At 45.2% G+C, this 144,179-nt stretch overlaps 1 protein-coding gene across 1 annotated transcript; it reads right to left on the bottom strand.

Annotated features, from left to right (window-relative positions):
* Positions 1–51,709: 51,709 nt before the first annotated feature.
* On the bottom strand, positions 51,710–124,046 carry Tnfrsf21 (TNF receptor superfamily member 21). Its single transcript, XM_059281762.1, has 6 exons — positions 123,576–124,046; positions 102,091–102,739; positions 100,103–100,597; positions 74,972–75,237; positions 53,443–53,671; positions 51,710–52,182 (listed from the first exon to the last, which is right to left on the bottom strand). The coding sequence occupies exons 1-6, from the start codon at positions 123,669–123,671 to the stop codon at positions 51,953–51,955; spliced, it is 1,965 nt and encodes a 654-aa protein (XP_059137745.1). The 5' UTR covers positions 123,672–124,046; the 3' UTR covers positions 51,710–51,952.
* Between the last annotated feature and the right edge of the window lie 20,133 nt (positions 124,047–144,179).

The following is a 144,179-nucleotide window of genomic DNA, read 5'->3' as shown; positions in this document are numbered from 1 at the left end:
TGGGGAGCCCTCCTGCGTTCCTTTAGTTAGTAAGCATCACAATCCCCCTTAGAGTTCCGGCTTCATTTACTGGCCAAGCCCACTGCCTTCTAATTATGTCTACAGCCTTCCCCTCCATCACACTGTCTCCTGGAGAGCCGCCAAGTCCTGTGGTGATAATGTACTCCCATAACCATGTATAGGAAGTCCTTTCCTGGGCCACAGTGTCAGGAGGCAGAGCCTGATGAACAACCATTCAGCTGAAGGAGTGCAGAGAAGAGATTAAGACCACCATTGCAGGAGTGGGTTCCTGGAAGAATGAGGGTGGACCCCTTTAAGTTTTCTCTCTCGGTTTGCCCTTCCGCCTCCTGATGGGGTTGACAATATCAGACACAGCAGGAAGGCCTCCACCGGATGTGAGCATCTCAGTCTTGCATTTGGCCTCCAGAATCACAAGGCATTCAATCTGGTCATCGGAAACTGCCCAGTGCATGCTATTCCGTTAGCAACACAAAACGCTCTAAGGCATCCGTCGGTGCTCAGAACAGCCCTGCTGATCTTATTCTTCTGCTCCTTGAACTATTCAGAAATATCTCTCCCACCTTTTATAGTTGCCCCAGTCACCAAAGATGGCTTCTTCCATTGGTTTTATTATTGATTCCTTATCTACCGATTTCAGAAAATTGCTAGAAACTTCCTTCGCTGGCCAGCATCAAACATGCATTAGGCCTTACTGCTTGGGGACTGACAGCACATGCTGCAGATTCAGGATTTTACCGGCCAATGCTTTCTCCAGTACTGCAAGGATGCATCGGAGCTGGGAGTAAAAATGGATGGTCACCACACTGATCACGTGCGCCATTGATTACAGGCTTTTTGTTTTATCTCCACCAGGCAGAGGTTGAAGAAACAAAGCAACTCCCAAGGCCTGGGGCAGGCTGGCCTCTTGGGAAGGATCTACTGTTCAGGGATTTCCTTGAAAGAGCTTAGAGGAAGGCTCTGGAACACCTCACAGTAGCACCGGAAAACCGTGTTGGCTCATTCGGGGACTCTGCACAGACAGAGTTAAGTGGGGGACAGAAAAGCTAGTGAGTAAGGAGAGCAGGTGCAGAATCTGACACCAGAGGTGGGAGCAGGGTCACGTGCTCGTCCCTGCAGGCCTTAGAACCATCGAATTACAGAACCGAGGGTGACCTTAGGATGTGTCGAATTTACCCAGCTCACTTTACAGAGAGGGAGACTCCCACAATAGAGGTGAGCGCCCTCCTCTAAGAGCCTATGTTGTCAGATAGAAAGTCCTTTCTGTGAGGACCGCTTTTCTTTTTAGATTATTTACATAAAGTCGAGGAGAGGCTAGAAAATAACACGAGAAGAGAAAAACTTGGAAGGAAGTAATGAAAGCGTTTGGCTTAAATCAGGTGGTTTACCATATCCCTTGAAAGTACCAGCGACATTGGGAGTTAAAGATAATGCTGAAATATGTATAGTACAATATTATCATATATAATAAAATTTGCCAGTGGTGAGTGTTATTTCCTCAGCCAAAATCCTTCCTTCCATTCTAGCTTTTTGCTTGCTTATTTATTTATATTTATGGAGGATCTCACTGTGTAGCCTTGGTTGGCATGGGATTCATTCTGTAGCCAATGCTGCTCGAACTCCTAGGCAATCTTCCTGTGAGTGCATACCAGTACACACAAGTGTTAGGATTGTAGGTGTGTATTGCTGTACCGAACATGTTGTACAATAGTTTTTACACCCCTCGGTGGAGTTTTTTTCACAAATACAAGGAATAATAGACATTTTTTTCTTTCTACTTTTCTCCATTCTCATTATGATTATGTGGGTGTGTGTCTGTATGTGGGTATGGGTGTGTGCACATGAACATGCCTGTACGTGAAGGGGTGTTCATGCTTGTGTGAGTGTGTGTGTGTGTGTGTGTGCGTGTGTGTGTGCAGGTGAGATGCAGACTGAGTGTCTTCTGCTCTGCTTCTGCTTTCCAAGTGCTAGAATTAAAGGTGTGTGTGCACCACCATGTCTGATCCAAAATCATATTTGAATAAAGTATAGCTCGCTCCAAAATCTTTCTAATATGATACATGACCTACCTTCTTCCCTAAATAATGATTCAGTTCCTTGAAATATTCTTAAGTTTTTGAAAGGAAGAATTGATATTCTGGATTATCACCTCATTTCTGAAGACCATTCAGACATGAACACACACACACATCACATTTCATCAAGACACACAAAGATACACACACATACAACCAGTTATTTTAGGTCGTTTTTTACTTGACCCTGGTCTTCCTGAATATTAGTTAAGTCATCTTATTTAGCCCCTACTTGATTAATGTGGTGATATTTTGTTTGTGCTCTAATAAATAAAAATATCTGGGGATGAGAGAACAGAGCCAGCCACTAGATTAGACATAGAGGCCAGACAGTGGTGGCACACACCTTTAACCCCAGCACTTGAGATCTCATGTCTTTGCTTGGGAAGGACACATGCCTTTAATCTCAGGAAGTAATGTGGCAGGACACAGAAAGGTATATAAGGCATGAGGAAACAGGAACTCGTGCTCTTAAGGCACGAGGACCAGGAATTAGATTCTTCTAAGCAGTTTAACTGAGACCCTCAGGGGTGAGGACTCAGAGGCTTTCAGTCTGAGGATTTGTGGAAACAGAATTGGATGAGGAGTTGGCGAGGTGAGGTTGGCTGTGGCTTGTTCTGCTTCTCTGGTCTTTCAGCTTTCACCCCAATATCTGGCACCTTTTTTTAAAATTAATAAAAACCTTTTTAAGATTCGTGTTACATCTGAATTCGTCTTACAGATTAACGTCATTTTCATTTTGTCTACTAATGATGGTAGAGATTAGAACTGTCATCAAGTCCATACCAAAGAGATACGGTTTGTGCTGGAACTTCCACTCCTCCTGCCCCTACACACCCTGCAATTCTCTCCTGACCTGGCTGTGCTTGGCTAGCACTCATGTCGATGACTTTTGCTATCTACCTTGCTGTGGCTGCCTGTAACTTCAGGGTCCAGGTACTTTCACAAGCCTTCAGAGAGCACTCAGACTGTGGATACTTCCATCTACTCTACCAATGGACTTGATTTTTGCCAACAATTTTAAGTATACCACACAATACATTCTCCTTACTAAACAAATACTAGATGATTTGTTATTATTCTGTGTGTGTGTGTGTGTGTGTGTGTGTGTGTGTGTGTGTGTTGTGTTGTGTGTTGTGTGTCCTGGTGAATTAATCACAGGATCAGGGGTGAGGGGTTATTTACAAGAACATGTGTAACTTACCAACGGCTACACCACTGAAGAAAACATCTCTCTTCCCCAGCAACCATTAATAGATAGTCATAGAGGGGTGGGGCCTCCTGAGCACCCACCTTGAAATTCTCCCTGGAGGATGGTCAGAGCTGTGAATGACCCTTGGTTCTGTACTTAGCAATCGGGTCGAGCCCAGCCCCACAGCAGTAAGAACGTCTCAGAACCTTTCCCCAGAGCTACACTAATGCCCTCCTCTCTCACAGTGCACTTGAGTCACAGCTATTGCCTTAGGGAAGTCTTATTTCTTCTGGGGAGAGGAAGGCCTGGCCAAAGTATTCACATTGCTTAACTTCTTAGTCAGATCTGAGGACAAAGGTCTGTGTTACAAAAGGGTAAGTGAAACTCAGTCTCGAGCCTGGTCGGGGCTGGAGCTTAGTTCACAGGGAGACTTTTTCAGTTTATATAATCAACACTTTCCATCTTTCCTTCATCGAATTGTTTGAAGCAAAAACCAGAGTTCCTGGCTGCCGAGGTTGATGCTAGGACTGTCTAGCTGGGGAAACAACTCTCCAGCCTTGATATGGCAACAGCTATTAATGCCATTTCCCAGCCCCATCTCCATTTCTCTAAGGGATACAACCCTGTGAACAACACAGAGTATACCTTCTCTGCAAGGACCAGTGCAATGTGAAAATAAATTCCTCCTTCATTCAAACTTACTAAAAATTCCAACGCTGCAGCAGCAGACCATTAAAGTAAGTGTGGCTGGACCCTGCTGAGTCCGTGATGCTGTCAACACACAGGCCCATGCCCAGCAATCTGGCCCTGGGTCCACTGTCTTCATCTGTTACATCATCAATTGCTAACGTCTACTTTCCTTGGAAGCCCCTGAGTCGCTCCTTCCTCCTGCTTGGTCTGTCTCAGATTTGTTCCTACCTGCGACTTCCACACCGAGTCCCAGCATGGAGAGAAGGCAGCAAGGTGAAGAGGCTTGTATGAGGGCAGTCTGGATGCCCCAGAGAACCAGAACCAAGAGGATGCAGGATAGGTGATGACTGATTGATTGGGTTTCTTTTTTAAAGATTTTAAAATTTTTATTTATGTGTATATCTGTGCACATGTCTGGGAGCCCACAGAGGCAAGAAGGGGACATCTGATCCCTTGGAGCTGGAGATACAGGTGTTTGTGAGTCACCTGATGCCAATGCTGGGAGCTGAGCACTGGTTCTCTGAGAGAGCAGTAAGTTTTCTTCACTGCTGACTCAGTCTCCAGCCCTGGGACTTCTTATAACTAATTGGCTCACAAAGGTATGGAGGCTGAGGAGCGTGGTGATCTGTAGGTCACCACGGCAAACCCAGAACAGCCAATAACTTCCAGTCCAAATCCTAATCCAAGAAGCAGGGAAGTTTAATGCATAGAAGTTCCATCCCACATCTTCCTCCAAAGGCAGAGCATCCATGTTCCAGCTCAAAGACAAGCAGAGAGAAACTATTCCCCTACCTCTACCATTTTCACAACACAGACATCCAATGGCTTGAATGAGGTCCGTTCCTGCTAGGGTGAGCAATCCACTTCCCTCTGTCTCCCAGTTCACAGGTAACTCAAGAGGCACTCCTGCAGACACAGCGTTAGCAACGCTTTATTAAATATCTGAGCACTCTGCAGGCCAATCAAGTTGGTACACACAACTAACCATGACAAATGTTCTTCTCTCTTTACTGTCCCCGTCTCTGGTGTCTTCGCGGCACTTTTCTCCGGCTGGCAGAAAGTGAGCTCAGTAAGGCAGCCGTGAGGCCCAGGAATGAAGTCCATCTTCACATACTGGCTTCCAGCCCGACCTTCCTATTGAGAAGTGGTCACCCACACCCACCCTCTAGGAGCCTTCCTCCTGTTCTCAGTGTACACCGGCTCCCTGGCATCAGGGTTCGGCTCCCCTGGCTTTCCCTGGCTGTAACCACTCAATGCGTCTAGCCCAGTGGACAAACCTCAGGTCTCCACTCCCAGCATGTGACTATTTCCATGGCAACTTTCTGAGAAAGGAGATTTCTGCAGTTGTTACTTTGCCCATTCGTGATTCTGTGCCGGGGCAGCAGGACTTCTTTTCAGTTTTCCTTCCTGCTGTGTTTTTGTAAAAAGCGTTTATTAGCTATATATGATAATGGACTCATTATGTTTTCATACACGAATATAATACATATTCTTCATATTCACCCGTCATTATCCTCTCCTGTCCCCCGCCCACTCCTGACCCCCTCCTTTTCCCTCACCTAGCCCCCCTCTTTCTTCATGCCCTCCCGCTATGTGTCTTACCCAGTAAGTTTAGTTAGGATTGTTACAGGCAACTTTGCAGGGGTGACAGGTTATTTATAGGAACACAGGAAACTTACCAGTGGTTACACAACTAAAGAAAATCCTCCCCCCCCCCTCCCAGCTACCATTAACTCCGTGTAGATTCTCAGGAAGGTCTGAGCTGGTCCCCTAACAGTTAACAGCCTATAAACCCTCAGGAAGGGATGGGGGAATGGGGAAGTCATGGATCTTAGCAGGGAAGGTGAGCTGAGCTCTCCCGTGGGGATCGTGGCTAGAATTGCTTAGGGAGGAGGAAAGAACGGGGTTTTGGTGTGGCCCCTCCCTTTGTAGTGACCCCTCTGAAGACTTCTGTCTGGGCCTCATCCTCCCTATTTGCAGAACAAGAGGTTGATATCTGCTCTGTGAGGGTGATATAAGGACCGGGGTAAATGTGCAAACAGAAGCTTATAATAGAATCTCAGAAGTTGGTTGCTCAGCACCCAGCCCCTTATTTTACAACCCAGTCCTTGCTGACTCATTCAGGAGAGCAGGAGAAGGGCAGAGTAGTACCTCAGGGAGAGAAAGGAAAGCCAGGTGTGTCTCGTCTTCAAACAAGAGCCCCGAGGCCGCCTTTCTCCAAATCACTCCCCTAATTGGCTCGCGCTGCTGTTACCGGCCTGGAGCAACCACTGCAGCTCACTGCCTCCACCATCTCCAACCCTCCTCTCTGCTTTCGGGGGGAGGAGGAGGGAGCATGTTAGCACTTGGTGCTCAAAAGCAGTGTGGGGGCCCATACTGGCACAGGCAGGGTCACAAAGCAGCTTTGACATATTTGGGGATAGAGCACCTGGGTACATGTCGCAAAGAGCTGTTATTCAAAATGAATTGTCCTTTCTCTACCCCGCTTAATTTTCTGTTTGCCTAAGGAACTCCATTCACAATTGGGTAGTAACTACATGCTTGGACCAGTCTTCCTCCCCAGACTGCCTATATTCATCCATTAAACACTCAATACTCAGAAGCAGATTGGGGCTGTTTTGGCTACCCAACTAACTATACAGAATACATAAATGGACTCCCTTTCCTTTACCAAACCCAAGACTGTGTCCAACCAAGCCCTCTCTCCAAACCCTGCGGTCTCCCTTGTTCAGTTCCTCCTGCTGCACGTGTGTGTGTGTGTGTGTGTGTGTGTGTGTGTGTGTGTGTGTGTGTGTATGTGTGTGTGTGTGTGTTTGATGTATGGCTCTTTCCTGAATTTCAACCCCAGGTTGACTGGGGCTTCTATGTAGGCACTTCTGCAACAAACATTGCCATTTTTTTTTTCTATAAAGGGCCAGATAATAAATGCTTTAGGCTTTCTAAGCCAGTTTGACCTCAAGTCCCCCATGGCAACTCCCAAAAGTTATCTTCTGAGCTCCACAAGTACACTGTGGCGCACACACACACACACACACACACACACACGAAAAAAAAAAAATCAGTCAATCAATCAATCAATCAATGCAATAAAGATGTAATGCTTAAATTTATTTCATAATCAGTCACCCACTATCTGAAATGCTGGTCAACCTCCATTTACCACCTGCTGGTTGTACTGATTCTTTCCCACGATGCCTTTCTTCCTCAAATGTCTTGTGATTTTTTTTTTTAAATTTTCATTTATAGTCAGCTCTAGTTCAAAGGAAGTCCTTACCCAGGAGTCTTTGGCGCTGAGTTAACAGTCATCCCTTCCTCACGACATCTGTTTGTTTCTAGACAGAGAGCACTCTGCATGCTGGGTCACATTGAAACCATGATCAGCTAGGTTTTTGTAACTCATGCTGAGAGCATGAGTGTGGTTGCAAGACCACCTAAAACCAGCCTCTGGTTAGAAACACTGACCTTCCCAAGCCATCAGAGCCTGGGCAGAAACAGGACAGCTTTCCTCTCCTTGCATGAGGAAAGGAAATAGAGAAATTCCTGGTGTAAACTCTCACTGAGGAATGTCCATTGGGATGTGAGGTGTTTGTAGATGGACCTCTGCTCTGACCCCCTACACTCTCCCCGATGTTGTCTCCTGTTGGCTGTGCCATGGTGCCTTGTTAGTAGCCCTGTGAGGGAAACCGACCAATCTTCCCTTCCCTGGTGGGTGGATGGATGTGCCGAGGGGAGCCTCCAGTTTAAACACCCACTCATCTCTCTCAGTCCACATTTCCTTATGTATTTGTTTCACCTCTTATTCCCTGACAGCATAATGATGCAATTTAAAATATATATATATATATATATATATATATATATATATATATATATATATAGAGAGAGAGAGAGAGAGATACACACACACACACACACACACACACACACACACACACACACACACACACACATATATATATATATATATATATATATATATATATATATATATATATATATATATATATATATATCATAGGGCTAGAGAGATGGCTCCATGATTAAGAGCTTGTGTTGCTCTTGCGGAGGACCAGGGTTTAGTTCCCAGCACCCACATAGTGGCTCAGAGCTGTCTGAACTCCAGTCTAGGGCTCTTACACCCTCTTCTGTCCTCTGTGAGTATTGCACACATGAGGTAAACAAACACATACACACAGGCATACATTTTAAAAATCAAAATAAACCTTTAAAACGTTTTATTCAGTATTTTTAGACATGTTAAAGGAGAAATGTTTTTAGGGTATCCAGTTCACTCCATCATCTCTGGTGTGAGTATATATTTTGCTGCTGTCAGCCAAAGTGTCCTATAGCCCAGGATGGACCTCAACTCATTTGTATAACTGAGATAGGCCTGATCTGTCTGCTCAGCCTTCTGAGTCTTGAGCCTACAGATATGTGCCCAACTCGTGTTTGGAAAGCTCCAATCTTCCCAAAATATGAAGTGGCCTTGACCAAGTCCCCTGGGGTGCACATCCTGCAGTATTTATTTGCTTGCATAAACTTCTTCTGCAGTGAATCAAGGATTCTCAGAGTGGCCAATGAAATGCAGCAGACATGATGGTTTGTCAGAGACTTGGGCACAAAGGAACATGTTTCCTGTTTGGTGTTTTGTATGTCACCTCAATGACAGCCAACTGCCATGTCATGGGGACATTCACCCACACAGTGACGCCCGATTTGAAGAACAGATGTGTAGCTAAAGTTTTCCTGTGTCCTGCCTGGCCCATGGTCAGGAAAAATCTCTGCAGCTGCTTGGACCCAAGTAAACACACAGAGGCTCATATTAATTAAAACTGCTCTGCCGTTAGCTCAGGCTAACTATTGACTAGTTCTTACACTTAAATTAACCCATAATTCTTATTTATGTTTAGCCACGTGTCTTGGTACCTTTTCCCAGTTCTGCCTTCAGGTCTTGCTTCCTCTGTGTCTGGCTGGCAACTCCTCACTCTTCCCAGAATTATCTTCTTTCTTTGTCCCACCTATACTTCCTGCCTGGCTACTGGCCATTCAGCACTTTATTTATTAACCAATCAGAGCAACACATTCACAGCATACAGAGTGATAGCCACAGCATGGATGACCACCACCAGAAGGCTCTTCACGCCAGGTAAACTATAAGAGGCACAGCCCTGGCCAATGTGTGTTTGCTGCTGTATGAGAGACCGGGAGCCAGACACACTCAGCTAAGGGGTACTGAGTTTCTGATCCTCAGACACCAAATGAGGTCATAACTTGTTGCTATTTAAAGCCGCTAAGGGGTCAGAAGGATGGACCGGTAGAACATGTTCCTCGTGTGCCTGACAATCTGACTATGCATGAGCTCTGAAACCCACATCAATGGGTAAAAATGAGAACTGACTCCACAGATCTGTCCTTTGATCTCCACACATGCACTGTGGGATGAATGTGCCTATCCACAATCATGAGTAAATAATAATTTAATTAGTTGATTAATTAGCGAGTAACTAAAGCTACTAATTTGGGGGATTCCCAGCTCCTTCTGCTCTCATATAATTGCAAACATTTTAGAAATGCTTTATGACAATAGAGCCAGAAATCCTCCATTAAATCTTGTGTCTACAATGTTCATGGGTCCTTATGTCAACTCACCACCCACATTGTCTTCTAGGACTTCAGAAATGCAAATCTTGAATACGTACACATGGAGTACAGGATAGGTGCCTCTAGCTGGTGGCTGTGGTGGTGGTGGTGGCTGTGGTGGTTGTTGTGGCTGTGGTGGTGGTGGTGGTGGTGGCTGTAGCAGTGGTGGTGGCTGTGGTGAAGGTCTGCAGAATCCCAGAAAGGCCTGTGATTAACAGGGAACAGGTGACTCTGGGGTCACTGAGGTGGAGCCTCACTCTACACCTTTGCTCACACTGGTCCTCCCTGGGTTTCTATGCCCTGCCTATTCTTTGCACAGCTCTCAAAGCTCACCTTTCCAGGGTACAAGCTTCTCTGCTTGTACCGGAGAGGAACAATTGTTCTCTCTTCCCTGTGAGTCCTCCTCACTCCTGCAGTGACCCAGGCAACACAGAGTATCCACACCAACTCCAAAACCAGATGAGAAACACTTGGGCATCTATGGAGCCCAAACCTGGTACCTCTCAGAGTACAGTACGAATCACAGATGCCTGTACATCTATGTGTGCTGAGCAACCTGGAAACAGGATGCTCCTAAGAGAAGCCCATGTTTAGGGATAGTCTTGAATAAGGTGGCTCAGGCTTCTAAGACTTGAGTTCCTCATTGGTGACCAGGAGTCACACCCACAGGAGGTAGTTACACTCACCATCATTGTTATAGTGTATCCACTTATCAAAGGGACTGTAGGAAAGACCCCTTCCCCAATCTGTGTCACCCCAAAGATTATACCCAGAAGCAGCTGTTGCAATAAACATAGGGATGTGCTAGAGAATCCCGAGACCTGTACTGACTACAACAGCAGGATTTTGCCACCCACAACCTGACCTGGAGTACACACCCATGTGTTCTGCGGTTAGAAACCCAGACGTGAGGCTGGTCCTACATCCCATCCTATGGTAAAGGCTATTTGCTGCCCTGGGTACTGACTGAACCTAGCTATGACCTTGCCTTAGGCACAGGTCTAGTCAGGAGTCATGCAGGTTGCACATTTTTCTTTCCCTGCTCAGCTCATAAGTTTTGTGAATGCTCTTGATGGTCACTGTTTCCTGGTTAACCCAGTTTTCAGTGTTTATTTAATATACCTGCTCTTTTTTTAATTTGAAAAAAATCTAGAGAGTGTTTCCACTTGTAAAAAAACAAACAAACAAAGACAAACACATTTCACAACTGGCAGTGAATGGCTAATGCGATAATTTGGTCCTTGGCTCAATATAGAAACCATGACTACTGATTTCTAACTTCCTTCTACATGTCCTGCATCCTCTTAGCAACCCTTAGCCAAGAGAAGGTCTTTATGTGTTCTCAGCCTGCCAGGCTACATCCATTGTCATCTATATATAAACCTGAAAACTACCTTTAGCCTGTAACTGACTTCCTCTCTCCCTCCTTCCTTCCTCCTTCCATCCTTTCTCTTCCCGCCCTTCCTCCCTCACTTCAAAGCACTAAAAATCACACTAAGCACACTCACACATGAGGCTCTCTACCAATGAGCCATGTAGCAGCCCTGGGCCCATATTACTAAACCTCTAATTGGAAGGGAGCTTCTTTAAAATTTTATAAATTCTTTATCGCTTCACGCAAGAAAATAACTACATTACAAAAACCCAACTTAGCATCATAAACATCTTCCCAAAGACATGTGGAAAATTCGAGCTTGTTCATGTGTCTCTACCAGGTGGTCCAGGGTTTGAAATAGCTGCAACCTCATATTTCCACAGGTCTAATAACCAGGGATCAGAATCGTCCTCTGCAGCCCTGGATACATGGTGTTCAAGTAACTTAGTTATCTCTTAAGTGCAGGTGAACAGCCTGCTTCTACTTCCCATTCTCCACACATCCTTTTTGTTGCTATTTTTTTCACCTCAGACCTCTGGGAAGGAGAGTTCATGAGAATGTCACCTTCCACTGAGCCCTGGAGAGGTTGACAAACTGATGAGAACTTAAATGATTTGCAGAGATCATAATGTTGCAAGTCCAGAGCCAAATTATCTTGGGGCATCTTTAGGACTCTACATACCCATTTATTGCCCTTCTGTGTAGCCTTAGGTAAATTCTGGGAAGGTACAAACACACTCTTAGTTTCCAACCTGCCAAAGAACTAAGAAATGCCATCAGATAGCTTCTGAGCCTAGAGCAAAGTTGCTCCTGCTTTGCTATGATCTACTGACCTGATGTCTCCACGATGTATTTGAAAAGTGTCTTGATTTATGATTTCTTTGTTCTGTTACCATAAAAACTTCACCACGTCTTACCATATTGGAACATGGAATGCAGGATAACCCAAATTTGTGTTGCTAGGCCATGGGGACTTATATTTGGCTCCAGAAGAAACTGCTTGTTGCCTGCTTTGAGGTGAGTGTAGCAGTAACGCCTGCGCTACCACCACCCGTTCACCATGTCTGAGTGAGGGGCTGTGGATCAAAAAAAAGAGACAAGAGACAGTGGGTCATTCCTCTCAGCAGAATGCTGAATGCCATTTATTGAAAGAGGGAGGAAACCTTAAATACAGGTTTACAGCACAGTGGGAGAACCCCTGAGGGCAGAAGTTCGCTACTGATGTTCCACATTCTTGCATCTAAGCTGTTAACACCCAATATGTGGGATACACAAACAAGGAACCTCCCTTAAGCATTCAGGAGGGTGGAAATGACCAGGGAATCAGCATAGGGAGGACATCTGGTCAAGGTCAGCAAGCAAGGCAACAGCTACCCAAAACAGGGGGCCAGGGCCCTATAGGTGAGAACCGTGCTTTTGCATTAACACCTCATCTTCTATGTCTGCAATATGCAAACACAGTGCTAGAAGCTTCTACAGCCCTGGCAGAGGACCCAGGAACTCTTCATTAAATACTGACGCTGAACACTAGGGATCCAGAGCCAGTGTGCGTGAGCCTTCCTGGTTCAGGGTGTTGCTCGTCTCAAAGGTATCCCTCTTTTTGTTTTCCTACTGACATATTATTATAAAAATATTCAAATGTACCATAACATTAAGAAGCATAGAGTGGTCAGGCGGTGGTGGCGCACACCTTTAATCCCAGCACTTGGGGCAGGAAAACTCTAGCTACAAATGGCGTCCAACATAGGGCAAGAGTTTCCACCTCAAAACTGAGGAAAAAGATTCTAAAACGGAGTTAAAAACAGTTCCTAATTGTCTCTCTCAAATGAGCGGCAGCTGCTGGTTTGAGCTACTGGTGGGTCCCTAGCATGTGTGCTTGACCTGCAGTATGGCGGGAATGAGGCCTTTGCAAGTGGCAGTGGCAGTTTGAGCTGCATGGTGGATTTAACCTTTGCTGGTGCAGAGCAAAAAAAAAAAAAAAAAAAAAAAAAAAAGAGGTTTCTGGGCTACACGCTGCTTAGATAAAAGCATAGACCCACGATAGCTCCCAGAGCTGGCAGTAAAGTACCACACCATGTTGGGAAGCTGAGGTGGGCGGAGCCAGCAGCCACAGCTGCTGCAGTTTAAAGCAACAGATTCACAATAAGACAGATTCAGATGTAATAGTTTACAATGTGTGTAAAAATGTACATAGGCTTGAAAGAGAGAGAAAAAGGAATATATACAGTTATATAAAGAAATAAATAGTTTTTTAAAATAAAGTCTTTAAAGAGACAGTAAAGGTAGTATAAAAAATAAGCCACGTAGAGATGAATATTACACAGAAAATCTGGATTGTGTTGTCTTTGGGATTCTTAACTGCAGAGAGATATTTGATTGTAAAGGAAGCTGAGTTAAACCAGTATGTATATTTTAAAGAAACTTTGACTTCAAAATTTGGATGTAAGGATATGTTGCTTTGGAAAAGAGTCTCTTTTGTTTCCACAGAAAGCAAGAGGCTATGGATTTGTTCCAGATTAAGATACATCATATTTGACCAGCCAAGACCCCCTGAAGGTCTCCGATGACACCATGGCCCAGATGATCCAACATCCAGAATGGTTTCAAGGCAACTGGCTCAGACGATACAGCCTCATGGACTACTCCATGATCTTAAAATTTTCTTTGTGTCCCCATAAGATACAGCGCCCCCCCTCCAGCAGGAAGTAGTAAGAGAAGCTACGCCCAAATTCCCAAATTATATGTAATTTTACTTTGTTAAGACTAAAACCTTCCTTTTTGAAAAAAAAGGGGGAGGAAGTGCTGTGGGATGTTCTGTATGGCAAATGTGTTGCTGATTAGTCAATAAATAAAACACTGATTGGCCATTGGCTAGGCAGGAAGTGTAGGCGGGACAAGGAGGAGAATAAAGCTGGGAAGTGGAAGGCTGAGTCAGAGACACTGCCAGCCGCCATGATGACAAACAGCATGTGAAGATGCCGGTAAGCCACGAGCCACGTGGCAAGGTATAGATTTATAGAAATGGATTAATTTAAGCTGTAAGAACAATTAGCAAGAAGCCTGCCATGGCCATACAGTTTGTAACCAATATAAGTCTCTGTGTTTACTTGGTTGGGTCTGAGGCTGTGGGACTGGCAGATGAGAGAGATTTGTCCTGACTGTGGGCCAGGCAGGAAAACTCTAGCTACACTTGGGAGGCAGAGCCAGGTGGATCTCTGTGAGTTCGAGGCCAGCTTGGGCTACCAAGTGAGTTCCAGGAAAGGCGCAAAGCTACACAGAGAAACCCTGTCTCGAAAAAAAAAAAAAAAAGAAGAAGAAGCATAGAGTGGGCATCTTAACTTCTGCACTCGGCTAAGAGCATTTTTACTGTGCTTACTTTAGTACATGTCTAAATAAATGATATTTTGATTCATTTCAGTGACGCTCAGTTTTGTTTCCTGATGCTGGGATAAAAGCAACTTAAAGCTGGGTATACACAGTGGCCTTTCTCTGTCCAAATTATCACACAGAGGCTTACATTAATTATAAATATTTGGCCGAAGGCTCAGGCTTATTACTAACTAGCTCTTACATTTAAATTGACCCATTTCTATTAATCTATGCATTGCCTCATGGCCTGTGGCTTACCAGTTCCTTGGCATCTTGCTCCTTGGGCAGCTGGCTTGTGTCTCCCCTGACTCTGCCTTTCTTCTCCCTGTATCTCCATTTGGCTTCCCTGCCCAGCCTTATTCTGTCTGGCTATAGGCCAAAACAGCTTTTATTGTCAACAAATGAGAGCAGCATACAGTCACAGTGTACAGAAGGGTCCTCCCACAACATTTCCCCCCTTTCTGTCTAATCAAAAAGGAAAATTTTAACCTTAACATAGTAAAATTACAAATAACAAAACAGTTATCAAGCAAGAATTACAGTTACAGTACCCTGTCTATTTGTATTTGACAAAATCAAAGAAAACATTCAATTGTCTATCCTATCTTGGTGTGTCTAAAGTTTTATATCTAATTTACCCTTTATCATAATTAAGGAAACTATAACTATAATTATGGAGTCTTCAACTCTATCAAAGACCCAAGAAGGAAATATTACCTGAGTAAGCAGGAAGTGCAAGACAGTGACTTCCAAAAAATGTAAGAAATGACAAAAACAGCTGACTGCCTGGACAGTTACCCAAGGTTTCTCTGCAATGTTGGGGCATCCAACTTTGGCTTACAGGCCTAGAATTTCTGACAGACCTTTTTCAAAAGCAAGAAAATTTGAAGGACTGTCCTACCCTGTCTTGGCAAAGTTGACAGTTGATTTTCTTTGTGTCCTGCTTGTCCAGATTGGACAGTGTACTTACTGTCAGCAGTTGAGGTAAGGGCAGTTTTTTGCCCAATAGGCCAGTTTTGCCAAGAAGAAACCAAACTCCATATGGAGATTCTTCGTTGCCCAGCATCCTCTCAGGAGTAAATCAGTGCTGCCAAAACCAGGCTTGTGTCACTTCAAAAGAATTCTAAGTTGTTAAAACATTTTAAATGCCATATTCTGTAGGTCTTTGAAGTGTTAGAAGATAACCTATGTATTTGGAATATATCTCTGCACAGATAGAAAACCTAACTAACATGACTATAGGTTTGACTATTATAGATGACTAACTATTAATCTGTATTTTTAATTATACATTACATTTTTAATTCAGCTGTATAAACACAATACCTTAAACAAGAGTAGAAATATACATATAGTATAGCAAAATTGACTTTAAGCTTGTATCAATAAACTAAAATCCATACCAATGTAAAATATTTTGAGATTAACAGTTGTTTTTTGGATTAAAGTAGATTCAATAATCTACTGTTTCCCCCACCATTTCTATATCATATACCCCTTTCTTCTTTAGAAAGAGATTGACTATTACCAATAACAATTTATTTAAATGAAAACAAACATTCATAAACAATATTTTGGGAATTGGGGCATAGTTCTCTAGCCTATTTCCTGCTGATACAATCTTCCTGAATCTTAGCTAAGGACATATTAGGTACAAAACTAAGATTCTTCAGGAAAGGACAACTATTGGAGTAATCTCTATAAAAATTTGCTTATTACCTATGGTTTGGACATCTAAGATATATTTCTTAGTTGATAATTGTTCTTATTGTATATAGTTTTTATTATGTTAGGATTAGAACCTTCCTTTTTATTTTAGACAAAAAGGGAGACAAGTTGTGAGAATTCAGTCTGATAGCCAATTGTATTGGAGTAGCTTGGCCCAATGGGTGTGGTCTTCTCTAGAGATATGTGATTGGATAAGAGCTAGGGAGAAGAGGCCCCCTCCCTTCTCTTGGACTGTGGAGGGCTTGCTGAAGCCACAGCTTGGTGACCTTCTCCAAACCTTCCTCATCTCCCTTGGAAACAAAGAGGTGGCAGCTGATTCGTTTCTGTATCATGAGTGCACTGTATTGAATAAACCTGACTTTATTCCAGACCTCCATTCCTGCTTTAGCCAAGTGGTGGTGGCACAGACCTTTAATCCCAGCACTTAGGAAGCAGAGGCAGGCGGATCTCTGTGAGTTCAAGCCCAGCCTGGTCGACAGAGTGAGTTCTAGGACAGCAGGTGACTCACTGAAACCCTGTCTCAAAACACTCCCCCTGCAAAAAAAAAAAAAATCAACTTAAGAGAAAAGGGGTGTGCCTGGCTCACAGTTCCAGGTTACAGTCATCACTGCAGAGCAGTCAAGGCAGCAGGAATTTGACAGAGGTAGTCACATCACACCCACAGTCAAGAAAAAAGAGTAATGAATTCATGCACGCTCACCAGTGCTCAGCTCACTCTCCTTTTCATTCAGTGAGGGCCCGGACTGTCATGCAGCACCACCCATAATCAGGATAGGTCTTCCCACCTTTACTAACTCAAGTAATACAACCCCTCACAGACTTGCCCATAGCTAACCTAAGCAGATGATCCAGCCCCAAGACTCACTTGCCTGGAGACTCTGTTGTGTCAAGTGCACAGTGAAAACTAACCATCGCTTTCCCAAACTCTGAGGCAAGCAAACCAATATTTACCACTTAATTTGTATTCACAGCGTATGATTTCTTTTTCCCATATGCGTTCATGTCTGAGTGTATGTCACATGGGTGCAGTGCCCAAAGAGGCCAGAAGAGGGTATTAGATCTCCTGGAACTGCAACTACAGACAGCTGTCAGCTACCCAAGAACCAAACTCAAGTCCTCTAGAAGAGCAGCAAGCATTCTTACCTACTGAGCCGTCTTTCCAGCGCACATAGCTTTCTTGGAAGGCATTTTTTCACATGGAATGAAATGCAGTGGTCTTGTACATCTCCTGTAAGGTTTACTGGACCACTGAGTCTCACCCTGGATTCCCTTTCAAAATAAAAGTTCCATGCTGTGCCAGGCTTCCTGAAGTCTACCTAGGCTTAGCATGAATTCATTTGGCAGTTTGCATTCTTCTTCATGAAGAGAAATCCATACAGGAGCTCTATAGGAAAAGGCAAGTGGGCAAACTTGAACATTGTTACTGCAATGATTTCTTAAGTTTACTTACTGGCTCTTAATTGTAGGAGATATTTTTAGATCCTGACACTATGGTGAAAATTAATTTTTCTACAAAATATCAACATGTTTGGTAGCACTTATACTGATTCTGTGTGAGAAACACTGAACTGATTTTACTTTTTATTATTTAGTGTATTTACTCTTTGCTGATTTCATACATATAAGTAATGTTGTTTTATGAAATCCCCATCCATTATCGTCTTTTTATCCCCATGCATCAAATCCCTCCTTGTCCTGAAGTTCCCTTTGTACTTCCCTATCTTTGGGGAGAGGCTGGGGAAGAGACCCACAACATTTAATTGGGGTCACCAACATGATCATAGGTAGGGTTTATTTATGTGAAGGAGAAAAATATACCAGTGGCCATACCAATGTGGACTATGACTCCTTCTCCCAATGGTTAGCTTCCCCTACAACATCAGGGAAGGGTGGGGTCTTGTACATACCCCCTACATCCGTGGTGAAATGCTGAGGGGCCCAGTCTTGTGCAGTAGCCACCACTGCTGTGAGTTCCTGAGAACAACAGCATGTCATAGGAACTGAATTACAGGTGACATATGAATGTCCAAAAAGCCAGGAGGTATGCGTCTCTGTCACTGTTTCCTAGGCAAAGGTGTGAAGGCTCAGAGTAGCTAACCAACTTGTTCAAGGTCAGTCAGCTCACAAATTGCACTGCAGAAACTCAAAACCAGTTTGATTTTCAAGCCCATTCGATAATCAACACCTCACCAATACTTACTGGGTATCAACTTAAATCCCTATCACGATTCTGGAGATGAAATACTCAATGGTACCCCAAACTCAGAAGGGCTTATAGTTCAGTACAAGAGACACATTAAATCAATAAATCAAGAATTATGGGATGCAAAACATGACTGACAAGGAAATCACACATGATGGTGTTATGCTGTTTGATTTCAATGGAAAAAAAAAAACTGTATTCACAAGAGTAGAATTGTGCTGGACTTGGTGGTGCAAGCCTTTCACCCCGGCACTCATGAGGCAGAGGCAGACAGAACTCTATGAGTTCAAGGCCAGCCTGGTGTACAGGGAGTTCCCAGCTAGCCAGGACTACATAGTGAGGCCTTGTCCAAAAAGAAAAGAGAAATTCTTCAAATGCTACAGTCCCAGTAAACAGATGAATAGCTGTAACAAAGGTCAGAGAAAGTAAACACTCAAGCAAGAAACCGGGGAGGGGCCGAGGACATCTTCAGAGGGAATCCCTGGTCACTGTGGTCATGGAAGCAGGTAGGCTAACAGCAGGTCTTTAGCTCTTCCTCCACTCCTGTAAATCCAATCCCCCAGTTTCATCCTTAGTTCTGCAGCAGATCACCTTCTCTCCCCACACCCATTGCTTTATCCAAGCCCCCAACTCCAGCAGGCTCTCCCTGGGCATCCGAAAGCCACTCCAGCGAGGGAAGCGGGTAGGCTGACTGCAGATCTTCACCTCTCTCTCCTTCCTTCCAAATCCACTCCCCGAGTCTCATTCCCAGCTCTGTAGTAGACTACCTGGTGCAGACTCTCCTCTCTAGCCCCATTCTCAGGGAACTAAGCAGATCCTGCTTTCCTCCTCAGGACCTCCTCAGCCCCACCCTGCCTTCTAGCCCATCCCCATTCCTAAGTGTGAGCTCCTAATACCTAGAAACATGTTTTGCCTGGAACTCCCAGTGGCCACACCTGTCAGGATCCCAGAAGAATTTCCTACCAGGCAACACACAGAGATCACACTCTCCCAGGAACCAGAGGGGACAACAGAAGCCAAGGAACAAGACAGCCACCCCACTGAACAAAGACAGCAGCTCCTGGAACTACAGTCTTCCCAAACCCAGATGCCTAGACACGAGCGCAAAAACACAATCAATAACAGCCGGGAAAATAGGTTCCCATGCAAGCCCAGAAGCTCTACCACAGCAGGCCCTGAGTATACTGCAACATATCTGAAGCTCAAGAAAAAGACCTTAAAATGGCCTTCATGAATCTGATAAAGGGTCCTTAAAGAGGAAATGAACAATCCCTAAAAGAACTCTATGAAAACACAAACCGTGAAAAAAAAAAAATGAATCAACCAGTTCCAGACCTGAAAATGGAAATAAGACCAATAAAGAAAACCCAAACTGAGAAAAATCTGGATATGAAAAATTTAGGAACTCAAACAGGAACCTCTGAGGCAAGACTCACCAATAGAATAGAATGGAAGAGAGAATCTCAGGCACTGAAGACACCGTGAAAGAAATGAATACCTCAGTCAAAAAAAAAAATGTTAAATCTAAAAAAAAAAAAAAAAAAAACTGGCACAAAGCATCCAGAAAATCTGAGTCGCTATGAAAAGACCAACTCTAACAATAATGGGAACAGAAGAAGGAGAAGAAACTCAGGTCAAAGGCACAGAAAATATTCTCAATAAAATCATAGAAGAAAATGTCCAAAGGAGGAGGTGCCTATCCAGATCCAAGAAGCTTACAGAACATCAAATAGACTGGACCAGAAAAGAAAGCCCCCTCAGCACATAATAATCAAAACAATAAACATTCAGAACAAAGACAGAATAGTAAAAGCTGCAAGAAAAAAAAGATCAAGTAACATATGAAGGCAGACGTATTGGAATTACACCTGACTTCTCAGTGGAGACTCTAAAGCCAGAAGAGCCTGGACAGATGTGCTTCAGACTCTAAGAGACCGCAGACGCCAGCCCAGACTACTACACCCAGCAAAATTTTCAATCATAATAGATGGAAATAAGACATTCCATAATAAAACCAAATGTAAGCAATATCTATCTACAAATCCAGCCTTCCAGGTGGTGCTAGAAGGTAAACTCCAACCTAAACAGATTAACCACGTTCAAGAAAACACAAGAAATAAATAATCCTGGACCAGCAAATCAAAACAGAGGAAAACACACACACACACACACACACACACACCAGCAAAATAAAAGGAATCAACAAACACTGCCCATTGATATCTCTCAACATCAATAGTCTCAATTACCCAATAAAAAGACGCAAACTATGCCTAGTGGTGGTGGTTCACGCCTTTAATCCCAGCACTCAGGAGGCAGAGGCAGGCAGATCTTTGTGAATTCAAGGCCAGCCTGGTCTACAGAGTAAGTTCCAGGACAGCCAGGGCTACACAAAGAAACCCTGTCTCAAAAAACAAAACAAAACAAAAAACAATAATAAAAGAAAACTAAACAGAGAAATGCTGGAACAGGCGTTATAAACCAAAATGACCTAACATATTTACAGAACATTTCACCATAACACAAAAGAATATACTTTCTTGGGGCTGGAGAGATGGCTCAGCAGTTAAGATCACTGACTACTCTTCCAGAGGACCCACGTTCAATTCCTAGCATTCACATGGCAGCTCAAAACTGTAACTCCTGTTCCAGGGGATCCAACACCCTCACGAAGACGTACATGCAGGCAAAACATCAATGTACATAAAATACAAATAAATAAGTTATTAAAACAAAACAAAACAAAAAGAATATACCTTTTTCTTAACACCTTATGAAACTTTCTCCAAAACTGACCACATACTCAGACACAAAATAACTTTCAACAGATACAAGAAAACTAAAATAACTCTGTGCATCCTGTCAGACCACCACAGATTAAAACTGGATATCAACAACAGCAAAAACAACAAAAAGCCTATAAAGTCACAGAAACTGAACAACTCACTATGGGATGGAAAATGGGTCCAGAAAGAAATGAAAGACTTTCTAGAATTGAATGAAATGAATACACAACATACTCAAACTTACAGGATACAATGAAGGCAATTCTAAGAGGCAAGTTAAAACAAAAAAACTGGAGTGATCTCATACTAGTAACTTAACAGAACACCCGAAAGCCCTAGAACAAAAAGAAGAAACCAGACCCAAGAGGAGTAGACAGCAAAAGCAACATACAAACAAAAAAACGTCCAAAGAATCAATGAAACAAAGAGCTGGTTCTTTGAGAAAATCAGTAAGATTGACAAACCCTTATGCAAATTAACTAAAAGGCAGAGACAATATCTAAATTAACAAAATTAGAAATGAAATGGGGGCTCTAGGGGTTGGAGAGATGACTCAGTGGTTAAGAGCATTGACTGCTCTTCCTGAGGACCTGGGTTCAATTCCCAGCACCCACATGGCAACTCATAACTGTCTGTAATTCCAAGATCTGGAATACATGCAAGCAAAACATCAATGCCCATAAAATAAAAATTATTAAAAAACAAGTAAAGAAGCTGGGCGGTGGTGGCACACGCCTTTAATCCCAGCATTTGGGAGGCAGAGGCAGGAAGATCTCTGTGAGTTCGAGGCCAGCCTGGGCTACAGAATGAGTTCCAGGAAAGGCTCCAAAGCTACAGAGAGAAAACCTATCTCGAAAAACAAAAACAAAAAAAAAAAAGAAAAAAAAAGAAAGAAAGAAAAGGGGGATATAACAACAGACACAGAAAAAAATCCAGAGAGTCATAGGGACACACCTTAAAAACCTATATTCCACCAAACTGGAAAATTTGAAAGAAATAGATTTCTCTATACATACCATTTATCAAAGGCATATCAAGATCAGGTAAGCAATTTAAACCAACCAAAACCCCTAGTGAAATAGAAGCAGTCATCTCTGAACCAAAAAAAAAAGCCCAGGTCCAGATGGTTTCAGTATAGACTTCTACCAGACGTTCAAAGGAGAGTTAATGCCAATACATCTCAAATTATTCCACTGTGAGACCAAAATGAGCCATCTTAGAAATAAGACCAAAATACTTTCACCCTAAAATTAAGGCCTAAGATTTCTCCTTTTGGGAATAGGCCATTAGTTACTGAAACCAGTCAGTTCAGATTCCAGAAACCAGGAAATGTAAAAGTACAGAGTCACAAGATAGTCACGAGGTAATGCCTGCTGGACTATGGAATGTCCGCTTCCTGGTTTCCAGGGTAACTGATCATAAAAATGCCCCCACCTGAGGGCAGCCAATGAGAAATGGTGGCGGGCAACCACTCCCTTAGAAGTAAGATTAAGCCATGATTTCTAGAAAGCCTCTAGAAGCAAGCCAATCAGAATTGTACCAGTACTAGCACCCCTAAATGATGTAACCTTGTGATTTTTCCCTTTAAAAGCTGAGCTTGCAGACAGGCGGGCACTTCCTCCAGCCTCCACTGCATTGCGTGTATTGGACGAAGTCCCTGCCTAGGCTTGTATTGCTTTTGGATATCCAGAATTAAACCTTGCTTTTGCATTCCGGCATGCTCGTCTTTGGTGGTCTCTCTGGGGGTCACAATCTGGGCACAACGCCACAAAATAGAAACAGAAGGAACATTGCTCAATTTGTTTAATGAGGTCACAGTTACCCTGATACCCAAACCACGTAAAGACTCAAAAAAGAAAAATTATACACCAATTTCCCTTGTGAATATAGATGCAAAAAAAATTCTCAATAAAATACTTTCAAATGGAATCCAAGAACACATCAAAAAGATCATTCACCATGATCAAGTAGGCTTCATCCCAGAGATTCAGAGATGATCCAATATATGTAAATGGATAAATGTAACCCACCATATAAACAATCTGAAAGATAAAAACCACATGATCATCTCATTAGATGCAGAAAAGGCCTTTGACAAAATCCAATACCCCTTCATGATAAAAGTCCTGGAGTGATTAGGAATACAAAGGACATACCTCAATATAATAAAGGCAGTTTATAGCAAGACGATGACCATTATCAACTTAAATGGAGAGAAACTCAAAGCTAAAATCAGGAACAAAGCAAGGCTGTCCACTTTCTTCATACCTGTTCAATATAGTCCTTAAAGTCTTAACGAAAGCAGTAAGGCAACTGAAAGAGATCAAGAGTACACAAATTGGAAACAAAGAAGTCTAAGTATCTTTATTGTAGCACTTATAAGTGACCCTAAAAATTGCTGAAGACAACACCTATACAACTCATTGACCATGGAGAAGTTGAGCTGGTGCCTACATAGAACCTTCACCCCTTCACACTGACTTCCTTGGTACAGGAAGGTACTCTGCACACTGCCAAAGGAGAAAGGAAAACACCAACCCAGCCACAAACCCTTTGATCTGCAGTGATGTTCTGCCTACAAAGTAAGCTAGAGCAATGGTGGCAAAAAGCTTGTGGGAGTCACCAACCAATGTCTGATTTGACTTAAGGCCCACATCATGAGATGGAACCCATACCTGACACTGCTTTGATGACCAAGAACCTGGGACTAGACAGCCCAGAGACCTAGGGTAAAACCAAATACTATTGTTTTTAAACAAACAAACAAAAAGTAGCAATGAAATGACTCCTAATGACATTCTGCTATACTTACTCATAGATCATTCTCAGTCATCATCAGAGAAACTTTCTCCTACAGAAGATGGAAACCAATACAGAGACCCAGTTATCATATGGAGAATGAGAGACCTTGGAACCCTCAGCTCTAAATGGGGTCTCTCCATCAAATCCCTTCCCTGAGGGCTCAAGGAACGCTGGGAAACAGGCAGGAAGAGTATAGGGATCAGAGGTGATGGAGGGAAACAAGAAACCAAGGTCCTCCAAATCAACAAGAGGGATGCTCACATGAACTCACAGAGACTGAGGCAGCATGCACAGGGCCTGCATGGATCTGCACAGATGGGACCCCAGAGCTGAAAGGAAAAGTGGACACATGCCCCCATCTCCAACCCAGAAGCAATTTCCAGTTGATAACAACTTTCAAATGAGAATTTAGTTCCTCCAAGGGAGTCTCACAGGGGAAACAAACTACTCTTGAGGGTAGGCCGCATGCCCAGAACCAGATGGCCGACAGAAAATGACCTGAATGGCATTTTTTGTCATCATTTGTCTGTGTTGGGGATTTCCTGCTTCATTTCGTTTTTTTAATTTTACCTTTATTTTTATTTTGTTTGCGTACTTTTTTTCTTCTCTCTTTTTACCCTGCAGGTTCTTTGCATGTATTTTATGGATTCTAGTTTAGTGTTTTTACAGGATTCCTGAGTATGGGGACAAGTGGGTCTCTGTTTCTTGTGCCTTCTCTTGGGCTCTTTTCCTTCGCTTTTTTGATTTGTCCTAGTCCAATGTGTTAGTTTTTGTTCTGTCTTATTATATTTTATTTTATTATTATCCCTTGGAAGCCTGTTTGTTTTCTAATGAGAGACAGAAAGAAGGTGGATCTGGATGAGAGGGGATGTGGGGAGAAACTAGAAGGGGTAGAGGGAAGGGAAACCATAATCAGGATGTATTTTGTGAGGGAAAAAAAAATCTATTTTCAATTAAAAGGAAAAAAAGAAGCTGGTCTCAGAACACAATATAAAACACAGCAGCAGATTTTCAAAGAAAACAAATGTAGGGAGAAAAAGGTCACCAAAATACATATATTAATATATACATATTAACATATATTAATTTTTTAGGCATTTTTCACACAAGGGCATGGCAGGACATGATGGTACTTCTACTTTGGAACAACCAACTATTTATATTCACATTCCTGGTTATGTAGACCTGCTTCCCTTTGCACAAACCACACATATCCCTGGGACTGATCTCCAGTGATTGAGATAAAATAAAATATTCCAAATGCAAAGCAGACCAAAGCTGTGGGGTCAGGTTCTGGAAGAGGAGCCGGCAGGAAATCCGATTGCGTTCAGCCCTTTGGTTTTGTGCCTCAGTGGACAATGACTTTAAAACCATTAAATTGGGACTGGCAAGAAGATGCTTGCCACCAAGGCTGTAAACTACCCAAGTTCAATTCCCGATATCCACATGGTGGAAGGAGAGAGTCCACTTCTAACCAGCTATCTGTCCTGTGGTCTCTGCATTTGCTCTGTGGCACGTGCCCCCAGGCACATACACAAAGAAACAATCAAACAAATCGATGTAATTGGAAAACTGTGAGTACGTCTGTGTTTGTAAAAGTATGGTATATTCGTTCGCCTGTGCAAATTCACACACCTGTGCACACGCACACTGGGAAGCTAGAGGAGGGCTTTGAGCATCCTCCTTTATCACTCTCTGCCGATTTCTCTGAGGCCGCATCTCGCCCTGAACCTGAGACTCAAGCTTTCCTGTCCAGGCTGGAAGCCAATAAGCCCCAGCAACCTTCCTGTCTCAGCCTCCCCTCAGAGCTGGTTTACACAAGTTCTAGGATTTGAACCCCAGTCTTCATGATTTCACAGCAACCACATTTAACCGCCGAGTCTTCTCTCTAATCCCCATATACGAGTTCTTTTTGAAACAAGAACTCGCCACATAACCCAGGCCTATCCTGGAATTGGTTACAGAACCCAAGTTAGCTTCCATCTTGGGAACCTCCTTCCTCAGCTCCCTGAATGGTGGGAATACAGGCATGGGTCACCACATCCAGCTAGGAGTTGTCACCCTTTGCTACCGTGAAGCAAGTTACTGCCCTTTCTCGCTGTTTCCTTGTCCGAAGTTGCGATAAGAACACGGCAATAAACACACAGCAGATCTGAGTGATTTGCTGATACTGCCTCCCCCAGCTGGGCCTGGATCATCAGCTATTAAGATAATCTTTTATTCCCCTGTTATATACACACATACTTTGTACACCCAAAAAGGCAATGCCAAAACAGTAAGATGAACCTGAGGCGATGGCTCAGAGGGGAAGAGCACTTGTTATGTAAACATGAGGATCTGAGTTCAAATCCCCACGTAAAAAGCCAGCCGTTGCCACATATGTCTGTAAACCCCAGCTTTGGGGGATAAAGACGGGTAGAGCCCAATAATGTGCTGGCCAGCCAGCCTAGATGAAATGGGGAGCTCCAGGCTCAGTGAGAGACCGGGTCTCAAGGCAATAATGTAAAGAACCATAGAGAAAGACACCTCTGGACTCCTTATGCCTGCACATAAGCTCTCTCACACACACACTCACATGTACAACCACTCCACACAAACTTTGAAACATTTTAATTAAAAATCTAAAAGCAAAAAGGCAATACTATTTTTAAAATTCTTTAAAAGACCTACATGTAATTTCTAGCTGGGGTAAGCATCCAGGACCAGAGGGATGGGAGACTGGGAATGTAAGTATGATCAGGATAGTTTAGGGTGCAGGGGTGGAGGTGGGGTGGGGGCCTGAGTTAGCCACAGAACAAAAGGCAGAGAACTAACGTTTTAGAAAGTCGGTGGAGGTCATTGGTCTGAGAAAAGGACATATCCTTGGCTTAGAAACTGGTAACATTTAGAGTTACATATTAGCTAAGAGACCTTGAACCCCGTTGCTAGACAAAGAGTCATAATATGCCCCCCACACACACTACTTGTGGCAAAGATTAATATAATTAAATGTGATGACATGTAAGGAATGACAGAGTGCCTCACGGAGGTCTAGCAAGTCTTGTCTCAGCTGGGCCTCAGTTTGAATTTACTGTATAACTAAGTTTTGTTGGTCAGCGTGGGTTTGGCTACATCCTGTGTATTATTGAGATGCAGAAGAAACGGAAAACAGATCAGTTCATCCCGGGTTGAAATCCACTTCTTTCAAGCTAGAGTCGGATCTTTTTTTTCTCTAGAATTCAGATGAAGAGTGTCTTTGTGCCTCAGAGAGGGAAGTCGCTGGTGTTTACCGAAGGCAAACTTCAACCGGGGAGTGAAAGGAAAGCTCAGATTAGCTGCGGGCGCTTCGGCTGTTTGTAGTAAAACCTTGAAAGCCTCCTTCCTGATTCTCTCTGGTTTTATCTGATTAACTGGACAGTCCACAAATTCCCCAAGCGCCTCACCCTTTGTGCAGTCAAGGACTTGCCCCTGAGCGCAAACTGGAAATGGGTTTGGGGTGTGTGTCACCTCAAGCTCAATTTAACAAACACTGACTTGTTGTAAGACCGGGACCGGTGGCTTTTGAAGTGAGTTTCTTCGCTTGGGAGGGCTCAGTCACTGACTGGAACCTTTCTAGACAGCAACAATCCATTCAGCTGAGGCCTGGTGTTTGCTTTCCTTGACTCAGCAGCTAGGAAGGGAGCATCCCTTGAACTTTTCAGAGTGAGATTTGGAATGACAATCAAGACCTCACTGCTCAGATAGGCCTCAGCAGGGGAGGGAGCAACTGCCCAGAATGATAATCTGTTGCCTGGAATCTCCCCTGCAGAAAGCGACAGGTCTGCCTATCCAGCCCTTAGTCTTCCAGCTTGGTCCCTCTCTTCAGAGTAGCAATCTTTGTCCCACCTCCACAGGGCTCCATCTCTTCTCATCAGCGAATTCTCATACGCCCCGGAGTTCAAACAAGGGGAGAGTCCCAGGTTCCCAGAAATGGGGCAGTAAAGATAAGAACATCTGGTAAGCCTCCATGTTCTTCGTGTAGCTCCTGCGAATGTTGGACGGACACATTTTATGATGGTTTTGTCGGGTTTGGGGAGATATTTTTGTCCGTGGGTGTGTCCAATGGAACTCAGCACTCTCGGGCCCCAACCCACGCCCATTTTGCCATTTTCCTGAGTACCTATGATGGGAGAGGCAGGCACCACACAGGACTTGATCTCATTTCAGTTCTCACAGCTCTGCCAGGTCAAGTCTGTCAACTTCTTTTTGAGGGGAGAAAAATATCAAAATTCAAACCTGGTCAAATAACGTAGATGAGATGCCATTATTAAATCAATAGAAGTGAGAACTTTATAGCTAGGCCCGCCTGTCCCTGTCCCCAAAGCCTATGACTTAACTCATTATTCTCTCCCCTCCCCCCCCTTCTCCCTCTCTCTTTCCCCCACCCCTGTTTGCACAAATGTGTGTAGTTAGGGTACAGCTGGAAAGCCATGTTTTGAAGGAGAACCCTGGGTATTAATGAACTCCCCCCGCCCCGCTGCCATGTTCATCTGACGGGCCTTCATGACATTCAGTGGCTCCTTCTCCAGTCATTCATTCACATTGGCATCTCAGTACTCCCTACTGAATGACTATTCCCTCTCTGTCGTCCTTTACTCTGGTTTTCATGGCTCTCCTCTGTCTTTATACTCCTCTGTCTAAGATGCCAATCTGAAGGATTCACCCTTCACTACCTTCTTGAATCCTTCATAGCCGTTACCATGTCCTGGACATTGCTTTGAATGCTTCTATGTGAGGTAAATATGTCGTACCGTATTCAGCTCCATTTTACCGTTGGGGAAACTAAAACATGAAGAATGATGTTCCTTGCCCAAGAACAGCCGCTCACTCACAGGTAAGAGAAGATTTGAGCCCTGTAAAGCCTTAGCATCTGGCCACTCAACCCTATACTGGATGCATAGACCAGGCTTTTAACTTGCCCCCTCTGAACGCTCTCCCTGCTCTGTGTTCAACCACTGGCAACTGCTTGGACACTTAGAATGCACTGTGCCCTTGAAGTTGGTGACTTCTTATGCCGTGCCTGTCCCCTCTGTCTAAATCAACCCATCGTGCCTACAATTGACTCAGATTTGTTCTCTGAGGCTGAATTCAAGGGTCACAGCTTCTAGGAGGTCTGCCTACGGCCACAGTTGCTTTCCGAAGCTGATGAGGACAGATGGGTCAATTTGCCCATCACCGCCTTTTAAGGCAAGCTCGGGACTCGTGAGTGGAAACTGGGTTTCAAACATCGTGTTTCTTCGGTAGCTGACATGTAGCAAGCGTTCAGGAAGTTTTTTTGTGGTTTTGTTTTTTAATGAAAAAAAGTGAAAGTAGTAAAGGACACATTGCAAGTTATACAGAAAACAAGACAGGAAGAGCTGTTGAGAAGCCTGGGAAAAGAAAAAGATGAGAATGGACTGAAACATCCAGTAACGTGGTTTGGCCCGAGAGAAAGTGGCAACGAGGAGAATTAAGTCAGTCTCCCAAAGCTGTAGCTAGAAATGGTGGATAAGGCTGGGATCAAGTTGTCTGTTACCAGGGCCCCTTCTATGCCTTTTGTATTTTAACAACTATGCGTTTGACTTGTAACATATGAAAACAAAGAGTGAACGCTAGTGATTTTGGGGAAGTTAGTGTTTAGAATGAGCATACAAAACAAGTGTCTATACAGCGAGATTAGTGAGTTCGGGGGTACCAACAAGAAGCAGCTAAAACAATGGACTGGCAGAGACTAGTTAGTAATTATATCGAGGAAGCACAACCAATCTGATTGGAATCACCCTCTAATCTACCCAAGAGGTAAGCTGTCAGGTCAGGTCAGTTTAGTGAAAATTTCCAGACTGGTGGAGTGGTTCCACTACCGCTGAGAACCTTCCTTCTGTTGGCCATGAATTGCTACACTTTGGGTCTTTGCCCTGAACACTTCTCCTTCCCGCGCCCTGGACTCATGGAAACCTAACTTTCTGCCTAATCAAGCCATTAGCCCTCCCACAAAGGAGGCTTGCATCCGCATTTCTGCGAGTTCACGGCTAAAGAAGGAAGATGTTGCCCACTCCCCAACTTGTTTTCTGACCACCTTTTTGTTATGTTCCACCCAGTAACCCAACCGTTTCTTCCTCTCTCTTTGTCCCTGCTCTGTGACAACTTGCAAGTCGCTTTTCACATCCTGAAGAGTCTAAGCACATCAAAATTGAACACGGCCATTTTTTTTCTTTCTTTTTTTTTTTTTCAAGACAGGGTTTCTCTGTGTAGCTTTGCGCCTTTCCTGGAACTCGCCTTGGAGACCAGGCTGGCCTCGAACTCACAGAGATCCGCCTGGCTCTGCCTCCCGAGTACTGGGATTAAAGGTGTGCGCCTGCGCCGCCGCCGCCGCCGCCGCCCGGCCGGCCATTTCTTTAATTTAAGAACTGAATCATTTCCTTTGTCCGTCGGGCCAAGTGCCCCTCCATGTAAAGGTGGTTTTCTGCTTTTGTTTTTTGAGTCCATACACACAGCCCTCCATTCATTTCCCTGTGTTTACTCTCCCTGACAACCTTCACATCTTCATCCACTACCTCTTCCCAAATAGCTCTCCGACCCACACCTCCTGCTCACACATCTCCCAGGCTACAGAATGATATCCTGCCAGCTCAAACTGCATCGAGAAATGAGCTCTCTGCCTCTCTCCCTTCTAAGGCTGACTATACTTAGGCACGCCTTTTTCTCAGCACTTGGAAAGTGTAGGCAGGAGGATCACAAGTTCAAAGTCATCCTCAACTACAAAGTGACTTCAAGGCCTGGAATACATGAGACTGTGTCTCAAAAGGGGTGGGGGATGGGGCAATGGGACTGATGCACCAAAGTCTGAGCTGTTGGTTAATCTCAATGGAAATTTAAAACACTGTGTTGCCGGGCGGTGGTGGTGGTGGCGCACGCCTTTAATCCCAGCACTCGGGAGGCAGAGCCAGGCGGATCTCTGTGAGTTCGAGGCAAGCCTGGTCTCCAAGGCGAGTTCCAGGACAGGCACAAAGCTACACAGAGAAACCCTGTCTTGGAAAACAACAACAATAACAAACAAAAAACAAAAACAAAAAACACTGTGTTTTCCAGCTATCTGTTAAATCAGATTACATTCCTTTTTACTTCTCTTTCACGGCCTACATCCTCACCCCCAATTTCTCTTCCTGTTGAAGTCTCTTCATCCTTCACAACCAAATCAAATGCCACCTTGTCCTGAAGGCTCCTGCCTTCCCGCAGTGAGAACGGACTGTTCAGTAAGGATAAGGGACTTTGCCGAATCAGCACCGGCTCCCACCTCACTAATCTCCGAGCATTTCTGTCTGCTTCCTGCTAGCTTGTAGTCTATTTAGTTGTGTGTACCTGTCTCCGTGGCTACACAGTTCAGTGATGGTGAATTGTCTATGTATGAGTCATCTGTGGGCCTCTCATAGTTCCAGGCCAAGTGCATCGAACACTGCTGTCATCTGGATGGAGCTCTAGAGACTGTTCTCTGTGTCTGGCTGACCTAAGCACAAGCTTTATATGGCGTCACCTTTGCTCTTGAAGACTGAAAAGTTTTCTGCACCCCGATAAGCCTCTCCGCCAACACAGCAATCCAAATCAGACCAAATCAGACCGAATCAGAAAAAGCCCCAGTTTAATGGGTAAAGCGTTCCTAGGTGATTCTCCAGCAACTCTGAGAGGAGACAGGAAAGAGAGATGAAAAACCATGTGTCTGTTTTCTAGGGTGCAGTTTAAATACCCTGTGGCGGTGGTCTTGAGCACCTCTGGAGAAGGAGCCATTGGCAGGACTTTCTGGGGTATAGGGTCTGGGCAGAGAGGTGGGACTTCCACCAGAACAAAGACAATGGTTCTTTAAGCACTCAGGCTTGCAAGATCCCTCCGTGTGTAAAGATGCTTGCTGCTCAAGCCTGACTGCCTGCATTTGAGCTTCTGAGCCCACAGTGAAAGGTGAACTCCCAAAAGTTGCCCTCTGACCTCCACGTGCAAGCTGTGGAACATGCACACATACACACAGGCACACACACACATATCACATGCACAATAATAATAAAAGTTAAGAACTAGTATCTATAATGAGACTTGAAACTCTTAGAATGTGGCAAGAATCATCTTCACCTTTTCAAAATTCTTTCCTTACTTTTCACATGCTTTACATATTCTCAAGTCTATAAATCAGATCATTTCCTTCAGCGTACATGCATGCGTACTCCACCTATAAACCAACTTTATGATCTGACCCAGGGGCAAATAACTCAGCTTTGAAGCTCTCAGGCTGAAGCAGCAATTGATTAATGAGGTTGAGTTAACTATTCACACATCTTTAGGAAGAATGAAATTCAGAAGTACCATGAGGTTGAGTTAACTATTCACATATCTGTCTTCCTAGAGAACAGGCCAGGGAATGCTCACCCAGTCCAGATGGGAAAAGTGACATTGAACCCAGGGGCATGGAAGGACGTAAACGAAAGGGATGTGATGGATTTGAAGACAATGATGACAGTGGGGAAAGATGGATGGGTGTGTTACGCTGTGGACTGGAAGATTCCCAAACACTTCCCGAAATACTTTGTGGTTGGAGAAATTAACCTACTGAACTTGCAATTTTTGAGACTCGTTCTCAAAACACCAATGTTATTTTGTTGTTGTTCTTATTTTAGGGCTAGAGAGATGGCTTAAAGATTAAGAGAACTGACTGCTCCTCCAGAAGATCCAGGTCTTAGTGTCCAGCACGTACACGGCAGCCTCAGTCAGCCATCTCTAACTCCGCTTCCACTTCCAGGGAATCTCTCTGTCTCTCTGTCCCTGTCTCTGTCTCTGTCTCTCCTCTCTCTCTCTCTCTCTCTCTCTCCCTCTCTCTCTCTCTCTCTCTCTCTCTCTCTCTCTCTCTCTCTCTCTCTCACACACACACACACACACACACACACACACACACACAAACTCACAAAGATCCAACTGTCTCTGCCTTCCAGTGTGCTACCGCACCCAGATCTATCTTTTTTATTATTATTTATTATTATTATTTGTGTATGGCTATTTGCTTGCATGTATGTCTGTGCACCATGTACATGCCCTGCCCTTAGAGGCTGGAAGAGCACATCTGATCCCCTAGGACTAGAGTTACATAGGGTTGTGAGCTTCTGTGTGAGGGCTAGGGATCGAACTCAGGTCCTCTGGAAAACTAGTCAGTGCTTTTAACCGCTGAGCTATTGCTCCAGTCCTCTACCTTTATTTTTTGAGACAGGTTCTCTCACTGACAGTAGAGCTCACTGATTCACTAAACTGGCTGATCAGAAAGCCCCAAGGATCCATCTGTTTCCTGCCTTCAACAGCTAGGGTTCCAGGCAGGCACTACCATCCCTAGGTGTTTTTTGTTGTTGTTGTTTTAATGTGGTTCTGGTTATCCAAATAAAAGGTCTCATGCTTGCAGAGCAAACGCTTTACCACTGAGCGGTCGCCCCAGCCCCCATCACCACATTTGAAACACCGAGCACAAGGCTGGCCTGCTCAGTCCTCGTTCTCACAAAAGAAATGGGATTACGCATAAAATTCTGTCTTTGGGAAGAAAGAAATTCAGAAGTACCATGCCCAAATGTTAATTTCTGGTAAGTAGACAGTAAATATTCAAGCGATTAAAACAGTGTCCAGTTCCTTTCCCTAAGCATAAATTGTACATTTCAAAAGAAAAATATACTTGATTTCATATTCACTAGACAACGACAAAACAGAATTAAGTTTTTGTACTGATCGAGTGATGCGATCTCTTTGCTTACTCCTCAAGCACATAGGGATCAGATACTCGGCTTCAGGGGATGGAGCACACAACAATAATTAAGAGAAACCATGTGAGTCTGGAGTAAACACAACTCCAAGCTCAAATCAGAATGAGAATTCTTATATTTTTGGTTGTGAGCCTAGCCTTTAACGGCTGAGCCATCTCTCGTGGGGGGGGGGGTGACTGGGGGAGGAAGGGACACACGACGACGACGACAATGACGGGACACACACACGACGGACACATGCACGGCTTTAATCTCAGCACTCGGGAGGCAGAAGCAGGCAGATCTCTGAGTTCGAGGCCAGGTACACAGGTACAGGTGAGATAGTCACAAGATTCTGGTAAATGCAAATGAAATCCAACAGAATCATAGGAGGCAATGTGTGTGTGTGTGTGTGTGTGTGTGTGTGTGTGTGTGTGTGTGTGTACAAGTGTGTATATGGGTATGTGCATGTATGTGTACATGTGTGCACATGTGTGTATCTGTGTGTATACTTCCATGTGAGTGCATATGAGTGTGTGCATACTTGACCCCCTGTGAGCATGCCTGTTGTTAGCAGAACTGGTTCTCCCATGGCTCTTTCTTTATCTTCCTTCTCTGAGTAGCCCTGGTTAGACCCACACTGACACGGGGAAGGGCATCCAGGGAGGCTAGAGCTGACAAGGGCTTAGAGAGGGAAGGGCGCGAACCACTGCAGTGCAGCTGGGCTGGAGATCTGGACATGCGCAGAGATTGCGCTGCCAGATGGCTGAGTAGGACCTGCCGCTGGGGTCCAGCTCCTGCTCTGCCTGAGAATGGGGCACCAACACCTGCCCGGAGCTTTGTTTGTTACCTAAAAAATACACCGGTGGAAGAAAGTGAGAGGAAGGCCTCTCACCTTCTCATTAACTTGCCTTCCTGGACTTGGCAGCACACAGTGTCTTTCCAAACCTTGCTCCTTGGCCTAGCAACAGAATTTCCCTTAGCGGCTCCACCCGAAGAAGCAGAGGGCAGGAGAAGGTTTGTGTAAGCCTGTGTGCAAACAGGTCAGGGAAGGGCTACAGAGAGGAGAGGGGTATTAGGAGGTGAACCAAAGAGACGCCAGGGTCAGCTACGGCCATTTGTCTACAAGGAACCGGGGCGAATGGAAGAACATTCTCTCTTGGCTTCAGGAGAGGCCACCCAGGCCAGGTAGGTTCTGGAGTTGAACCTCTGAAAACCCCAGCTTGCTTGGGCTAATACAACCTGGAAGTGTTACATAAAACCACAGCATAGAAACAAGGCTGGTGCTGATAGGAGACAGAGAGGGACTATTAAGTCCCCTAGAAAACTCCAGGATTCTCAAGCACAGGGGGGAAATGCAGCTTGGAGACTGAGGCTGGATGAAGCCTAGAAATTGCCAACTCCGTAGGGACTTTTCGCCCTTGGTCTGAACCTGCCCCAAACCAAGATACCTTATGCCTCGTGCCAGCCTAATCCTCCTGAAGTATGCTTTCATCTCACCCCTCCCTGGACCAGGTCACTCCCTGGCTCCACGGGGCCTCTTGCTTCAAGTCTGAACTTCGCTGCCCCATTCCAGGCCCCCATTATCCATTCAGCCCTACATTTCTCCACTGTCTACATGCCTCCCCTCCACACCCTGCCTGAATTATACTGCATCCTTACAGACTCTGCTCCTAGCTCTGCTACCCTTCCCCCTCTTCTATTCAGAAAATCATGTCTTCTCTCTGTCTATAAACTACCTACCTATCATAGTGTGAGTCTTTATTGATCTATATTGTTCTCTTATGCCTCCAAATACTAGTCTAACTACCAGTTAGCTACAGGTAACTACTGACCCTGACTAACTCTAAAGCAAACACTAACTCTGGTAGTAAAACACAGCTGTTGGATGCTAACCACTCGCTAGAGTAAACCTTAGGTAAGTAATTTTGTATGTTAACACATTTACTCTACCTAAGACCCCATAAGTTAAGCATTTTGATCACCCTTGTTTTTCATCTCTAAAAATAAGAAAGGGGATATGGTATTGGCCATGGTGGGAACTCTCAGATGTGGTGGCTGTTGAATATAAGAGGTCTTCAGAGACAGCATGAGAAAACACTTTCCTGTCCTCAGCTGGGGGGCTTTGGAGACTCCTCACGATCTTGCCGCCACATAAGTCTTTCCTGCACAGTGGCACAGTTCAGGAAAGGCAGAATGTTGGCCAAAGCCAAGAGCTTAGGAAAATCTGGGTTCACCGTCGTAACCACTCTGTGCCTTGTCAAGGTGTCTCACACAGTGCACATGCGAATTCCATCTTGATGAAGGCGTGTGTAAACACTCAGTTAATCTTTAATGCCCTCCACTAGAGAAGAACTCATAGTTCCTGGTGAGGAGTTGTTCTGCAGGTCTAGTGTGAACAATTTTAAGCCCACGCAAAAGCAGAAGGGCCTCATAAGCCCCCAGCTCACCCGTCACCCAGACTCTGCCAGAATCAGTGCACAGCACAGTTTGTTTCATCTGTTACCCACTCACACTCATACCCCACTCCCAAACCTGAGGTAGTGTGAACAAAACCCTAGCATCCACATCATCTCAAGATGTGGGTATCTGAAAAAGAAATGACAATTTTGCATAAATTTAACTTTTCCTTTAATGAAGAGTGGGGCCTAAGAAAGAACGGAACACCCGTTTCCCAGGACGGACAGGAAACAATTCTACCCTATTTAAATGGTTTCTCAACTTCTTCTTTGCCTAGTTCATTCTTTCCTTTTTCCTCCCCCCCCCCATGAGTATGTGTGTGGGGCATGTGTGCATGTGGTGTGACTGCGCATGTTTATCTGTGTGTGGGTGGCTACGACTGGATGCTAAGAGTGAATGTGTGTGGAGAAGACAGGTTGATGTTGGATATCTTCCTCTACTGTCTTTGCTGTCTTTACTGAAGCAGAGCCTCTAGCTAATCTGGAGCTTTCTGATGTGCTAGTTCAGCAAGCCACCTTGCCTCGGAGATCCCCTGCCTCTGCCCACTTAATATTAGTACTATACATGACCTGCCATGCTCACCTGGCACTTACACACTTCAGAGCTGAGGCTCTGAATTCCAGCCCTTCTGCTTGCTTTAGTAAATGATTTATGCATCAGCCACCTCTCCAGGCCCCAGTTTATTCTGGATCATTGATGTTGTATATGTTGCCCCAGACTTTGTGGCGTTAATGGTCTTGGGTTTGTCTTAGGAACTTTCTTTGAGTTGGGAATACCCGGTTAGCAAGATTCATGTTCTCCTCTTACTGCACACCACACTGGGCTCCATGTGGCTGCATATGCTTACCACCCTCCAGTCTTTCCTTCTTAGTGTCTGCCCTCCTTGCAAACCAATATCTTGTAACTTTCTAATTTCCTTTTCCTTAGCTCCTCCCTTAGCAAAAGTGAGCTGGGAGCACCTAGCAGATGAGTGGGGACTGAGGGGTGTCAGGAAGGCACCTCAGAGGTGTGATGAGTCTTAGAAGGGAAGAAAGAATTAGCCAATAAAGGAGGGGATAGAAGCAGTTGGTGGATGAAAGACATTTGGGGCAAAGGAAACATCCCTGACAAGAAGAGGTAGGAGAAATCCAGGGTTATTGGGGAACAGAAAAAAAATGTGCCATATGGCAGGCTTACTACGTTGGAGTGGATAGAGGAGCAAATAATGTAGCATTAATTCCAGAGCAGACTTGAGTCTCGCTACTGATTGGACTTTGGGAAGATGTGTGAAGTAGGGTTAATAGCAGAGAGAATTCCTCTGCTAAGAAACAGCTATAAGGCACTCCTCCGCCACCTGGATTCTCCAAGATGTTTTCATCTTAGACACCATCTCCTAACAGAATATATTCTCCCATGACCAGCATCACGTAGTGTCTCCTGCAAAGATTTGTCCTCGATGAAGACCTGACCTGGCATCTAAGAATACTGTCCATGGCATGCATGACTATTGAGTTTGCAAACACCCGCTTTCCCAGAAAACGTTTTCCAATCAGAAACTAGCCCAGACATTATTTTCACACATTTGCTTCCTTGGTACAACCACAGGAGAGGGTGCTGTGGATGTAAATAATTCCCTTTTATTGTAGTGGTTGTTTTTCTTAGGTTGACGATGATTTGCCGTGCACCTGTAGAAAGACGTTTAGAACGGTTCGCTTTCTAGTACAGGGCTGTTGAATCACGCGGCTGAGGCTTTTGAGGTGAGATCTGTAGAAATCAAAATGGAATCCGTCTGGCTAGGGTGACTGGACGCCTGCTGAGTCAGGGCAGGGCGGGTACTCAATGCCGCTGCTCTGGTCTGACGGCTGCCTGTGCTTAGCCATGGAAAACTCTTCACTCTGCCCTGGACCTGTTGCACCTGACCAGTTTCAGAATTCAAAGGCCGATGGTTAATGTTTTTAGTTCCAGGGGTCATGACTTTGAATTGCTATGAAGTGTGTTAATAGAAAGTTCTGAAGTGAGACATGTCATTAAATGACCTCTGATGTCCCTTCCTTTTATGTAATGCTCCAGTCTTCAGGTCACAGATTATCTGAAGCACTTAAGTTTATAGTAAATTTTTTTCTGGCCTAAAAATAAACCCCATTTTAACCCATAAGTCGTGGACTAGTTTAGATGGTGGAGGGAAGTGTTTGGCTGCTAGATTTAGTTTTACACTTGAAAAGATTTCAATTCCCAACCTTATCTGGGTTTATGAGGCTTAGTTTCAGAGCTCAAAGAGTCTTCTTCCAAGACAGAGCAATGCTCTCTCTCCAGTTCCCCCTCCATCCAGGCAATATTTAATGTCTACCCATCTATACCTCTGTTTGATCCAGGGGTTCACAGAACTGTATTTCTCCTTGTGGCCCATTATATTTTTAGACTTTAATTATGTTGTCTTCCTTGATGGCTGTTCTCCCAAATCTTACCTCACCTGGAAGCGCAGCTGTGCCCCTTACTCTGGGAATAGATCCCATCTTACAGAGGGAGAGCTGTTTGGGGGAGTACTTCTGGTCTCTAGTTCCTGTCTTTAACCCCATCTTAGAGTGTCTATTTCTGCAAAGAGACATCAAGACCACAGCAACGCTTATAAAGGAAAACATTTAATTGGGGTGTCTTACAGGTTCAGAGGTTTTGTCCACTATCATCATGGCGGAAACATTGCAGCATGTAGGCAGACATGGTGCAGGAGAAGGATAAAAACCCCATAGTGACAGACTGAGGGAGGGGATGTGGTGGTTTTTTAATAGGTATAGCCCCATAGACTCATGTGTTTGAATGCATAGCCCATAGGGAGTGGCATGATTAGGAGGCGTGGCCTTGTTGGAGTAGATGTGGCCTTGTTGAAGGAAGTATGTCACTGTGGGGGTGGGCTTTGAGGTCTCATATGTTCCAGCTATATCCAGTGTGGCACACAATCTTCTCCTGCCTGTGGATCAAGATGTAGAAATGTCAGCTCATTCTCAAAAATCTCAAAAATAGATATCTGTACTCCACTGTAGCTCTATCTATTCACAATAGTCTGTTCATGGAAACACCTAAGTGGTCCTCCACCAAATGAACAAAGTGTGTGTGTGTATGTGTATGTGTGTGTGTGTGTGTGTGTGTGTGTGTGTGCATGTGAAAATTATTTAGCCTTAAACATCAAGAATAAGTGTCTGTACTACATGACAACATAGAGGAACTCTAAAGACATTGTGCTAAGTGAAATAACTCTGTCATAGAAAGACAAATGCCACATTTGTCAGCTGTTATGAGATATCAAAACAAATAGTCAATTTGTAATAACAAAGTGTACAATGATAGTTCCTACCAGTAGCGCTAAGGACGTATGGGGAATTACTAATCAGTTTCAGCAACACAAGAAAAGTAAGTTCTACTATGTACTGTGGTGGTTAGCCTTAAATGTCAACTTGTCACACCCCAGAATCACCTGAGAAGACCACCTCAGTTGAGAAGTTACCCAGATCAGGCTGGCTTATGGTATATCTGTGAGAGACTATCTTGATAGTTAATTGATGTAGGAAGGCCCAGCCCACTGTGGGGGGCACCATTCTCTAGACAGGAGGTCCTAAACTATTTATGACAGGGGAAAAATAAAAGCAGTCAGCCAGCAAGCAGGCAGCATGTACACACTTGTTTCTCTCTGCCCTTTACTACGCATGTGATGTGTCTTGAGTTCCTACCTTAATTTCTTCTCAGTGACTGACTACAACCTGGAGCTGGAAGCCCTAACAACCCCCCTTCCATCCCTAAGTTGCCTTCAGGCAGGGTGTTCTGTCACAGCAACAGAAATGGAACCAGACCAGGTCTACTGAAAGATTTATAAGAGGGTAGGCTTGATACTGGGTTCTTACCTGTTGTGGGAGTTTTCCTGGGGAGATGTGAACAGGCATCTACTCAGCCCAGGTAGAGCACCAATGACAGACCAAAGAGACTAGTCTACCAAAGTCTGCCTTGACAAAAAAAAAAAGCCAATGAGTTTATTGAGATTATTGACAGAAATGTGGGTGAGGGGTTGCTTACAGGAACAGGGACAATTCAAAGGCAACTGCGTTACTCAGAAACCCATCCCAGTATGGGATGAGTCATGAAGGCTGTATCCCCAGCTCTCTGCATGTTTTGCAGACAACACAACAGGCTGGAGGTAACCTGTGTTGACAGCAGTCCTTACTCCTTATGTTCCCCCGGGGAAAAAGGGGTGTATTAGTTACTTTCCTGTCGCTGAGATAAAATACCGTGACAAAAGCTACTTATAATAAAGAATTTCTTTTGGCTTGTGGGTCCAGTAGGATGAGTCCATCAGCAAGTGACAGATGTGCTGTCAGGAGCAGGAAGCCAAGAGACTACACCTTCAACCACAATCACGAAGCAGAGAAAGCAAACGGGAAGGGGGTTGAGGTTATATATTCTCAAAGCCCTGCCCCAGTAACACACTTCCTCCAGCAGGCCCACAGCTCTAAAACCTCCCCAAACAGTACCCACAACTAGGGACCAAGTGTGCAATGCCTGAGTCTCTGGGGGACATTTCTCATCAAGTCAGCACAACGGTCTATTATAAATTAAACTTACCCTTATCCAGTGTAGTGGTGTGGATGAGTTGTCCTCCATGGTCTGGGCAGTTCAATACTTGGTCCCCAGTTGATGGCTATGTGAGGAAATTTAGGAGATGTGGCCTTGCAGGAGGACATATGTCACTGGGATATGGCTTTGGGATCTCAGAAAGACTTGTGCCATTTCAAGTTTTCTCTCTCTGCTTCCTGTTTATGGTTCAAGCCATGAGCTCACAGCTGCTGCCCCAGCCGCCATGTCTGCCTGCTGCCATGCTTCCCCACCATGATGGTGATGGCAATGGACTCATCCCTCTAGACCTGTAAGCCCAAAATAAACCCTTCCTTCTAAAAGTTGCGTTGGTTGTAGTGTTTTATAAAAGAAACGAATATTCCCAGCAATCCCGCTCCTGTATATTTATCAAACGAAATTTCAGGTCTACACAAAACTGTTCATAAATGGTCACAGCAGCTTTATTTATAATAGCTTCAACTAGAAATGATCCAAAAGCCCTTCAAGGTGAGGATGCATAAGCAAACGATGGTACATTAACATCAATGAGAAACGTGAGAAAAATCTGGTCTTAGAAGGTTACATGCTGTATAATCCCATTTCTAAACACTTATTGTGTGTGTGTAAATGGGCAAGCAAGTGTATTGCACAGGGGTGCACAAACATATGAGTGTACATGTATGCACATGTATGTGGAGACCAGAGGTCAACACTGAGTATTCTTCCTCGGGTGTTGCACAATCTTGCGTTTTGAGACAGAATCTCTCCCAGGCCTGGGTCCCTGGATTAGGGCTAAATGTTAGACAAAGTAGCTTGTCTGCAAGTCCCCAGGGCCCACTGTTTCTGCCTTACCAGGGCGAAGACTACAAGTGTGTGCCGCCACACCAACCTTTTTCACATGAGTTCTGGGAATCCAACTCAGGCTCTCATTCTTGCCTGGTGGCACATTTTCCTCAGTCCTCATGTGTGTGAGACTCCACAAATGACAAGTACAACAATGTAGGACAGTCACCACACCTATGAGTGGAAGGGAAGGGACGACTATGGGCAAGAGTGTCCTTCAGGAAATTTGGTGGTGCTGCCCCCTGATTCTAGTACAGGAATCAAGACATCTGAGAAAGTTTAATACACATCAGAAAAGCATGTGCAAAAATTAGTGGTGTTGAACCACATGACGTCTGTAGTTTGCTTGGAGTTACAACAAAGTCAATTTCCTGATTTTGATTATAGCTGAGGCTAATTTCCTTGGGGGAAACTGGATGAAAAGAAAATGTGAACTTTATAGTATCTTTAAACTTATATGTATTCATTTATTTCAAAAATTAGGAAAAAAATCCAATGACCCAGGTCAGACATGTTGACATGTATCACTGGGAAGGTTGAGTCAGGAATGTCATGAGTTCAAGGACAGCCTTGACTACATAGCAAGACACCCTCTGTGTCCAAAACAAAACACTTACTAAGTGGCCAACAAGTTGGGTCAGTGGATAAAGCCACTTGCTGTAGCTGAAAGTTTTCCTGTGTCCTGCCTGGTCTACAGCCACTCAGACCCAAATAAACAAACAGAGGCTTATATTAATTATGAACTGTATGGTGTAATGGTTTAGGCTTCTTGTTAGCTAGCTCTTATATCTTAAATTAACCCATTTCTATAAATCTATACTTTGCCACGTGGCTTGTGGCTTACCAGTACTTTACATCTTGCTTCTCCTGGTGGTGGCTAGCAGCATCTCCTCTATTCTGTCTTTTTCCTTCTTCTCTCTCTAGTTGGAATGTCCTGCTTAATCTTATTCTGCCTCACCATTGGCCAAACAGCTTTAATTATCAACCAATCATAGCAACATATATTTACAGCATACAGAATGACATTACCTAACAACTTGCTACCAAGCTTGACAATCTGTGTTTGATCCTTGGGACCCATATGATAGAAGGGAAGAACCAACTCTTACATGTTGTCCATGACCTCCACACACCTCCTGTGGCACATGCATTTGCATGCACACATAACAAATGTAATTTAAATTTTAAAAACTTATCAATAAGAAAGGGCTGGAGAAGTAGTTGAGTGGTTAAGAGTGCTTTCTGCCCTTATGGAGGATGCAGGCTCAGTTCCCAGCACCTGAAGGCAGGTCACAGTTCCAGAAGATCTCTTGAGATACCCTCTTCTATTCTCCACAGGCTCCTGCACATATACGGTGCACATAAACTCATGCAGGCACACATATATACATATACATTTTAAAAAAAGACTTTAAAAAATTAATAAGGAGATTTTTGGTTGAGTCCAGACAAAAGGTTCCAGGAGTCAAATCACTTTATTTGCCATTTTATGGCTTTGAGTCACTCGGTTCTACAGATGTCCTTCCTGGCTCCACCCATTACCAGCTATGTAATGCTGAAGAAGTCACAATTGATGTCTCATCTTCCTCATCAATGGAACAGAAATAGTACCTCTTGCATAAGCTTCAGATTAAGACTGAGCAATGAGCACTCCCAGAGCCTTCAAACTTTCTCAGAGAATGAGTTCCACAAAGGGTTCACACAGCCTGTCTGTTGTCTGCCAAGCTGCCACATGACCAGCCTCAGATCTCATGATGATAGTTAATGATAAGCCTGAAAATGGGGGAACAGCCAGAGCAGAAAAACTACAACACCCTTGCCTTATGTCATGTGGTCCACAACACACCAGCACTTCCCGTGTGGTCTACAGCACACCCGCACTTCCCATGTGGTCCACAACACACTAGCACTTCCCGTGTGGTCCACAGCATACCTGCACTTCCCATGTGGTTCACAGCTCACCCGCACTTCCCGTGTGGTCCACAGCATACCCGCACTTCCCATGTGGTCCACAACTCACCCGCACTTCACTTTAGATGGCCTCATGCTATTCATCACGGCCAAAGCTTTGAAGGGGATAAAATCACACCTGTCAGCTCTTGACTCCTGACATGATTTTCTTTGAAATAACTAAGAAGAAAGGCTTACACTAGAAAAATTTGTATCCCTTTTCCTTGCCTTTATATTTGGTTTCTGGCTCTTCTAATTCTATCCCCAAATGGGACCACTATATTTGGATATAATTGATCACTGTGCCCATATTTCTCACCATTTCTCATTATCATATCAATGTCTCCCTTAGCATCTCTTACTAAGGTGTGCACTTCTTGAAGCCAGGAGCTTGCACTCACTCACTTATTTAGTCTACAGAACCAGTGCATGTTCTATACACTGCCCTGGATGTCCAGCAGGGAGCAATGGACAGAGAGCTTCTCTATCCTTATCAGCAGCTACAACACTATCAGACTCTTCACATATCTAGCCCTTAGCTCAGTACCTGGGAGCTGTTCAGATGCCTCAGACGAATTGCTAAATGGTCTTATTAATAAAAAACCCAGAGCCGGATATTGAGGTGAAAACTGAAAGATCAGAGGAATAGGACAAGCCATAGCCAACTGTGGCTGGAGTTTCCTCTCTGGGTCCCACCATGCCCTGGCAGTCCAATAGACCACTTATAAAATAAACACACAGACGCTTATATTATTTACAAACTGTATGGCCGCAGCAGGCTTCTTGATATCTAGTTCTTCTGTCTTAAATTAACCCATTTCTATAAATCTATACCTTGCCATGTGGCTCGTGGCTTACCGGTATCTTCACATGCTGCTTGTCATGGCGGTGGCTGGCAGCATCTCTGACTCAGCCTTCCACTTCCCAGAATTCTTCTCCTCCTTGTCCCGCCTATACTTCCTCCTGCCTGGCTACTGGCCAATCACTGTTTTATTTGTTAACCAATCAGAGCAACACATTTGACATGCAGAACATCCCATAGCAGCCAACTTCACTTTACCAACTCCTCAGCCTCCAGAGAGAGCTACTTTCTATATACTCATGCCTATATACCATTCTGTGCCCTGCCATCTTACTTCCTCTCTCCTCCCAGCTTCATCACTTCCTTTTTCAGCCCAGCTCTGTCACTTCCTGTCTGTCTGTCCAGACCTCCAGACCTCTGTGGTTAACTAGCAGTGATTAAAGGCATGAGCCACCACACTCTGTTCCCAGTGTGGCCTTGAACTCACAGAGATCCGGATGCATTTCTGCCTCCCACATGCTAGGATTAAGGGCATGTCCTACCACTGCCTGACCTCTATGTTTAGTATAATGGCTGGTTTTGTCCTCTGATTCCCAGATAAGCTTTATTGGTGTGCACAAATAAAATATCGCCACAGCTGACTGACTGGAAGAATGAATCTGTGTTTCCATAGATGGGTATCCTATATTCAAACAAAGGGAATGAAAATGAGATGTGAAATCACTCTTCCACACTTTGGGAAATAACTGTCATGTGACCTTGGAAATGACCTTTCTGCCACTTCCCTGGGAGATTTCCCATTCAGCATCATGTTGTGGGTGAGGCAGGGGATGATAGAGGAAGACGATGCTAACACAGAACAGATACATCTCCAATGGAGGGTTGGAGGACTGCGTAAAATTCTAGCCATCTTTCATGTTTTTCCTCCTGCAGACATTAACTATGAGGGATTCCTGTTCTAAGAAATCAAGATGTTTGGGACAGAAAATAGCTACTGTGTCCTACTTTCCTAAATGCTGAGCTTAAACCTCTCCATTTGGACTTTTGCTTGTATTTGTTGGGGAGCAAGCCTCAGGGAGAGCCTGGAGAGGTAGGGGAAGGTGGCTACTCCTTGGGCAGATTCCCAAAATGTTAATCACAAAGCTATGACAAGCACTTCAAGTCTGGTTCATACAGCTCTAGCTATTATCTTAGGGTGCTTTGAATGAGGAATAACCCCTGTAGGCTCTGTGGTGGTTTGAATGAGCATGGCTCCTGTATGTTTGAATGCTTGGTCCCCACTTGGTGGAACTGTTTTTGGAAAGGATTAGGAAATGTGGCCCTGATGTAGGAGGTGTGTAACAGGGAGTGTTCAATAGCCCACCCCAGGTCCGGTCCCGTCCCACTCTCTGTCTCTCCATCTTTCAGGTAAGCTGTAGGCTCTCAGCCACTGCTCGGGCTATGCCTGCCTGCCGCCATGCTTCCCACCAAGATGATTATGGACTGACTCTCTGAAATTGTGAACAAGTCCCAATCAAATGCTTCCTGTTGGAAGTTGCCTTGGTGGTGGTGCCTCTTCACAGCAACAGAAGAGTAACCAGGATCCAGTGTTCGAGCACCTGGCCCCTCCGTAGCACTGTCTGGTGAGGTGGTGCAACCTTGCTGGAGGAAGCACATCGCTTTGAGAACTGATAGCCTCACGGTCACTTCCTCTGCGTCTTGACTGAGGCAGGAGATGTGATGCCTCAGCTTCCTGCTCCAGCTGCCCGTTGACACGCCTTCCCTGTCATTATGGACTCTCCCTCTGGAACGGGAAGCTCAAACTCTTTTTCCTGAGATTGCCTTTGGGTCATGGTATTTTGTCTCTGCAATAGGAAAGTAAAACATTCGTAGCCCAGTGCTGCAGTGTGGAAGCGAGCCCCAAAGGGTGTGTGTTAAATAAAATCTTTGTGTCGGTTGATTATTGGGAAGTAGGTGGAGCCTAGTGTGAGGAAGTCGGAAGCTGGGTCACCGGGGAAATGCTTTTCTAGGGGCTATTAATACTCTGGCCTTCCTTGTCTCTTTCTTTCTGGCTCACCACAAAGTAAACAGGGTTCCTCTGCCACACAGCCTCACGGTCTGTTGTGTGTCTTTTCCCGGGGAGACGCAAGCAAATATCTGTTTGCCTCTGATAGGACACTGATGATAGAATTAAGAAACGATTCTTCTCAAGTCTAGTTGAGTTTGTTGGGTTGCTTGTAGAAGTATGGGTGACTGAAAGGCAAGGGTGCCGCGGAGAAGCCCACCCGTGGAAGTTACATCCCTGGAGACCCCTGCGCTAATTCCAAATACCTGGGCTGGGAGGAGTCTTCTTTCACTAATTGTTACTGCTCATATAACCCCGCTGGAGGAGGTGTGGCGTGTGTGTGTGTGTGTGTGTGTGTGTGTGTGTGTGTGTGTGTTTTCAACGTTCAATGTCTTCTTTATTGCTTTTCTACTTTATTTTTTTAGCCAGTCTCTCATGGAACCTGGAGTGGGGAGGTCAACAACCCCCTGAGGTTCTGCTGCCCCTGCCCCCAAGCTCTGGGAGTATGGGGCATGCACCACCGTACCTGGCTTATTTTCTAAGGTGGGCTTGGGAGATTTGAACTCAGATCCTCACGCTTGTGCTGCAGGCACTTTACCATTGGTCTCCCCAGCCCCAACCAGTTACAAGTTCTGACCAGATGTGCTTGGTTCTGGACATTTCTTCAGGTCATCAGAATTTGTTTTCTTCCCTCTGGTGAAATTGGTGTAATTGTCCCCTATATTTATTCTGCCCCTTTCCTGGAGGCAAGGCATCATCTTGGGTTACCCGGTTTCATGAACAAAACAAAACAGAACAGCAGTGTCCACATTACCCCAAAGCTTGGGAAACACAGGTGCCCAGTGGCCCTTTCCCTAGAAAAACTGAGTTTGCATTTTAACAAGACCTCCAGGTGTCTGTCTCATTTGCACATTAGAAGGGCAGACAGGAGACCTCATGGAGTGCAGGGCAAACCAGCTTGCCTTAGCTGGTCTCATTCCCAGCGGCAGGAGTGGGAATTTTCTAAGGATAATTTTCCAAGTGTGGTCCAAAAGCCTGCAGGGCTTCATTTCGGACTTCACTACAAACCTTCCCCGTCAGATTGTGGGAATCGGCCTTTTTAAAGTGAGCAGGCTGCTCGCTCGCAGGTCACTGATTTACACGGAAGTTGGAGAACCACAAATGCCAGCCTTATACTTCCCTTTGAAAAGCAGCCTCGTCTAATTGAGTTTAGCCTACACCAGCCCAGAGGAAACTGAATTACTCTCTGAAGAAAAAGAAATGGTCTCTTCCTTAGTCCTTCAAATTTCTGAAGCGAGTCATTCTCCTGCCTGCGTGACAGTCATCTGTCTATCTGGCTAGACTTCCCAACAGTTGCTTCGATTCCCTATTCTTCTGGCCACCCTCCTACCTCCTCCGCCCTCACACTGACAGACTTCCAGTTCAACTCTCTGTATTCCTCAGAGGAAGGCAGCCCAAAGCAGAGAACCACCTTTCCCTGGTGTAAATGGTGTTCTCATGGGCTTTGATCAGAACTTTGCAGGGTTTAGTATTTTAGGTTGGTTTTTGTTTTGTTTCAGTTGCTTTGGTTTTCACAGCATCTCATGTGTCCCAGGCTGGTTTCCAACTTGCTATATACCCAGAGATTACTTTGAACTTCTTATCCTCCTGCCTTCACCTCTGGAGTGATGGGATTTGGAGACATGCATCATCACACCCGGTTTCCACAGTGCTGGTAATCAAACCTCGGGCTTCACGTACGCAAGGCAGGCACTCCACCAAATGAGCTATAATCCCGGTCCTTCTACGGCTCTTTTGAGACAGATTCCTACTGTGTAGCCCAGGCTGACCTTGAATTCCTCTCTCTCTGTCTCTCTGTCTCTGCCTGTCTCTGTGTGTGTGTGTGTGTGTGTGTGTGTGTGTGTGTGTGTGTGGTGTATCCCCTTCTGCACATATGAGCATGTGTGTGTGTGTGGAGGTTGGAGTTAGATGTTAGGTGCCTTCTGCAATTGTTCTACACCTTCTTTTTGGAGGCCAGGTGTCTTGCTTAACCTGGTACTTGCCAATTCACAATTTGGCTAGGCTGGCCAGCCAGGGAGCCCCAGGGAGCCTCCCGTTCCTGTCTGGCCAACACTGAGATAGTAGGTGTGTACCACGGAGCCTTGTTTTACTGTGCGAGGTATCCAAACTCGGGTTCTCATTCTTGCGTGGCACATGGTTTACCCCAGGCTTCCAGCTTGCGTCTCTGAGTGCTGGGTTACAGGTGTGTGCCCCCACACTTGGCTCTGTGTATTTTCATGAAGCAGCCAATGGTACTGGAAAAGCTACGCGCCATGTGATCACAGTATGATCCTTATGTTTAGCTCGAACCACTTATGTTAACTTGCGTTTGAACTCTACTCATGACCCAGACAAATTTCATCACCATGATTCTGCCCATGGTTTCGGCTGACAATGGATTTCCGGTTGCGGTGATATTGTGTTCCCCGAAATATTGTGCACACTAATAAACTTATCTGGGGTCAGAGACACAACAGCCACAGTATTAAACATAGAGGTTAGGCAGTGGTAGCACATGCCTTTAATCCTAGCATTCCAGAGGCAGAAATCCCTCTGGATCTCTGTGAGTTCAAGGCCACACTGGAAACAGCCAGGGATGGTGACTCACGCCTTTAATCCCAAGAAGTGAGCCTTTAATCCCAGGGAGTGATGGCAGATAGCAAAAAGGTATATAAGGCCTGAAGACCAGGAACTAGAAGCATTTTGGCCGGTTAAGCTTTCAGACTTTCGAGCAGCAGTTCAGCTGAGATTCATTCTGGATGAGGACTCAGAGGCATCCAGTCTGAGGAAACAGAATCAGCTGAGGAACTGGCAAGGTGAGGTAGGTGTGGCTTGTTCTGCTTCTCTGATCTTCCAGCATTCACCCCAATAACTGGCTCCCGGTTTGATTTTATTAATAAGACTCTTTAAGATTCATGCTACATCCGGTTACTGGTTTTAAGGAGGATGAACAGTCTTGGATTAGGGCCACTCCTTCTACCTCCCCCAAAACACACAACACATCCAAGCCTAATCTTTTTAACTTTTCAGTGAAGTCTTAAGCAAGTTCCTTGGTGTTATGCTTTGGATATTGAGTGTCTCCACAAAGGCTCATCTATGGAAGGTTTGGCTTCAACTGATGGTGACGTTAGATCATGACAGCCCTAACTTTATCAATGTATTAGGCCACTGACGAGTTCATGGCTGCATAGGCTATGAGGTAGTGGGTCCTAGCTAGAAGGTCACTGGACTTGTGTCACTGAAGAGTTAAAAGTCCCAAGACCCTTCCTGTATCTCTATCTGCTTCCTGGCCACCATGAGGTAAACAACTTTCTCTGTTAGATCTTCCAACCGTATGTCTCCTTTGCCATCAATCTGAAAACAACAGAACCGGCCGAAGATAAACCTAAGACTTCAGAAACCATGAGTTGAGGTAAATCTTACCTCCCTTAAAGCAATTTCCTCCCAGCAGGTACTCTGTTCTACTGTTAAGAAACTGCTTAATATACTCAGCTTTACAAGCCTACTTTCATCTGTAAAATGGGCATAATGACAGGTCTTTACAAGACAGATATAAAGATCCAATAAAGCAATATAAAGAGCACCTCATAAAATATAAAACTGTAAACTTGGGCTATTAATAAAAGCATCCCCTAGTTACTAATAGTCTATAAACTTAACCATACTAGTAATTAATGAATGGATTGTATTTCTCTGAGTCCTAAATCCTCTGAACAATGAAAACCTGACACAATTTGTTTCCTCCCCCACCATCGCTGACTCGTTGTTGTTGTTGTTGTTGTTGTGTGTGTGTGTGTATGTGACAGAGTTCTAGTCTTCTATCAACAAGAGGGAAGAGAAACCCATCGTGAGAACCAGGGAGTGCCAGGATTCTTCTAGAAAGCAGCCTCATGGAAATGGGTGAAACCAGAAGAATCCGTATTGCTGACATGGGTGTCGCAGTGTGCAGAGTACTCACTTCCACGTTCTTGCCAAAAGAGGAAGTTAAACTTGCTAATGTTTGGTCCTTGGAATTTTGCAGATGGGGGTGCCCTAAGCGAAGGGGAACCTGCAGTAAGCATGAGATATCCCACCAACACAAGACCCCAGCTGCCTCACTGCTGAGAAAGCCCTCTGGAGTTCGGCAGGGATACCGAGGCTTCGGCTGGAAGCGAGCGGATGTCTGCAGACCACCCCGCAGGTAATAAATTACCCAGAGGAAAGAAACACCTAAAGTTTAACTTGAAAGACTGGGAAAGGCTTGGTAGTTCTCACCAGGGCCTGGTGCTCTGAACCTCCAGGCACCTTCCGAAAAGGACGTCTGCTAATTTGCATGATGGACCTATTAGACATGATTTACCTATTAGAACATACCTCTTTTCCCAAGAGATGAACGGGGTTGGAACTGGACCACAGCGGCAAAGGAGGAAGCTAAGGAGGAAATACACTCAAACCACTCAAGTAACAAACACCTAATATTTATTAATAAATTAGTATACTTGAAGGCATTTTTCTGATATCAGTTCCTCACCGCCAAGCCCACCCACACAAAGGCAGTCAACGCCACCTTTGCGGTAGAGCCTGACAGCTGAGCGTTAGAGGGCAGGTTGATGAGTGAGAGCGTAGTTGCAGATTTATCAGACAAGAGTTCTTATAGCTGCAGCCAGTTTTAATTAAAGTGATAGACGATGAAAACCCAGCAAGGCCTTGAGGGCAAACTGGACCTATTGACTATGTGTATTAAAAAAGAAAAAAAAAAAATCTTCCAAAGCAAAGCTGGGCAAAAGCTGCCATTGGCTTGGTTGACTTTCCAAGGTGCAGCAGAGGTGTCCCTACAGGAGGAAGATCAAGTTCTTTGGTGGCCCAGGTGTCAAGCCACTGAAACAGCAAAGTCCTGATGACTTGAAGATTTCATTCTCCAGCCCAGAGCGTATTAGCGTTAAGAGGAGTACAAGTTACCAAGCAGTGTACGGTGTCCAGATGAAAACCATACAATCGGCGATAGATAGTGTGGTCAAGTTTCAGCCATGAATATGAACTTTACAACAAGACATGAAAAAGATAACTGGAAGTCTAATTGCATTACAGTAATCAACAGGATCTTAAATCCCCTCGGTCCTTAAGAACACTTGGAAAGGACGAACAGTAAGATAAAGAAGAAAAAAAAAACCAACCAAAAAAACCAAAAACAGAAAAAGTAGGTGCGGCTGTTAAAAGACGTATTTGATTATAGAAGCCACAAGATGCCATCATGATTTTAAGAAGTTAAGAGTCTCAGAACCCAGCATGTGGGAAAAGTCACACTGCATTTACGTTAAGTTTTTAAAGTGCACAGAACAGTTTTGAAAAGATGTAAGAAGGCAAAAATGGAGAATCTGTGGAACTTAAAAAAACTTTAGTGGTGGGCATTTTCCAACAGTTATACATCGAAAAGGCTTTATAAATTCCCTTTCAAGAAGAGAAAAACAAGAAAAGAAAAATTCCCAAACCCCAAACTCAAGCACCGGCCATATACTCTGTTAAACACATACATACGCGCACACACCAGAACACAAAAGTCAGAAACAAAATGTAACCAGCCCGCCAGAAGGTCCATTTCCAGAATGCAGTGCCTCTGTGTTCTACAACAGGTCGGGAAGATGGCTGTACACAGAGTCCAGGAGGGTCTGGCTGGCTTCTTGGCTTTTGACCCCAATGATCTCAAAGAGCCTGTCCAGTTTGTCCTCAGCCTGGGGGATCTCTTCAATCACCCGCAGCTCCTCGGGATTCAGGATGTGCAGCATGTCATCGAAGATGGGCTGCAGGTCACAGGGGTCCAGGCGGACCTGCCGCAACACCGTGTCCTTCTTTTCTGCAGGGGACAGGGGAAAGAGAACGCAACAGCTGAGGGACGATAGTAAGATGTGAGGAGCTGCCTGCGTTCTGAGCCTAGCAGGTTCCCGCCAATGTGAGCGAGTGACCTTCTGGGACATTTTAAACAACACAAGCCTCTTTATTGGCCTGGTGCATAAGGACAGCAAACAAGCTTTTCAGGGCTGTGGTGACCCAAGTCTGTGATCCTAGCACTTGGAACATCAAGGCAGGAAGAGGAGTTCAAGACCATCCTCCAGCCTGAGCTACGTGAGACCCTGTCTCATAAAACAAAAACACCAACAGGAAAAGGTCTGCTTAACAGAAATGAGACAAAGACCTGCTGGAATGGGTTCTTTTAAACAATTTATTCTTATTTTCAATCCCGTGTATGTTTATGTGTCTTTGTGTACAAATTTGCACATGAATGTAGGTACTATCTGACGCTAGAGGCATCAGATCCCTTAGAACTGGGGTTATAGTAGGCATTTGTAACCTGTTGATTCATCTTCTGGGAATAGAATACAGATCCTCGGTAAAATCAGTTTGCACTGTTTACCTCTGAGTGATCTCTTTAGTCTCCTTGAATGGATTCCCAATGTGGTGATAATGTGACATTTACCAAGTCTTTAACGGCTTCTAAATTCTTCTGAAACTCAGAAGGAAAGTGTTGACATGCTTGGGAGCAAAAGTCCCAAGCCAGTGTACTCTGTTTCTGTCTCTTTACAATTACATCGTGATACTTCAAAAAACAACAAAAAAGCTGGGTAGTGGTGGCGCATGCCTTTAATCCCAGCACTCAGGAGGCAGAGGCGGGCGGATCTCTGTGAGTTCAAGGCCAGCCTGGTCCACAGAGTGAGTTCCGGAACAGTCAGAGAGCTACACAGAGAAACTCTGTCTCAGAAGACAAAACAGCAAAATGACTTCTGACTTCCCAGATGGGTTATACTTTGAATCCTTAGACTTAGCAAGTGTGGTAAATCATGTTAAAAAACCAGCCATAGTGCGTTTTATCAGATGACCCCTGAATCACACACTGGATAGCGTGCTCAGGACAGAGGTAATGGGAATGTGTGAATGCTGGCTCTGGGACCGAGTTGTAAAGACTTTCTAGGTGTGTCCATGTTAACCAGAGGTGTGGCTTCCTTGAGGCCACTTTTATCTTGGAGGGCGTCCTGAACCTGCCATTTGATTGGCTCAGCTACAGCTGGGCTGTGGAAGTGGCCAGGGAGAAGGCCCCAGGCCCCATGGGTGCTGGTACCTTTGGTAATAAAGGAGCCGTTCCTGCTCAGTGCCGATGAACCACTGGACGTGGAGTCGCAGCGTAGAAGGGGCTCCGACTCGTCCACGAAGAAGCCCTTGTTTTTGTCTAGAGGGGAGGGCTCTACTGTCAGGAGAGTGGAATTCTCAAGCTTCACGTTAGGACTGGGAATGGGACTTGGGCTAAGTGGACTGGGACTCATGGGGAGAGCCAGTTTGTCCGTTTCCAACTGTGGAAAGAAAAAAAAATAATTTTATTATATATATCAAAATCATATAGGAATAAAAGTAACCCCCACTCCCTTAACAGTTAATATTTTTTGATTCTTCCATTTATATGTGTATTTTTTGATTTGTTCCATTGTTAGTAAACACATACACACTTTTAGACAGTGCCTTACTATGTAGACCAAACCGGCTTTGAACTCACAGATTCACCTGCCTCTACCTCCTGAGTGCTGGGAATGAAGGTGTGCGCCACCACACCATGCCCCAACTCATTCTTCAACCTCTTCAGAGTACATGTGAAGACACGTGTGGTGGTGACAGACCAAGTTTGGGTGTGAGGATAGCCTGGGCTAACAAGATTCTATCATTAAACAAACAAACAAAGCACACATGAGCAGATAGTGTAATACTAAAAATCAGGAGACTTGTAAGGTGATGTCATCCCAGCTACTCTGGAGATGGCAAGTTCAGTGCCAACCTGAGCAACGTGGCAAGACACTGCTCTAAAAAAATACAAACAAAAACTGAGGGGACATATGCATGTGCTATTTTAGTGACTTGTCTTATTGATGTGATGAAATACTCCGGAGAGCAACTGGAGGGAGAAAGCGTTTATCCCAGCTCACAGTTCAAGGCACAGTCCACCATGCCGAAGGAGTCAAGGCAGCGGCAGCTTCAGGGAGCAGGGAGCAATGAGGGCAGGAACTCCAGTGCAAGCCAGGAACCCAGCCTTGGGAATGGCCCTGCCTACAGTTAAGATGGGTCTTTCGACAGGGCATGGTGGTTCATGCCTAGCGATGTGGAAGGCTGAGGCAGAAGGGCACCTGTAAGTTTGGGGCTGGCCTGGTGGGTTGCAGGCTGCCCTTTGTGATCATGGTGCTGTCTCTTTTAAAAGGAAGGAAGAATGGAAGGAAGGGAGTAAGGGAGGAAGGGAGGGAGGGAGGAAGGAAGGAAGGAAAATGATGAGTCTTCTCACATCAGTCAACAGGGACATGTTCAGAGGCCCATTCCTGAGTGATTCTGGACCCTGTCAAGTTGACAACAGGAACTGCCACACTCACTAAAGCTGTTACCTCAGGGGCGTGGAGCTGGACACAGGTAAGAAAAAACTCAGTCTAAACATAAACACTAACAACCAGAAGGAGTCTTAGATCGTACCCAGACGTTTCCCGCCGCCAGGAGCTGAAGACAACGTAACCCTAACACCACGCCTCAGACTATGATTACAGATAAGGCCATTAAAGAAGTTACGAAGAAGAAGAGGTCGTGAGGGTGGGTCCTAATCCAGCACTGTGGCATCCTTCATAAAGACAGAGGACACAGGCCCACAGACGGGAGACCTGTGAAGCCACCAGCTGTCAGCGAAGGTGAGAGGCCCGCCCAAGAAGGTTCCAAAAATAGGGAGGAAACAAGCGTCTTTGTTGGAGGCACCCCATTTGTGGTGTTCTGTCACCCCAGCCGTGGCAATCCATCACAGGCCCCCAGACCTTAGCATGATAGACACCATGATGGAAGTCCCGTTCGGACACGGACCCCAGCACATAGGCTGCAACACCTGTCAAAACTAGAACAAAAACCTAATCCATCCAAGTACGTAGTTCGGGGAAAGTCCCTACACGAACTAACCTTGCCTTTTGGCTTCTGGAGTTCTGGTACTGGCTCACTGCTCTTGCCAACTGAGGTGTGTCAACCCAGCTGGGCTGAAAAGTTTACTCTGAGAAAGGCTTGAGGCTGCACTTGGGTCCCCAAACCCAGTCACTGGTAAGCTGATAAAGGCTTTCCATCGGCTTGAACCTGTCTCAGAGGGGTCTTCTCTGGTTGATGCTTCACAATAAAACTAGTGCTATATCCCAAACAGCTAAAAACTTCAGCCTGGGCCGGGCGGTGGTGGCACACACCTTTAATCCCAGCACTTGGGAGGCAGAGCCAGGCAGATCTCTTGTGAGTCTGAGGCCAGCCTGGTTGTTCTACAGAGTGAGATCCAGGACAGGCACCAAAACTACACATAGAAACCCTATCTCCAAAAACGAAAACAAAACAAAACAAAACAAAAAAGAAACAAACCAAAACCAAAACCAAACCAAACCAAACCAAACCAAATCAAACACCAAACTTCAGCCTGGAAATGTGAAATATCTTTATTTTTAAAGTGTGTGTGTGTGTGTGTGTGTGTGTGTGTGTGTGTGTGTGTGTGTGTGTGTGGTGGGGAGTGGATATGCACACTAGTGCAGGTGCCCACAGAGACCAGAAGGGGGCGTTGGATACCCCAGAGCTGGAGGAGCACATGAACTACCTACCCATTGTGCGTACTGAGAACCAAAATCAGGTCTTCTGCAAGAGGAGTGTGTGCTTGTAACAGCTGAGCCAGCTCTCTATCCCCTCCCTTTTCTTTCTAAAGACTTCTTTTTTTATTTATGTGTCTGTGTGTGTGCCATAGGTGTGTGCATGCTTAGGAAGGTTATAAGAAGGCATCAGAATCCCTGGAGATAGAGTTATAGATAGTTGTAAACCATTTGGCATAGGTATTGGGAACCAAATCGGAAGAGCGGCAAGCACTCTTAACCACTGAACCATCTCTCCAGCCTCAGGGAAGTGATTTCTGAAGGTCCGACAGGCAGGAAGCAGAACTGAAACCAGACCTCAGGTACTGTGGAATATTACTTTAACTAGGCAAAGATGTGTTACATTTGTTTATGTTGAGGGATAGTACTTTAACTACGCAGAGATGTGTTGCATTCGTTTATGCTGCATTTGTTTAATTATGTAAAGATGTGTTGCTGTTTCACCTTGCCTGCCTAAGGCACTTGCTTGGTCTAACAAAAAACTGAACAGCCAATAGCAAGGCAGAAGAGAGAGAAGCAGGGCTGGCAGGCAGAGAGAATAAGTGGGAGGAGGAATCTAGGCTCAAGGAATGAGAGAGAAGAGAGAACAAGAGAAAAAGAGGGAGACGCCCCAGGCCAGAAGCCAGGCAGCCTCCAGCCAGCCAGCCATGGAGGAAACAGGAAAGTAAGACATACAGAATGAAAGAAAGGTAAAAAGCCTCGAGGCAAAACGTCAAGAGAAACAAGATTAGAATAGGAGCTAAGGTAAGGCCAAGCATTCATAACTAATAACAAGTCTCTGTGTCATGACTTGGGAGCTGATTGGTGGTCCACAAGAAAGCCTGCTACACTCAGGCTTTCATTTCCAGAGACTCACAGCAGAGAAGGGGGGGGGTAGCCCTAAGGCTGCAGAGACCACGATGCCTGCTTTCCACAGTGGAGGCAGTTCCGACGGAGACAGGTACACGGTCCCACCACTCCCCCTGCTCTGTGAGGAATAGTTTCAGGGAGGCAAGAAACCGGGAACCTGGACGGATACTCCTAAGTATGGCAGTGAGGGATGACCAGGGCTTATGCCAGGAACATGCAGTGGGCATGGGAGTGGGGCTCACTTTATGGGTGAAGAGACCAAAGCCCAGAGAGGGCACACAGTCACCCCGAGAGATCCAGTGTTCAAGTCCATTTAACCTCCTCACTTTTAAGGAGTGCTTTAGAACTTCACCAGGTACTTATGGCATCCCCTAGTCCATTGATTTTATGTTTTTATTGACTTTCCTGGTATAATGGTTATTACTGATTGTCAAGTTGACAAGCTGTAGGATCACCTAGCAGATAAGCCTCTGGGAATGCCTCAGAGGGTGTTTGCAGATTGGGTTAACTGAGGTGGAAGGCCTCACCCTAAATGTAGGGACTATTCCACTGGCTGGGAGAAAAAGGACTGAGTGCGGCTGGAGATGGTCCAGCAGTTAAGAACACTTGCTGCTCTTGCAGAAGACCAGAGTGCAGTTCCTAGCACTCACCAATGCTTAAAACCGAAGCTCCAGAGGATCCAATGCCCTCTTCTGGTCTTCACAGGCACCCCCCATACATGTGGTATACACATATACACACACAACATAAATAAATATCTTTTAAAGGAAGAAGCGAGCTGAGTGCTAGCATTCATTTCTGTTTCCTGACTATAGAGACAGTGTAACCAGTGTAATCGAGTTCCTGATGCCATGCCTGGACTGCATCCCCCTGAACTATAAATTAATAGAAACCTTCTTAAATTGCTTCTTGTTAGGTATTTGTTCACAGCAAGGAGGAGAAGAAAAACAACAACAACAAAAACCCAACTAATATACTCAGAATGAGAATGGATGACTGTCCAGGAAGCAGATGGCCAGTCACACAGGACAGTGTTCGGAGATGACATACACTCTCCCAAAGCTGCTGCTGAACACCCTGAGAACTCTTATCCTTCTCTTAAGCCCTTCAAGTGAGATGCTGTCGATCTCTCCAGGCAAAACACCAACTCTGATTTCATAGGATTACATTAAAGACTTATGTAAGACATGAAGCAAACATGCCTGCCTCTTTTACAACTCTTAACGACCGAGACATTTTTTGCAAGTGATTGAAGATCTGCAAAGACCACCAATTCCTTCACAGCGCTGACATTCTAACAGGATGTTCCCGTAAAGCACCGCCCACAGCTGGCTGTGCTTCCAGAGCTGGTTGACATGCATCCCCGGAGCGCCCCTTCTGATCCCCAGATAAGAGTTATGCATATGCTTTGAGTTTTAATTCAACAGGCCCTGGCATAGGGTGCTGTTCCCTGAAAATGCACGCAGTCATGCCAACATCCCCTTTGTGCCCCCAACTGACAAAGAGCACTTGTCTACATTCTGATTCTCAGGGACATTACACTGGTTGACATGGCCCATCAATATAGCACACTGTTCTTGTTTTAAAAAAGAAAGAAAGAAAAGAAAGAAAGCACCTCCCACCCACAAACGAGTGCCAACAGAGAAATCCACCCACCTATTTCCTGCACCCATTTCAAACTTCCAATCTTTATTTTCCCAACAACTTCGCTAGAAGTTGGAAAGTAAGCACCAGATTGATGCTACTGTAATTAACAAGAGCCAGGTGAATACGGAGGTGCCCCAGTGAATGCTTCTGCATCATCACATTGGAGCCACGAACCACGTGACAAGCATCCTTCTAAAAATCTCCTCTCCGGCTTTGGGTGGCTAGTTGCATTTGGAATCGAGCTGGAAGTTATTTGCAGTTTTCCTGTAGGCTCATAGAAACGTCTCTCCTCCTCTTACACAGTATTAACAACAGCTCCCAAAGCTGATTTGCAACCATGTATTAGCTATTGCGTTTCCTGGCACATCTCTAACCAAGAAACTGGATCATCAGGCTCTGTGGGATGAAACAGTTACTCTATTAATTATGAAAGTTCGTGATTTGGTGTTTTGAGTTTATAGCAAGGAAGAACATCAATATTAATATGGTAATATTATTTAAAGAGAAGGTAAGTACCTTGTCTTTTTTTTTTTTTTAAGACACAATTTCATATATCCCTGCTTCTAACTCACTATGCAGCTGAGGATGACCTTGAACTCCTGATCCTCTTGCTTCTACAGTCTGGATTATGCAGTGATGAGGAATCAAACCTAGGGCTTTGTGCATGTTAGACAAGGGCTCTGACAACTGAGCCATATTCCCAGCTAGAGAAGGCCACCAAAACAAGAAAGCCAGATTTCCTCAGAAGAGTCTCATGGTCTTTAAAAACCTATGCAAAAGCTTTGTGAAAAATAATCACAAAATAGAGTAACTTCATTTATTCTCTAAGCATCTCCAGGCTCTCCAAGTTCTCTGTGGGGGCATATTAATTTTATAATAGAAAAAACAAGGCGTGTTATTTTTAAAAGCATCCCTACCGATAAGTATATTTTCCTTCTGCTAATTTGAAGCTATTGTGGCTGTGGCAACTTGTATTTATATTGGGTTGAAAAACAGGGGTGCTGGCAGAGATTCACCACAGCTCAGTCGCTCTGTACTTCCGTGAAGTGTCCATGGACTCAAACACCCCCATCTGACAGAAGAGAAGAGCGTTCTGCAACTGAGAAGAAAGGACTCTGGCAACCTTGGCCAGAAAGGAAATGTGTCCACCAGATACTTGTTGCTCTGCCAGAAAAACTAGAAAACCATGGTTCCTTTTGCTTTAAAGCTGTCAGATGAGATAACTGGGAGACAATCTGACAAAGAAGAGGGGACAGAGAGACAGATGGGAAGGGGAGGGACAGGGCAAAGGGCAGCAGGGCCAGAGAACAGGGCTATTGAGTGCACTTCCAGAACGTGGTATTTTGCTTGGCCCAAGGAGCCGTTGGTGTTCCCCCTGATTAGTCCCCACACAGGTACACTTAGTGCTTCCAGATGCTTATTAAAGCTGGAAGGGAGGGTAGATAAACAGCCACCCTTACCTTCCAGCTGAGTCAGCCCTATCACCCCACGGCTGTTGTGACTTCCTCTCAGAACATCAGGAACATGGACGACAAAGAGTCATCTACTCAGACTTGATAAACACAGCAGAGTCTGGGCCCTGAGCATCTCTGGGCTCTGAGGCCTGGGACAGTGCATCTAAGTTATGGTGACCGTCTTCTTGTCCTTGTCAACTCGCCCAGTTCCAAGCTGAAGGCCCCCCCCCCTCCGCTATGCTGAAGGTGGAAAGAAAAAATCCCTCCCCTGGCCAGCCTTCCCAGGGAAGGCCAACTCGGAGGGTGCAGTGTTCCTCAGCTTCTGGGGATGGTGAACCGTGGACACTGAAGGAAAACCCTTTGACCGCTTACCCGTGATTGGAATGGGACTGAAATCAAGGGAGGTTTTGAGTCGCCTAATTTTCTTCCCACAACCAGGCAGCAGCACTGGGTGTCCTCTGCAGGCCGGAAGAGGTGCCTGTCCTGACCCCCTAAGCACCCTCCAGCATGCGTTTCCTGCTCCCCACATTTAAATGCTCAAGAGATTAAGTAAAATTAAAAAGCCTCAAAAGTCTCAGAAAATCATGCAAGGGGAAAAGGAGACATCCCATTCACCAGCTGTGTGGTCTTAGAAAAACCACTTCCCCATCAGACCCGACTTCTTTATTTACTCCTAAACTAAAAAGTGTAGGTTAGGTCACCTCTAAGTCGCTTCCACCCAAACTGTCTCACATGCTGCTTGCTTTATTATTGCCATTTCATTCTCTTAACCCCCCCCTCCAAACGACCAAATCCTGTTCTCCTTGCCAAGTTATCCCCAATTATTTCACTCAGCTAAGGATTACCAGTTATTGTCAGCTACTACCCAATTACGATTTCCCTGCGGTTGCACAATCTGTACTCACAAAAAGAACTAACGACTTTGATTCATCAGTGATTCCCCCAAAATGAAGCATTAATTATGCAGCCTAGATGCTCCTTGTCTGCCTGTTAAAATGGTTCAACTTAACCCCTTACGCCCCTGGCATTTCCCACATGGATATCACCATGCTCTCTTCTCTGTGACGCCGCCGCTGGCCACAGATGCCTGGTGGCTTCTGAGGAAGTCGGATACACAAAAGTTACCCTTCCCACCTGATGCTCCCCCCACGTCTCAAGCAACACCACAAAGGAAGAGAGTTCTCTGTCTGCTTGTGAAAATATCATTTTAATAATGCTTCCAAGAGCATCCTTTGCTAATCCCAACTGAAACTAATCGCTACTCCGTGAGTTGAATAGCTTGCCACCCAGATCCTGTAAACAAGAAAGGCTTTAAGAAGTAAGTCCTGCCCAGGGCTGGGGATGGAGCTCAGTTGGCGGTGCGCTCCTCTAGCTTGCATGAAGCCCCTGGGTTTGAGATTCAGCACCACTTAAAACTGGGCATGATGGCACATACCTGCCTAGCACTCAGGAGCTGAAGGTAGGAGGGTCAGAAGTTCAAAGTCAAATTAAGAGGAGCCTGGACTATAAGAGACCCTATCTTTGAAAAGAGGAAGGGGGAGGAAAACGCTGGAAAGCTGGCTCTCACAAAATGCCAAGATGAATCCGTACAACCCATCTGGAATCTGTGCTGAGGAACAAAAGCCCACAGCGCTTAGAGAAGCTGAGCTCCGTAAACTCATCACTAACAGTACAGGAGTACAAGAAGATGCCCTGGCCTCTGGGCGGCGGAAGGGTTGATCAGAAGGGGCTGCCAGGGCATGGAACTCAATAGTGGTCTTACCCTCCGGCTGGACAGCTGTCCTAGGATAGAAGGACGGATGAGACATTCTGTAAACACCACATACTTTGATTGAGACCGAGAATTTGTTTTCTATTTGAAAATATTTCAGATCCTGGCAGACCAGTAATGGACCAGTTAAGAAAAACAAACAAACTGAATTTCCACTAAAGGTTTATCTCAAAGGAATTATGGTCACAAATAAGTAAAAAATGACAGCTATGTGGGGAGTGTGATGTTATCTCAAGCTTGTTTCCCCTGCCGACCAGCTGCTCATTAATGAAGATGAAATTAGATTTGAGACCATCTGCAGGTTCGTGTAGGAATCCCAGCCTGAGTCCTCTCTTCCTTGCCGGGTTAGGATTTTGTAATGTCTGACTCCATCGAACTCACTGGTTCTTATGCTAGAGAACAAGAACTCAACAAAAAAGCAGTAAAGAAGTTAAACCCAGGGCTGGAGAGATGTCAGTGGTTAAGAGCACTTGTTACTCTTGCGAAGGACCCGAGTTCGATTCCCAGGAACGGCATGGTGACTCACAACCTTCTGGAACTCCAGTTGCAGACGACTCAATACTTTCTTCTGACCCCCACAGGCACCAGGCATGCATGTAGTACACATACTCAAATGCAAGCAAAACATGCCTATACACTAAATAAAATAAAATTTAAAAAGGAATTTAAATCTATGTGCTCCCAGGATTTCAGGGAAGAGGGAAGAGAGCTAGCAGCCAGATCATAAAAAATTTTTTTATCTGAATATATTCTATTCCTAAGTTCACAGACTAAAGGATGGCCACCATAATGACTTCTTAACAATCATTGGTGGAAAAAAGGCCATGCATTGAGAGAGAGCAAGAAAGGGTATATGGGAAGGTTTGGAGGGAGGAAAGGGAAGGAGGAAATGATGCAATTATATTAAAATCTCAAAAGCAAAAGAAATAGCAAAAACCACATTGCTTTGATTAAAAGGAAGGGTAGGTTTCCTTTAAATTTTAAATGAGAGGAAACAATAATTAAAAAAAACTTATTATTACTTATTTGTGTGTGTGTGTGTGTGTGTGTGTGTGTGTGTGTGTGTGTGTATGTGGTCAGAGGGTTGTCAGATCCCTTGGGGCTAGAGTTACAAACAAACAGTTGTGAGCTGCCTGATGTTGGCCCTGGGACTCAAACTCAGGGACTCTGCAAAAACAATAAGCTCTCTGAACTCCTGAACCATCTCTCCAACCCTGACAATGACTTCTAAATGCGCACTTTGGAAGTGTGAATTCTTGCTGGACTCAACTCAGAAATAAACTAAATTTACTGAGCAATTTTTTTTTTTTTTAGACAAAAAGTACATAGATGGAACTGGCATGATGCTGATTCCCAAGGCTTTCAGGAAAAGCTGGTCAGTTATTTGATATTTGGAGTCACAGAAATGGGAACATGGATTGGAAACAGCCACATATACAGAGATAAAGCAAGTATGCTGAAATGAAAAAAATTGTTGACAAGCCTCTTATCTTTCCTCCTCTCCAGCTCAGCCCAGGCCTCCGGAGACGTGTGAGGCGGCATATTTATTGCAGAAGGAAGGAACCATGCTGACACTTCCAGTCGAAATCACCAATGAGCAGGCTGACAGCACAGGCCCTCTACTGTCTAACTCTCCCTGGGGTCACTGAAGGTCATGGGATGGAGTAGGAACAGGAACACAAGCCAGGGTGGGCCTTCCCAGGAAAGCCACAGATGAAGCATGAATGTCTAAACGGAATCTGGGAACCAATGCAAGCCTATAGCATCAATTTACCCACATGGAGAGAAACTCAGTGTTAACCTGGCTAGCCAACGCCTGAAGCTCCTGGGAAATTATCTGAAGAGACAACTCCACCCACCCTGATGCGTTGAGGACCAGGACAAACGGTCAAGATTTTTGTTACAGCTGAAGTCTTTCTGAAGACTGTACATAAGTTAGCCAGGGGTTAATTGGCCATGCTAGATCGCTTCTTAAAACCAGGCAGTTACCGTAATGTTGCACCTCTATGGCATCCATGAATTCTGACCATTCCCAAGAGTTAGCTACAAAAAGGAACCCCAAAGATTACATTTAACTCAAAGTGTAATCTGTCAATCTTTGCCCCAAGCAAAAGAACTCCTCCTCCTTTCCTGGGTGCTCGGAGGCAGAGGGAGAGCTGCAGGAAGCCCCAAGATGTGCTTCAAATGCTGCCAAAGCTGGTAAGAACCAGCTGGCTCCGGAGGGAGGGAGGGAAGGCCCCGCCCAGCTGCTGGGGCGGGTGTCTGTGAGCCCTCCAGGCTGCTGACAGCCACGAACCACTGTTGCAGCCTCGAGCTGACTCACTGACTCGCTTTCTCATGAATAAGGGAAGTGAGGAAGAGAGTAAACCGGCTGTCTCGGTTCCGAGTGGAAACCCACTCACATCTTAAGATATTGTTGCTAAGCTCAGCACCATCAGGACCCTGCGAGGTTACATTGGTAGAAACCAGGGGTTCCCCTCAGTGCAGTCTAGACAGTTCTAACCATGAAAACACACTGCACAGACTTTCTAAGACCTAGCCTGAGGACTGAAGAATAGAAAGCCATTTCACAGGAAATAATGCCGTGAAGTAAAAAGACTCAAGTTTGTCTTTGTTTGTAAGTTTTTATTTAATTTTTGTTTTGTTTCTTTAAGACAGGGTCTCTCAACACAGCTCTGGCTGTCCTAGAACTCCCTCTGTAGACCAGGCTGGCCTTGAACTCACAGAGGTCTGCCTGACTCTGGCTTTTAAGTGCTGGGATTAAAGGTGTGCGCCACCACGCCTGGCCCAAGTAAGGTTTTAGGTTTGTCTGGTTGGTTTTAGATTTCTCCTTATTTCTTTGTTTAAAATATATTACTACTACATTGATTGATTGATTGATTGATTGATTGATTGATTATAGGGGTATGTGTCTGTACCACACACACATCCAACAGTAATCATGTGGGGGTCAGAGGACAGTTATGTGGAGTTGGATTTCTCCTTCCACTATGTAGGGATGGAACTCAAGTAGCCAGGTTGGGCAGCAGATGCCTTTACCCACCCAGCCACGTCAGAGGCCCTCCATTAGGTTTTTGAGCTCAAAAGATTAGTATTGCTTAATAAATTCATGGAGTTTGTGCTATTATAACCTCAGCACACCCGGTTTCAATCGTAACGGTTTCAATCAAACCCCTCTGTGACTGAAGGTGCCGACCGCTCAGCCCCTGTCCCCATAGAGGTTAGCCAGTGTGTTAACGATTTCTTGCACACTGTTCCTTGAGTCTTGAGTCTTTATGTACACAGTACCAACAGGAACAAACAATCTCAACCTGCACATTCTTGTGTTAGCAGCCAGAGCTGACTCCCTCCTGGGATAAGTGTGTAGATGTCCGCAGCGGACCTCACCTGTTCTGACATTCATGTGGCTTTGACTCTTGCTATAGCAAACATCACTGCAGGGCACATTCTAGGATCTGCATCTCTCTGAACGTAAGTGTGTAGAAGGGAAGCATTCCTGTAGCCACAAGAATGCATAATGCCATGCCCTTTCCTCTCTGTCAGCCTGAGGCTAAGCATACATTTGAAGACCTCAGTTTCCTTTCTAATACCAACTGACTTTTCTCTTACTTGGTGCAAATAATTTTTTTTGAGGAAATTAATCCTGTGCCGATCAGAACATCACACACTGTACACAATTCAGAAGATTGCGTACAGGTTCTCTGCAAGGATCTGGCAGTACTTGCTGAAGTGTATGCCAAGTGACCCATGATTCCACTTTTAGGAAGACTCGTGTACACCTTCTGTGTTCTCTGCCATTTTCAGGAGCACCTCACCTACAGATGGGATAAAAAAAAATAGGCAAAAACAGCACCCCCCCCTTTTGACAATGCATTATTTGAATGATGGATGACACTGCCCTTTCTAACTCACTTCTGGAGGTAAATGGATGGATGTTTCCCCAATGACGATTTTTACGGGAAAATCAAAGCCGTGTTGTCTATCCTTCAAGGAACACGTTGAAATTAGTGGCTGTACAATAAAGACTACTTCTGACAGGATGTGATTTCCTCATGAGCTAGTGACGTGAGGTTGTTACAGACCAAGGGACAGTCTCAAAATGCAGGATGGAGAAGCTTGGCCAAGCTGGAAGTCATCAGTTTACTTCCGCGTGTGTTTAGGCTTCAAAATAAATAAATAAATAAATAAATAAATAAATAAATAAATAAATAAATAAATAAATAAATAAATAAAACGTGTTTTCAAGTCTTGGTCATTGATGGTGAAAATAAGCTTTTGTAACTTTTTTCCTATAATATCAATCTGATTTCCTCCCAGGGAGCTTTTGGAGAAAGCCAGTAAGGGAATGGATTAAAAGGATGGAAAATGTCATCGATAATAGACATGGCCTTTGGGGGATATTGAGTCCCTATCTCTGGGGGTGGGGGGAGAAAGAAGATTTTTTTAAAAAAAATCCACTTCAATCTCATAGCAGTTTCAAAGAACAGTGTAGCTGGAGAATTTCTCTCCAGCTACCGCTACGGAACAGAGTCTAAAAATTTATCCCACATACCTGTCCTTCTTACAAACACGATACAGCACAGGAGATAATAATGCCTGTGGGTGCACTCAAGTGTTAGGTGTAGGGTGCATTAAGACTCCATTTCTGGGCTGAAGGGCTAGCTCAGTCAGTAAAATGTAAACATGAAAACTTGAGTTTGGACCCCCAGAAGTCACATAAGAAAAGTCACGTGTGTAGTGAGAGTTTCCTGTGTCCGCCCGGCTCCCGATGCCCCACGGTCCCAAATAAACACACACAGGCTTGTATTATTTTTAAACTATGGCATGGCAGGCTTCTTGTTAGCTAGCTCTTATATCTTAAATTAACCCATTTCTATTATTAATCTATTCTTTGTCGCGTGGCTTATGGCTTACCATTATCTTTATATCTTGCTTCTCCTGGCGGGGGCCAGCAGCATCTCCTCTGTTCTCTGCCTTTTTTTTTTCTCTCTCTAGTTAGAATGTCCCGCCTAACCTTATTTTGTCTCACCAGTGTCCCAACAGCTTTATTTATCAACCAATCAGAGAAGCACATATTCACAGCATACAGAACGACATCACCCATCATTTACCTTTTTCTTTATGTTTAGGACTATATCTCTCAACTATGACTGGTAGTGTTTTTATTTTGTTTTCAGGGGCACACACTGGTGCATCTTACAATCAACCCAGGAGCCAAGGAAAAACAGTAACAGTTAGGAACTGTGACATGTGTACTGTTCACTGAGCACAGATGTGAAAGGTTCTGAATGTGATGGACTGACACTCAAAGGCTGCTCTGCTCCACCCCACCCCCCCACCTTGTCTCACAGTTAGGAGTTCCCTGTTCCAAAAGGAAGTAGAAGGGCCTTTTGGAACAGGGAACGCAGGACTGAGTGCATACCCCTTCTAGTTTAAGCGAGCTTTACAAAGCTGTCCCGACGAAACTGAGGCGTGGGAACAGAAATGGGCTTTCCCAGGGTCACAAAGGGGGTGGAGGAAAAAAAAAAAACAACTCTAACCAAGAGAAAGCCCAAGTCTTGGATTTATCCATTCCCATTACCTGTTATGCAAACTCTGAAGCCCTGCATTTGATGTGGAGGGGGCAGTAGAACCTCACTCTTGTTCCTTTCTTACTACAGACCAGTGCAAAGTTTCTATAAAGCTTGCTATGGAGCCAAGTAAAATGAGATGCAAGAAAACACACGTTGTTTGCAAGGACAAAGGGTTGAGACGTCCTGACTGCACACAGGCAGATGTGTCTACCTGCTGGCAGCAAGAGAAGTCTCAGGGAAGAGGAGCAAAGCACAGTTTTGAGGGAAACCACGACCTTGTCCTCTAAAATGCACAAGTAAGCGTCAGCTTTAGTTTCCTAGCCATTTTTGGGCCGAGAACGGCCCCTGATGCTATAAACCGAAACACACATTTCCAGTGCAACATCTGCTCATGCTAGTGAATTGTAATTACCAGTCCTTGCCCACTGGCCGTCACCCTGGGGAGGGAGTGCTCTGAGAGGCAGGGGCCACCTGTCTTCTTTACCTGGTATCAGGCAAGCAGCGAGTGCATGCTGCGCTGGTGTGAATAACTGTACGAAACTTCAGAGAGCGGTTTTGGTTCTTGGTTTGTTTGCTGATTTGTTTGTTTGTTTGACAGGTTCTTTCTGTGAATCCTGGCTGAACTGGGGAGCCCAGGCTGGCCTCAGACTCTTGGTGACCCTTCTGTTTCAGTCTCTTGTACTGGGACGACAGATGTAAGCCACCGTGTTCAGCTGAGACTTTGAGATATAGTAAGTCAATCAGCCCGACATGCCATTAAAAGTCTGAATTCTCTTCCCTGGCATGGCTCCTTTGAGCTCCATAGCCAGCAACACGAAACATACCTGAGTCCACACCTGAGCCTGAATGTGTCAGCAATCCCTCTGCGCTGACCTCCTCTCGCTACCCTGGAAGTTCCCCAGAGCCCACAGTCACGCCCTGTGATTAAGTAACGTCCTTAAATGACCCTCTGGGCCGTAGTGACACAGCAAAGAGCAGAGGCGACATCCATACACGTCTGGCTAACAACTTGGGTCTCCTTAGGTCCTCAAGCCTGAGGACAATAAGTTCTATTTTCTAGAAAACGAACAATAACAGCAACACAAAAACAAAACAAACAGACAAAAAAATCAGCCTCATTCGAATCCCTAAAAAGCCAACTGAAATGTACAGCTGGTATTTGCCTCAACTCACGCTCACTACGTTTCTGAAAATAGCTAGCCCCATAGATAAGGACAGCTGCATCCTGCAGCTTGGCAGCAAAAGTCAGGAGCTGTGGTCCCCTCAGCAGCCAGAACAGCAGGGTCTGCAGCAAAGGGAAGCCCAGTCTTCCCCCTGGCACTTGGGACGCTCCCAGCTGCTAGAGCAACGCCACCCAGTGCCTAACACAAAGGCTACTACTATATAAGACAGAGGGAGGGGAGGCCTGGAGGGAGGTTGGGAGGGAGTGGGGAGACATAAGCGTGGCCAAGCACTCTGCTCCCGAGAAGGTTAGTTCTTCTATGTGGTTCTACAAAGGCCAAACATTCCCTAAGGACAAGGAATCATTCAAGTAAGAAACAACAAAATCAGCTGAGTTCCGTGGCTGTTAAATCACAGTGTAGCCTCACCTACCTGACGTCACTAGGCAAAGAGGGCGAGAGGAAGGCACCCAGGCTCAACGGCCCTGCACGACACCGCTCCAGCAAGCAGCTGACGCCATACTGCTTCTCTCACCCCTCCCTCCCTCCCTCCCTCCTTCCTTCTCTCTCATCTCTATCCTCCTCTCCCCCTCCTTGCCTCTTTCTACAGAGTCGTGCTGTGTTAGCCAAGGTTACCCACAAGTTTGCAGCCCTTCTGCATCAACCTCCTAAGAATCACAGGATGAAGCTGGGTGGTGGTGGTGGTGGTGGCGCACACCTTTAATCCCAGCACTCAGGAGGCAGAGCCAAGTGGATCTTCGTGAGTTCGAGGCCAGCCTGGTCTACAGAGCGAGATCAAACAAACAAACAAACAAACAGAAAGAACCACAGGATGTTCTACTACACTTAACTTTCTGTTATTTTTATTTTATGTGTACGGATGTGTACTTTCGTGTATGTATGTGTGTCTAGTGCCCACAGAAGCCATGAGGCATCAGACCCTATAAAACAGGACGGTATAAGCCTCCATGAGGGTGCTGGGAACTGAGGCTGGGCCTCTGCAAAAGCAGCAGGGGCTGTTAAATGCTGAGACATCTCTCCAGCCCCTTAATTAAAAAAAAAATTATTGTTTAAACAACAACAACAAAACGCTGGGCGGTGGTGGCACCCACCTTTAATCCCAACACTCGGGAGGCCGAGGCAGGTGGATCTCTTGAGTTCAAGGACAGCCTGGTCTATAGAGTGAGTTCCAGGACTACAAGGAGAAACCCTGTCTGGAAGAACAAAAACAAAACAAAACAAAAAACTGCTGTTGTTTTAAGACAGGATCTCTCTCTATAGCACTGACTGTCCTGGGACTCATTGTGTAGACCATGCTGGCCTCAAACTCAGAGATCTGCTGCCCCTGCTTCCTAAGTTCTAGGACAGCCAGAGTTACATGGCAAGACCCAGTTTAAAAAAAAAAAAAATCAAAATGAAATCATAAAAAGTTGTTGGCACACAAATCGGATTATCAAATTGTTCCTGAGCTTGGCCACTGCTCTCACACCTGGCTCTATACATCCCAGAGCATGACAAGTCAGCACCTCAGTCAATTCTGGTAAGCATTGTTCAAGGTGTGAAGAGTATGGCCTTGAATTCCCATGCAAATGTACAGACTCCACCCAGGGCTTCCTAAGGAGAAAAGGAGTCCCTTCTCAGCCCTCAGACCCCACTGAAGGAAGGGACAGGGATTGTAAGGAAGAGATCAGAAAACAAATACTGCACTCACTAAGCCTATCTGCATTCCCAAGGGGGCCAAAAATAAAAGTAGGGGGAAAAAAGAAAAAGAAAGTTAAAAAGGAAACCTAGAAATTCAGCTAACGAAAGTCATTTCTCTTCTCTTGAAAACCATGAAGAGGGCAAGCCTTATCTCCACACACACCTTTGTTTCCCCGCAAGGGAGAACATTCCAGCCAGTCTAGGAGCACCCTCTCAGGCAGGAAGGAATAAATATTTACAGTTAGCTGGATTTTCTAGTTCTTGGCCACTGAACCCAGGCAACTCCGCCTTGACAGACCATCCACTTCCAGCAGCCTCGGAACCTGGTGAGCCTCCCCGCCCAAAACTATGTGACCCCAGCCTTCAGGATTTAAAAGGTCCATTATGTGTGTGAGTTGGAGCTGGTTAGGAACAAGTCGGGAAGTCATTACATCTAAAAAGAAATAAACATACACGGACTGCTTTCTGGCAGCCACACCACGTTCATCCCCCCCAAACAACCCACGAGCATCATGTTTTGTCACAAAGAAACTGAGACAGAGGAGCACGGTGGTATACCCAGGGTCCTCCAACTGATCATACTGAGGAATTTAGCTCGTCACTCATCTCCACGCTTCTGTTCTGACTGGAACCTTAATGGCTGCTTCCAAGAACAGCGAGTACATTTGCCCTCCAACCTCCTGGACTCAGTCTCTTTGATTACACAGGTCTGTGTGAGTTACTTCTGGTCAACTGCGAGCTCCCTTGACAGTCTTATCTGTGGGGCCCGAAGTGCCTGGCATCATACTGTGCTCATGAATTCTTACATAATAGAGATTGAAAGATAAAATCCACGTCATCTCCTTGCTGCTCCAGGAGGAGAAACATAAACCCGAGCAATAAAGGTACAGAAAGAAAGGAACTGGGAAGCCACACTTCTGATTCCTAGCTACCCCTCAAAACTATGGTGAAACAATATTCTCCTAGTTATTTGCTTATTTATTGGGTGGGGCGTATTCCAGACAATGAGTTTTCATGGGATGCCCAAACTGAGAAGTGTTGTTTAGACAAAGAAGAATGATCCAGGAAGAAGCGGAGGCCGCAGGAAGGCAACAGAGAAGGGCCGGGAACTCAACACAAATCCGAACTGTGGAAGAACATACTCACCATGTTTTGTAGGGCACTGAGTGTAGAGCATGACAATTCTCTTTATTTTATGGTTATTACTTTTTCTTTTAAGATAAAATATCCCAGGCTGACCTCAAACTCTCTCTATGACCGAGGGTGATCTTGAACTCCTGATCCTCCTGCCACCACTGGAGTTCTGTGATTACACATATGTGCCCCTATGTCTGGTGTATGAAGTGCTGGGGGTGGAACCCAGGGCTGCCCGAATACTAGGTAATCACTCTACCCACTGAGCTCCATCCCTAGTCCCTAAAATCTTGACAATGAAAGCAAACATAAATAAGATTAAAGTTTCCCGAAAATGGTAAAAAGCACGCATTTGTAATGCACTTTGTAGCTTAAGTATGGATGCTGCAGTCCTTGTGGTATTCATTAAAAAATAAGGTAAATCTGAAATTGCAGCACGTGGGAGGCAGATAGCTGAGTTCAAGGTCAGCCTGGTCTACAAAGCTAGTTTCAGGACAGCCAGGGCTACGTAGAGAAACCTTATCTCAAACACACACACACACACACACACACACACACACACACACACACACGCATGCACTCATACACACACTTCTTAAAAGATTTAAATAGATGTGTAAAAAAAAAACCATTCACCTCTAGTTATCACCCCACCTCTTAGCTACTTCTCCCAAATGCACATGGCTGGAAGAAAAGATACAATTCTGGAGGATCTGGGTTCAGTTTAGACACTGATCCTAGAAGAGAAGGCCTGCAAAATGCACTTCATATCGCAGATGTAGCCTCAGGATGGACCTAATAATGGCTACCATGGTTAATATCGAACCAGCTGTTCTGGACAGAGTAACTAAAAGCCACACGAATGCCAACCTTTGAAAAGCAGTGTAATGTAAGTGTTCTCGGCCTCACGAACAGGAAGAAACATTAACCATTTAAAATGAGTCATTTTTACACATTAAGAGTCCATTAACTCCTGGGGCAAAGTCCTGAATCACCAATAGTACCATAATACACCAGGAAAGCAATTCCACCAGAAAATGTGAAGAGCGAGTCTTAATTATGCCCCCTGCTTTCCAGGTCTCTTGCTTGCCTTGACAAATCTCAGAGAGAAGCCATGGACGGTGGACTGTTCCACACTGTGCAGTTGTTAAGGACTGGCTGTCCAGAATCAGGCTCGTTAGCTCCTAATATTAGTTAAGAACCGGACCCAGAATGTTGCAATGCGATGATGTGCATTATTACAACATGCAATGAGAAGCTTAGCATTGTCCTCTCAGCATGCGTCATCATGCCCAGGCTACAGAAAAATCAAGCTGGGAGCTATAGAATGCTTGCACACCACGGCCTCTCAAAATACAAATTAAAAAAGTAGGTGTGGTTAGAATTTTTTTTTTTTTTTTTTTTTTTTTTTTAGTACAGAGGAGATGAGAGATAGGAAAGAGGTGTGTATAAGGTTATTGTCTGTCTGGGAAGAGACACTTTGTGTTTTAACTCATTCTTGTAAATTGCTTATGCCTTTTAGGTTATCAGTCATTCCACTGGATACCCAGTCACCTCTTTTTATTTTATTTATTTGTTTGGTTTGGTTTTTTTGAGACAGTCTCACTATGTAGTTCTGGCTGTTGTGAAACTCAATATGTAGACCAGGCTAGCCTCGAGATCCACCTGCCTCTGCCTCCCGAGTACTGGGATGGAGTAAAGGCGTGAGCCACCACCACCTGGCCACAGTTACCTCTTATCTTCTGGGATCATCACAGATTTGGGATAACCAAATCCTAATGCGGTCTAACTTGCATTACCTTTCTCCTAGGTGTCGTCAAGGAGATTTGGCAATTTATTCCCAAATATCTGAACCCATCTTCAGTCTCCCGTTGTCTGACTAGTTCTGTCCCTTAAAGCCAACATTCATGAAAGCATGGCACACCACCTCTGGACTCCCTCTATTTCAACTGCAAGTATCTTACTTAAATGGAGGATAAATATTTCTCTTGCCTTTCTAAACCCAACTATTTAAAAGCCTAGCTATGGCTGTGTACGAGGCTTCTCAAAAACGTCTCTTAAAATTCACAACATAAAGGTTCCAGGGGCTGCTCAGTGGTTAATAGCACTGATCTCTCTTGCAGAGAACCTGAGTTTGACTCCCAGCAGCCATCTGGAGGCTCACAACCATCTTTGACTCCAGTTCCTGGGGCTCCTACACTGTCTTTGGGCCTCTGAGAGCAACAGGCACAAATAAGGTGCACACACATACACGCAGATAAAATGCACATTAAAAAACTCTTGCAACACATTGGTGTGTGCCTATTAATGTTTATACTGGCTTCTCAGTAAACAATTTTCTGAAACTGCACATTTCAAAGGGGTTAAAAATGTACCAAGAACTACGAAAGCCACCTTCAAAGTCAACTACACATTCATATCCTAATATCACTATTAAAAATAAAACTCACCTGATCAATGTTTACATTACTAATGAAGGGGTATTACACTGTTAACGTAAAAGATAAAAGATACGTAACCCTGAGTCCCTTGTACAAAATTTGGTGCCGAATGGTCATGAAGTGAGTTAAAGTGCGAATTAATCTCTACTTAGCTCTTCTAACTAATGAATTGGAACCTTAGAAGGCGTAACACATGCAGAATGGCCTTTAACCTCAAGGGGATTTTATCAAGTCTTAACGGCAGAATACATCTCCAAATTTTAATCAAAGTCTATTTGAAATACGATCCAATACTGAATCTTCTACTTAATTCATGTTTTTCGGGGAACTATTAGGTAAAGAATGGCTGAGTGAAATGAATTACATGATGATAGTAATTACCATGCTAGGATAACAGCAATAACTCAGGCATCTCACACTCCATATTTACACTGTTGTTATTAATGCCCACAAAGAAGGCTTGCAAATATGATCAGTATCAGAAAAACTGGATGTAACTTGTCTTTGATCATCTAACAAGGGTCAGAGCCAGGATTTGGATCCAGTGTTTGGCTCCAAAATTAGTGCTCACTGCATCAATAACATACACTCCTGCATATTCGCAGTTCCCACGTGATGAAGGCAGCTGAGAGTCAGTCTTGTTACCAATTGCTGTTGGCTTTTCATCAAGCAAGGAAGGCCTCCCTAACTAAGCCAGAAAACTCACAGGAGTGGGCACACACCCTCTGGAAGGGGAAGGGTTCCTTCCCTGTTTGGTTTTGTTCAAAACATGCAATGAAAAATGAGGTTTTAAGTTGATTTTAACAAACAGTGGCTCTGGCTGCATAGGTTGATTCTAGAACGTACTTCCAAAGACAAGGATTCTCAATTCCTCACACTGGAGACACTTGGAGAGCTTTAAAAACAGGTGATTTACAATCCCTCCCCCCCCCCATAGTCTGTTTGCTAGGTGTGCAGTGGGGGTCCTACCATCAAAAATGGCGGAAATCCCAAGGCGGTTGTAAACCACTGCCATTGAGGACTTTTGCCCTAAAAAGTAGAGGTACGCTTGAGTGTGTGTGTGTGTGTGTGTGTGTGTGTGTGTGTGTGTGTGTGTGTAAGCACTTGCATGCACAACTACCCAAACCCCTAAGATCAGCTGTTTTTCCTTGCAAACATACCTGATGAAGTGTGAGGTTCAAAGACAAACAGATTAGTGGCAAAGCAAACAACCACGGAGGGCTCTATTACCTGCGTAGTATCTTCCATCAGCCCACGAATCTTCTCCACAACGTCATTGCGTCGGTGTTGGCGCAGGGCACTGATTAGCTGGGCGAGGCTGGCCTCGGGGCCACGGATGGTCCAGTGCTGCAGGGCTGCGTAAGCCCGTTCATGGTCAGCGGTGTAGCCATTGGAGAAAGCAGCCACCTCCCTCTCACTGGCGTCGCAAAGAAACTGATAGATGTCCTTCCACTGGCTTCCCACCTGGGCCGCTACGAGCTTCAGGATGTCAATACCTGTGCCAGGGACGAAAGAAAATAAAAGTAAACGCAAGCACGCCTTAGAAGGACGCTTTCCTGGTTGTGTTGTGTCAGATAAACGAATCATCTTCCGTAAGCACTTGGCATACCCAGCCCACCATGGGCTCAACGTGACACCATTATAAACTTTACTTTGTGAAGGAGAGAGAAGGATCAATGGTAGAGCACTGGGTTAGCACGCAGGAGGTGCTGTATTAGATTCTTAGCAACACACACACACACACACACACACACACACACACACACACACACACACGAGAGAGAGAGAGAGAGAGAGAGAGAGAGAGAGAGAGAGAGAGAGAGAGAGAGAGAGAGAGAGAGAATAAACAAACAAAAATAAATAACCTTTTAACAACAGGTTAGCTTCCTGAACGCACATCAAAAGAAGAGCCGGTCTTAGAGGCACAACAAATCATCCCCCAGGAGCTGCTTTTGAAAGCCAAACCAATCAAGACAACCAATGACCCCTTTGTTACTACTAAATACAACTGCAATAAAAGAAATCAGACACCACCACCCCCCAAACACCACACACAAAGTGATGACTTCATGAAATTCAGAAAAATAGAAACCACAAATGAAGACTTTAGTGGACTTTACACAACCTTGACTAAACAACATGCAGATTCTAGGACCAGTGTCTTTTACATCAACTGACCACATACCCCATTGTTCCAGCCCAATGGAGCCACTGTTCAAGAATATCTAACTAGGAGGCTGAGGGCTGGTCCAGCTGTGAAAAGCTCCTACTGCTCTTCCCAGTTCCGGAACCCACATCAGGTGGCTCACAGCTACCTGTAACTCCAGCTCCAGGGGATCGTACACCTTCTTCTATCCTCTGAGGGCACTGCACCCATGTGCACCCCCCCACACACACAGAGAAAGAGAGAGACAGACAGAGACAGAGACAGAGAGACAGAGACAGAGACAGAGAGAAATAAAGTAACTTGTCTAAAAGAACATGTGACTTAGTGGGCCATATCAGCACAGGTCTGTAATCCCTGAACTAGGCAGCTAGAGACAGAAGGACCAGTTTGAAGACAGCCCAGGATACATGGTGAGACCCTGTCTCAAAAAGAAGAACAGAAAAAAAAAGACCATCTATCATCTCAAATGATTCTACGAGCAATTTTCTGCTCTATTATTCAGTCTTCTATGTTGACTTGTACAGTTCCAATGCAGACAATGGCCCAAATGACAGCATAATACTAATGGCAGTTATTATCATCTATGTTTTATGTTAAGACATTTAGCTCATGGAACATCTTCAGAAGACATTAGCATTCCAACTGTACTCTTAGAAGAAGAAGAAAAAAAAAAAAACGAAGAAGAAGAAAAAAAAAAAACATCAGAAAAGCTAGACTGCCACCACCCCAGTATTGCAAAGGCAGGTGGTCGGGACTTGAGCCCACTTATCAGGTTGGACATAAGAATTCCCACATGCCGGGCAGTGGGAGACTTTACCGTGTTTCTCTGAGCAGACTTCAACTGTGGGTAAGTGGAGGATTAGCCTCTGGTCATTATTCAATCAGCCATTCGTCAACTCTGTGAACATGTGTGTTGGTCCCTAAATCTGACGGATCTAGGGTGAATCAAATCTCAGGAGCCACACACTTAGATAATCACCTGGCAGAACCGTCTGTCAGGCAAGGGTGTTTGGTGTCTCTGGCATCTTTTCTCTGCAGTTCCAAGTTGGTTTTGCTCGGATTTCTACACTGTGTTTTAGATCAGTAGGAGTGTGAGTGAGCCCCTATACCAGAACTGTTAAAGGTAGTGATGTCCCAAAAGTGGCTCTGAATTACTTGTTTCTCTCTCTCTCTTTCTGTTTGGTTTTTCGAGACAGGGTTTCTCTGTGTGTAGCTTTGTGCCTTTCCTGGATCTCACTCTGTAGTCCAGGCTGGCCTCGAACTCACAGAGATCCGCCTACCTCTGCCTCCCAAGTGCTGGGATTAAAGGCATGTGCTACCACCACCCGGCTTTGTTTCTTTTTAAATGAGGTCAAGTTTCCAAGTGAAGGTTAGGGAAGAAGAAAAGAGAATAAAAAACTTTTTTAAGATCCAGTTTTTGATGAAAATATTACAAAATAAGCTGGCAAATTCTGGCTAAGGACAACAATAACTACAGGAACCTCTGTGAAAGTGGAGGACTTGGTAGTTCCTCAGTATAAGTTCTTACCCCGCCACTCAGTTTTATAGAAGTAGATGTGTTGGGAGACTTTGTATACGTACAGGTCAGGTCAACCCCTGAAAACTGTTTTTAAAACCTAAGTTTCTAACAGAAGGCTTTTTTCTCATCCACTAAAAACAATAATCACACACACACACACACACACACACACACACACACACACACACACACACACAAATAAAACCTTGGGGAGGGGAAGCCAAGTGGTGCTGGCGCACGCCTTTAATCCCAGCACTTGGAGGCAGAGGCAGGCAGATCTCTGAGTCCGAGGCCAGCGGGGTCTACAGAAAGAGTTCCAAGACAGCCAGGGCTACACAGAAACAACCCTTTCTCAAAATAAATAAAAACAACAACAAACAAAATAAAACAGCAGCAACAATAATAATAGTGGACTGTTACAAACTGAGGCGCTGACGTCCTCGTGGTGAACCTCAGGCAGCGGCTTGTCGGTTTTCCTGGCAATATTTGGCCAGATGTACATACCGCTTTTGATCTCAAGCAAACAAGTCCCCTCCAAAAAGGAAAGAAAGAAAGAAAGAAAGAAACCCAAGGCCTATTTAAAACCTCTGCAGGTAACTTGAAGAAACAAGCCAGCTCTTTGTGGTTCCTGTGGTAGGCTCGTCCAAACACCAGAGGCTTGTTAGTCCCTGAATCTTAATTTAGGTCAATTTGACTAAGGCCTACAGTGTCTTCCATGAAAACACCGGAGCTTTGGCTTATAAGCAGGACCGGTGGCTTCCATCCTCTCGATGCCTGTGACAGTGTGGCTTTGGGCAAACCACTGACTGTCAAGTCCATTTCCTCAACTTACAATGGAGAGGCTCACTGTCATCCCTGGGGATGAGCTGACCAACCTTTTCTGCAGAGTTAATTCATTGTGGAAATTACTCACATGACTTTAAATGCTCCATATATGCTGAACATGGACTTGAGGCTCAAGCATTTCACATCCAAATACACAGTAATTTATGTAGTGACACAGAGCGTAGAAGCCTTAAGAATGGTCCCTCATTCAACACTCAGTAATTTTTTTAAGGCACAAAAAAAAAAAAAAAAAAAGAGAACGGAGATGGGGGAGCAGGGAGAAAACAAGAGAAAAGAAAAAGACGGAGAATGGGTACAGTGAGATTTCCTTAACTCAAATGAACTTCAAATTACATTTAAAACCTCCACGTTGAGTTCTATCTTGCCCTCTTCCTGGGTAAGACGCTCCCACGGTGAAACGTGGAGCCCCCTCCACAGACTCACTTTCCCACTGCTATCTCCCATTCTGGAGCTGATACTCTAGAGTAGACAGTGGCTTCCCCGGGATACAGCAGCCTTCCAACATACAGTCACAAAAAAGAGGGAGAGAAACAGCCAGAACGAGTCCCACGCCATTGCCACCAGGGAAAAGAAAGACTTAGGGACTACTTCACAGGGGTCTAAGGAGCAGCCACCACGTCATGCTGTTTCTCGAGCAGATCGCTTCCTGAAATCTGAAGGCCAAGAAGTTCATTAACAAGGAAGTGGATCAATACCAAGGAACCCAAAGCTGTCCTACCTAGAACATGCTCTTCCTTAATTTAAAAAAAAAAAAGTGTTGGGAGCTAGGCTTGATGACCTGCCTGTAATTCCAGTTCTTAGAAGGTAGAGAGAGGGGATCCCTGGAGCAAGTGGGCAGCCAGACTTGCTGAGTCGAAGAGTTCTGGGTTCAACTGAGAGACCCTGCCTCAGTGGGTAAAGTGAGGAGGAAGATGGCCCACATCAGCCTTGGCCTCCAGACGCATACACAGACAAGTGAACACACACGTGCACACGCAAACACATCACATACAGAGCTGTGCATAGAAAAAGCATTAGGTACAGAGAAGCCATACAGTGACAGAGAAAAGCACCAGATGATAAACCAAATTGGGAAGGATGAGGAATGTGCTTAGGATGATGTCAATGACAGTTATTCAAATTCCTATTCCCTTAGTGCTTTACATGTCTCTTACTATTCCTTTCAATATGTATTCACAGCATATAAACATCAAATAGTCACTCTTTATATAAATGAATTCTGTATCTGTGAGTTTAAATAGCTGTAGATCAAAAATTAATAAATAAATGGGGCCCTGTTTAATTCTTTCGGTTCTTTGCTTTTTTGTTTTGTTTTCTAGAGAAAGGGCCTAGTGTGGCCCAAGCTGGCCCCGCACTGCCCATGAGACTGGGGCTGGGGCACAGGAGAGATGGCTCAGCCATTGTAAGGGCACACTGCTCTTGCAAAGGACAGGGGTTTGGTTCTCAGCACCGTGTCAGGCAGCTCACAACCGCCTACAACTCTAGCTCCAGGGTCTCCTGCATCCTCTTCTGGCCTCTTGATCATCTGCACTCACTTGTACATTCCCACATGCACACCTACATAATTCCAAAAATAAAATAATCTTTATTAAAAGAAAGTCTGAAGGTTACCTTAAACTCATGATTGCCCTGTGTCTACCTCCAAGGATTACAGGTGTACACCACCACACCCATCTCAAGCATGTTTCCTTGAATTTTGCATCTGTATTGGACATGCACAGGCATTTTTGATGATGACTACTCTTAATAATACAGTAGAAAAACTATTTACAAAGTATTCACATTGTGTGAGGTATTACGAGTAATCCAGAAATGTGTATAGATTATATGCAAGTTCTATGCCATCTTACATAAGGGACTTCAGTATCTTTAGACTTTGGCACATGTAAACAGGTCCTCAGAACAGTCTCCCATGGATACCAAGAGATCACAGTACATATAACATAAACAGCTTAGAGACCAGTCTCCCATGGATGTCAAAAGACAGGTATATGTGTGTCATATACGTGTATGGATACTGAAAGATCACTGTACACTTAACATACATGTGTTTGTGCACCCCGGGAGACCACTACAGCATAACACATATATACAAATATGAATACCTGTGCTGGCTAGTTTTATGTCACCTTGACAGAAGCTAGAGTCATTTGGAAAGAGGGAACTTCAACTGAGAAAATGCCTCTACCAGAAAGGCCTGTGGGCAAACCAATGGGCCATTTTCTTGATTAATGATTGATGTAGTAAGGGCCCAACTCAATGTGGGCAGTAATACCCCTGGGCAGTGGTCCTGGGTGCTATAAGAAAGTGGGCTGAACAACCCATAAGGAGCAAGCCGGTAAGCAGCATTCCTCTGTTCCTCCACTTGAGCACCTGCCTCCATATTTCTTGAGTTGCCTTCCTGCTTGAGTTTCTGCCCTGATTTCTCTCACTGATGGAGTATGACCTGAAAGCCGAATAAACCCTTCCCTTCCCAAATTCCCCCTGGTCATGGAGTTTTATAACAGCAATAGAAAATCTAACTAAGACAACAGTGAAAGACTATACTTATGACATATAGATGCATGTAAGCTTTAGAAACATGTATTGAAAGCATTTCACACTATTGGCAACTAATCTCGTGTAGAGAGATTGGGACCACTTCAAGGCCACTCGACCAATTAGGAGTGCCTTTGCTGTTATTAATTGGGAGTGTGACACAGTAAAGGAATGTGATCAGTCCCTTTAGTTCATCAGTTCATCGTTGAGTGTGGCCATGTGGTGTTGATGTGAACACAATCCAGGCTAGCCATGGTATGCTTCTGAGCACACTCCAGGCTAGCCATGGTGTAGATGCTTCTTCCTGGACAGTTTGCTCTGAGGCTACAAATTTCTTTCCTTCAAAATTAAGCCTTAACCCTGGCAGGGGTTTCTACAAACTACACATTGAAAAGTGACAAGACCCTCAATGTACTAAAGGTGCTGGAGTTCTGGAGACGGACTGACATTCTCCTACCTCAAGTAGATGGGGTCTTGTTGTCTTGACTGGCCTGGAGCTCACTGTCTAGGCTAAGATAGCTCAAACTATCAGCTATCCTCCTGCCTCTACCTATCAGGTACTAGAATTATAAGCATAAATCACCATGCCTGGCTCCATGGTCAACATTTCTGAAAAGGTTGTTGAGGGAATCAAACCGTACGAGTCAGAGGCCACATCTTCCAGGAACTATCTTGGAAGGTTGGTGGCTTTGTATGGGGGGAGGGGATCCTGAAAACAAAGGGTCAACATAGTAAAAGATCATGAAATGTCAGTCGAAAGGTAAGGCTTCAAACTCTAGCACCATGCCATGAGCAAAGAACAATCTCAACGACGTCAGTATCTACCTCTTGTCAGGCAGGAAGGCTAAGACTTACAGAAGCAAGTGTGAAATGCCTATGTCAGCCTTGGCATACTGTAGCACTCCCTCCTCAGCCTGCCACAGGTCTGCATGGACAAGGGGCTCTGGGAGAATGGATCACAACACACTCAGTGTTCGGCACCGGGTGACACCAACAATGGGTTTCTGCTATTCGTGTTTCATGAACCTCACTAGTACACGTCTGGGAGGAAGTCATGTCCAAGATCACTCACAGAGAGGTAAATGGAAGGGAAAGTGCCACACTCCCACCACAGACAGGCAGTGATGGCAGCAGTCACTGGGCTTTTCCAACGCGTGGTGAGACCGACCCAGTCCCCAGCAAGAAACCCTGAGACAGAGGCATGAAGTGCTAAATGGTTATCATGGCAGAAACGGCATTCTTCAGAAGACGATAAAGCCCTGAACTAGATATTATCTGGGTATGCTGGTCAACTTGACACAAACCTAGACATATCTGGGAAGAGGAAATCTTTTTTAAGAATTAACTCTATCAAGTTAGTATGTGGGGGGGCATTTTCTTGATTAACTATTGATGTAGGGGTGCCACACCTAAGCAGGCAGCTCTAGTAGGTATAAGAGGCAGGCTGAGCAAACCTTGGGGAGCAACCCATCAAACAACATTCTGCCATGGCCTCTGCTTCAGTTCCGGCCTGGATTTCCTGAGCTGACCTCCTTTGATGATGGATTATAGGCTGCAAAACGAAATAACCCCTTTCCTCCCCAAGTTGTTTTTGGTGGTGATGTTCTATCACAACAGTAGAGCAAGCATGAATACCATGTGACCACCTTAAAGTCCCACTCTTTAGAATATCGGTTATCAATCTGTGGGTTGTGACCCCTTTGGAGGCTGAACAACCCTTTCACGGGGGTCGCACATCAGATCTCCTGTGCACCAGATATGTACATTACAATTCATAACAGTAGCAAAACTACAGTTACAAAGTAGCAAGGAAAATGATTGTATGGTGGTGGTGGGGGGGGTCACCACGACATGAGGAACTGTATTAAAGGTCGCAGCATTAGGAAGGTTGAGAACCACTGCTTTAGAAGTTTACTGTCCGCTTCAATGTGAAAAAGAAAAAAAGTTCTTTCTGTCTTTATAAACACCTGAACTGACCTCTCCCACTGGAAGAAGGGTTAAAGCTCTTTTGTCCTTGGAGATAAACATCTGAAATAACTGCCATCAGGAAGAACCTAAGTGGAAACCGTCCTTGGAAGAGAAGTATGAAATCCTGAAATGATGAGTCAGGAGAAACAAAGGTTGGCTATAACTCCATGTCAGACATGGCAGTCTGGATGTGCCGGCTAGTCTTTGTCCACGTGACATAAACTACAGTCGCCTGGGCGGTATAATCCTCAGTAGGAACTGCTTCCATCAGAGTGGACAGTGGGCAAGTCTGTGGGATATTTTCTTGATTGGTGATTGATGTGGGCAGTTAGCACACCAACCCCTACCAAGGCAGATGACTCCTCCATTATCTGAGCCAATCTCTCAGCGCACACACACACACACACACACACACACACACACACACACACACACCAAGTGGAATAAACTCTAATATCCTAACAGGATAAATGAACAGAAGAAGCTGAGGTTATCGAGCTCAGAGGCAGAAGCTTGCCTGCCATGGGCAAGCCCTGGGTTCTAGCCCCAGAATAGCAATAAATAAAAAGAGAGGAGAGGGGTAAGGGTGGAGCAGGGAAGGAACCTGCGCACTTTAAACAGATGGTGTTGTCTACAGGGAGCCGGCATTCCTGAGAGCAAATGTGGCTGAGGCGGTGAGGTGGGAGTCCGGGGTGGAGACCAGCCCCACCACTCCCACCCTGTATAATGACTGTGGTGGGCTGCAGTGGCAGCACACAGCAGCCTCTTACATGGAATAATCTGTTCCCTTCAGTGAGGCCTCCTGCTGTTTACACTTCAAGTCTACTTCCCGTAGGAAATCTGGCCTGACAGACAGGATGACCGTCTGGGATTCTGGGTCAAGGAGTCTCGGGCAAGGAGGGTGTGGCGTGCTCATGGCTGCTGCTGTCTGGTGGGGATGCAGCATCAAGACACACAGGCAAGTGAGCTGGATCGGCAGCACGCTGCCACCTCCGACACCACCAACAGCCCTGGAGACCTGTCATCCACTGTCTGTCTTTTATTCTTTTTCTTTTTTAAGTTTTCCACTCCAATCAGTTCATGGAAAAATCAGGAAACTGGAGCAAATTCTGAGAGAAAAAGCTCATTGTTAACGACAAACTACAGGTGTTGTGCTTCAGAACAAGCTCGGTTTTGCTAAGGGAAACACAGTTGCCTGGACCGGGCATGTTTTAAAACAGCAACTATAGGGAGTTGTGGAGCACAGCTCAGTGATAGAAGACTGACCTCACTAGCATGGTCAAGACCCTTTTAATCCCCAGCGCCAAGAATAATAAGGATAATAATAATTACTCCAAAGACTTAGAGGTGTTTAATGTCGAGTGACAGGTGGAAAACTGGAGAGAAAGTGAGTCTTCAGTTTAAGACCTGGCTGGCATTGCCATTTTCTAGCTATGTGGCTTCCAAGGAGGGTTGGCTCAGTGGTAGAGCACTGTGCCTTGGGTTAGACGAAGCAGGCAATGACAGCTGGGGGGTGTCTGCTTGTGTCTCTCCGCACTCAGGAGGCCAAGGCAGGAGAATCTTGACTTCAAGGCTAGTCTTGGGCTGTACAGTAAGTTTAAGGCCACCCTAGGACTCTGGAGAGAAAAATAGAGCAAGCAATGAAAATGTAATGGTAGCAGAATCCCTACGTGGTGGTAAATCTTTACCATGAACTTGTCAGGATTTGGAAGCACCTAGGTGTGTCTATAAGTGGTCTCCAGAGAGGTTTAACTGAAGAGAGAGACCCACCTTGCAGCCGAGGGCATTATCCCACTGGCTGTGATCCCAGACTGAATTAAAACAGAGAAGAAGGAAATGGGCATTCTTCTCTTTCAGCTTTCTGGCTGCATATGGCAACTTGACCCGCCACCTCACACGCCTGTCACCATGTCCCACCTGCCATGATGGACTGTATCCCTCATGCTATGAGCTGATGTAAACATCTTTCCCCACATCGCTTCTGTTAGATATCATCACAGCAATAAGAAAGGTAAAAAGCTCTAAGAAGTCCATTTTAGGGGCCAGAGAGAGTGTGTAAAGGTGTCTATCATCAAGCCTGACAACATAGTTTGACCTCTGAGACCCAGATGGTGGAAGGAGAGAACTGACCTCCACTGGTTACCCTTTGACCTCTACACATACACATATACCTGCACCAACACACACACACACACACACACACACACACTAAACAAAATGAAAATTCTATGTTAGTAGACAAAGTCTGTCAAGTCTACACCCCGAATTCACGTTTGGACCACTACTGGCCAATATTTCATACCCCACTTTGAAAAAAACTGGAATGGAGAAGCACTAACTTAGCTTCCAATTCCCAACACTCGATGGCCTCCACTTCTGAGCACTGCACATTGCAGGTTTCTTAACTCAGTTGATAAAATGTTTCCTTAAAGTGCTCTGGAGGTCTGGGTTCATTATTTTCCTGTTATACCCAGGACACACCTGCAACCTCTGAGAAATACTTACATGTGAAACACAAATAGAGTCCCATTCCCAGACCGGCACTGGCTCGTAAATCAATTCCACTATTGGACTAGGTCTACTGCTCACCCTAGAAGGAGGAAGAACCATCTAGAAGGTCTGCTTCCTTCACAGTCCTCTCCATGGACCAGTCCTGAAGGAAGAACTATATTTGGGGACCAAAGGAAACTTGAAAGCCTTCCAATGAGGCTGAGAAAAACCATTTGTCTTTGCTAACCAGGTAAGGTGGGTTGATGTGACGCTTTCCCTTGCTTAGACAGTGAGTGAGCTTTGGAAAGGGACAGAGTGGAAGAAATAACAAATGTTATCTCCAAAATTTCAAGACTGAAACCATAGCTCAGTTCAGCAGCAGTGTCCAAACCTTTTAAAAATGAACACTCTGCAAATTAAGCCCGCTTCTTAAGCAACCACTGTTGCCCGAAGCCAACTCTCCATGCTGCTTGGAGCATCAACGCCATGCAAATAGGAAGTTTGGCCACCAAGCCAACCTTGAGTTTTAAATATCTTTGGGAGGAATTTGGTTCTAAGTTGGGGCTCTCTTTTTCCTGAGACAGGCTGTTGACATGGAACTTACCATATAGCCAAAGCTAGCTTCAAAGTCACAGTGATTCTCCTGCCTCACCTTCTAGGAGCTAGGGTTACAAGCATGAGCCAATATATCCCCAGCTCCTGTTTCAATCTTTGCATCACAGAAGACAGGAGATTTTTTGTTTTGTTTTGTTCTGTTGCTTTGTTTTTTGAGACAGGATTCTCTGTGTAGCCTTAGCTGTCCTGGAACTCACTCTGTAGACCAGGCTGACCTTGAACTCAGAGATCCACCTGCTTCTGCCTCCCCAGTGCTGGGATTAAAGGCATACGCCACTACAGCTAAGGACAGAATTTTAAGGAAGAAAGAGACATTTACGGTTTTTTGAACCCAAGACCTTCATGATATAGGTAAGCAAAATCAAGTCTCACAACATGTTTCCTTTTGCTTCCTTCCAGGAGCCAAGCTAGAGTTGTTCCTTCACACCTCCTATAAGAGCAGGTACCCATGTCTGCCTGTGCCTGGAGTGGTCCCTTCTCCCACATCACCATATGGAGAGTTCCACTCACTGCAAGTACAGGCCACCAGAACAAAGGGCTTTGCCTCCAGCCTCAGAAGTATTAAAATGAGAAGAGCCAGGCAACACTGGGACTTTCTTTTCCAGTTCCTTTTATAACGGACAATTAGACTTTATGACATTTTATAGCCAAAGTTCTTCGGGAAAATATTGTTTTCTCTGTAGTCATTTCTCTTGCTACACATGACTCATTGAACTTGACCCATAAGAATTTCTAATTCGGTGAAAAATATTGGGTCTCTGTCCTGACCTCTGCTCTCCATCAAAGCCTTGGGGCAGCTCATGGCATTGTCCTCAGGGGTGGGGAACCAAGCTGGCTAGTAGATCTATCAATATTACTGATGATCTCATTCGGCCCATAGGAGAAAGCCCACGAGAGAGGAGCCACACCCACAGCACAGATGAGAAGGGAAGTGGAGGCTCAGGAGCATGTCACAGATGTTAATCCTCAGTGAAGCTGATTCATGCCCCTCACCTGTCACCGCACCATGCTGCTTCCTGGGACTAAGAGTTCCCTACTCTGCCGGGCAGTGGTGGCGCACGCCTTTAATCCCAGCACTCGGGAGGCAGAGCCAGGTGGATCTCTGTGAGTTCGAGGCCAGCCTGGTCTCCAAAGTGAGTTCCAGAGTCCCTACTCTGTCTTTACAAGTCCTGAATGTGTCTTCATGTGTATGTGTGTGCGTGTGCACCGTGTGTGTTTGAGTTTGTTTCGAAGCACATGTGTGCACATGCATTTGGAAGCCAGAGAAGACTCTTGGGTGTCAGGATCTAGAGAGACCAGCCGGTGAGCCTCAGGGACCTGCTGTCTCCGCCTCCTCAGCACTGGGAGGGAGTTACCCTGAGATACCCTGCCTGGCATCTTTGCATGGCTTCTCAGAATCAAACTCAGGTCTTCGATCTTGCAAGGCAAGCACTGTACCAACTAAGCCATCCCTTTGGCACCTTGGATGCATTTTTTAACATAAATATTGTGAATGTGACTTCCTACAACTGCCCAATCCCCACCATAGGGTCATAGAAAGGCAGACAGGAAAAACTGTTGTGATGGTATAGTTGTGATGGTCTGGCTTCCAACTGTCTGTCCACATCCCAACCCTTCATCTCCATAGAGGGCAAGAATGAGAAGTCGTGTATCACACTCATACCAGCTAGAGTCCAAGTACAAGTGCCTGAGTGCCAATCCAGGCCTGCTACCAACTGGGTATGCACTCAGGGTAATGCACCTTCCTATGCCTCTGTGTTCCTGATAGGCAAAATGGGTACAATCGTCACACCATGAAGTTTTTCTAAGAACTAAATGGGAACCTATAGATAAATTCCACAGCACAGAGTAAGCATTTGATGCAAATGAGCAGTGATTTTTCTTCTTCCTCCCAAACCAGCATCAATAATCCAGTGTTTTTCTAAGCTGGTCTGGGGAGATGGTTCAGTGGGTGAATCACATCCCTGCACGAGGACCTGAGCTGGAATCCTTAGGAGCCAGATGCAGTGGTAAGCAATCTGTGATCCCCGTGCCTCTGTGGAGACAGGGGAGGCCGAGATGGGAGCATCTCCGGGAGCCTGTAGATCAGCTGAGCAGGAGCATGCATCAAGGAGGAAGAGATCCTGCGTCCAAACAAGGCAGAAGGTGAGGGCTGACACTAGAAGTTGCCCTTGACCTCCACACACACAAACATATGCATACGTGGGGGTGGGGGGAGGAAGGAAGAGAGCAAAGAAAGAAAGAAGAAAAAGAGAAAATCTTACAGATTTGCCTCAAACACGAGAATTTTTAAGAAAAACTGAGTCAGAAGCAGTCATATGGTGCTCCATTGTCTGTGTTGGGGTGACAGGAAAGAAAGATAACTGGAGAGAACTGTCTGTGCTCTTCAAGACGAAGGTGGAAGAGTTTTGTATATACGAGATTAACAATTTGATCTTGGTGCCCTAGGAGCAAGACCTCCTCATTCATCTCACAGCTATGGGTCTTGGTTTCCCACAGCCTGGAATCATCCAGCTGAGGTGTTCAGCAAAAGAAGAGACACACCAATTCCCTCCTCAGACCATCACTACTCTCATAGAGGCATCTCGGGAGAGACAGCGGGTCAAAGGGCACTCCTAGTCTGGGACAGGCCATCTGTCTATTTCCCTCATCCTCATCTACTTGGACCTACTACTGAAGATCAAGATGTACTTCTTTCCTGGCAGCCTCTGCCTCCAGGACCCTCAAAAGCGAACGACCCCTCTTGTCATCTTACTTAAGAATTGTGAGTAATTTTCAAACCACACTGTTGCCTGTACCAGTGGCCAAAATCACGTGGTCCTTTGACGAGAAAGGCAGTATGCACAGTATGAAGAGCACTGTCCCAGGAGTCAGGAGACCGAGGCCTCAACTATGTCCCCTGACTGTAGCATGCCACCTTGAGCAAATCACTTCCCTCTGCTCAGCTCCAACATATGTAAAATGTGGAAATTAGAGGACAGGAGCTCCCTCTCTCTCCCTCTCCCCTCTCCCCACCCCACAATCCCCCGTGATCTCATCACTGTCCAGCTATGCTTTCCAAAAACAAAACAAAAATACTCTTCATGTTACCAAGGCCCTGTGAGCCCTAGTCTGCTAAGACAAGCATCGTTCTTAAAGTTCAAACACATGCAATTAAATGAAAACATCACATGTAAAACCACTTAACAATCAGTCTTTTTTTTTTTTTAATTCCAATATTTTCTTTACCTTGGGATTCCCCAAACGTGAAGCTGGCTACGACTCTATCCCACATTTCCCCTAATGTCTGGGAATAGGTGAGCACAATGTACCTGTGCATGCCTGCTTCCTGCGTTACCCAAACAAGTAACTCAGGTGCAGCAGTCTGGCTAGTCAGGTTCCCCTTAGGACAACAGGTCATTATACAGTTAACAACAATTCCCAGATGAGAGGGAATCCGGCAAGAAGCAGGGCAAAGAGGGAGGAGGCTGTAACTAAGACAGAGAACACTCTCCCTCTAGCCCGACATCTCTAGCTTCGTTTGTCCCTGAAGAAATCCACGGTTGTCATGACTAAAGATGTCCCCGACGGACACGAGCTTTGCCTGGGCCCCTGGAGAGTCACCTTCGTCAAGGCAGGGGACTTAACCCAGAGCAAAATCAGGCTCTGCCGTGGCCTTTCTGTAAGTGAAGTAGCTCACTTCTGGGACTGGAGCTTAATACCTTTATGCAAGAGATAGTTTTATTTTTCCACCCCAAAGGACCACTTTGGACTAGTCTACAGAACTTAAATTCATAGTTTCGACGAATCCCAAACAGACACTAATGTGTAGTAAACATGCAATTAAGAATCCTTTTACTACACAGACTTATGTTCACACTAATAGGCCATGGTTAGAATATATAAAACATAAAGAGGGCTGCAGGCTAGCTAAAACCATATGTGTGAATACTGAGGAGGAACTGGAGGGTTTCAGACGTGTCCACCCCCAGTCCTGCTCTTTACAGACAGGTGGGAGCTGCTGACCTCTTCTCAGCTGGCATGAGTGATAAGCAAGGCTCCAGAAGCCTCAAAACTGTTCTCGGGAGTTGCGGCTGGGGCTCCGCCATGACACCGAGGTGTCTCTAAGCATTACAGTCCAGAGATAAACGAGAGCCTTGGTCAGGGCTTCCCCGTTCCATTGCCATCGCTGTGCACGGTGGAGGACTGGAATTTCCGGTGATACACTTGAAAAGATTAGCTCCAAACATTAGTTCTGGAACAGCTGCTGAATCTCTCTCAGTACCAGAGGATCTCCCACAAAAGCACAGAGCAAAGGTACTTCCTCTCAGCCCTGCCCAGCCACGTCTCCTGACACAAGGAAACCCATTTCCCACCCTCCTGTTACTCGTCAGCTGCAGGGTAGCCCTTGGTGTCACAGTCGACAAGGATCTTCCCTCTTTTTTTTTTTTTTCATTCAAGCATACAATGATATATTATTTAAAAAATACATCTTATCTACCTCCCACTGGCAACCTCCCATGTGCCCTGGTATTCATGAACCTGAATACCAGTGGACTGAATGTCCTTTATTCTTCTTATTATTAATTAAATTTACTCATTTAATCTCAATCACAGTTTTTCCTCCTTCCTCTCCTCCCATTTCCTCCCCCTACCTCTTCCTGTAGGATCCTTCTTCAGCATAAAGTTGGGATTAAGTCTGGCTTCCTCTCTGACTAGCCACACACTGCTCCCACACTATTGTATAACCCACAGGGCCTGCATTTCTCCTGTCAGGTATCAGGGTGACAGGAAGTATACTCAGGTAAGGCAACAATACACTGTCACCTTGGTCATCTTCAGTCTTGAACCCTGTGATGGGCTTAGGTTCCCTCATTTTACTGAAAAGAGCTGACCACCAAAGACAGCGCATCTCTGTCCACGGCCTTTTGTAGTAGGCAGGCAGATCTAAACAGCTGTCCTGGCCACATGTCGTTTCTGCAGCCTGTGGCTGCTCTTCAGACCTGCAAACAAACCTTTGAGAAATGAGTCCACGCCTCCACGCAGCCGTCTCCTATTTGTAAGCAACTGCATTGCGGATGGCTTTTTCTTGTCTATACATTCTGTACTCTTCCTCCCAGCCCACAAACACCTCTATGAATACTGATTGGAGTCAATCAATCCTCCCTATTTCCCACTTCAGGCACGCAGAGTTGAATTCATGTTCCAGATCTCTAGGCATTTGTCCACTATTTTTCTTAGACTCACTCCCCCCCTCAAAGTATATTGGAATTCAAGGTTAGACCCCAACCCCCCTCTTCCTCTATGGCTCTGCTCTAAGAGTAGTAGTAGGTCCAAGCAGGAGCACCTGTGAGGAAGGCCCACATGTCAAGATGGCAGTCTCTGAGTAAAAGCCAGGATGTACTGGGAAGAAGTGGAGGGATTTTGGAATCAGAGATATGGCTAGCTGTTATACATTGTAAACATTCTAGCCCCCCTGCTTTGTTGTGCAGAATAAGAAATAGGTGCCCCTCAAGGTAAAGTTGAGGAGTTACACTCAAGGAGCGCTCCAAGAAGAGTGGGACCGCTTGTGTAAGCAGCTCTAGTTAGCAGAAGGTGAGGGAAAGCTGTGGAGGATGACGGACCTATGGTAGAGTTCACTTGCTGGCAGATACGGCCCCGCACACGCCGCTTGGTCTTACAAATAAAGTTTTGTTGTATTAGAATAGGGACCCCTGCGATAAGTTACACACTGCCTGTGGGCTACTTTCATATTACAAAACCAGATCTGAATGGTTCCAAAACAAACTGTACCACGACTTACTGTAGTCATGGAGACTTCCTGTGGCGCTAAAAAATAATCTGTCCGAGCATCTGCAATCGGTCCAACCAGCCTACCGTAACATCCCTTGGTTTAGGGGCTGGAGAGATGGCCCCATGGATAAGAGTGCATGCTGCTCTTGCAGAGGCCCCGAGTTTGGTTCCCAGCATCCACAATGGGTGGTTCACAAATGCCTGTAACTCCAGCTCTAGGGGAACCAGAGCCTTCTTCTGGGTTAATGTGCATATGCCTGCACGAATGTGCACATGACCCCACACATAATTAAAAATTAAAAAAAAAATCTTGAAAACAAAATCTGTGCTTAATTCTCTAACACAACATCACTGTAAGCCAACAGGGACAAACTCATGGCTTTGAATTTAAACAAGCTCACCTTACAACCTTGAAAGAGCAAGTAGATAAGGATGTCCTAGTCCATGGCTACCTAACAGAATGTTCTAGATGACGGAAATGTTCTGTCTTTCTCAATGTTGTCAGACGAGTTCTAGTTATGTGTGCCTCCTAGTTACTGGGCACTTCAGGTGTGGTCGGTGCAACTGAGAAGCTGAATTTTGCTTGTTAGTTAATTTTAGCTAAAATAACTCATGGCTTGTAGCTTACCACAGGGACCAGCTCAGACAGACCATTTGAGTCTAGGGCATGGGCCAAGTGTAGGGGATACACGGTAAAATCTAGTGACTCTCCACTATGAATTTACAGGCTATGGGAAGAGATGAAGCATGATAGTTACAGTGGCAGATGGAAAGAACTAGAAATTCAGAAATAATATCATAGAATGGATTACTATATAGATTACTATAGATGTAGTTAAGTTGTATCTGTCTGCATATACAAAACCCTGGGTTCAGCCCCCAGCACCATAAACCAGGTCATGCATGCCTGTGATTCCCGCAATTCCGGAGCTCAGGAAATGTAGACAGAAAAAGCTTAAGGTAATCCTCTGCTACACAGCAAGTTTAAAGCTAGCCTGGGCTACGTGAAACTCTTTCAAACAATAAAAATTAAAATAAACCAAGTATAGAGGATGTACTCTCTCCCCTTTTGGCTACTGAAGCACAGCAGTCCACGTAAGAGAGCCCTAGGGCCCTCATAACGCTTGCTGCTGTCCACTTAAGGACATGCTGTCTCCCTGGGTCATGCTTGTTACACTGATACACAGGAGGGATCATGTCAAACGCACATTAGCTACCTAAGGCAGAGCACTGAATAACTAGGTTAGTCAGGAACTAAGCATTCTTTAAACTAGGAAAATCCAGTTCCCCTTTCTCGATCCCTTCTCGACTTCTCATTTTTCTTCGAAGCCTAAAATCTAAGAGCAAAAGGAAACATGATCCAATACAGTCACAGCCTGGTCACGTGCTTTTGCTCACTCTCCCGCACTTGCTCCATCGGGGCCTGGAGGACACGGACATTCTTCTCTAGCACTACTTCCAAACATCCCCTTAAAGCTTCTAGAAAAACAGGCTGCCTGGTCTCCAACTTCAGGAGCTTTTGCAAACGGCAGGAATGGGGAGGAAAGACATGGGGTGGGGTGGGGGGAAGGGAAGTAGTAGAAGGAAAAGGAACACCAGTTAGAAACAACCGTGAAAGCACACAGTTGGTTCCTAGTCTCAGCCACCTCACTGCCAACGGGGCCTGACCAAGGTTGTGCACCCTCTGCAGACATAAGAAAGAGAGATGGTGACCTCTTTTTTTTTGTTTTTTGAGATCTTTCCATACTTCCTCAGTGCAGCCAGTTATGAAGAGGCTAAGTTTTACTATCTTTATCATTTGGTCTGTGTGTGTGTGTGTGTGTGTGCTTGTGTATGAGGGGAAAAAAAACCAAACAAGTCAAATTTTAAAAAATGTCATTTTGTGCATAGCCCACATTTATTTCACTTTATTTCACTTTATTTCACTTTATTTATTTATTTATTTATTTATTTATTTATTTATTTATTTAGCTAGCTAGCTATCTGTTTATTTACTTGGCTCACTATGTAGTCAGGCTATTTATTTGTTTGTTTGTTTGTTTTGACTCACTATGTAGCCTGCAACTCACAGCAATCCCCCCGCCTCAGCCTTACAAATGTTGGAATTACAGGTACGAGCCTCTATACCTGTCTTTGCACCAATTGTTCTTAGAAAATGCTCATCTGTTTAAATGGTATGTATAGAGGGGTATGTGCATGTGAGAGCAGGTGTGCTCGCGGGACCAGAGATGCTAGCTCCCTCGGAGCTGGAGTTATATATAGGCGGTTATAAGCCACTCCGGATCTTCTGGAAGAACAGCCCGAACTTTTACCAGCTGAACCATCTCTCCAGCCCCTTCCTTTCCATTTTAAATCAGATGGAACTTTTGTACTCCCACCCACACTGACCCCACCATCTCGGGGTTATAACACAAAAAGAACTCCATTTCCACAAAACGACAAAAGGAGGATAATTAGAGCCCAAACAATAGACTCACATCATTATGACAACGTAACCTAATAATAAAACCTTAAGTAGGTTTCATAGATAACAATTCTAGACGAACTCACTTACAATCCCTAATGCTAAAGTGGATGTACTGCAAGAACCCACAGGCCCTTCCAGCCTAGCAACCATTAAGTCAGAAGAGACTTCAGAAAGGAAGGATGCTAGAGTACCAACACACCCAGCCTCAGAAGGTACGGCTCCAAGGTCTAACCATAGGACCCTATGACAATAGGACTGCGGTCCTGGGAATGTCACCTGTAGAAACTATATGTCATTGACAGACAGAGAGGTGTAAGGGGTCTTTATGTGTGAAGACAGGAACCAAAGGCTTCAGCGTGCTGAGGTCCGACAAGGTAATCGAAAGTTCACGGTTCACTGAGACACAACCCAGCCATTGCAACCATGAAGAGCAGCCACAGAAACCTGCTCAAGATTGAGCCCTTCAAGGCTACATCATGGAAATAAGAAGCAACATGAGTCCCTGCTCCCTTCCTGAAGATCTGACCACTAATGGATGCTGCGAGAGGGGGTATCATTTTTTTTTAATGGGGAAGCAAGGAGACTAGTTAGATAGAGGAAAACATTCAGAGAAAAGAAGACCGATAACCAGGGGGTTAATGGTGGGTGAATAGAATCACAATGCATTGTACGTATGTATGAAACTATCGAGTAATAATCATTTTTTAGAGAAGAGCTCAGCATGTCCCTTTTACAGTGGGCGTGGGTAAAGGAAGGTTCACAGGACTTCTGATAGAAAACTCCTGGGCATTCAGTCCTCAAGCTCATAAGCCATTCAGTGTGAATGGACAGACACCATCTCATGCTGCAGGATAACCTGCTGCCAGAGCACAATGCGGTTAGATCAACGAGGCATTGTTTGTAGAGAACTCGATGCACCTGGAGTGGCCTTTACCGAACAGAACCTCTCTTTGTAAGAGGATTTTACCGGCTTGCACCCTTGAAACCAGCAATTTGGAAAGAAAAGGCCCTCCTTACAGAAACGCCTCAAACAAACATCCCAATGCAGAAAAAGGGATGGGCTGCTTACACCTGACGACTGAAATGTACTCCACTAAAGTGGCACAAGAGTGCCACTGGGCTGGGTTTGATGTGCCATTTCCAATCTTTTTCTGTAAGATAGGACATGGTTGCAAGGACACATGCTATTTCATAAGGTAAAAAGGGTTTTAAGAACATTGACGGTCAGGCGGGTGAGATGGCTGGGGGTTGGGGGTGGGTAGGGCAAAGGCCCTTGGCTCTAAGCTTGAAGACCTGCGTCCCATCCCTGGGGCCCACCTAGTGGTAGGAAAGAACCGTCTCCTGCAGACTCTCCTCTAACCTTCCCAAGCATGCAGGCACCCCAACGCATTAAATGAATAATATAATACCCTTTTTAAAAGCATGTTCAAGGTCATGCTACTATACTGTTTCCCGCTCCTGGACCAGCCTTTATTTCTACACCTTGCTGTGTTCTCTAGAATTTTAGAACCATGCCCCCAAAACGGTTTATAAAATGTATCTGATCATAAACTATAACAGCAACTACTGATTAAGGAAATGTTCACAGGAGGATAGTTCTAGATTTATATGATCTTAAAAGGATAGTCATATGATTTTCTACTAATGAGGTAAATTCAGAGCACAGGTAACTACATGGGCTAGCCTACTACAAAATTCAGTCCTAGGCTAGATCTTCTGCTCAAGGGAAAAGGTGTTACTTCTTAGGGTAAGGCAGGTCAATGGATAAAGGGCTTGCCATGCAGGCATGAGGACTGGAGTCTGCATCCCCAGCACCTACATAAAAGCCAAGGTGGTACCAGGCCCAACTGTAATCCCAGCACTCAGGAGGTGGGGATGGAGGACTGCTAAGTGAAAGCTGGAGCACTAACTGGGCGGTGGTGGCGCACACCTTTAATCTCAGCATTTGGGAGGCAGAGGCAGGTGGATCTCTGTGAGTTCAAGGCCAGTCTGGTCTACAGAGTGAGTTCCAGGACAGCCAGGGCTACACAGAAAAATCCTGTCTGGAACCCCAACCCCCTAAAAATGTCCCCATTGAGTTGGCCGGTAAATGGTCTGTGCCTTAGTTAGGGTTTCTTTTGATTTGAAGAGCCACCACGACCACGGCAACTCTTAGAAAGAAAAAGCATTTCATTGGGGTGGCTTACATTTTCAGAGGTTTAGCCCATTATCATCATGGTGCGACTTGGTGGCCTGCAGGCAAACTTGGTGCGGGAAAAGTAGACAGGTGTCCTACACCTGACAGGCAAAGGAAGAGGTCTGAGACCCTGGGTGGCATCTTGAACATATACGAGACCTCAAAGCCCACCTCCACAGTGACGCACTTCCTCCAACAAGGCCACACCTGCTCTAACAAAGCCACACCTCCCAAGAGTGCCACGCCCTTTGGGAGGGCCATGGTCTGTGAGACACTTTCTTGATTTATGTTTGATGTGGGGGATCCCCGGCCACTGTGAATGGTGCTGCCACTAGGAAGGTTGTATAAAAAATACAAAATATGCCAGGCGGTAGTGGCGCACGCCTTTAATCCCAGCACTCGGGAGGCAGAGGCAGGCGGATCTCTGTGAGTTCGAGGCCAGCCTGGTCTCCAAAGCGAGTTCCAGGAAAGGCGCAAAGCTACACAGAGAAACCCTGTCTCGAAAAACCAAAAAAAAAATATATATATATATATATATATATATATATAATATATATATAAATATAAAATAAATATATAAATTAAAAAAAATCAAGCTGAGGGAGCCGTGGAGAGCAAGCCAGGAAGCCAGGAAGCAGTGCTCCTCTGAGGCTTCTGATTCAGTTCTTGCCTCCAGGTTCCTATTTGAGTTCCTCCCCTAACTTCCCTCCATGATGAACTATGACCTGGAAGTGTGAGCCAAATAAACTCTTCTTCCCTCCACAGGTTTCTTTTGGCCACAGCGTTTATCATAACAACAGAAAGCCAACCAGGGCACTGGGTCAACAACAAAAAACAGTGACATGTATACAACAAAGAACTGTTCTCATGTTCAACTTACTGAGGCTGGAAACTACAAAATATTTCACAGAGAGAATCGCCTTATTGTTAGGAAATACACTAATTTATTGAGGTGTAAAGGGCCATGAAACAGTTTGGGAAATTTATCTTGTCTGTTGAGAACATGCATACATACACGTGACATGCATTAAACACGTCACTCAATATAACAAGCTATTCTATCATCCATACTTTATTATGTAGAAATCAGTGTGTGGCTTTGGAAGCTGAGGACAAATGACAAAGTGAAATGTTAATCCAGATGTGGCCGCACTTGTGTGTAATTCTAGCATTAGAGAGTCTGAGGCAGGAGGATAAGGTGCTCAAGGAGAGCTCTGGCTACATGGTGAGTTTGAGGGCAACCTTGGACTATGCGAAGCACCGTCTCAAAACAATAGCAACAATAAGAGCAAGATCAACCTGGGCGCAGGAATTTACATTCTTTACCCTCTCCTCGCAATTTCCCCCAAGTTAGAATTACGCGTACCTAGGAAGGTAGTGGAAAGTTTTTGTTAGAGAGGGCTTGTGTGTGAAGCTTTCCCAGTCCCCAGGTCCCCAGAGGAGTTTGCCTTAGTGGGGTCTACACAAGCTCTCAACCAGGTAGGTCCATAGGTATCCTGGGTCAGCACACGGGCCACCACATTCACAGGTGACAAAGATGTCAAAACGTCGGACAGCCCTGGGAGTCTGACCAGGCAGAGTGCTGCCGAAGCATCCCCCTGACTGAGTCACTCAGGGAGGCCAACTAAGCAGGTTTTAATGCGCCCCCAACTTCCTATAGTTTTTCATTATCCAAAACTTAGGGAAATTTGAGATGCTAAGAAATTGAGGGGAAGGAGGAGAAAATCCTGCCACACTGGAAAAAAACATTTTTTTCTCTGGCATCTTTCCTTTCAGCCTCTAAGGCTTAGAAGAGTTGGGACTGTTATAAACTGTGTAGTTCTGTCTGTTTTTGTTTGTTTGTTTGTTTTAACCTAATATAAACATCTCTTTTGACTGGGTGAAAATGTTTCATTATATACGCACACTTCACCATTTACCCAGTTATTTCGCTAACATTGGTGCTTTATTTGTTTGCAATGTTTATGATTCACAGGGCTAAGTTAAATGGTTTTGCTGTCGGCCAGGCATGGCGTCCCATCCCTCAATCCCAACACTAAGGAGGCTGACACCGAGAATCACGAGTTCAAGGCCCGCCTGGCTGCATAGCCAGTTCCTATCTTTTTTTTTTTCTCCCCCGCTAGCTCCTGTCTTAAGCTGCCTTCCTCTCCCCACAAGAGACGTTTATCTTCACCTTGCTTACTTAAAAAAAAAATCTGTTTATAATTCGGTGACAGCGTCCCAGAAATAGAATTACTAGACCAAACAGTATAAGTATTTTCAGCATTCAATAGAAAAGATTCTATCCAGCCTGTAGGAAGGTGAGCACACACTTTTATCTGTAACTGGAAAGGAAACATCTGAATGGGATTTCCAGAGGCGGCCTTCACTCAGGAAAGGAAGTTCCAACCACAGCAGGGGAACAAAATTGCAGCCTTCAAGTCAAACTGAGCTCAGAGACAAATAAGTACTGTAAGCTATTTTTGCTCTTAAAAGAGAAAAGAGCAAAATATTCCAGCATCTATCCGCACACACGGACTACTAAGTGAGAGATGTAGGACACAGCCTCAGACAAAGAGGAAACTCTTTATGTTGTGGGTGGCTATCATCTAAATGACCTTCCTGCCCCCTGGATTGAGTGAGACCCTAAACATTTAGGTAGGAAGTGTGTGTGTGTGTGTTTTGCACTATTTATTTACATGTTTATAGACATGTTCTCGGATAGCTCAAGTATGCATGTGTAAAGGAATGTGTATACATAAAGATATAGATTGAAAAGCCAAGTTCACATCTAAATCTTGTAGTCTAGTTAGCTTACAGCCATTTAGGTTTGGACTCCCTTTATTTTTTTTCCTTAGCCCTGTGGCATAGAAAAGGGAAGTGTGGGTTGGCAATATGGCTCTGTGTATTGAAAGTTCTCACTACACAAGCCTGAGTTTGATCCCTGGAGTCCACAGCAGAAGGAGAGAACTGACTCCTCAAAGTTGTCCTCTGACCTCCACATGTGTGCCATCACACGTGCACATACATACAGACACATACACACACATACCGTACACACACACCATACACACACACATCATACACACACACACACACATACACACACACCATACACACACACACAACCCATACACAAATTATATATATACACACACACATATATATATATATATATATACACACACAACCCATATACAAATTATAAAATTATACACACACACACACACACACACACACACACACACACACACACATATATTAGTTTTTAGAACAGAAGCGAGGAAGGGCTCCAGTAGTTAGAGATGTGCAGTTTCATGCCATCTGTCCTGAGCAAACAACTAGCCTCTTGTTTGGGTGAAACGTCTCTGAATTACATTCCTTCATTTGCTAAATGACACAGTTAAACAAAAAGTCCCTCAAAGTGACTCGCAGGTCTCTGATTCTGCAACATTTCCCAGTTTCAGCAGTGCCGGGGAGGGAAATGGAAAGAGATGATCCTCTCTGAGTGCATTATTTGGAATAGATGCTCAGAAACCTTTTCTAGAAGAACACACTAGACCCAGAAGCACTTAGCAAAGGAAAGGGCTCCACAAACTCTGGATTTCCCCCTCCTTTAGACAGCAGGGGTGAGGCTGAAAGCCCTACCATCCCAGAGGAAACAGAAGAGGCTCTGGATTTCCCCCTCCTTTAGAAAGCAGGGGTGAGGCTGAGAGCCCTACCATCCCAGAGGAAACAGAACAGGCTCTGGATTTCCCCCTCCTTTAGACAGCAGGGGTGAGGCTGAGAGCCCTACCATCCCAGAGGAAACAGAAGAGACTCACCATGGCCATTGCAGTAGTAGATCCACTTCTCCCGGTTCTGGGTCGAAGTCAAGGATTTCTTCAGGCCCGCCTTTTCCACAATGGCACTGGGGTCCTGCCGGGGCCCCTTCTTGAGAGTCCTGGAACTCTTGCGGATGCTGCACACCACGATCAGCACCAGCGCCAGCAGGAGGAAGAGGACAATCATCCAAGGCAGATGCTCATTGATGTCGAAATGCTTGTGCAGGTTCTGTCTGGGATGGCCCCGCTTGGGGGCCTTGATGGCCGTGCTGGACTTCTCGCCAGTGGCCTCCATGGATGTGGGTAGCAGCTTCAGAATGTGTCTGTGGTGGGGGCCTTGCTGGTGGGTGACTTGTGGTGGGCTCGGGAGGGTCTTGTTCATGCCTTCCTCCCCACTTGTTGAGCTTGTGTTGTCGGGGACTGTCCCTTCCTGGATGCCACTGGGTACCTTTGGTCTAACAGAGGCAGTAGAGTTGGATTCTGTTGAGTTCATGCCTAGAAGAAAGAGTAAGGAGGGGGAAGAGCTTTTCCATATTTGGGCATCTACACATTCTCTCCTGTCCCTGGTCAGGTCACACAGTCAAAGAAGATGTGACTGATGGAGCTTAAGGTCAAATATTATTTTGCACATTTTCATAAAGGTCCTAACAGCATCTTTATATAAAAGGTTAAAAATCTGAATAATTAAACTCAGTTTCTGGTACCCAGGACACGGGCATCCTTGGAGATCCAATGTTTGAGCTCCAAATCGCTTCTCCTAGCCTTCAAATACTAAGTGGAGAAGTGTGCGTCTGCCGCTAGTCAACCCTCCATTGATTTGATTCCGCAAAGAACTCGCTTCAATTAAACTCTCTGTGCATTCTCCTCCTCTCTCACCTTTAGCTTTATTTCATGACTCAGTGGTGAAACAGAGCCTATGACTAAGATAAAGAAAAGAGCTCAGGCCCAAATCCAACCCTGCACAACAGGTCGGGAAGTAACGGAGGCTGGACCCTCCAGCGGCTGTAACCAACAGATAACACAGCTGGGGGGGGGGGGCTCTGTGGACTTCTGAGACGTTTCCACATTAGCCGTCATGAAAGAGTGTGAGGCAGGGGAGCTGAGAATCTCGGGGGACGGAACCTGGCCTGGGTCATCCCCTGGAGCTCTCACACCCATTTCTTCTTTGCGAAGACGGTGGGGGTGAGAGAGCATCCCCTGTGGTTATCAATGAAGACCAGCCATCGGCACACTCGACAGTGTGCTAGGACGCGCAATTTACATTGGCCGTCATCGCATAGAAACTAAATGCCATGAAAGAGGATATGGCGAAATGTGTTCATTCTGTCTGAGGGTGGACTAGAATGCTAGGCAAACAGGGATACCACAGAAAGGACATGAAGTCAGGATTGCTGGGGAAAAAAAAAATTAAGTTGTTCTTCTCCAAGTGTCAGGGCTGGGTATCTTTATGTGGATTTCAATTCACTTGCTTTCTGAAGTTTTTAACTTCCTTTCCTATGATTTGGTCCTACCTTGGACGACAGTCCTTTTTCCTGCCAGATATGATGACAAGCTCCCCCTTACTGTCTCTCCTTCCGGCTTTGTCTAGCCTGGATTAACTCCATGGTGCATAACTTTTTAATCTGAAAGAAACCTTAAACGTTGAAAATCACTCATTTACTCACTCGGCCAGTTCGGAGCCGAGAGCTGAAGGGGTTAAGTGATTTACGTAAGGTCACACACTGTCCTTATTGCTCTCCGTTCTTATTGGCCAGCTTGATGTAACCTAGTTTTTTAGGTGTCTGTTGTCTCCTAATAGAAACCTTCTGAGTTTAAATGTTTCTATTAAGTCCAAAGAAGCCAAATTTAATTAGCCACAAAAATGAAGGCTCCCTTCTCCAAGGGATGATTTTAGATTCAGCAAAGTGGAGAAAACATCCTTAGTTATAAGCCCACTCTACTGAGCTCAAAGCCTTCCTCCAGCAAGAAAGTCATGAGGTTTAAGTTACCTTGGGGCTCATAGGTGGAGGAAGGGACTTCATGGGATCCCATGTGCTCAGGGTGAGAAAAGAGAGCTGTGCCAGGGGAAGGTGGGGCTGTGCTGGAGGACAGGCGTGTGCCACAGACGTTGTCTGTCTCCTTGGTCCCCGGCTTGACCACCACCAGGTTCTGACCCAGACAGTCTGTGTGGGCTTTGCATTTCATCACACTGGAAGGCACGTTAGAGAAGGTGCCCCGAGCACACTGCTTGCACCTCACATCCTCATTCTCCGTCCCTTTCTTGCGCACACCCCAGCCCACAGGGCACACTGTATGGGGAGCGCAGGTACCGTTCGACTGATACATTCCAGGTGGGCAAGTGCATTCTCGGTCAGTCAAGGCAGCACAAGGAAATCTCTCGATCATCGGCCATGGGCACGGCTGACTACAGTCGTGGCATCTCTCTATGCCGTTCTCATGCCTGGTAAAGGTCCCCGCAGGGCAGCTGCTGCAAACACGCAGGCTCACGTTGGTGCAGTGCTCGGAGACATACGTTCCTGCTGGACACTTGTCACAGGTTAGCACCTGGCCAGTGGTGCGGTCAACATGGCGGTACGTGCCCGTGAGACTCGGAGTCTTTTGTTCCGTCTGAGCTGTGATGGTGCTGAGGAATCCCAGCTGAAAGAAATTAAGAGAGGTGTCAGCTAGGAATGGAGGAGGGCAAAGCGCCACCCATAGCAACAATGCCGTCATCATCACCGTTCAGGATCCGGCTGGTACCACATCAGCTTGACGTCAGAAACAGGGAGGCCTGTGCTGAAGTCGTCAGTTCTACAGCACCTGCATGCCTGATGATAAACTTTTGTCTTGTTTCCTTTTTATAAACAGGCATACTTTTGACCTTCCTAGTACGTGCCTTAAACATCAGAGCTGATGCTTTTAGAATCAAACCGTGTCTGTCCCATTTCTGAAGACCATAACGGATAGGTGCATATTCCTGCAGCACCCACTGAGGGAATCGATCTACACACTGAGCTGGGTCCAGCAAGAACAATTCAGCAGCCATTTCATGCCTAAGATAAAAACCTCGCCCAGCAGCCAGAGTTACACCAGCTTCCAGAATAATAACTTGGGGGACCTGGTGGGTGTGGTGGTGGTGGTGGTGGTGGCGCACGCCTTTGATCCCAGCACTTGGGAGGCATAGGCAGGCAGATCTCTGTGTTCAAGGTCAGACTGGTCTACAGAGTGAGTTCCAGGACAGCCAAGGCTACATAGTGAGACCCTATCTCAAAAAAAAAAAAAAAAAAAAAAAAAAGAGAGAGAAAGAAAGAAAAAAGGAAAGAAGGAAAGAAGGAAGGAAGGAAGGAAAGAAAGAAGAAAGGAAGGAAGGAAAAAGGGAAGGAATATGGCTAATTCTTGGCTTCCGATATACTTTGTTTTTCTTCAGTCTGAGCCTGAAGGGGCAGTGGGGATGGTCAGGGGTGGGTAGTGGTTGATTTTCTCGTCGAGAAACGTAACGTCATCTTGGAGACTGAGAAAGAAAGAGCCTGCTGCTTGCGGTAAGTTCTGTGTCTTCCCTTTCAGCTTTTGGCTTTGCGCTCCTTTTCCTGCTCCTTCTACTTGTACAGCGAGCACAGACACCCTCTTCCAAGCCCAGCAGATGCACTGAGTGGAGGAAACCATCTGCCCAGTGGAGCCCAAGCACAAGATTAGTGTGGTGCCTCCACTCCCACATCTTAGGCTCAGAAGTGTGCACCCTGGGGAGATACACAAAGCTCTAGGAAACGGAGCCTCAACACCGGCCACCCCTACCCAGGGCTCTGATCCACGGAGCCACCCCGGCATGCGCTTGTGGCTGGCTGCCCACCAGCCCGGAAGAGGGTTCAGACTTGCGAGTCTAAGATGGGAAATGATAGGTACTGTGCCAATCCCCTGGTGTCTGACTCGTCAGAGGCCACCTAGCAGTGTACAAACCCCACCCCACCCCCACCCCACATTCCCTACACTCCACAGCACACTTGCTCTATTTGGACTTCTTGATTTCTCGGGGTATAGGGGGGTTGGCAGTAGTTAGTTCACTGTGAAGGTATTTTTCTTTTGAGATAGAGTCTTACTTTATAACCCAGGCTGACCTCAATCCTGTCTCAGACTCCTCAGTTGCTGGGGTTACAGGTATGAGCCACTGAGCTAGGCTAGTTATTTTTGCTAATTTTTTTTTTCCCAGTTGGTTTTGTTGATACAGGCTGCCAATATGCAACCCAGGCTGATGTCAGACTTGCAATCCTCCTGCCTCAGACTCCCAAGGGCTGAGATTACAGGTAGGCTCAACAAAGCCTGGCTTATTTATCAGTTAAGAGACTATAATATTGACCTATAAATTACCTCATACAATTCTGTCTCCTACACACGGAGTAAAGGAGAGTGTGGATTAACTGTGTCTGGTGAAGTGGAAAGAGGAAGAAACCAGTGGGACAGAAGCAGGCCCTGGGCTGGACAAAGATCACAGGGCTGACTCTTGGCCAAGGAGCAATGGGAGGGAGGCCCCAAGCCCCTCGTTTCTCTCTCAAACAAGCCGCTCTGCTTTGCAAAGCTTAATCGGGATTCTGAGTGAGGGTCCTTTGCAAAGCTTAATCGGGCTTCTGAGTGAGGGTCCTTTGCAAAGCTTAATCGGGCTTCTGAGTGAGGGTCCTTTGCAAAGCTTAATCGGGCTTCTGAGTGAGGGTCCGTTTACAGCAAAACATTACTAAAGCAAGGACTACAGGAGCCTCTATAGTCTCTTCCGATTCCAGACAACGGCTAATCTCACTGTGCCAAAAAAAACGGGGGAAAGCATCCCACTGGATGCATTTTCCTCCCAGAGACTGAAATGGAGGAAGAGACAAGGCACCTAAGGAAAGCTATTCTCCTAAGGGCTTCAGTCAACTAAGATGTCCCTATCTAAACTAGAGCTTTCCCGTCAGATGTGGAAGCACTTGCCTGTAATTCCGGCACTAGAGAGGCTCGGGGGAGAGGAACGCAGGATCCACACTGGTCTGGGCTACATGAAGAGACTTTGTCCCCAAACAAAACAATATCCCCTTGTGATGGAGCACGATTGTAAACCCAGCACTTGAGAGGCTGAGGTAGGAGGATCAGGAGTTCAAGGCTACGTCCTCGGCTACGCGGCAAGTTTGAAACTAGCTTGAGCTACCCAAGAACATGTCTCTAAATATATAAATAAATAGCGCAAAACACACACACACACACACACACACACACACACACACACACACACACACAAGCTTTTCCCTCTAACCTAGATCAAGTGAAAGACAGTATGTAAAGATAGCCTTGGCACAATATAAAAAAGATGATAGTGAAAGATAATGTTAGAAAAACAAAACAAACAAACAAACAAACAAAAAACACTGGAACAGGGACTCTAAGTCATTGACAGGTGCTGGATAATGAGAACAAGAAAGCTGAGGCTGGGTCCTGCCAACCACAGCCCTTGATTCCCCACTCTGTGTGGACATGGATAAGACAGATCAGAGGGGTCTACAAAGTCTCAGGCCTCAAATACGGCACTAAAATTGCCTGGGGAGAGTAGGGAGATGGCTCAGATGTAAAGTGTTTGCCATACAAGCATGAAACCACAGTTCAGATTATAAGAGCCCATGCAAAGGGCAAGTGGGTGCAGCGGTCTACCTGGAGTTCCAGCGTAGGAAGTCAGGGGATCCCTAGAGCAAGCTGGCCAGAGACTACCCATATCAGCAAGCTCTGGGTCTGATTGGGAGCCCCTGCCTCACTGAATAGGGTGGAAGAGTAATTGAAGATGGTTCTCACATCAACCTCAGGCCTCCATGTGCACATCCACTCACACATGTGTTCACACACACACACACACACACACACACACACACACACGAAAATGGAAAAAGAAAACACAATACTGCCTGGGATGATTTTTGAAACTACTTTTCTACGTCCCACCTTATCTCTGAGATCACTGTGAATTGACAACAGGGAGAGGAACTGATTTTGTTTCGCTGTTTCTTGTCTTGGAGCTCTCTGAGTGTTTCGGACATCCAGCTAAGTTTTGGACCCCTAACACTACGCCAGGACCCCTCTGGCTCTAATATTCTTTGATCCTGAGCCACATTTTGGACACAGCCCAACTGCACTATCAGAATCATCCCCTCCATCTCTACCCAACCTGGCATTGTTAATTACCTTGATATGGTTCTCTTGATATTGCATTTTACCACCCAGAATAAACATCCTTGTAATAATCCTATCAGCTTGGAACTGCTCTGTGCGCATCGACTCATCCCCAGAGAGAGTCACTGTAAACGTTGGCGGCCACCTTCCCAGGCCCTTTGCTGAGCATTTACACAAAATACACATACACTCGAGTCAGCTTCTCTGTCTCTTGTTTGGGTTTGGTGTTATATATGCAAAGGAAGAGCCAATCACCCCAAAAGTCTGGAATTTCTTTTTTACTAACTCCTGGTACTCCATCACTGAGGTCCGTCTGTATAAACATACAAATTGCCTCATTCTAACCCTTCAGCTTTCTTCCACAGAATGAGTCCAGGCTAGAGAGCTGGCTGAGCTGTGAAAGGCGAGACTTACAACCAATAAAATGGGGCTGCCTTGCTTTAGAAGGTCTTCCCACCGAGGCTGCGTGGACTGCTTCCTGGTGTATAGGTCAGCGGACACTTTTCTATCTTGCTTACTTCCCTCTTCCCCTTCGTATGTCCCACCCAGATCCCCTTTTTTCTTTCTTCCTCATTCCAAGAAGCCGACACAACCAAACTGCTCTCGGCCTTTTGAAATCCAAAATGCAATCAATAACCTGAAGCCCTCGCTCCATTCCCTCAGCCTTAAACAATATAAAACATATACACACATAAATATGTGCATGTACATATATGCACCCATGGGTGGATTAGGCTAGAGTCGAAGGAAGAGCTGCATAAAGACTGTGAAAACAGGAGGCATACTCTTACCCAACCTGTCTCAATGTCAACAGGATCTTGGATTGCTCGCTTATTAGCAGGTTGGACTGGCAGTCAATCAAGCCTAACCTTCTGTACGTTGTGATTTGGTCAAGTCCCACCATCCTTATGTAGCCTTTAGAACTCTTTCTAGACACCTAGATGCCACGCAGATGAGCAAGCGGCCCATCACATTTCCTGTTTCTGTCCATCGTATTAGTACCTAATTACACAGTGTCTCGTAATGTTGGTTGGCAGCCGCCTAAGTGTATATACTTATCTTCCCTTAATGGTTATAAGCAGCTCAAGGCTAGGGACCGCCACATAGACTACATTTCCTCACTTGCTCAACTACCTAATGAAGACTAGAAAAATAATAAGCAAAGCATCCTTCAAGCCAGGGGCCAGTAAAGGCAATCCAGCTGCCATGCCAGCTGTTCTTATAAACAAGCTTTCTAGAATCCAGGCACCAATGTTGGTAGCACTCATGGGTGCTTTCATGCTACTGTGGAAAAGCTGAAAAGCTACACCATGCCCAGAAACCTCCACGGCCAATTGTTATCATTTGGCCCTTTACAGACAAGGTCTGCCAAGTCCCAGGACGAGCATCCAAAGAAATACCAACAATACTGAGACCAGAAGCTCATGGGAACTCCCCAGCACGCCCCCCTCCCCATGAGCTTCTCAGTGAGCACTGAGTTCTCTCTCTCCCTCTTCCTACACCCACTCTAACACACACGCTCAATCTGATCCTTTCACACCCAGCTTAAAACTCTCACTTCCCACCTGACATCCGATGAAAAGCAAAATCAGCCAGAGAGACAAGAGACTTCCTTCTGGATGCTCTCCCTGCCTCCCGTCCCCAACTGAAAAGCCCTCCTCTGTTCCTTCTTTTCCCTGCATAGCTGTCACCATTTTCTACTTACACGGTTATCTACTTGTGTGTCTTCCCTGGGACCTGCAATGCAGGAGCAGCATGTGGACTCAGCATCCATTCACTGGACCACAGAACTTCTCTTCCCTTCGTGAAGAGAAGGGATGGTTGATAGGAACCATTGATACTATCCAAATCCTCAAGGACCTAGTTCATGGTCTGTCTGACAAGGACTTATTGATTAAAAGGGTGAATTTGTAGACCATAAATAATTAGAATTAGTAAGTTAAAGGGTAGTGATGGAGGATGTCACCAGCAGTTAGAAACCCCAAATCCCTCCACCACGGTGCCACAGTATTAACTGAAGATCTAACTAAAGCATGCTGGTTCCTTCATCGTGAAAGCTAAGAGTTCATTCACTTCCAAAGACCCTGAGAACATTGCTCTGTCTTAACAGAACTACAATTGGCTTATAAGAATTGGTTTCTTCATGGTAGTGAAAATAAAAAGCTAATATACCAAAGGATTCAAATATTCCCCTCTCGTTTAAAAAAAGAAAAGAAAGAAAATCACCTCCATGCTTAAGATTACATGCAGTATAAGGAGCTTAGATTTTCTCTGTGTTATTATGAAAATTCCATTTATCCAAGGATGAACTCACTTCACCAACAACAATGGCTAAATGAGGTAAATATCAGCATGCAGTCCCAAACTGCTTATTTGGTAAAACACTACAAGAGCTTATTGATTAAAAACTTAAAAAGGAGAAAGAAACAAAAGCCAAGTGGAAAGCTGTAGTCAGTTTACATGACTCACTGTGAAGTCTCCCAGGGTCTCAATGCTCATGCTGGTGGCCTATAGCATACCTATGATGTGTCACTGTATTTTACAGCACAGAGGTAGGCCTAGCTGAAGACAAGAAGCACCCGGATGTGTGAGAACACACGTCAGAATGTTGACATCTACTTGTGCTTCAACAATTTCCCTTCCATGACCTCATCCTTGAAACAAACAAGAGATCCCTTGCAGTTTAAGGGTTACAACATTCATCCTGGTGTGTGTGTGTGTGTGTGTGTGTGTGTGTGTGTGTGTGTGTGTGTATGTGTGTGTGTATGTTTGTGTGTATGTATGTGTGTGTGTATAGTGTGTGTGCAGTGTGTGTGTGTGTGTGCAGTGTGTGTGTGTATGTATGTGTGTGTGTGTGGTGTATGCACATGTGTGTACAGATGTCCATGCCCATGAGGAGACTAGAGGAGAATGGTAGTGTCCTGCTCTATCTTCTCTTTATTCCCCAGAGACAGGCTTTCCCATTGAACTTGGAGCTTGCATTTCCACTAGACTGGCAGCCAGCTATCCCCAGCAATCCTCCTGTCTCTAGCCTGAACAATGCTAGGGTTACAGGTGCACCTAAGGCCACATCCAGTTTTTTACATCAATGCTAGGGATTCGAACTCGGGTCCTCACCCTTGTACAACCAGTATCTTCCCCACTGAGCCACCTCCCCTGCTCCAGACTTACTTTCATTCCCTATGAAGTTGTAATAATAATCGAATGTGAAATAAGCAGTCAAGGCAGAGATAGACCTGCCTTTCCTTATGAACAACTGGAAATTCGCTCTGGAGTTTGCTATAGAATCTTTTAATTCTGTATAAAGCTAGTATTTTTTTTTAAATAAGAAATTCGGTTACTGTAGAGACTGTAAGGTGGTCAGGTTTCCTGAGAGAATGACTGAGACATATGCTAACAAATGGCGAAGGGTAAGAGCCACGGAGAGCTGGGCAGCCCTCGGGACTACCGACCATTGTACCTGGGGCATCATTTTCAGTTTTAATATCAACATGCTGGGTGGTAAGAATTCCCCAGATTTGAAGGTGAGGGTGTGGGGGGATGACAACAGAATGCAGAAAAAGAAACAGTTCAAGGATAAAGTTTCCACAGACCACCCAAAATATTTCCAGTTATGTTATATAAACTTGGTTGGCTCTCTCTCATTTCCTACTGGCCTCTCTGATAGGAAGGAAGGGAGAGAGGGAGGGAAGGGGGGAGAGAGAGAGAGAGAGAGAGAGAGAGAGAGAGAGAGAGAGAGAGAGAGAGAGAGAGAGGTGCCCCCTGTTGCCAAAGCAAAAGAAGCAGAGACAGTTTTGAAAGCTGGTGACTGGAGAGAATACCAAAGGCAGAATGTGCTGACTGCAGGAACAGGAGGCGGCAAGCTCAGGGGACACTGGAGAGGAAAAAGCCAGGAAGGTTTCACCCAGGAGCTGTCTTCTCAGAAACCTGCAGTGCAGGAGAGACTGTACACACAGCACTCAGTCACTGGACCACAGAACTGGCTCCAGCCACCGCAGCGGCTGTTCCTCTGTCCTCTGCCCACTGAGCGGTGCCAACAGGGTGCCCGCTGAGGAACGAATGAAGTGGCATTGCATAGAAGACAGTGGGAGACGACAGAAGGACGCTGCTTTATGATGACTGGGCATGTCCGGAAGAGCATACAAACCCAGGCCAAATCCACTTCTCCAGCCAATACAGCCACTGAGGCTACAAAGTGTAAAGAAAACCTAGTTAAGCCTAGAATGTACCACATAGAGACTGCTCTTCCAGGTACTAGCTGGGTGTGCTACTGTGATAATAAGAAATACAGATTTGGTCTCTTCCAGTGGTTCCCACCAAAGTGGAAAACCTCAAAGCAAGTGTGACAGGGTCCTTTGTATGTTAATGATATGACAAGGGGCGGGATGAGTGACCAGAAAACAGCTCCACCCCAGTCTCTGAGACAGGGAAAGGGGCTAAAGGTGAAGCTAATCACCAATGGCTAATGACGCAGTCAATCATGCCTTCATAATGACGCCTCCATAAAACCCTGAAAGGACAAGGTTCAGAGGGCTCGAAGCTAGCTGAACAGGTGCAAATACCTGGAGGGTGAAGTGTCCACAGTGGACACGGTAGCTCCATGGTGCTGCTTCCTATTTGGCTGCCCTATGCATGCCTTCCTCTGTATCCTTTAGAATCTCCTTTATACAGAAGCGAGTGATAAACAGAAGGTGTCTCCCTGAGATATGTGAGGCCACGCTTGCTAGTTAACTGACCCCTAGAGGGTCATGAGAACTCTGATTTACAGTCAGACAACCTGAAGCACAGGTGACAACCTGGGTTTTGCTATTGATGTTTGAAATCAAGGTCCGCCATCACACGTGGCACTGGATATCTCCAAGCACATAGGATGCTAGTCTGAGAGTAGGCAAATCACTTTGGATTTCTTCTATCGTTCTATCCTGAGTGACCTCGGAAAGTGGCTCAACTTCTGAGCCCCTACCACATCACTTGCAAAATGGAGACAGCAATAGTCACTACTATTCAAAGTTGTTTTGATAATTAATGGTTCATACAAAAAAAAAAAAGCATAGAGAGCATGCCTGACATAGTAATTGCTGCATGATTATTAGTTTGGGAAATTATCGCCCCACCAATTTATTATTTTACTATACTTTAAGTCTATTTCCTTGAGATTAGACAATCTTTTAAAACATCTCAATTATATCTCAAATATGTGACTCCTGAGATACATAACAAAAATTGGAGATTTTTTTCTTCTTATTTATTTGTGTATTATTTGTCATGCTGGAATTAAACCCAAAGTTATTTATGTGCTGGGCAGATTACATTTCCAGCCCCAAAATTCTGGATTTTAAAAAAGTGTAATCCAACACCAGCAGAGTGGCACATACCTATAGTTCTAGCACTCAGAGGACAAAGGCATGAGGGACATCACAAGTTCAAGGCCAGCTTGATCTACTTACATAACTTGTTCAAGATCGGCTTGGTGTGCATAGTAAGTTCAAGGCTAGCTCGATGTACACAGTGAGTTCAAAGCCAGCTTGGTGTACTTAGTGAGTTCAAGGCTAGCTTGGCCTACCAACAATTTAAGTACAAGACTAGCTTTGTCTATCTACAAGGTAAGTTCTGGGCCAGTTTGGTGTACATAGTTAGTTCAAGACTAGCTTGGTATATAAAGAGTATTCAAAGTTCGAAAGGGATCCACAGCAAAACTGGCTCAAATAAGCAAACAAAACAAAAACTGCCACCTAGTTGCATGCCTATGTACGCGGTGGTGCATGCCTATGTACATGATGATGAATGCCTATGTACATGGTGATGCATGCCTATGTACATGGTAGTACATGCCTATGTACATGATGATTCACGCCTATGTACATGGTGATGAATGCCTATGTACATAGTGGTACATGGCTATGTACACGGTAGAACATGCCTATGTACACGGTGATGAATGCCTATGTACGTGGTGGTACATGCCTAGGATCCCAGACGTTAGGATGTAAAGGCAGGAAGATCACAGATTCAAGGCCAGCTTGGGCTAGACACTGAGTTCCTATTTAGGCTGATTTGCATAGGCAGATCCTTTCTCAAAAACCAAAAATTTGGTTATTTATTTTATTTAATTTAATAAAAGACTTTAATCCTGAAACATACTTCTCTGAACATAGAACATACTGTATTGGTTTGTTTTTAAAGCAGATGTCAAGATAAAGACAAGAAAAATAAAGGCTATTTTTCAAACAAACAAACAAACAAATAAATAAATACTCATGGTTCTGGGGATGTTGCTCAGCTAGTAGAGCTTGCCTGGCACATGCAAACCCTCGAGTTCCAGGACCAGCACACACTCTAACCCAGGATTCAAAATGGAGGCTGTTCAAGGTCAGCCTTGAGTCAGGCTAGACAACCTGAGACTATCTCAAAGTAAGTTAGTTAATTCATTAAAATGAAATAAATCTTGGTTTATAACAAAAGAAAATCATAAGAAGAAGAGAAAGGATGTACAATTAATAATCTCATTTTCATTGCTCGTGGCATAATTAAGTAAGGGTTTTTCCAGAGCGAGTTTCCCTAATCTGGTCTCACACAATGTTAATGCCCTGGTCTAGAAACACACTGGACCTCAATACCTCCTGCTTTTGTATAGCCTGTAGGCTAACAATGGTTTTATATTCTGAATAGCTGGGAGGTGGAGAGGAATAAAAAGAATAATAAATAGTGCCAGTGAAAACTATGTGAAATTCAAATTTCAGTAACTACAAATAAAGTTTTATTGAAACACAGCCAGGCTCACTCTTTGAGGCATTGTCTAGGGATGCCATGCCCACACAAAGGCAGAATTAAGTAGTTTCTGTAGATATCATGAAAGTACTGCCTGGTACTTTACAGAAAAAGTTTACCGATCTTGTCTAGAGTTCAGGAAACACTCCCGGAAGGGCACAACTAATTTATCAGCCAATAACTGACCCCAAGACTCTACCTGAAAACGCGAATCAGCTGTGTCCAGCATTCCCCTGCGTGTTTACCCACAAAATCCTTTATACACACAGTATGTACAGGTAGCCTTCAGAACACACTGAGGAGCGTCTCACTACAGATAGGCCACCAACACCCAGAAACATCAACAAGCCCAACAGGCAAACGATAAAAATTACAAAATTCAAAGTTATCAGAATCCTTTATACTACCTGTCAAAATGGGAGAAAAAAAAAAAAAAGAATATTCTCAGACCCAGAAATGAAAAGGGTTAATCACACAAGCCTAATTTTTCACGTTATTATCGTAATATTAAAAATAGAATATAGTGCTGGTCAAACGGATGAGTGGACAAAGGTGCTTAACTGAGCCTGGCAGCCTGGGGACTTCTATCCCCAGGACCCACAAACTCCATAAGTTGTATCTGACCTCCACCTGTGCACTGTGGCATGGGGATGCCCACACGCATGCACACACACACACACAAATAAATACATAAACATCATCAGAAAAAAAAATGAATAGAATGTAAAACAATGCCATACATAGATAATGCGAACTTATAACCAGAAAGATACATAGAACTAATAAAAATAAGGTTAGCATAACTTCTACTCAATAGTGAGAGGCACGGGTCATTAAAAGCCAAGCACAGGTAAGTTTATGATGTCCCTAAATGACTAAAACATCACTGAGACCACCGAAGGTCCTTACCTATCTGAATTAGAAAGAGGATAAGTAATTTGCAATGAGAAACTCCAGGGCTGGCAGGTTCATGGGCTAGAAAGCACATTTATGAGTGGCTGGTGGCATTCTGAATTGATTGTCTTCCTAAAAAACAATCTGGCAACCTGCAGCAAATGCCATAAAACCACTCATTCGTTTCCTCTGACCTGGCGATGCCACTTTGGGGAATGCACTGTGGGGGGGGGACCCTAAAAGGGGGCAGAGTGTTGGTGTGTATAGAGATGTCTGTTCCGCCGAGCGCTGCAGGCTGATGACGGCAGCCCAAGCACCTGGCGACGGAAGCGATGCCTCAACCCACTTTTGGACCTGCAACGTCAGCTATTTTTAAAGGCAAGGTAAAGACCTGAGCCGATGTCCGTCATAGGCACCTCAAACGTACTTAATAAACATCCGAGCCTTGGAGGTCCCGTCCCATCCACCCCTCCCCAGCCTGTCCTTCCCATCATAGACTGTTCAATTTAGGAACCCAGGAGTCCTACCTTCTATGACACCGCCTGCCATTCCCATCTCAGCACCAATAAATTCTCCAAGATCTTTAATGCTGCTGGCCCCCTGTTTCCAAGACTCCTCTCTCTAACGCATGCTCTATCAAGGCTTCTAGAGTGATCTGAGATCTGAGAGTGTAACTTGGTGGTAGAGCTCTGGCTCGGCATGTCCAGGGCCCTACGTTCCATCCCTCAACTTGAAAAACAAATTTCTTTCTTCTTTGTGTTTTTTGTTTTTTTTTCTTATTGTTTGTAGCCTGATTGTGGCCAAGAGTAGTTGGCCAATGCAAAGTATACTCAGTGCAGGGAGGTGGGAGAGGGAGACAGAGTTGGATAAGAAAGGAGGTAGGAGGAATCTGGAAGGAGCTCTGGGAGTGGGTGATAGGACCAAAATGTCCCAAATGAAATTCTCCAAGAATTATGACATTATTATTATTATTATTATTATTATTATTATTATTATTATTATATGTTTGCAAGCTGGAGAGACGCTCAGTGGTTAAGAGCACTTGCTGCTCTTGCTGAGGAATTTGGTTCCCAGCACCCACGTTGGTGTCTCAAAACTGTCAGTAAGTTGAGCTCCTGGAGATCAGATGCCCTTTTCTGGCCTCTGAGGCCACCTTCACACACATTCACACACACACACACACACACACACACACACACACACACACACACACAGACCCCAAATACATGTCTTTAAGAAAATGTTTCAAGCCACATTGTTATCCAGCCTCTCATGAACTGAGCGATGATGCTGTCACACCTTCCAGGGTTCCACATGACACAGTCCTGATGCCTCCTCCCACTGAACCCCCACTGCACCCTTTCACAGAGCCCCAGCCATGGTGGCCGGAGGTCACAGGACACAGAGTCTGTCCTACATACACTTGGCTATTCCTCCCACTGGAACCCTCCCCCTTCTGCTCTGTGGTGATTACCATGAAACATCACCCTTTCTGTGAGCTCCAAGAGGAGACCACAGATAAGCCTTTCCCTCCTACATACCCACAGTCTAATCATACCTGTTAGTTAATAGACAGTCCTTACATTTGAATAAATAAATGAAAAGCACAAATATACATCTGTAAGGGAAAGGAAAATTACTACAGAGAGAAAAGAGGGGCAGAAGCAAGTGCAAACGCACTCATCAGACTGTTCTAGAAACCCTGTGGCCTTTGCCTTTAAATTTCCTTGACTCTTAGTGCCCTGCCTCTCCTACTCCTGGTTGAGCAGAGCTAGCCGTGTCTACAGTGAAATTAGACAGGGGTCTTGTCACCAAGGTTCTTGGGAGACCAGAATTCCAACCTCCTTTTCAGGATCAGCAATCAAGTCATTTCCTCCCAGCTGTCATCTTTCTCTGGTCTACCGAGGCACTGCAGTCTACAAACGTGTATTTCAAAGCTCATTTCATTAGCACAGCTCCCAACCCACATCAGAGACAACGCTCTGTGCAATAGATGGTGATCAATAAAGAGACCTACAACTAACTGGTCCATGGACAGAGGAGACTGGGGAGTGCCCGGGTCTAAATGGGACCTCTAGACCACACCGCCTACCCACAAGGCTCAGGGGTCTTACAGAAGTGGGAAGGAGAAAAACTGTAAGGTCCAAAAGGACTGTATGACTATGGCTAAGCAGTGTTGGGTAGGAATGACAAGCCACGGTATACATGAACTCACAGTGGTTGGAACAGCCTGCATAAGACCTGCACAAGATCAAGCCAGCCGAAAGCTCTCGTGGACAGGGGACGGAGCCACACAGTCTCACCCCTCGCTGAGGACCTATTGGCAACTGGAGGCTATTTGAGCAGGGAGATTCCATTTTCTTCAGGGATGGGGCTCCTGACAGGCTGGACGTGCTCCGGTAGATGGTCCTGCAATCATGCCCATGCAGGTAGCCTTACATGGACTCAGCAGGTTTAGAAAAAGTGAACAGGACACTGGGAAGGAAAAGTGATGGGGAGGGTGTGGGGGAGCAGTTGGAAGGGGAGGGAGTGGAGGGCTGTGGATTTGATCAAAACACATTATATGCACATAGGAAGCTCTCCGTGTTTTCTAACAGCTTCCTTAGGAAGGTGCCTCCATTAGTTGTGGCAACCTACATGTCACATTGACAGCATTCGTGAGCCATTCAAAGGATGGAGTCAAATTCACTTCTCAGAGAAGTGAAATGAAAAGTGAACAAATACTAGCCACAGCTGGTACAAGCTGTGAACTTATTCTGTACAAATAAATAATCAGGCTGGCAGTGAAGACCCTACCCGGTCCTCAGGTCCTCAGAATAAGTGAGCAGAAACGGCACTGTGAGGCAGAACCCACACCACACTGTTACTCACTAAACAAATATTTTTTAAAATGACCCAGGCAGCAGAAGAGCAATGTGCCCATTCCCTATTTATAACACTTCAATTTGCAGGAGTGTCTTTCCATCTCAACCATGGCACCACGGCCCATCAGAGTCACCCCATAGGAAAATGCTCGCCCATGTCTCCACACCCTCCCCTTTCAACCCTCTCACACCATGCTCTTACCAGGAGTTTTGGCAAACCCTCCAGGCACCATCATGAAACTCAGAAAATAAAAAAGAGCATGCCCAACTCTGGGGTAAAATCATTCCCTTTAGAGGACACAAACATAGGGTAAATTGAAGTGAACCTGTACCCGCCCCTTGGCAGAGCTGAGTGTATGAAACTATGCTGATCTAGACATCATTCCTCTTTCCAGACCTAATGATGGGCTGAAGAGTCAACTCTATCAAACCTCATTCTGTAATCTGCAAAAATGGTACTAAGTCTGCGACCTGGGGGCTTGGAAGACGTATGCTGTGGTGCTTTATAGAAGACACCCGATGAAGTGGAAAGTTCTCAGTAACCAGGGCCAGTCAGATCCTGATAGGAACGGTCGCCAGCCATTTGCCTAGCCCTCCTCCGAAGGCTGCTAGCCCAGAAGCTCCACTGAATACACAGCTGCTCTCTTCTGACTCTGGGGCACATGAACATCCTCCATGTTCTCTTCCAAGTCCATTAAGCTCCTGTTCCTTTCCCCAAAAAACAGGAAGATTTGCAAATGGTACCAAGCAACAGAGCCACCACATCCTTCTGGTTGCAGAAGAACAAGTGGAAAATTATATAGATATTAGATAATTGGCGCCGTGTTTCAATTTGGACAGTCACGTGCTTCTCCATGCCTTTCATTTGTTTTAGTCTAGAGAAGTGTCACGCTTAGTCTTCAAATACCCTGAAGAGAAGATGAAAGGACCCGGTGCAGCACCCTGCCAACTTACCCAGATCCTGCTGCCTCCCACGCCTCCCTGAGAGCCTTCTGAGCACAACTTTCCCAACACTACAGACATGTCATCTCCAAAGCCAGCACACTGACACCACACCAGTACGCACACATGACTTCAGCACTCTTCAGCGACAATGACTGCACACCTGCCTTCAGTCAACACCATGATCATCAGTCCCTCTCTCCATCCGCAGAGGCCCTACCCATACTTCTGGACCACTGCCAGTTTCCCCCAGGTTAATAACCACCGCCCAACCAGGTGGCAGTGCTCAAGTCAATTTAAGATGCTGTTGATTTTTAGGTATTTGACAAATACAAACACTGGGGAAAGTCAGTGTTTATTCATGATCTCGCCCCAATTCCTAAAGAACACAAGCTCAGCAGCTGCTAACACAGTAGCAGCGAAGCCCAGCCTCCTGCCGACACTCAACGGAGATTAAAAATGGGGACCAAGCTGCTCCTATTAATGGCTTTAGGGGTCATGCTGTCCATCAAACCTATCGGTCCAAAGGGATTCGACTCCAAACGACCATTGGACAGCCACCAAAGCTCTGAGATAATCTGGGCTCTTCTCGTCCCAGAAGAGAAGCACCTGAGTTTGCCAAGAAGTTGCTGGTGGTGACCTGGCATTACCGCAGTGTGCCAGGCCTGTGTGGGGAAAGAAGGCCAGCAGAGTATTAGTGTTTTCTGGAAAATAGGCAGAGCTGTTTATGCAAGGGAAAGTCACCTGATTCACCCCAGCCCCCAAATAGTCTGAGGACGCGTCTCACCATTTCCCGTCACCAAAAGAAAAAAAAAAATGGACTTCACTTAGGCCAATTATAGTTTACATACTGGCTGAGTAAGCACAAAACCAATTTGCAACTTTTCTACCAAGCTTCCCAGGAGGCTTTGCCTCTCTTCAAGATAAAGTCAAGGTGTGAAGTCTCCAAACCCCAACCTCCAACAACTACAACTCACCAGACCCAGCCAGCAAGGCACGCCCACTGCTGACCACTGGGGAAGGCGGCATCCTGCAAACTACCGGAAAAAACGTGGCATTAACTAAGCTTGCTCTACGTAACTTGGTAGACAGTGTCCACGTGTGTAATGTAAGCAATTGGCAGATCTGTGCCCATGTAGTCACAGAGGGGTCTTTTCTTTTTTCATTCTAAGTATACATCTTATTTGAAGAAATATTTTTCTTGTAGATTTAGCTTAGTTGTGCTAGAGATTCTGTCTGTTTGTCTGTCTGTCTGCTTATTAGGGACTAGACCTGAGAGAGAGCCAGAAATATACCTTTAGTCCAGATGAGAAAGCCTGATCCTATTCTCTGGTTTGATTGTGGGTAAAAAACTCATGTGGTAAAATCGGGAATTGTTCAATCCAGTACAACTTCTGAGTTGATTATTCTTCCTCATTCCCAATTTCTCATAAGTCAATTTCCCTACTAAGACTGGTATATTATTCCAAGATTGAAAAGTTTTCCAAAATAGAAGCGTTTTCTTCTCCTGGCTTTGAATCTCATGGCGAAGTTGGTTGCCATATTTTTAAAGACGTGAACATTGCATTTGTGCGTCAGTCTGGGTCTAGCGTGCTCATCCACTGATCCCACCGGAGGGACACTCAATCAGTTCTATTGACAGCCACATGTTTGATAAGCCGCAGAAGCTAGCTTCGTGGCAAGGCTCTCATCCCTCTTCATCACTGCACTTCCACTGCCTAGGATGACACCTCCCTCAGAAAGGGTGCACCGCGTGGATTTGATAACTAGTCACTTCCTCAGTGTAGGCTGTTCTTTCACGCAGCCAAGCTGTGTGGGGTGTTAGAGCAGTAACAGCTGGGGTTCCCTTCCAGCTCCACAGTCTAAGATGGTGCCCTGAAAGTATACAAAGGGAAGAAAGTCCCCTGGACATCGTGCCAGCTCTGATTCGATGTTCTGCCTGAGCTTGTCACCAAGTCTTAAAGATCTGAGCCCCGACCTGACCCCCCCAACACACACACCTGCCTAGGCAGGTGGCCATGTACTGTGACAGGTGAAGATAGAACTCAGTAACAGTGGCCGACAGTAACACGAGGTGCTCTCTCGGCAGAAAGACAGCTTGATCATGTGTCTCACCGTTTCCCATCACCAAAAAGAAAAATGAATAGTGAATAAAACTGTTTCTCTTGGTGACGGGATACGGTGAGATGCCAACTGCCTAGAAAAAGGACAGATGGACAGAGAGCTGGACAAGATACTAAGCACATGGCCCTGTGTCTGGAGTCCTTTTATGTTTAAATTAAATTGTAATTATTCATTTTTAATTATTACTTTAATATTTTAATTATTAATTATTAATTTTCTGTCTTTCTTTTCTTCCCTCCAGCTTTCCCATGTACCAACCACACTCTCAAATTCATGGTCTCTTTTTCAATTGCTGTTACATAGATTTTATATGTGTGTATATACATCACATATATATGTATATATGTATATATATACACATACATACATACATACATACATATCTATATCTTTATCTTTATCTATATCTATATCTATATATCTTAGTTGCCCATAATTCTAATTCTTTATCTAGGGTTGGAGACCCATGAGATTGCCTCCTTCCTTGCTACCATGTCTGTCAGTACTGTCCCTGTTCAGATCCTGCTTAGGCAGCCATGTTTTGAGACTTCATGAGTGAAGCTTCCTTGACATTTCTAGGAAGCACAATCCCACGGCAGACTTTTCTGTTCCTCTGGCTCTCAGAATCTTTCCACTTCCTCTTCTGCTGTGTTCCCTGCACCTTTGGTACAGGACTTCTCAATCTGGAGATAACAGTCATTTCCCAAGCTTCAGGTCCAATGTCTTTAACAACCTTGACTGGCCCTTACCATCAGTCTATATAGTCAAAACAAGCTCCCTAAAGACATGGGCACCTCTGACTGCATCCAGTGTGGCATGACTAAGTCCTCCTAGGACAGTCCCTAAACTACTGTGAATCTGAATATCTCATTTCCAGAACGTTAGCCTGGAACATGTATGCTGCCTTTCAGTTTGTGTGTATCTTTCAAGCACGACACGGTCACCTCAACTCATCAACAGCAGAAATGCAAGCGACTGGAACAAATCATTCCGAAGGTCCTTGTGTAATTCTCACTTATATTCTGCAGCTAACCAAGCCACCGTCTCAGCTCCCCCCCCCCCCCCAGGGACCCTTCTATGTCCTTACACGTTGTCATCAGTCTGAAGCTGTGGGGAACAAGCAGTGTGGCACATGGGTGAAGGAGGGTCTGAGTCAAGGAGTTCTATCCCAGAGTCACCACACACATGTGGTGTGACCTACAAGAGACCAGCAAAATCTTGGAGACTATTTTCTCCCCTGTAGAATGGAGGCATCACCTGTTTGACAGGGATGGTGAGATACTGTGTATAAAATACCTTGCTGCTCTCACCACATGTCCATATAGTTGCCATACAAATATATCATATTGTACATCATACAACGTGTAGCTATATCAGAGCCTATAGTAAGCTCCCTTTTAGCCTGTCATGCTAAAAAAAATAAATAAGTATCGCAAAAAATAACAATAACAAAGACTGCTATGAAAAAAAAGTGGGAAAGGGGCAACTGAGAGACATTATGAGATGTTTCTCTGGCATCATTGTTTTCTTTAATCTAACCACACTGTATGAGTGAGGAGTCACCTCTCTACAGCCCCCATTAGTCTTCTAGGTACTTCACACTATGTTTACTTGAGCTATCCTACCTGGTGTCAGTCATTAACGTGGCCAAGACTACCAGCGGGGCAAGCTATCCTGAGATCAGCGTCACCAGATCAGTGTTGTACTATTAACCAAGCCTGTCCTGATGACCGGCCAGGGTATGCGAAGTGGGATGAAAGAGAAGGTTATTACACAGTTCCTGATGGTGCCTGGCATACCCCATCAGTCACCCTTCTAAGCCATCAATTAAGTAAAGCCTTTTTGCTATAGTTACCAGAAGATCAAGGGACCTTGCCGGATTATCACCCAGAGATTGCATCTAAAACCCCTTCGTAGATTTCACTTAACTATCAAACTTACATTATCAGGTCATGAGTTGCAAATCTGCTATGCAGTGTGTGGGTAAGTAGAGTCTGAGAATCGAATAAAAGGAGCTGGGCCCTTTCTTGGTTAGTTAAAGCATCCATCTTTATAGACTGAGAACTTCAAGCACCTATTTCACTCTCAAAGTTTTAAAAAAGTATGAAAACCCACACACTGAGTGATAACTTAAGACTGAATGTGTGAACGGACTGCCGTGTAAAGCAGGGGCACACAACGTGTGCTGAGCAGATCTGCCTTAGAGAGAAACTCAGCAAGGGACCTCACTCCAGTCATTAGGATCAGTGTTCCCATGAACCCTACTTTAAGACTGTCAGTTCAAGTTCATTGCCCTAAGGACTCTCTGACTGTTTCAAGTGTACAAACTTGGATTTTGCTGTTATTATAAATGGACAGGAAAAAAAGTCTCCTCAGAGATACTGAGATCGGCCTCATTATAAATGCTAAGAACAACAAACTTTTTTACTCTCTCTCTCTCTCTCTCTCACACACACACACACACACACACACACACACACACACACACACACACACCCCAGAGGGGGGTGGGGGATCTGAGTGTAGGATGAATTCCCAGGCCATAGCAACTGCAGTGTCTTCAAATGGAAGCAGTAGATCTTGGCCAGCCAGGCAGTAAGTCCTTTAGGAGGAGACAAGAGGCCTGCTTTCCCTCACACAGCCCAACCATGAAAACAGGCTCTTTTTTGTTTTTGTTTGGTTTTTAGCTAACAACCTTCATCCTCCCTGCAGGGATAAAAGGCATGGCTGGTTTATGATGGCTCAAGGGCTTGAATTCAAATTATCTTCCACCTAATTCCCCACTTGGCCCCAGTGGTCGGAATAAAGGGACAGTTCCGGCAAGTTTTGGATAAGGGATGATGTCAGGGTTTAGTCAAAGTGATGGAGGACTATGCTCAGGGCACGCCCCAGCTTTGGACGCTGAGGGAGCCCGTATCATCCTGCGTGGTGACATGCCTAAACACAGAAAAGGAGAAATAAGGATGGAGAAAATTAATCCTTCTTTATGTAGCTCTTTTCCCCTCCCCCTCTACTGGAGAGCCAGAGCGCCGGTTGGCTCTAAGCCGGTGCTTTGGAGGCGCCTGAGAATGGGTCTCTGGGTCCCTTGTTTTCTTCTCTCTCTTTTGGCGTGCAGAAATCAGGACCCATCCGAGCCAAGACGAGGAGAGAAAGCAAGGAGGCTAGAGCAAGGGGCGGCCTGCTCCCTACTCCGGAATGCCTGGTGCGCGGAAGCACGCAGCGGTTGCTCGTGTCCGGAGCGCACCGGTCCCGCTGTCTCCACTGCGGTAGCATCCGGACATGACATTGCAGCAGCGACAGAGCGGCGGCCACAACCGGCCACTGGCAACTGACACGGACTGCTCGGGCCTTGCACCACGCGGAGGGGCTGGCAGTGGATGACACTGGGGTGAGGCTAGGTGTTGGGGTGCGAGGTAGGCCGAGTCCGGGGCAAAAGCCCTGAAATGCGCAGGACTCCGGGGCGGCCACCTCTCGCGCTTCCTCCAAGCAGCCAGATTGCAAGAAAAATAATTCGCTAGCACTCCCCAGCCGTAGCTCGCCCTCTATCCCCCCCCCCCAAATGATCTAGTATGAGTCCCCCTTTTTCTGGCCATTTCCTTGTAGCCTTCCAACCCAGCTGGTCCTACCGCGCGCCCTAGGCACTACGGGCCCGGGGACCCGCCCCGCTCCCGTACATCGGCTCGAACGCAACCGCCACCCTAGGGTTCCCTCGGATCGCTCACCAGGAGAAGGGAGCCGGCGACCATCGTGGCTCCGACTTGGCCGGTGATGCGGCTGCCAGAGGCGAAGGCGGTGGTGCTGCTTGCCGAGGTCCCCATGGCCGAGCCTGGGGCTCGCAGGGGCGCCCGGAGCGCGCGGCCCCACGGCAGCTGGAATCGGTGGCTGTTTCTGCCCAGCGCCGCATCCACCGCCGCCTCCCGGGCGGGGAGCCCATCTACCTCCAGCAGCCCATGTGCACTGCAGCAGCCGGGCGGCCGGGCGGAAGAGGGAGGCGGCAGGGAAGGCTCGGGAAGGCGCTCAGCACCTGCCCAGGGGCGCGGGCGCCCGGGCGGGGAGAAGCAGGCGCGCTTGGAACCCGCGCCTCCCGGTGCTCTCCAGCGACAGCGGCTGCGGAGAACCAGGGAGCAGGGCTGACGGAGACACACGACTTCCCATAGCGAAACCTCCAGTCACTACCAGCTACTCGCCTCCTCTGCTGCCCAGACCGGCCGGCGAGGGACTGAGTCGGGTGGCCACTCAGCTCGGGGACACACGTGGTGGCGCCGAAGGGGCGGAGAACCGGCCCTTTGTGATGTCACCCGGGAGGAGGCCGGGCTCTTTGTGCAGATGGAGAGCTCAAGGCGTTCCAGATACCGAGGGGAAGGAAAGGGTGCCCCTTGGCGTTAGCTGGAGGAATTGCGTTTGCTTGCTAGCCTGGGAGTACAGTATACATCCCTTACTTAACTTTTCTTTTCTTGTCAAATGATTCCAAGTAAAATTTATGTAAAGCAGAGACTATTTTCTTTCTCTAACACAAGTATTAACAACAACCAATTATGGCGCTCGCCTGTATGTTCATCGCTAGGAAAGCTGAGATAGGAGAATTTGGAGTTGGAGGAAAGGAATTCCTCTCTCATGAATGTATACATACATGCACTCATGAATGAATGAATGAATGAGTACATAATGAATGAATGAATGAATGAATGAATGAATGAATGAATGAATGAACGAACGAACTGAGCATAATGGTGCCATTAAGTACTCTGGAGGCTGAGGCATGAAACTCTCCAGTTCCAGGCCAGTCAAAGCTAGGGTTCCACACAAACCTGGCTTACAGAGCAAAACCGTGCCTCAAAAATTAATAATTAATTAACCAAACAAGCAAGAAATAAACAACCATGGAGTTTACATCAACTGTCAGACATGAAAAGACTTGTATGTTGATTGCCAAAGTCTGCTGTGTTCTGGTGTCTCCCCGGGTCTCACTGGGTCAAAAGGAAAAGCATGCTTTGTATCAGCATTGATCTGTGGCTCCCTCTGCTTTCTGACTACAGAAACAACGAGCTGCCTCCGCTCCACTCCCACAGTAACTGTATCCCCCGAAACAAACCTCTCCTCTCCCCTGCTTTTGTTGTGTATTGGACCTCATCAATGGGAAAACTAGTACAGAGACACAGCACTAAACAGCCCGGATAGGGTCCTGTTTACTTCCTTATCGGCCAGTACACTGACCGTTCATTCTTTTTCTCAGCATCCTTTGGTAGATAAAAATGTATTTAAAAATTAATTTGAGGACTAATTCCATTCTCATCTTTCAAACATCTGCCAGTAAAGGAAAGGATTGTTCATAAACGCTGAAGGGAAAAGCTGCAGTATAAAGTCTACGGTAAAAATCAAAGAGGTTCTGAAAAATACTATCATTAGATACAGAATTTGGGGAAGTAGGGTGTGTGTGTGTAGGGGGGTGATATTTCAATTTGAAATTCTCAAGCTATCTCCAAAACTTCCCAAAGTGAGGGGTGTTTACAATGTCTCCATGCATGCTAGGGCTGATTAATTCTGGAAAAATTCGAATTATTGACCACTACTATTGTAGGTCTTTTTGTCTAAAGGAAAAGGACATGAGATATTAAAGGAGACAGTCAGTTACTCCCTTACACACAAACGTGAGTTCCTCGAGGTAACATGACTCGTTCCTCTGAGCTGGGGGAGTTTAACTTGGTAACTGCAGCTCTGACCTGTTCATTCCCTCTGTTCTTAGCACTACCTTCCCATTCCATTAGGTTCCTATGGGGCATTAGTCACCTGAACTCAAATTTTTACACACCTTTGGGGTTGGATTTGGTTGGTTGGTTGGTTGGTTTTTGTTTGTTTTGGACTAGGTCTAGCTGTGTAGCTCAGGTTAGCCTCCAGTGCATGGTCATCCTACATCAGCTTCCCACCAAGTACTAGAATTGCAGGCATGCAACCTCTATGCCTCTTGTTGGGAAAAAAAATCAGTTGTTCTTGCTTACTGCTAATTAAGTAAATGTTCCTTGGTATCAGTGATAAACCAATAAAGGATCAATTAAATTTAGGTAGAATAATAAATGTCATTTCTCTATTGTATGTTTAAAAAAGAGAAATGTCTTCCATTTCAGATTGTAAAATGCTTTAATCACTGACGACTTCACAGCCACATATCCAATATGGCCATGCAGATGTCTTTATTTACTCATAAATGGTGAATACTCAATCATAAATAATGGATTTTCTGCTGAAGCTCCAAAGAAAGAGGAGATAAGTATAATTAATAAAGCATGATTATAGCTAAAACTGAAAAATGTGAGGCCAAAATGAATAAGCCCAATCCGATCTTTGCCATAAAATAACTTCCTTTGACCTCCGGCCTGATTTGAACTTTTCATACTTCTTCCAGTACTGTGCAAATCTCCTGTTTTCCCAGCCTTGAACTCCTCGTCACTCGAATTTCCCATTTCCTTAGTATATTTCTAATCAATGAATTTTTCTATGCTTCCATCTTTTTCCTTTTCTAGTGGAAAGTCCCCATGTACTGAAGGAAGCACCAGGCTTTCCATCCTCTCCTTGTTCTGTCGTATTTCTAAACTCTGTCCTGCTTCCCTTTGGAAGTGTGGGCTGGAGAGATGGCTCCACAGTTGAGAGCACTTGCTGTGGGGCTGTGAAGGGGGAGATGGGAAAAACAGGACCAGGACTTCAACGGGGAGGGGAAGGGAGGGGAAGGGAGGGGAAAAGAGAGGGAGAGGAGAGAGGGATAAATAAGAATAAGAGTGTTTGGAAAAGCCATAGGGAAGTGTTATTTCATGTTTACTTAAAAATGTTTACATAGTGGGGCACTGGATACATGGCTACGTTGTTAAAAGTACTGACTACTCTTGTAGAGGACCCCGATTCAGTCCCCAGCACTCACATGGAAACTCACAATTGCCTGTAACTCCAGTTCCAAGGGATATGGTGACATCTTCTAACTTCCTCGGGCATCAGACACACATGTACTACACATGCAGGCAAAACATTCATACACATATAGTAAGTCTTTAAGAGAATACATGCATAATAGATATAAATATAACTGCATGTGTGTACATATATCACATATGTGTGGTTTCAATGGAGTTACACCACTTGGGGTGATAATGCTCCCCCCAAGAACAATAGACTAACAAAATACCGAGTGCCAGGCATGAAAAACTTCCTTCTGAGTGGTTGGTCAGGGGCCAAGAGAATTCTGCAGCTGCCCTTTGCTGCCTCCCAAAACTTGAAGGTAATATGGCTGAAGACACCACACACTTTAGACACAGGACTTGAAGGAATCAAATTGAGACTGACCTGGAAGCCTCCACTCTGAGGACTGGGTCTCATAGTGTAAAGGGAGAAAAGCCACAGCTGTCTCTTAACTCCAGTTCCACTGATGCCCTCTGCTGGCCTCTTTGGGCACCAGGCGTGCATGTGGTGCACAGATATACAAGCAGGCAAAACACCTATACATAGAAAATAAATAAGCTGCTGGGCGGTGGTGGCGCATGCCTTTAATCCCAGCGCTTGGAAGGCAGAGGCAGGCGGATCTCTGTGAGTTCGAGACTAGCCTGGCCTACAAAGCAAGTTCCAGGAAAGGCACAAAGCTACACAGAGAAACCCTGTCTCAAAAAAAACCAAAAAGAAAAAAGAAAGAGAAAGAAATAAGTCTCAAAAAAAAAAAAAAAAAAAAAAAAAGGAGAGATCGCAAATTTGGGAGGAAGTGGTTGGGAGACAAGGGAGGAATTGGGATGAGAGGGGGTAGAAATTATGTAAATACAGGAGCCGTGTATGATATTCTCTTAAAATTTAATTCTTTTTAAAAGATCATTTGCTACTCTTGCAGAGAACCTGGATTTGGTTCCCAGCACCCACGCTGCAGCTCACAGCCATTTATAACTCCAGTTCCAGGAGATCCAACACCCTCTTCTGACCTCTACAGGCTCCTGGCATGCACATGGGTACACATATATACACGCAAGCAAAACACTCATATATATAAAACAAAACATTCTAGTTTTAAAACATAGGCCCACATGACTGTGTGGGGTAACCAACTGCTTTCTGATGGGACTTATGGCCTGATCCATAGAAGAAAAATTGTGTTTAGTTCTGCAAACCTGTTCAAAAGCCTAGGATTAGGCTGATCTAGGTTGGAGCAGCAGAAATTTAACAAGAATGTGTTTGAACACCCAAAAGTGTAAGAAGCCGAATTCATAGGGAGAAAGAACATGAAAAGCTATCTAAGAGTGAAATTCTGTTTCTACAAATCCTGTGTAACTGTGTATGCAGTGTGTACACAGCACTGTTGGATGCCGTAGATACAATAAGAACCTGTGTTACCTTTGAAGACCCCATCATCTCCTTTCCAGAGGAAATGGGTAAGAAAACAGCACAGCATAGCACCAGGGGTTGTAGCGCAATGGTCAAGTGCCTGTTTGCAAGGTCCAGGGTTCAATGCCCACTCCTGCAAATGTGCGCGCATATGTGTGTGTGTGTGTGTGTGTGTGTGTGTGTGTGTGTGTGTGTGTGTGTGTCTGTGTAAGTCAAAGAGTGTAGCGACAACATAGGTATGGATGATGGGAACTGCCATTGTCCCCATGATAATGCACACACCTGTTTTCAGCTGACAGTGTGGTTGCCCAGAATAAGAGGATTCATGTTCTACTCCCCACGTACTGCATGTGGCTAAAGATCCATCCAATCACAATTGCTCTGTGTTCCTTCTAGAAAAGCTCTCATTGGCTAAGGCTGAGTTATCATCATCCTGTTCATACAGTATCTTGGAGACTGGCTAATTCCATCTAAATTCTAATTGACTTCTATTGCCTGTGGTTAAACCCTTCCACTCAGTCAAGCCTTTTTCCATCCTGCTAGCTTTTCTGTGATCTCTCAGCCCTTCAATAAATCTTTCCTTCATGTGCTAAGAAAAAAATGAGCTTTGGGGGCTTTCAAGAGCCATGTCAAATGGCACTGTACCTCAAAAACGTTCTCTCCATCTGTAAAAGAGATGAGCCTTCTTCTAGTTCTCCTCCCACATGGCTCAGTGGTGGCCTGTGTGATGTTATCCTATGCCCAGCTTACCACTGTGTGCCTATCGCAGTCTTAGAGGTCCTTGAGGGCAAAGTACATGTCTTAATCTTCGGATCTCCATAGCCAAAATTGGAGGTAATGACCTCACTCAATAAATATTTGTTAAAACAAACAGCTTGGAAAATTCGGCAGCAATGGAGTAGTTAACACATGGGATACATTTTGCTTTTCCAAGACTTAACTCAAACATTCTGAGTTGTGTACAAATGATAAAGCTTGAATCTAGGGTATTACCAATGTCCTGCTCAGTCCTGGACTCAGATTAAACAGTTTCTCTATAGCTCTGTTTCCTTACAAGAACTCAGTTAAGAACCTCCTGTTCTTTGGTCTTGGAAAGAATATCCACCATTCAGTGACAGATTGCAAGATCAAGTGCCTGTGCATGAGTTTGATCGGGTCTCCATGGTGACTGTGACAAAGAGAGCACCCTTGGATAAGATCAAGTGGGGATAGAATTGCAGAACAGGCGTTGTTCCAGGGCCTTCCTGCTTTCTCAGACAAGGAATGAATGGTTTGAAAATAAGATGGCCAGTCTAATCAGAAGGTGTGACATCTCTGTTTCACTCCCTAGGACAGTGGTATGATTAAATGCCCACCATTTCCTGAACGAATCCTGGTCAATAATACGTATAACCCCGTGTACAAGGATGTTTGCCTGGAAACGCCCATCCCATGCGCTCTTAGGAGTCCTATCTCTAACTTTTCATTTTGCTTTTTATTTTTGGGGTTTTGTTGTTGTTTGTTTTGTTTTGCTGAGACAGGGTCTCATAATGCAGCCCTTGCTGACCCAGAACTTGATTTGTAGACCAGGCTGGCCTCAAACTCACAGAGATCTGTCTGCCTCCTTCACAAACTGGGTTTGTGCCCAATTGTAAGCTTTGGGTAGGGACTTGGAGAGGTGGCAGCCTCAGAGGAGGAACTGCCACCGCCTTTGGTGATTTTTCTTAGAAGGATGGGTTTGGAGAGAGAGAGAGAGAGAGAGAGAGAGAGAGAGAGAGAGAGAGAGAGAGAGAGAGAAGAGGGGAAAAATGGGGCTGAGCTGGAGATCCCAGGGGAACACCCATCCCAGTCATTTTTTATAACCTTTCCACTACTGAAGTTCTAGAAGGCTAATTGGAAAACATCATATGGCTGCTTTCTCCTGGTTGTGAATTGCGTAGGCTGTCTGAAGAAGAGACAAGTTAAGAAGGAACTGTTTGTACAGAGTCTCCAAGCAGATGTTGCTCATCCAGTTTAGGGTATATCAACTGCTGAATCGTCCCCCACCCTCCCCACCTCCCCCCCCACTCCCCCCCCACCCTTTTCACCTTCTCTGATTGGTCAGCTTCCATCTGTCAATCACCAAGAAATCACTGATGATTTGCTCTGGTCCAGGACAGTGTTAAGAGTCAGGGCTACTGGCAGACTATTCAGTAAGGTGTACAGGAAGCTTAATCACCATTCAACAACAGAGGTATCTCACATGAAAGACGTTTCTTCACAATACACTCTCTTCAGTGTAAAGTCCTAAGACAGGTGACTCACGGGTGGGAGGAAAACCGGAGTATCGCTGTGCTTGGGCAAGGCTAAGTGAGTTATTCCCTGAATCGGGAAGGTTTGTACTGAAGTAAACTGGCTGGGTTGCTTAGCCTCAGAATTCAAGACAGACGTGATGCATCATTTGGAACTCCAAACTCTCCTTTTACAGACAGAAGCCCTTTTCTTCCCTCCGTCCTTCAGCCCTTTTAAGGCCGACCGTGTGTCTGTTCCAGCTCTCCTGGACTGCTGGCTCTCTTCTTGTTGACCCATCACTTGCCCTAAGGTCACACCCTGTGGCCCAGCATTCCCTCCTTCTGATAGTGCCTCTCCTTTGAGTCTGCAGACCTCACCTGCTGCTGCTGCTCCATAGGCAAGTCACTGTCCTTGTCAAGGCTTCTTAGGGTCGTGAGTTTACATCTCCCTCCTCTAACCTCCTAACTTCTTTTCTCCTGTGTACATAAATAAACACTTAAAGGATTAAACCAAACCCTGCCGTGTTAGCCTGGTACACACACCTTCAGGTTGTTTTAAAATTGCTACTTGATCCTTTCCTTCTTGACCAGTAAACGTAATTTGTTTTCCGTATCCACATCCTTATCTCCTCGGTTTGGCTTTCTCTCCCATCACACGGCCATCTGCACCACCTGCTGTTCTGTGCTGCCGATCCCCAGACCCCTCAGCACCCACGGGGCTGAGCACTGCCTCCTTCCTGAGAGCATGTTGGCTTCCCAAGGGGTCTCTGTCCTTGTTACACCTTCTCCATCCTCAGCTCGTTACCTCCGGCCCGATCCTTCCCTCGAGACCATCCATGGCTTTGCTAAAAGCTTCTTCCTCTACAGAGAAGTGTCCGCGCTCAGTTCAGAAAGCACCTCCTACCTCCTTTTGCTAAACCAACAGCTCAGGTGTTGCCACCGTCAGTTTGCGTATAATGGTGCTATGTTGCCTACCCACCCATAAGCCAAGTTTCCAGAACCATCTTTGATGTCCCCTCTTCGCCACTCCTACCTCCTCCCTCTACTTTGCTGCTGATACTTGCACCCTAAGGAAGTCATCCGTGCCCATACACATTTGTCCTTCTTCTTCTACCAACCTGATACACAGGTTGCCCTGCTTCTTTGGGTCTTCATCTCCAAAAACTTACATTGAATTGTGTTGTTTCCTTTTTTTTTCTTATTAATCTGCCTTATAGGTGTCTCAGCATAAAACCTTACCGTAAAAGCATTCATACTTTCCATTTTTTCTGATTAAAGATGACTACCTTACTTAGGTTCAGCTGTCAACTCCACACAACCTAAAGTCACCTGAGGAGGAAGTTTCAGTTGAGGGATTTCTTAGATCCTATTGGCTTGTGGCCATGTCTCTTAGAGAATGTCATAATGATTGATTGATGTGGGAGAGACCAACCCACTGTGGGCAGCACCATCCCTAGGCAAGTGTTATATATGACAAAGCTAGTTGAGCAAACCAGAAAGTCAGCCAGCAAGAAACATTCCCTCAGAGCTCCTGGGTGCTTGTTCCTGCTTAGGGTTCTTACCCTGACTTCTTTCAAAAATGGACTGTGACCTGTAGTACAAGCCAAACAGACCCTTTTCTCCCCAAAGTTGCTTTTTTTTATAATATTTATTTATTTATTATGTATACAGAAGAGAGTGTCAGATCTCATTACAGATGGTTGTGGGCCACCATGTGGGTGCTGGGAATTGAACTCAGGACCTCTGGAACAACAGTCAGTGCTCTTAACCTCTGAGCCATCTCTCCAGCCCCAAAGTTGCTTTTGGTCAGAGTGTTTTACCACAGCAGCAGAGGGGAAGCTAGAGCATGGCAAACACTGGCCAAAACAACAAAGTAAATTCAGAATTCACCAAACTGTACTGACACAAGGAAATGAAGATACTTTCAAGTGACTCTGTTGTCATTTGTAGCATATGTGCTTTCAAAATCTTTGGAAACAGCATAACACCCAGGAAATTGGATGTGCTCCTCAATAACCAATAGGCTCATGAAAAAGTTAAGAGAGAAATTAAAACTGACCTTGAGAAAATGGAAACGGAAGCAGGACATACCCAGGCTTGCGAGACGCTCAGAGACCGTTCCCAGAAGCTTAGATCAATAAATGCTTATGTCCAAGAGAAACAGATGTGAAGGAGCAGGGGCTTTGGTGTTAACTCAGGGGGCTAATTGTGAAATCTGAAATATTCACTTATATTTTAAATACTATTTTTAATTTAAAGAGTTCAGGACAGGCAGCAAAATGGTTCAATGGGTAAAAGGCACTGACTTCCAAAAGTTGTCTTCTAACTGTGACACATGCTTCATGGTGCAAGAGAACCTACACTATACACACACACACACACACACACACACACACACACACACACACATACACACACACAAATGTAAATTTCTCAAAAAAATAGAGTAAGTCATTCTCGGCTATAATTCAATCGTGTACTTTTGAATCATATCAAGCTCTGAAAGAGCCTTGCTCTAATCTGTGGGATGCTATGCAGAGTCTGAGAAGCAGCGAACTGACAGGAAGGAGATGAGGAAGAAAATGAAGACCCCCCCTGAGAACTCAAATGAGTTAGCCACGGTAAAAGCACGTGACTAAGAGCCAATGAGATAGTTCAGCAGGTAAAGATGTTTGCTCTGCAAGCCCAATGACCTGAGTTCGAATCCTGGTACCCATATCAGGGTAGAAAGAGAGAACGACTCCACAAAGTTGGGCTCTGGCTTCTACATGTGCAACACACACACACACACACACACACACACACACACACACACACAACTAAAATAAAATATTTTTAAGCAAAAAACATTGAACTAGGAATATGAACACCCACCTGGACAAAGTCCACTTTTGTCTCCCAGCTGTGGGAGAGCATGCTTGGAGTGCAAGTCCATCAAAGCTTAATGACTTCCCTTCTACACTCCAAGGTCCCTTACAAGAAGAATGAAGGCTACTGCCACGCTGGTCACAGGCAATGGATCCAGGCAGGGCTGACCCATAGGTCAGCCTTCAGAAAAATCTGGCACAAAAAAAAAAAAAATTCTGGGCTGGGGAGATGGTTCAGCCATCAGAAGCATTTGTTCTTGTGGAGGGCCTGGGCTTGCTTCCTAGCATCCACATGGAGCTCATAGAGGTCCATGGCTGGTTTCAGGGTATCTGATACCCTCTCCTGACTTCTGTGTGTGCCAATGCACATGGTGCACAGACACATATGCATGTAAAAACATACATGCACATAAAATAAAATAAATTAATCTTTAAAACAAATTAAACTTAAAAAAAAAAGAAAAAGGAAAAAATATTTTCCTGAAGAACTAATTACAAAACTGACTGAGTCAGCTAGTCCCTCTCTCGGAGGAGGAGGATTTGGAGGCTAGACAGAAAGAGAGCGAGTCTGCCCACAGTGGGTACAAGCTGCACTGAGTGAGTCTAACCTTCTTCACTTGCTTTTGTAACTCCCAGTACACAGTCTCTGAATGTACACACGCACACCACACATGTACACACCATACACACACACGCACACACACACACACACACACACACGAGAGAGAGAGAGAGAGAGAGAGAGAGAGAGAGAGAGAGAGAGAGAACCAGAACAAGCCCCAATTGCTTTCAACTCCACAGTCTTTTTCAAATAAGTTTCTCTGAGACTGATACTACTCTAAAATGAGAGCTGAATTTCATAAGACAGGATCTAAGGTCTCTGGCCTTTAGGATTCTATGAATCTAATAATGATAGGAGGGGATTAGGATTGGATCCATGGCCTTTAGGATTCTATGAATCTAATAATGATAGGAGGGGATTAGGATTGGATCCAATATCATATAATTGTAACCCGCCCCCCAATCAAGGTTGTTAGGGTCTAAGAATTTACCTCTTCTTGCCAGGAAACCCCATAGATATTGTAACAACAAAGGAAGGACAAATGGTCAACACACACACATACGCATGCACACACACACACACACACACACACACACACACACACACACATTGCCCCTTCCACTCTATGTGTGTGTGGTGTGTACATGGTGTGTGTGTGTGTGTGTGTGTGTGTGTGTGTGTGTGTGTGTGTGTATGGATAGTGTGTACCTTTGGTATATGTTGTGTGTATGGGGTGTGTGTGTGTGTGTGTGTGTGTGTGTGTGTGTGTGTGTTAGGGAAGGGGTGAGGTTGGGAAGGAGAGAGAGGGAAGGGAAACGTAGCTAAGAAGACAGTCTAGAGTGCCGACACAGACAGGACTGAATCTGGAAGCCAGAGGACTGCTGCTCTCAACTGGTCCTAATCACGTTAGCTGTGTGTATGTGAGGAGTCTACTGCCTTTTCTCCAAGTGATGTTGACGCATGTCTGCTCAAATGAGTCAATGGTCCCATCTCCACAGACTCGCATACGCTAACAGTGTGGAGGGAGCAGAAGGGAGGAAAAGCAATGCATGGCGATGACAACTGAGGATTTTTTTTTTTTTTTTGAGACAGTGTCACTGGCAGCCCTGGCTGGCCTGGAACTCACTGTATACACCAGGTTGGCCTGAAAGTCACAGAGATCTCCCTTGCCTCTGTCTCTGCCTCTGCCTCTGTCTTTGCTTCCTGAGCAAAGTAATGGAAGGGGCGGGGGAGGCTCCCAATATGAGCAAGTGTTGAAAAGTTTAAAGATCTGGAAACACCAATCACCCTGCCTTGATCTTTGCACACTCTACTTGTATCAGATGATCTCAGTGCACCCCACATATATGCACCCTGATTATGCCGATTAACACTTAAGATTTTTAACTTTAACACAATATGTGGGGACTAGAAGAGTAGATCAGTGGGTTGTTGGGTGTTTGCCTAGTATGTATAAAGCGCCCTGGGTCCATTCCCCAGCACTGCATAAAACTAGGTGTGGTGGTGTGTGCCTGCAATGCACTGGAAAGGTAGAGAAGGGGGACCAGAAGGTCAAGATCATCTATAGCTGCATGGCAAGGTCGAGGCCAGCCTGGGCTACACGAGACCCTGTCTTCAAAATAATATATATATATATATATATATATATATATATATATATATATATATATATAGATATAGATAGATAGATAGATAGATAGATAGAGAGAGAGAGAGAAGAAAAGAAAAGAAAAGAAAAGAAAAGAAAAGAAAAGAAAAGAAAAGAAAAACAGAACTGGAAGATGGCTAAGCTGTTAAGAGCCCTTGCTACTCTTGCAGAGGAATGGAGTTTTGTTCTCAGCACTCAAAAGGCTCACAAATGCCTTTAATTCCAGCTCCACAAGATCTGATGGCCTCTTCTACCCTCCCATGAGCACTGTACTCATGTGCACAAAGTCACATGCAATTATACATAATTAAAAATAAAATCTAAAAACGAATAAAAACAATGTGACTGAAGATAAGGGTATCATTGTTAACACTTTGGGAAACATGAATCTGTTGTCTATGTTTTTAAGGAACTTTTTAAAGGAAAGCAGAGACAACCTGTCAATCCTTGCTCCCTTCCAGCTGTGTAGAGGATTTTATACATGTCCTAACTTTCCTGTGGTGGCTCTAATGAGCATATTCCTCATAGGCTCATGTATTGGAGCACTTGGTCCCCACATGGTAGTGCTGTTTGGAAAGCAGGCAGGGCCTTGCTGAAGAGAGCATATCTCTGCTGGTGGGATCTGAGAGTTCTTTTCTTAGCCTGACCCTACTTTCTGCTACTCTGGCCATCATGCCTGACTGTTACCATGTCTTCCTGCCATGATAGACCCTTGTCCCTCTGGAACTGTGAGCCTAGAAAACTCTTTCTTCTGTAAGTTGCCTTAGTCAGGGTGTTTTATTACAGCAACAGAAAAGAAAGTAATACAACAGCCAAAAAAAAAAAAAAAAAAAAAGAATGGCTATTGCTGTGAAGAACCCGATTGTGTTGTTGGTTGGAGGACCTTGGAACTGTACTAGAAAAGCAGTTGAATGCTGTGAGCAGAACAGAAAGGACCATTCTGGTAAAATCCTGGAATACAAGAGTGCTCAGAGAAATGAGCCCCTTGCAGGCCCAGCCCAAGAGGCTTCAGAGAAGAACAGTATTTGCCACTGGGTCAAGGGCCCTTCACTTGATATTCTGGCAAAAAATACGGCTGTTTTCAGCCAGGGCCCTGAGAACTTGCCTGGAGTTAAATTAAAAAGTAATAGATTAATTTCGGGCAGAGGAAATGTCGAGATAACATTGAGTCTGCTTTTATTACTAATTTCCCTTACTCAGGTCTAAATAAAAATGAGCAAGTGGGGCAGAGAGAAGTACAAAACATACAGTTTGGAGAGAAAAAGAACACGAGGCAATGGAATGTCACTTCTGATGCTTGTGCTGACAGGGAGGCTGTGATTGTTAAAGAAATAAGTGCACTTAAGCAGAGGCCTCCTGCTCTGCAGCGGGACAAAGGGAGAGGTTCCCCAAGACAAGACCATCCAGGTAAGTTTCTATTTGAAAGGAAAAGTTTCAGGCTCCTAGAAAGCAATTTCTTTAATATACAAAAGATGAGGCTAATGTGGTAAGGGGGGGTGAAGGGTCATCCCAAATGGAAAAATACCCAAATTTGGCAGTATTGTCCACAAAAAAAAAAATAGCTTTAGGGGTATGAAGTGTGCACACCTTTAATCCTAGAACTTGGGAGGCAGAGGCAGGCGGATCTCTGTCAGTTCAAGGCTAGCCTGGTCTGTAGAGCAAGTTCCAGGACAGTTGTGGCTACTCAGAGAAACTCTGTCTCAAAAACAAACAAACAGCCACAAAATAAAAAATAAAAGAAAATAGATTTTAAGGGGCTGGAGAGATGGCTCAGCAGTTAAGAGCACTGGCTGTTCTTCCAGAGGACTTGGGTTCAATTTCCAGCAACCACATGGCGGCTCATAATTGCCTATGGCTCCAGTTTCAGGGGATCTGACATCTTCATACAGACAAGCAAAACATGAATGCACATGAAATAAAAATAATTAAATTTTTTTAAAAAAGCGCCAGAGAGGTCTTACCTCTTCCCCTCTGTTTCAGAGGGAACCGAAGCCATCAACCTGTTGCAGGGAAGTCCGTGTGAGGCCGTTGTCTGAAGCTGTGAAAGTAAAGCCTAAAATGTTGGAGATGCCAGGGCCAAGGAGAGCTGCACACAGGGAGTAGAACCAGCTAATGAGAGATGTTCGAGGCAGTCACTAAATCTGGAAGGGCAGAGCCATATAAGGCCTTTGATACCCAACACGGCCCTCGTAAGAATGATGGTGGCCCTGCTGGGATCTGGTCTTGCTTTGCTCCAGTGTTTCCTCTCTATGGCCCCTTCACCCTTTTAGCATGAGAATATATATTCTGTGCCATTATACATCAGAAGTATGCAATTTCCTTTTTTATTTTGGGAGCAGGCAGGATTAAGAAATTACCTTGAGTCTCAGAAGAAGCTTTGGACTTTTAGTCAATGTTGAGACTGTGATAGAGTATGGGGACTTTCGAAGTTGAACTAATGCATTTTGCATTCTGATATGGCTCCAAGCCTGTGGTGCCCAGGGAGTGGAATGAGGTGGTTTGAATGAGGATGGCCCCCAGGAGCTCATACCTGTAGCTAGAGTTTTCCTGCCTGGCCCACAGTCAGGACAAATCTCTCTCACCTGCCAGTCCCACAGCTGCTCAGACCCAACCAAGTAAACACAGAGACTTATATTGCTTACAAACTGTATGGCCGTGGCAGGCTTCTTGCTAACTGTTCTTACAGCTTAAATTAATCCATTTCTATAAATCTATACCTTGCCACATGGCTCGTGGCTTACCGGCATCTTGACATGCTGTTTGTCATCTTGGCGGCTGGCAGTGTCTCTAACTCAGCCTTCCACTTCCCAGCTTTATTCTCCTCCTTGTCCCACCTATACTTCCTGCCTGGCCACTGGCCAATCAGTAATTTATTTATTGACCAATCAGCAACACACTTGACATACAGACCATCCCACAGCACATACCTTTGAACACTTGATCACCCCCAGTGGTGGTCCCAGCTGAGGATGTGGTGCGGCCCTGATGGACAAGCTTTGGGAGTTCATTGCTTGGCCCACTTCCTGTTTGGTCTGTCTGCTTCCTGTACCACCACCATGCCTGCCTGCTGCCACGACTCCCTGTCACGGCAGACTCTTATCCCTCTGGAACCATAAGCCCAAATAAATCTCCCATCTGTTGTTGTCTTGGTCACAGTAGTTCATCACAGCAACAGAAAAGTAACTAATATACTTCCAAACCAGAACTTTTACCTGGTTCATTTTTAACTACTAATTTTTATTTAATATTTATTTGATACTGATAAGAAAGCATGAAGCAACCATCCCCATACTTGGCTAATCATAAAGGTCATCCGTGGGGTTGTAGGCAATGCTGATTCATGAACCTATCCCAGAATTCTTCAATACTGAGAGCTTCTTACTGATGACCACATTTCACAGGCATCGTCACTGGGCAGAGCTGTCAGCTACACCCGTTTTCAAGTCTACTGCCTAAATTCTACGTATACCAAGCTCTGAGCTGGGTAAGTCACTTAATGGATCAGTGGCTCCGTTTCCTTATCTACAATTGGGGATGATAAGTTTTACCATTTGGTAGGATTGCCGTGAGGAAGGAATAAAAAAAAAATGCATTTACCACAGCAGCACTTGGCACAGAGTAAATGCCCAGTCAATGCAAGTGACAATATTGGACAGACAATATCTTCCCTTGGCAAGGGTGCACCTGAAGAGATACCATCATCACTCCATAGATAGCACTGGACTAAGACATAGTCAACAGTTACTGAGAAAACAGACTCACCAAATCCGACTACGGTGTTCAAGATCATAAAACCAGACAAAAAACCAGGACAGCAGTCTACCTCCTATTAATACAAAGCCCAATATCTTACCACTTACAATGCTTTAAAATAAATGTAATCTCTTTCTCCTTCCTTTCCTTGAACTTAATTTCTAAAATCAAAGATGTGCCTCAGTTGGTAGATAGAGTGCTTGCCTCATACTAAGGAAGCCTTTGGTTTCATCCCAGCACCATATAAACTGAGTGTCATAGCTCATTCTCATAATCCTAGTACTCAGAAGGTAGAGGTAGGAGAACCAGATGTTCAACATCATCCTTGGCCTCACAGGAAGCTGTGGTGGCCCACAGAGGCTTCCTAGTGGGACCTTACTCAGGGTCCGAGAATCTGAGCTTGCTTTACCCAGCAGGGCTGCACAATGGGATGATGTGGCCATAGGCATGGTTATCAGGTGTTTTAAAGGGTCTACATTTGGCTGTATGGTGTGCTTTGATCTTGCAAGGGTGAGGTCTTTTGCCTCTCCCGTTGGCATATTATAAAAAGCCCTTTTGAATAAAGCTCCCCAAGTTATCCTGTGTCTCTATCTTTCTCCTCATCACTGTCTTTCTATCATTTCCTCATTCCTCTCTCCTCCACCCAAGAACCCTTTGAAAAGTGGGAGCAGGTCAGAACTGGACTCTGACAGACTCCCAGAGGAAGTTCAAGGCCAGCCTGGGTCTCATGAGACTTTGTCTCAAAGAAAATACTATCATGTTGGTTTTCTGAATTTCTTATAGTATTAATGTTTGTCAAGTTTTCTCCTTGTTTGTAGTCATGATAGAAAGAATGCAGATTAATGGTCCTCAGAACTATTCCCTCCCCAGAGGACATTTGTCCGTGTCTACAAATGTTTCTGGCAACCAGAGAAAAGGAGTCAAGGATGCCCGGAAACATCCCACAGTACACATGGCAGCGCTCCATGACATAGAGTTAGCTAATGTTACCAAAGCTGGTTCCCTAAGAGCAGGAGCTGGCCAACATTCATGCTGCAGCCTCTGTAGCCATCCTTCCCGGGAGAGTCTGCAAGGTTGAACCTCTTCAGAAGCTGCTGAAGTCATCCACCACCACCCACTCCACCCACCACCACCAAAACCAAAAACCAACTCTGACTTAACTAAGTGTGGTGACACTCACCTGTAATTCCAGCATTCAAGAAGTCAGGGCAGAAGGACCAGAGGTTAAAGGCCATCCTCCATTCCATAAAGAATTTGAGGCAAGCCTTAAATACATGAACCCTTCACTCAAAACAAGAAAAAAAAACCCTGTAATAATCAGTCTGAAGTGAAATTTGGTCTATCTATCTATCATCTGTCTACCTATCTATCATCTATCTACCTACCTATATATCTGTCTATATCTATCTGTCTATCTATCTATCTATCTATCTATCTATCTATCTATCTATCTATCTATCTATCTATCTCCTTCCTTACACCCTTCTTTTCTCTTCTCTTCCCTCTTCCTCCTCTTCTTTTAGCTTTTGTGGTAATGGGAATGTTCTAAAATTGGACTCTGAATGTTTCACACAGTTTGTAAATCTACTGAAAATGATTGAGTTATTTACTGAAATTTCCTAGTACATTTTAGGGAAACTGTCAGGTGATGTGACCAGACACTCACTTCACATGGGTAAGTTAAGCGGCATGTATGTGAATCTTCAATGTGGCTGGTTAAAAGAGAAAGAAAAGTCCCCTGTGTTTTCTGGTCCTCTACCTCTCAGAATGTGAGTACAGTTGTCTTCAGAGGTTTCCAGAGCGCTCTCATTACAGCAGCTGTTCAGCACATACTAGCTGCACAAACTGAACTGTAACTAGATTGGAACAAGTGCCCTTTACATAATAGTCAGAACACAGAGCTGTACACTCCTTTGAAGACCATAAGGCACACAGAGACATGGGCATCCCCTTTGGACATCCCAGAGCTGCTCAGTGATGCTCTTGGGTATGACAAAGAAACTGAAAGACCCTCTGTGTATGTTCACTTCCAGAGGACCCATAGCTCCTTGTCTTGGAAAAGCAGGAAGTCTCCCTTTCCCTACTGCATTGGGGCAAACTGTCAAGTGATGTGATTGTAAATTCACCCACATGGCTTAAGAGTTTGATATTAAGTGTGGTTATTACCCCTCCTTCATTAAACCAAACTATTTCCAGATTGAGAACAGCAGGATAAAACCAACCCATTTTGTAAATGTAAAGGTGAAGTCACGTAGAAAAAGAATATCCCTTCTGAAAGTGGGGGCTACTACACCATGTGGACAAAAGAAGGACTGTCTCCCCTTTCCTGAGAACTAGTCTTCACCTGTCTTTTTTCTGTCTGTGGGGTGTTTTATGTGACAAGTGGGGCTCCCTCAGTCCTCACCTGTTGGCAGCCCTTTGGCAATAATAGACAGCCAGGCAGTTGTTTCCAGTGCTGAGGCTACAGGCACATTCCACACGTGCCTTCGATAGGGGTTCTGGGGTTCCCAACTCAGGGTTCCATGCACGTAAGGCAAGCACATTACCAACTGAGTCATCTCCTCAGCCCTGAAATGCTTTTCTTTTTTAAAACTCTCTCTCTCTCTCTCTCTCTCTCTCTCTCTCTCTCTCTCTCTCTCTCTCTCGTGTGTGTGTGTGTGTGTGTGTGTGTGTGTGTGTGTATGCTTCTCTCTTGTGGATGAAGGTATGCTCATGTCATGGCACATGTACACCTTGTTTGAGGCGGCATCTCTTGTTTCTCCACTTCACATGCCAATTAGCTTTCCGGGCAGCCTCTGGAGACTTGCCTTTCTCCACCTCCTCTCTTCCCACAGGAGCACCAGAATTGGAGATGGTGTGTACACCACTGTGCCCAGCTTTATGTGGGCTCTGGAGAGCTCAGCTCAGATCCTCATTGTTGCTCAGCAAACACGTTACCACTGAACAGTCTCCCAGATATAGAAGGCTTTTCTTCACGCTTCTTGTCACACAACCCTTTTCTCTTAGCTGGTAATAACCGGCTCACCTGGTTATGAAGCCTCCTGAAGACATCCTTATGGAAAAGCCTAAGATTTCTGTGCTTTCTGCTGACCACGTAAGAAGCCATGTTCTTGCTGAGACCTAATCCCATCCTATTCTCTTTAGGGAACCAGAAAACAAAACTCCTATGACGCCGGGTGGTGGTGGTGCACGCCTTTAATCCCAGCACTCAGGAAGCAGAGGCAGGCAGATCTCTGTGAGTTTGAGGCCAGCCTGATCTACAGAGTAAGATCCAAGATAAGCACCAAAACTACACAGAGAAACCCTGTCTCAAAAAAAAAAAAAAAGAAAAAGAAAAAGAAAAAAGAAAAAGAAAGAAAGAAAGAAAAGAAAAAAAACCACACCTATGCCATTCATTTACTCACTGAGAAATCTGGGGGGGCCTTCAGAGGAGGCATTTCCACATATTGTCTCATGGGTATTCCTTTTCCTCCATCCTTATATAACTATGGGTTGGTAGCTACATAGGGTAATAAATGATGATATGCATGCCTCATAGGTCTAGTTATGAGGTTAATAAATGAAGGCCATCTCTGTTATCTTTCAACATAGAAACAAGGGCCTTGCCAGCTGAGCAGGATTCTCTACTGGCAAAGGAGACGCTGTGTTTGACTCAGCAGCTTCCCTCAGAAGAATCTGGAAGCATTAAAGCCGTTTTCAGCTAATATACAGGGAAGCTCTGGGTCACCATAAATGCCAGGCGTCCTTAAAAGAAACAGTCATGAGGGGAGATAAAGGAAAGACCATATCAGAAATGCTTCCCGTTGCCTGTGTGAGGTAGGCACTGTCAGGACACAAGAGGAATTCTGGGAATGCAGACGCACTTGCCAACAACTTCTGCAGTCAGTCGATCCAGCCAGAACACTTTGCTTCATTTTCTGGCCATGAACTTTTTCAGTACAGACATCCCACACTTAATTGAGACTTGCCTGGAGCCCAGAACCTCTTTCCCTGAACAGTGTAGAGAAGAACTGGAGAGAAGAGGCCGAGGAGGGGCGTCAGAAAAACGAAAAGAACACCCATGCCAAGAACTTCCTGGTAAGATAAGACTTAATTCCTGCCACGAAGTGAGATTGCAATCAGGACAGTAAATTGTGGGGCTGTGCCTACAAGGACGGGGAAATTCTGAGAGGACAGATGGTCGGGGACAGAGATGTCAAGGACCATAAATCGTAATAATGTGCAAATACTGAGTGAGAGCTTAGTTTATCGAATTCTTTCAGGGACTCCAAAACTAGATACCATCTCTGTTTTCCTCAGGAAACTGCTGCATGGTGGGATTGAAACCACATGCAACTCATGCTGCTATCCCTGAGTGGAGCTTCCTCCCAGATGTGACCATCTCTTGTCCCCATGCTCAGTCCACCCTCTCTTGGGCTTGGAATGAGAACTGAAGAATTCTTATGAGTTGGGTGCACGGCCATAATAAAGTTGAGGTATCCAGACTGCAGCTGGAGAAGAGAAGGTATCCTTTGACTATTGGCTTAACAAGGTAAGTTAGCCCTCTTGTCCTGCAATCCAGGGGTGCTGGAGAGAAACCTGGAGGTAAGGAGGAAGAGTGCTATCCCTCCCTCACAGGGACTCTACTGACATCCAGTGCCACAGGATCATACCCAGGCAGCTTTGTGGAGACAATCCAACCCAGTACTGGAAAGTTCCAGAAGCCTCTTCATGCTTTTCGTGAGCAGATGGTACCACTTGGGCCATATTTCAGAACTTACAGATTTTGGTCCAGCATGTTTTATTTTATTTTTCACTTTCAACGTATAATTCACACGAGCTGTGACAGCTTGTCTTGTTGAAACGTTTTCTTTTTAAACTCTGCCCTCCCCGTTTGGTGTCTTCTTACCCGACTGAGC

The sequence above is a fragment of the Peromyscus eremicus genome, chromosome 16_21 (genome assembly GCF_949786415.1).
Source record: "Peromyscus eremicus chromosome 16_21, PerEre_H2_v1, whole genome shotgun sequence".
Lineage (NCBI taxonomy): Eukaryota > Metazoa > Chordata > Mammalia > Rodentia > Cricetidae > Peromyscus > Peromyscus eremicus.
This window is presented reverse-complemented; position numbering and strand designations above follow the sequence as displayed.

Bases quoted from the DNA above. Each gene is read 5' to 3' on its own strand.
- Tnfrsf21 (XM_059281762.1), bottom strand. From the start codon at position 123,671: ATGGGGACCTCGGCAAGCAGCACCACCGCCTTCGCCTCTGGCAGCCGC. The intron at 100,598-102,090 runs GTAACTTAAACC...TCTTTCTTCTAG, and splicing joins CTCCACCTATGAGCCCCAAG to GCATGAACTCAACAGAATCC. The intron at 53,672-74,971 runs GTAATAGAGCCC...TTCTTTCCACAG, and splicing joins TGATGGAAGATACTACGCAG to TTGGAAACGGACAAACTGGC.